Genomic DNA, 144179 nt, shown 5'->3' with positions numbered 1-144179 from the left:
TCAACCATTCCTCATCACCCTGACACCACCTTTCATTTTGAACATAAAAGTGTAACAAATAGGAAGCATTTGATTTAAAATTTAAACAAGAAAACAATAAATACTGAAAAAATGCCTAAACATGAGTAACAGCACAGCACAGTGTGTGGGTATAGGTTTTATGCTACATCACAATTCAACCGCTAATCTATGACCCAAAACTATGTAGGCTACTCTTTTTATGAAGAAAAAGTACTGTTAAATGCATATAGCTGAAGATTGGTTTTGGGGCATACTACCACATCATAATTGCATCATAACTGGCCTGTCAATCATCTTTTCACAGTTAACATCCTTGTGTGTGTGTGTGTATATATATATATATATATAACTGTGAAAATTGAAATGTAGCAAAATTGAAATGTATTAAGCATGTACACTGTAAAATCTAATTAGTTGGGCTTACTTAAAAAAAGCATGCAAACCGATTGCCTAAAAAACTAAGTAAAGTGAAATAAGAATAGTATGTTGTAGTGACAAATGCTTAGTTAGTATAGTTTACTTACACGGGAGCTCTAGTAACTAAAAAAGAACTGTAGGGGGTACTTGATCATTTACTTTAGGCTTACACTTGACTTAGTATAGCTACTCACTGACTCCCAGAGTGCATTGCGGCATGAATAAATTATGCAATTGCTTTGTTTTACTGTTGTTGTTTTTATTTGCTAATTTTATTTACTGACTTGTGTCAGCAGTAACACAACAAAAAGAGAAAATAAAATAATATAATGGTTATTGTCACAATTAATAAAAATAAATAAAATTGAATTGTTACCATCGTTGTGATTCACGTGCTGAATGTTGAAGTTTGTGACTTGAGCACATTATCACAAATATTAAAGGACTGTTTCAACCCAATAAAGTTTCTCAAGGTGTTTATGAAGAACAATAAAATTGTAAAAGATCATTAATAAATATAAAAAATACATTAGCTAAAGAATTAGAAAGATTTAGCTAATTGAAATAACAGAACTTGAAGGTTACCTTCTAAAATCAAAAATTATGACTTCATGTTGCATTGCTGAATCAATAGGAAGAAAATTATAACAGGAAAAGCAAAGTTCCAAGTGCCCAACCAAACAGAACATTAATCACTATAATGGTAAGTAAAAAAAAAATAAAATAAATAATAATAATAATAATAAAAAATAAATAAAATAAGACACACCAACAACATTTTACGAAAATCAACATCAATTTATGAAGTCAGTTTATGTGATGTTCTCTCAAATATATAGTTGTACTGAAACAACATTCAAGATGACTTTGGGAAATGAGTGAATGTAACTAGTGAAAAATAACTGCAGATTAACAATTGCCACCTCAAAAAAAAATTGCTTTTCTTCTTCTTCTGTTGTTATTTTGCAAATTAGCAACATATTAGTGCACTGCTGCCTCTCACTGGTTTATTAATGTCATTGGTTTCTTTGTGGCTACTTGAATATTTTAAGTAAGCGTCACTCAAAGTAGTAAGTAAACTGTTTTACTCGCTTGAAAGTAGCTGTAACTTAATAAAACCTAGTAAGTATAGCAACTAAGTAAAGATAACTAATTATATCTAAGTAAGGTAAACTATTGGATTTTACAGTGTACGTAATAAAAACAACAAAATATGTGCCAATATTTTCTGTAAAATAAGTAAATTAGCTTTGGCATTTCTTGGCACTGAGTGTACAAGTTCATGACAAATTTACACATCTGTCCTGTTTAACTCCTGGAGGACGACCTCCTTAAATGCCTTGGTCTTTAATGGGGAGTTTTGCTCAGCTTATCTCCACACAGAATCCCCCACAGCTGCTCAAGAGCATTAAGATTGAGTGAAATACATGTCCACTGAAAGATTTGCACCTTGAGAGAATGAATATCTTCATTGTTATGCTGAAAAAATGTCCAATAATGCAGGGAATGAAAAGAGGTTAGCATCTTCTGTTTCAACTTTTTGTATAACATCACACAGTGGTGAATTCATGACAGCACTGATAAAGCACAACTCCCTCACACCTTCAGCACACATACATCCCAATATAAGAACTTCGCTACCACTGAACATCACTGGGAACCAGACACTTCTCACTGTACTCCTCTTCTAGCAACACCAGAACATTTTGGATGCTTTTGGATTCAAAATGATTGGTTTGGTCTCTTGAGACCAGAGTATGGATTCCCAGAAGCCTATACTTTGTAAATATGGGCCTTGGAAGAGGTTAAATGAGTTTATTGTGCTTTGGCTACAGTAGGTAATTCTAGTAGAGGCCGACCGATGTATCGGTTTTGCCGATTAACTGGCACCGATAGTTGATTGGCGGAGCTATCGGTTATTGGCATAAATCCATGCTTAGGGATGCACCGATACCGATACTGGTATCACTATCAGGCCCGATACTGAGCTCCTGTACTCGTACTCGTTAAAATGCCCTGATACCAAATGCCGATACCACACAGCATGTGACAAGTGCGTATTCAGGCAAAGAAACACCGACAACAGAACAACAGACAGCAGAATGGAGTCATTAGAGATTAAGGATGTCTACGAAGTATATGTATGCAAGTAATGTAATGTTAAACATTCAGTATCAACGCTTGTATAGCGGGTGCACGCGAGCTGATAGGCAAAGCACGCAGAGTGGATTGAGTGCGCAGCGTTTGTAGTTCGGTTGGATATGTCAAAAACAAGTAAGTAAATCAATGCACAAGTTATTTAACGGTAGAGAGAGAGAGAGAGAGAGAGAGCGCACACTTTTGTTGCGTGATCTTTATTGATGATCGCTCACTTAGCACATGCATCATTTGGATTAAAACAAATTCGTAAATATGAAACAATGGGCATAATTAAGTGTAAAAATAAAAATAACTAAGGGGTATATAGTCAAACCAAAAATTATTCAGACACCAGATATACACCACCTAATTTTTGATATATATATTTTTTTGCTAGTGGGTGCAGGACACAATTTATGATAATGTGAAAAATGTCTGATAATGTGAGAAAAGGTATCTGAATAAATTTTGGTTTGACTGTATCTATTTGATAAATGAAGTTAACACCAACACCATTATACATATTCTTGCAACATTAATGGTCATTTAACAATATAGTGTGTTGATTTGTTTAATAGCAGAATAGTGCCACATAGTTTAAGTGAAAGTTTGTGTACTTAAAAGCAGGAGGCTGTTTTGAGGCTTTGTTTAACTGAATGCTAATGAGTAATAGTTCTGCTTCCTTTTTGTTAAGTTGGGTGTGTTAACTATGCAGCACTTTTCATTTCCTTTATCTGGTTATCTTTACATTTTGTCTAAAGTGTTGACATTGCCTTTTTTGTTAAAACCAAAAAGATGTGTATATTTTTGGCTTGGAACAGCCTTCTGTTAAATATTTTTGTATTCATCCTTACTTTAGGCAAAAAATAAAACCTCCCTCCAAATTAACTGCACTTTCATTGAAACCAAATCTAAGTATCAGGTATCGGTATCGTACTCGGTATCGGCAAGTACACAAATGAAAATACTCGTAATCGTATCGGTTTGTAAAAAAGTGGTATCGTTTCATCCCTAATTAATACTAATATTTTTATTCATTTGCAAAGTATGGTTCAGTAGGCTACTTTTTTTATTTTTTAATAGTAAAGCACTATTTATTTTCCGTTCAGTATCCATTTTAAAAACTATCGGTCGATTAATCGGTATCAGCCAGTGTGGTCCAACCTAGTTAGCGGTATTGGTAAAATCCAATATCGGTCGACCTCTAAATTCTAGTGGTTACAACAACCATGCATGTCACTTATGCAGACTGCGTCGGACTCTGTGAGCATAGACCAAAGCATAGCTTTTGTCGGCTCTGAGACACTTGCATGGTATTTCTTCTCTTTTTCTAGCAAAAATTCAGTCATTACTAAATGAAAACTTAAAGTGAAGACCTGATTATTTCAGGAGCCTTGTCACAAGTCCATTGTTTTTGAATATCAGTTTTACTTCTGCTAATTTTGACACAATCATTTAAAACAACTTAAAACAATAATTTGGTATTACTCCTGTGCCATTGTCCTTTTTTAAATAAGTCACCTGGCAGTTTTCTCCCGTTGCCAGCATTAAATCAGAGTATGATTCAGTAGGCTATATAACTTTTAATTGTCAGGAAATTACTTGTCTTTAAACATTTTGGTTCAATTTACTTACCTGTTGATCAAAAATAGCCTTAAACCTAAACTTTTTTTTTTTTTAACTTTCAGAAGGGAGCACTGATTTTTGCAACACCACATTTTATCACTTTGATAAGGAAATCTTATTTTTGCTGAATAATGACATTGTTCCTTGGTAATTGATCAAGCAGGCTTGTTGGAACATTATCTCCAAAGATCCCTAAAATGTCAACTAAGTAAAGAGTAATTGCTGAATTTGTTATATTTTAGAGGGGGTCGTCATTTATGCTGTGCACTGTGTGTATACACGCACATATATATACACACACACACACCACATTTCAGTTCAGTTTAATTTACATTCAGTCTTTCATGTGTAGAACTCTCCTCATTTTTATAATGATGCATTTAAAAAGGTCTTTATACATATTCATAACAATAAATCTAAAAGTTGACAATTGTTGCAGATTGTTATTTATTTATTCATTTATTTATTTATTTTTTAGCGTTTCAGACATTATCTCTCAAACCCCTTTATCTAAGCCTGTCTACTCAACTTCCGGTCTCCCACATCTGCCATGTTTGTTGGGCCATTATTTAGGGGTCTCGATGGTCAAGAGAGTCCCATTTAAATAAATAATATGCAAAATATTAAAAGCTATTAGCAAACTAGGACTGGTAACTTAGGGCTTGACTTGAACACTGTGAACATGCTGGAGTAACATCATTTAACATCAAGTGGCTTAACAATGTGCTGTTGTCCACTGAAGCAAAAGATTAGGGGATTCTGGCTATTAGTGAGATGATCTCAGCTGATCAACCACGTGTCTGCCCTGTTCATAACCTTTTTGAAAAAATAGAGGCAAGTGCCGTGTGACTTCCGCTGGAAGCTCTTGCACAAAATAACCCAAAAAAATTATGTTTAAATGTAGTTTTATGTCTTCTTCTTTTCACAGGCAGAACTAAGTGAGCGGATGGGACTGTTGGACTACATGAAAGTCATGATGTTCATCACCATTGCAGAGCGAGTAGTACCTGTGTCAGATGAGAGGGTCCAAGTGTCAGATGAGAATTTTGATGGGGTAGAGGTGATTGTGTATCAGCCAACCCAGCAAGAAGAATCAGGAGAGCTAAGAAGAGCCATCATTTACCTGCATGGAGGAGGATGGTGTCTCGGCAGCTCTCGTGAGTACATTTAATCACACACCTTCGTATGATGGAGTGTCCCCACATTCAAAGTGATAAAGTAAATGTATGTGGAATGTGATTGAGGTACTCTGGGATTTTAGTTCTCCATGACTACATCAGATTTCCATCCAAATAAGATAATGGAGAAGCCATGCATGAGGTCAGTGCTTTTGGAAAATAACAAGGGATTGAGGCAAAAAGGCCACTAAAATGAACAAAAATGCACCCCAAATTCAAGACATAAACAACATGTTTATCCTTTCATCCCAAACAACAAAGTGCAGAAATTATGTAAGTGATGCATACTGCATTATAGTCCGCTTTAGTGATTATAGTGGGAGTTTCTGCAGGAGTGCAGAACAAAAGATGGACTGAAATCACTGACTGCATTCTCTGTTCGCTTTCTATATGCAATGTATGCCCAGTATGAAAAAATGTATTCAAATGTGAAGTCATGACTTTGTAACACAAACAAAATGTATAAATTTGTATGATAAAAAAAAAGAAAGTCAAGTATTGCAAAAAAATAACAGTTTTATACAATTAAATTATACATTTAAGTAATAAGTAATAATAATAAACAACTTAATGTACTTACTGTAGGGTTATGATTTGGGGGGTTGATTTAGGGTTAGTTGCATGTAATTATGTTTAATTTACTGTTAACACTAAAGCAAGATGTACTTGTAACATATTTTGCTTTAATCCTCGAGGTCTGTTTTCATCAATAGAGGCTTAATCAAATGAAAGTATATTTGAAAAGTATTTATCTTTTCTTCTTACCAGGTATGGGCCCATATGATCTGCTAGCCAGGCACATGGTTACAGAGCTCAACGCAGTTATCGTGTCTGTAGAGTAAGTATCAAATGTTGTTCATTCAATAAAAATGCTTGCTTGCTTCAACAAGGTCACACAGGATCTGGCAATTGATTGATTGATTGATGTGATTTTAGTTAATTGTGCTTTTAATTTCTGTTACAACCATTAAATTAATTATCAGATCATTAATATGTATCATATGCAATTTGTAATAAAATAGTTTTGAATTCCCTTAGTTCAGTTGAAATCAGTTGGAACTCAAAGCTGCGTCATTATGTTGACACTATGGCAAAACTACTCACAAGCATATTTGCTAAATGCTCATCTTGATTGGCTACTACAGTCAGGTGACATCACAGGTGTCCTGACTGGCTGTATAAGGGGGGCCTAGTGAATACATAATCAACTTAAATGTCTTCAGGAAGCCGTTTGTCTGTGTGTGCTATAGTGTGTCTGAGATAGCTCAAAACAGACAGTTAAAGAAACTGATTTATTGAAGGATGTTGACTGACAACCTGTCAGCTTAAGCCGAAGATGTCACTTCATAGCAACCATGGCAGCCAGAGAGCAGCTGGTTTAACCTGTCTGAGCTGGAAGAAAAGGAAAAATCTTTTCTCCTAGACTCCAAGATTTCGTCTTCCGGACTTTTTGGCATTGCTGTTGAGACAGTGGTTTGGAAGTTTAGCGAGGTATAGATTAAGTCAGAGGTGCTTGAGCGCTACATTCCTTGCCACGGAGAGAATCCTTCACCCCACCTTCTGTTCCTGTAGCTGGGCCCAGTTGGCGGCAGCAGCAGAAGGCGAGTGTTGCCGCTCTCTTGAAGCCGAAAAGGGATCTCAGATGTCATTGTGACTAAATGTGCTATGAACGTGCAGTAATGTATTATGACCAGGCTGTGCGCGTCACCTTCACTTACACTTTTCTGAAACGCCTCCATAATCTTAGGACCGACTAGTGTAGGTGTTTGGTTTTAGGGGTGCTTTTTTCTCCTGCAATTCTTTTTGTCCCATTACCAAAGAACAGGTGATTAAAATCGCTTTGATTAATTCAGCAGATACTTTCATCAAGGCCAGCAAATGTGTTCAGTGTTTCATCCTAAGAAGACAGCCCTAGGCCTGATCTTTGAAGTATGTGTCCTTTTAGTTGATAGTCTTTTTGAGATTTCTTCCAAATCCTCTGTATTTCCTGTTAAATTATAACTTCTTCACAAGACCACACCATATATAGAAAGATACCAGTGGAGTGTTGAGAACAAAGCTGACAGATTGGCGAAGGAATCTGTTTCATGTGAAACAGCCAATACGGTTCCCAGTGGTACTCAATGAGCTTTTAAAATATTATGCAGTTGCAGACAGGAAAAGAGGAAGACTCAAAAGATCCAATTAAATTTTTCTTTCAAAGCCTAAAATGAATAATAATAACTCCCCTTCACAGACATCCAAGATGATCTGGATACCCCTTTTTTACACCAGTCTGACAAATAAATGGCGCAACAACATCAATAGCTTTTGCAGTTTTGCATTATGGAGAAGAGCAAGATTAGAATGAAATGTAGGATCAAACTTTCTTACCCTTCTTATGCATTCCAAACTTATTAAAATCAGATATAATGGGAGCAAATTTAGCTCTTTAGTTTTTGTCAGAAATACTGGAGTAAATAAGATCCTGCAGCCTATTGGCTTTAACTCTTTAACTGTGTCTCCCAATTTTTGAACGCAGACATAAAAATGCACTATCCAGAATACATTTTTTATAATTCATGAATGAAAACATTTTGTGATATGATTTTGTACGTTTTCCTAGTAATGCAATGTCTGATTTTTTGCCTTTCAAAGGATGAATTTTGAGACAGGGAAAAAAGCAACAAAGTTGCACTCTTGACATATATTAATCTATTACTTTTCCTACATAATTTCTAACATAGAAATATGGTAAAATATCTATTTAGGAGTCTTAGACCTTTCCAACGATGTATAGTTTGTCTTGATTAGATTTATTTGTAATATGGTGAAGTAAACGTATGCGCCCCACAGAGGAGACGGTGACAGTTAAAGGGTTAACTAAAATCTCTTCGTAGTACTTCAAAGCAGAGGTTGATGGTTCAACCACAAAATAAAAGGTCTTAAAGGGGTCATCAGATGCTAAGTTCACTTTTACATGTTGTTTGAACATTAATGTGTGTTGGCAGTGTATGTACAAATCTACCCTATAATGATAAAAATCCATGCAGTGGTTTTTAATTCATCTGTAAAAATAATATCCCCTTTTCAAATTGAGCCATTCTCAGATGCCTGTCGTTGTGGCGTCACACCCACAGAGGCCGCTCCCACAATAGTTGATTGACATGAGCGTCTTACGTCAGATCAGCTGTAACAGTCCGCCCTCTTTTGTTTTGATGCCGGAGCAGGGATGTAAGTTAGACAAGAATATCTCTGATTTTGCAGAGCTGATTTTGGCAAGGTAAAATAGGTGTTGTTTTATACAACCATTGAGATTTTTTAACCAAAGTATATTATAGACTTTTCATTAAGACTCTAAAGAATCATATCAACTTGTGGAAAATGGGCATCCGATGACCACTTTAACACAAAACCCGTTCACAGAATATTAGATTATTCTATTATCCTTTTTGATATTGATTTGCTTGAGACTTCATAATATTTTGATTTTACGAATTTTTTTGACTTACAAATTTTTTTTTCTTAAGAACTCTTCAGAAATGTCTCAAATAGAGGTCTTGTTTTTTGTGATTATTGTGGCATAATTTAATAACTCAGGTCAAGCAAGTTGTGACAAAAAGTATGAATAGTTATGATAATTACAGTAATATGCAGAAAGCACAATAGACATGCTTTCTGAGGTGTTTTTCAGCAAGACACACCCTTCAAGTATTAAACTATAAATCGATAGATAAAGTGAAACGTACACCCTGTCACCATATTTACTGATAGTGATAACTGGTGGCCTAGTGGTATGCTAATTGTTAGCTAAAATGCACTTTTGTTCCATATTGTACCATTAAAATCATCTAAAATCAATTCTAAACGTGAAAGCCAGGCAGAGATGAAAGTGATGTGATATGTAGCCAAGTATACTGACCCATACTCGGAATTTGTGCTCTGCATTTATCCCATCCATGTGCACACACAGACACACCATGAAAACACACCAGAGCAGTGGGCAGCTGTTTTCTGCGGGGTCTGTAGGGCAAATGGGGGTTCATTGTCTTGCTCAAGGGCACCTCAGTTGTGGACAATGAGGGTGAACCAGGAAGTTCTCCATACAGTTGTGAAAAATACTAAAAACATGACAGTGTTGTCAGAGCTGTTGCACATACTCAGGACATGTACGAGCTGTTTCCTCATAGGGACCCCAAAAGAAAACTTGCTGCAGAGGAGACTAACATATCAGATTCTTTCGTTATGCACTGGCTGATACACAAGATTGCAGAATACTAAATAATTAAAAACAGGTAGAGCATAAGACCAGTGTCAGTCCAGGACTCTCGCCAGAGCGGACAGGAATGAGCATGTTTTAAGTTTATGTTGACATATTTTGTCTACTGTATTTTTTCTTCAATGTTTGCGTCTCAAACAGCTCTAGTATATTGAAATACAACAGCAACAATGTGGTAGCTTGTACAGATAAGTAGAAGACAAAGATAAAGTAAAACTCAAATAAGAAAATAAACTGTCCTTTTTTTGCCCTGCTTAAGTGTTTTAAACTGATGTTTACCATTAGCTCAGAAGCTGCAGTGCTTATCAAAACTGTTTTTTCATGAAAGATTTTTAGTATTGTGTCCCTGGTTTGTTGTCACAGGGGAATATTTTTTAAAACAGTCAAGTGCTCCAATTTCTTTTGTCTTGATGTACACTACATTTCAGTATTATTTCCCACAACCACACCAACAGTACACATTCTGGTGCATTTCAGGTCTTGGAGTATACATAAAGTCTGCATCTGAAATCGCATACTTCCCGACTATGTAGTAGACAAAAAGTAGCCAGATGACCTACTTCTTCTGGCATGGTTCTGTAGTGTGCATATGATGAACACTTTACTATCCCATGAGTCCACGGGAGAGGATTTATGAATGGCATGACGTGACACGACTGATGCTTGTAGGTCACGTAACTGTGACAACAGAGTGAATGTAGTATGTCCAGATTACATTCATACTGCACACATTCATACCATATAGAACATATTTTTTTGCGGTCGTGAACTAATTACTTACTCAAAAAAATACCTATTCAAGAGAGTATGCGATTTCGAACGCAGCTCAGGTCTGCTACCAAGCTGATGAGTTGAATCAGGTGTGTTTGATTGGGATCAGTATGTGTACTGTGGGTGTGTCTCCAGATACACTGCTGTCGTGAGTGTTTTGTAAGTCAGCGTTTTATTGGTTGTTATGTTTGACAGCTTTCCTTCACCTATGATTTCCCCTCCATATTTCCAAGACTCAGTCAACATTTCCACAGCTCTACACACTCATTTATTAAGTATACTTAAGTAAAGTTCAAGTATTTAAGTATACTTTATGTAGAAAGTATACAAATATTAGTATACTAGAAGTATACTCCTAAGTGTACTATTTCAGTACTCCTTGGGACTAAATTGGCCCACTTTCTAGTATATAAAAGTATACTTTTAAGTATAGTTTAAGTATGACAGTAGTACATTTTGAGTACACAACAAGTTTACATCAAAGTTTTTAGCTTGTACTGCACTAAAAGTGAACTTATAGGTATACTGATAGTGTACTAATTAAATACGTGTAGTAGCATTTTTAGTACACTTTGAAGTATAGTCTCAGTAAACTACTAGTTTAGTAGTTTTATACTGCAAGTATACTTGTAAGTTTTCTTTAAGTGAACTTTACATCATACTTCAAGTATACTACTATGTCCCTGGTATTAATTTGTATATATTTTGAAATATGAATATCTGAACATACAAAACTTCAAAAGAAAGAACAAGGTATCTACTTGTAAACAAAAACATTTTATTCTAGCTCCGTGCATTGTTTTTTAAACACTTGAATGTGGAAGATGAAAATGAAGTTTCATCAATAAAAAACAAAGAAATAAACATTTTGAACAAAAAGCTGAAATTGAAATTACAATCATTATTACCTCTTCATTGGTCGACATTTTATTCCATAATGTTACAGTTTGATGCTGTTTTATCTCTGATGATCGTGTCAGATTACATGTTGAAGCATGATGTTTAGGTTTCTTCTTCACTTGTGTGTTTTGGAAATTCTGTACAGAAGATCTGTAATAGCGCCCCCTACTGTATAACAATGAAAACACATATTCTAGGAGCACAAGTATTCAATTCAGTTAAATTCAAATTTATTTGTATAGCGCTTTTTACGATACATATCGTTGCAAAGCAACTTTACTCCAAATTAAGTTTTTACAATATATTTAATAGTAGTTTACTAGTTGTGACTATGTCAAGTTGATGTACATATGGCAGAGATGTATGGTAAAGATCAATTAATGACGTAATCAGACAGACAAAAAAACACTATAAATTAGTAGCAGAATTCGGTAGTGCTGTATGTTGTTTCAGGGTTGGTATCATCTGAAGTCCTCTGAGGGGTTGGCATCATCTCTTCTTAAGTGTTCTGGATCCAGACTGGAGCTTGTGAATTCCTAGTTACCACGGGATGTCAATCCCATGGCAGAAACGGAGAACAAATAGGAACATAATTAGCGTAGCTGCTGTTCAAAGCAAGCAAAGAAAGATTTGTTCAACCAGAGCTAAAAGATTAATAATGAGCATTTGATCAGATATAACTGCAGGAAAAGTTTATAAGATGCATTATTTGAATGCTTGGCTAAAAAGATGTGTCTTTAATCTAGATTTAAACAGAGAGAGTGTGTCTGAACCCCGAACGTTATCAGGAAGGCTGTTCCAGAGTTTGGGAGCCAAATGTGAAAAAGCTCTACCTCCTTTAGTGGACTTTGCTATCCTAGGTACTACCAACATACCAGAGTTTTGCGACCTTAGGGAGCGTGATGGATTGTAGGGTGGTGGAAGACTAGTTAGGTACGCAGGAGCTAAACCGTTAAGTGCCTTATAGGTAAGAAGTAATATTTTGTAGCTGATGCGGAACATAATAGGTAGCCACTGTAAAATTGGGGTAATATGATCATATTTTCTTGACCTGGTAAGGACTCTAACAGCTGCATTTTGGACTATCTGTAGCTTGTTTATTGAAGATGCAGGACAAACACCTAGTAGTGCATTACAATAGTCCAGTCTAGAGGTCATGAATGTGTGAATTAGCTTTTCTGCGTCAGAAACAGGTCACATGTTTCATAGCTTGGCAATGTTTCTAAGATGGAAGAATGCTGTTTTTGTAACATGGGAAATATGATTTTCAAAAGACAAGTTGCTGTCTAATATAACACCCAGGCTTTTGACTGTTGTGGAAGTAACAGTACATCTGTCTAGTTGTAGATTGTAAGCCAAGAGATTGTGTATTGTTTTTGGTCCAATAAGTAATATCTCTGTCTTATCTGAATTTAATAGGAGAAAATTATAGGTCATCCAATCTTTTATATTTTTAACACACTCTGTTAACTTCGATAATTTAGAAGTTTCATCTGGTCTTGTTGAGATATATAGTTGAGTATCATCAGCATAACAACGGAAACTAATCCCGTGTTTTCTAATAATATTGCCAAGGGGCAGCATGTGTATTGAAAATAGTAGAGGACCTAAGAGAGATCCTTGTGGCACTCAAGTATATCTCAGATATATTTAGACTTTTTCTAAGTATCTGTCAAGTATACTTAAATGTCATTTTAAGTATATTTCTGACAAGTACATAAAGCCCATTTCTGAGAAGTATATAGAAAGTAAACTAAAAGTATATTTTCCTATTTTTAGCTTAAAAGAAGTATGCTAATAGCACACTTGAATAAAGTTCTTTTTCGTAAGGGGTACCTGCCATAGTTCACTTGAATAGCTGAATAATGCACTTGGCCCAAACTCTGTTTAAGTGTGTAACATTTTCATGTGGATGCTCTGTTCTTACCAAACAGGGGCTCCATGCTGTTCTCGCTGTTCTCACGTATTTGCTGTTATACAAACACAGCAGGAATAGGATAAATAAATGTGCTGATGACACCACTGTGATCTGATAACCATCAACAATGAACTGCAGTGAGGCTAAGCCCTCTCTGCATCTGCCAGCAGTCCAGCATTCCAAAGCAGAATCCCATAATATCATGGATAACAGTACAAACGAGAACACACAGTGTGTCGACTGAGCATGAAAATGAGATAAAATTGAAAGAAAAAGCCAAAAGAAACATTCTGAACCAATAATAAAAAGTCAAAAGAAATGATGTCTGGTGAGTAACATTCAGACCCAAAGTCTGATGCGCCCCTACTTATCTGCTTTACAGATCGTGAGTAGACTTGGCTGTCTGGCTTTCTGCTGCCAGACTGCCCGCTGCTGTGAAACTACAAACACTTTCACAGCCTGCCAGGTGTCCAAATGTCAGAAACATTAAAGAGATTATAGTGAACTACAGGACACACAAAACACTTGTTCATCAACATTACTTGGCCAGTTAATGTTGGAAGAAATATTGAATACAAATTAAATACAAACAAATTTCTAGGGATGCAGAAAATCAATTAACTTGGACCCAAATCAACTTCAACTCCATTTGTTGCCAACGAACACTGTGAGACTTGACTAGTGAGTTGAGCATGGTAAATGTGTCTATTAGTCCTTGCTAAAGTGTTCAATTAGGGATGGACAAAGCAGTGAAAATGTATGAATAGTCTCAATACAGGGTCTGTATAAATCTAAATCAGTCATCAAGAATCCAAAAATGTGAAACTCTAAAGCCACTTTCCAGAGAAAAAAAAATGGTGATGGCTATACAGTTTGACAATTAGAGCATTGTCACTTAATATCAGTTAAAATGTCCTTAGTTTTAGAAACATTCAGATCTAAATGTCTTGTATGCATTAAATGATGGGAAATAGGTAAACATTGATGGTGGGGTATCCATTTTTGGCAACAGAAAGAACAACTACCAAGCTGATGTCTTAAAGGACAATGACGGGGGCGCTGGTTTGACCACAGTGGTGGTCAAAGAGCTCTGTTGAGTGATGGACCTGGCATTTCAGGTCCCTAAGAACATGGTATATACCAGGGGTGTCAAACTCAGTTCCTGGAGGGCCGCAGCCCTGCACAGTTTAGGTTCAACCCTAATTAAACACACCTGATCCAGCTAATCAAGTCATTCAGACTTGTTTGACAACTGCATGGTTTGTGTGTTAGAGCAGGGTTGGAACTAAACTCTGCAGGGCTGCAGGCCTTCAGGAACGGAGTTTGACACCCCTGGTATATACTATTGGTAGCTCCATGACAAGTATGGTTGGGATGGACAGACATTTGTGGCCAAACCTTACAGAAAACAAGAAAAAGAAGGTGGCTTTTCTGCTGGAAGAACCCATTTCTCAGTCTGGGATTTTAGATGACATGCTCAATGCTGTCATTGAGAAGTTCTGAGCAGCAAAACAGCAGTCAGCAGCCACCTTATTAGCCACTGCGCTTGACGACTTGCGGTTTCTTCAAGCTGTTCTCACTCCAACTCTTTCCAGCACTCTCAAAGGTACCATGGCAGTGATGATGTGGTTCTTTCACCACAGCACAGATTCTATCAGTCTTAGCAGGGGTATGAGAAGATGGAATTCATCTTCCGTTATTTGCAACATTCAGGTTTGGTTCTTAAATCTGGTATCTCTCCTGGAGGAGCCTCTTTTGGAATTCCAATCAGAGCTAATCTATTATCTCAGGTGTAGGGCACAATGTGACATCCTTGACCAAGCATCTGGAAACTCTGGGCATGGCCAGTGAACATGGCTCTTTAGTTTTTTATCTGTGGTTGAAGAGACCATTTTAAATTTGATGGATAACTCTACTAGGAGGTTATATGTTCTATATACAGTGGGTACAGAAAGTATTCAGACCCCCTTAAATTTTTCACTCTTTGTTACATTGCAACCATTTGCTAAAATCATTTAAGTTCTTTTTTTTTCCTGATTAATGTACATACGGCACCCTATATTGACAGAAAAACACAGAATTGTTGACATTTTTGCAGATTTATTAAAAAAGAAAAACTGAAATATCACATGGTCCTAAGTATTCACACCCTTTGCTCAGTATTTAGTAGAAGCACCCTTTTGATCTAATACAGCCATGGGTCTTTTTGGGAAAGATGCAACAAGTTTTTCACACCTGGATTTGGGGATCCTCTGCCATTCCTCCTTGCAGATCCTCTCCAGTTCTGTCAGGTTGGATGGTAAACGTTGGTGGACAGCCATTTTTAGGTCTCTCCAGAGATGCTCAATTGGGTTTAAGTCAGGGCTCTGGCTGGGCCATTCAAGAACAGTCACAGAGTTGTTGTGAAGCCACTCCTTCGTTATTTTAGCTGTGTGCTTAGGTTCATTGTCTTGTTGGAAGGTAAACCTTCGGCCCAGTCTGAGGTCCTGAGCACTCTGGAGAAGGTTTTCATCCAGGATATCCCTGTACTTGGCCGCATTCATCTTTCCCTCGATTGCAACCAGTCGTCCTGTCCCTGCAGCTGAAAAACACCCCCACAGCATGATGCTGCCACCACCATGCTTCACTGTTGGGACTGTATTGGACAGGTGATGAGCAGTGCCTGGTTTTCTCCACACATACCGCTTAAAATTAAGGCCAAAAAGTTCTATCTTGGTCTCATCAGACCAGAGAATCTTATTTCTCACCATCTTGGAGTCCTTCAGGTGTTTTTTAGCAAACTCCATGCGGGCTTTCATGTGTCTTGCACTGAGGAGAGGCTTCCGTCGGGCCACTCTGCCATAAAGCCCCGACTGGTGGAGGGCTGCAGTGATGGTTGACTTTCTACAACTTTCTCCCATCTCCCGACTGCATCTCTGGAGCTCAGCCACAGTGATCTTTGGGTTCTTCTTTACCTCTCTCACCAAGGCTCTTCTCCCCCGATAGCTCAGTTTGGCTGGACGGCCAGCTCTAGGAAGGGTTCTGGTCGTCCCAAACATCTTCCATTTAAGGATTTTGGAGGCCACTGTGCTCTTAGGAACCTTAAGTGCAGCAGAAATTTTTTTGTAACTTTGGCCAGATCTGTGCCTTGCCACAATTCTGTCTCTGAGCTCTTCAGGCAGTTCCTTTGACCTCATGATTCTCATTTGCTCTGACATGCACTGTAAGGTCTTATATAGACAGGTGTGTGGCTTTCCTAATCAAGTCCAGTCAGTATAATCAAACACAGTTGGACTCAAATGAAGGTGTAGAACCATCTCAAGGATGATCAGAAGAAATGGACAGTACCTGAGTTAAATATATGAGTGTCGCAGCAAAGGGTCTGAATACTTAGGACCATGTGATATTTCAGTTTTTCTTTTTTAATAAATCTGCAAAAATGTCAACAATTCTGTGTTTTTCTGTCAATATGGGGTGCTGTGTGTACATTCATGAGGAAAAAAAATGAACTTAAATGATTTTAGCAAATTGCTGCAATATAACAAAGAGTGAAAAATTTAAGGGGGTCTGAATACTTTACGTACCCACTGTATGTGACCCTGGACCACAAAACCAGTCTTAAGTCGCTGGGGTTTATTTGTAGCAATAGCCAAAAATACATTGTATGGGTCAAAATGATTGATTTTTCTTTTATGGCAAAAATCATTAGGAAATTAAGTAAAGATCATGTTCCATTAATATATTTTGTAAAATTCCTACTGTAAATGTATGAAAACTTAATTTTTGATTAGTAATATACATTGTAAAGAACATTATTTGAAGAACTTTAAAGGTGATTTTCTCAATATTTAGATTTTTTTGCACCCTCAGATTCCTTATATTTAAATAGTTGTATCTCGGCCAAATATTGTCCTATCCTAACAAACTATACATCAATGAAAAGTTTATTTATTCAGCATCCATATGATGTATAAATCTCAATTTTGAAAAATGACCCTTGATCCAGGGTCATCCAGGGTCACATATGTGGTAACCACACAAGAGCATTTTTCCTTAGTAATAGCCCCGTCCACAATTCAGGCGTATGTGGCCTTAACATCTCTCAGCACCTCCTGTATGGGTTTTGCTTTCCAGTTGGTAAAGGTCTTCTTGCTTCCTCTATTCCACTATTTTCCTCTCTCAAGTAGTGATATTATAGCCTTTTCCGCCCTTTGGGACATTGAAGAAATAGCACAGGATTTGTCCTGTGAGAGCGTTGACGATTTGCATTGACCACTCAAGAAGGTGGTATAAATCAGATTAGTTTCTTTGCTGTAGTGGTTGCTGTAAAGGGCTTGCGGTTATGAAATAAAGGCAACCAAGGTTACACACGTAACCAAGAGGATGCAAGAGGCAAGAATTCCACACGATCAACAACCAAACTAACAACAACCACAGACAAGTTCAGACTATTTCAGACATGATGCTGTTTTTTGTCCTTTCTATTAATTAAATAATACGTTAATGCAACAACACTTGCAGTCACGCTGTTTGTCGTGACTACCTGTAGACAACAATGCTGTTCACAACAATAGATTTTATTCAGACAAAATTGAAGACTTAAGAGGAATAATACCAACACGATTTGCTTTGTGCAGGTATCGTCTTGCCCCAGCTTATCATTTTCCTGCCCAATTTGAGGATGTGTACCATGTGGTGAAGTACTTCCTTCATGTTGATGTTCTGAAGAGCTACCATATCAATCCAGAACGAATTGCTGTGTCTGGAGACAGTGCAGGAGGCAACCTTGCAGCTGCAGTGGCTCAGCAGGTAAGATGTGGAAAATTATGCATGAATGACTGCAGTAGGACTTACAACTTTTACAACAGGACTCTAAAATAATTAATGCATTTTAACAACTATAAGTGTTAGGCTTTGGACTTTTGGTTACCTACTGTAAACTATATGTTTTCATCATTATGTTTTTGTCATTATGTGCACACCTAATCATCACAGTATAACACCAATTCATTTAAACTTCAGGGATATCAGTAGCCGGTATCAATAGCTGGTTTCCATCCAAAGCTGTGAATTTAACTTATGCGCAAAAAATCACATAAAAATGTGTGCATAAGCACTGTTTCCATCCAACAAGCCAAAGAGAACAAAAATGACACTTCCTGATAAACCGGCACTAAATATCACTAAGAAAAGTGGGAGAAGCCACTGAATATAATAATTTTCATATATAATAAATTACTTGTGCCTCTGAGCATGCAGACGAAACAGAATAAATGCAGTCACTTCTTTTGGAGGTGGATGCTGCTGTTTGGGAATGCAGTCATGTAAGTCAGTTCTAGGAGGCAATTATACAGAAATACTTTGACAGCAGACTTCCCCTGGGCATTTAAGAATGACTATAACAACATTTTAGATGCTGTGCAACAAGATCGGTCCACCGGTTAGTCACATTATGCCATCCCATCATTTTTTTGATGAGCATAGAGGAATTAATTCAGCAGATGCATTTCCATCTCCCATTATTCAAATGATCACTTTTTTTGCACAAGTCAAAAACCACCTCAAGTGAACGAAAAAACGTTCTACTTTTCTGATATTTCGGTGTTTCCATCAGTCATTTCTGATGCTAGTCTGTCCAGTTAGGAAGCATAAGTGATTGTGAATCAGTTGCTCCTGCTTTGGTGTAAATGAAAGGGACAACAGCTCAAATGGCATCTGCCAGAAAATACCAGAATTGGCAGGTCTGCCAATGACACCCCATGTGAATGTTTTTTGAGAAGTGTATTTAACTTTTTACATTAATTACTGTTAGGTTTCACATTTTAAACTTTCTTCAGCAGTGTTTAAATTCAAAGTGGTCAAAAATGGCAACAATGAAACTGAAGTTGCTATATTTTAGTGAGTTTGTTTATTAATAGATAATCTTCATATGTTTAATTGATTTTCATGTATACTCAGTTGCAGAAGGACCCAAAACAGCCCATCCAGCTAAAGGCCCAAGCTCTAATCTACCCTGTCCTGCAAGCCTTGGATCTGAACACTCCCTCCTACCAGCAGAACCAGCACATGCCTATACTGCCCCGCACACTGATGGTGAGGTTTTGGAGCGAGTACTTCACCAGCGACAAGTCATTTTTGAGAGCCATGATGGCGAACAGACACAATAACCATGAATCAGCTGCTTTGCTTAAGTTTGTCAACTGGAGTTCATACTTACCTGATTCGTATCGCCAGACATACAATTACAGTGCCCCACCTGTGGTCACCGGAAAAAGTTCGGTGCACCCTGTTGGTCCTCATCACTTGCTTGCAGACCCACGAGCCTCGCCATTGCTGGTGCCTGACACGACCTTGCGTTTACTGCCTAAGGCCTACGTGTTGACCTGCGAGTATGATGTACTGCGGGATGACGGCTTGATGTATGTCACACGTTTGCGTAACGCTGGAGTTGATGTCACACATGAACATTACCCCGGTGGATTTCATGGTGCACTAATGTTTATTACGTGGCCCACAGACTTTGATATTGGACACAGGATGGTGGACAACTTTGTATCATGGCTTAAGCAAAATCTATAAGATTAATGTAGAATGCAGCAATGCTTTATACATCGGTTTTAGTTGACTGGTTCATATTTCTTATTTATTTCATTTGTTTTTTTTTTCTGTTGTTTACAGTGCACCACTTTTTATCTTAAAAAGGGCACACTTTTGATTGTATTAATCCATTATGGTACAAACATTCCTATTATGACCAAATCTGGTCTTAAGAAACACTGGTCTGTATTATGTCCAATCTGTTAACTATGTATATGTTACTAATGAAGGTGTTAACATGACATTAATAGTGTTTTATTTTTATTTTATGATTATTATTATTTCTGTCTATTGCAATTGTCACTGACTGCTTGACTTTTTGAAAGGTTTGGTTTGATATGCAGTAAACTGTCTGATGAAGTTCCTGGTTCACTGAATTCTTATCTTAAATGGTGAGAAGATATGACTGAAGTAAGATCAAGTCTTCAGTAGGTACTATAAGTAATTTGCTTTTGAGAACTGAAAAATTTGATGACATCATGGCTTGAAGCAGCAGTTCTTTTTGCTCTTCCTATACAAATTAAAGTGCCTCACTGAAAGATGTAAAAATGGTATGGAGCAATCATTTTCCAGAACCATGGTGGCAAACACACAATATCCCTGAATCAACTGCTTTTTTATACAATATGTTTATAAACAAGAAGTTAAAACTTAGTTATGTTTCAGGAGAAACAATAGACATTTAGTTTCATACATTCTTCTCGGCCAATTAAAATAATTCCAAAAGAAACCAAAACATCAAGTGTATGTCACAGAGTGACTCACAGTCTGAAAGCCAGCTAAATATAACAAGCCATAGATGTGCAGCCAAAAGCAAAAATGACAGATTTAAAATTGTTTAGGCAAAGGCAATAATGCATTTTTAATTTCTTTATTATTGTTTTATATTTCAAAACATCCTTTTATTGCCTTATATTTATGTAAACTAAGTGTGCAAAAAACAATACTCTTACTCTAACTTTACAGTAACACATTCACTTAATTGATGAGTTTATACTTTGACTGTATAGCCAGAGGAGAACTGCACTCCCAGAGTTTTTTGGTGTTGTTGTTGTTGTTCCTTTCCAGTTCCTTTTGGTTTGCACAATAGAGGACTAAAGATTTTTTTTGTATTATGTATTATGTCTTTTGTTGTATTAGGTATTATGGAATAACTTTAACTTTACATTTTTTAGTTAACCTGCTTAAGAGTATTTGATATAACCCTGTCAATTAAATGTACCAATAAACCATTGCCAATTACTAAAAATAGTTTTGTCACTACACAAAATTATTACAATTTAAAACCTTATAGATTTAATATCCAAACATATCCAAATTTCTTTTGCTTTGAAAATGTGTATTGTGAAAAGTGCTAGAAAAACAATGAAATAAACAGAAAGAAAACAAAACACAGTTCTCTCTGTTTGTGGCAGAAAACACACAATTTACTGTAAGTGTTTTAAAATCAAATGTAGAATTAAGTAACAACTTAAAAGCAATAGACAAATTACATTTTACCATGGCACACTCAAAACAACAACACACTATCTATGCATGGACTTAATTCAGTTGTGGCCAGAGGTAGATATTGAAAGTCTGTAAACTGATGTGAGGCACTTGTCATGCTATGGACTATTCTGTGTGTTTTGTTTAGTTCCCTTTCGAGGAACTCGAACTGCGTCCTCTAGGGGTCGCTATCGGGAACGCCATCTCCGTGACCCATGTCTGAAGCCTATATACAAAAATGACAATAGTATTGGCCGGTGACAGCCTATGACATTACTCCCAGCGCGACTCGTCGCTGCTGGTGCGTCACTACCGGTGCGACCACAGTACAAAAGGACACCGGTAGAACACAACATTCTCTTCTTCATCTTCACTGACCTTTTGTCTGTAACCAAGTTTGAATTGAGTGCATGTTTCCTCACCAGAGGTTTTAAGGACGGCTCGCGTGTGACGATGCATAGTAAAGAGCAAGCGCTTTCTGCTCCCGAGGGAGTTTATTGCGCTCATTTTATTCTTTGCTTGTCTGTTGCGAGAGGCAAGCATGCTTTGATACCCGCACCTTTCATACGGCTCTTGGGCTGTGCATGTATGGTGAGGAGTAAGTGAAAATCAGCTGAATGAGATTGTTGCATTCATTGCTTTTTGCGAGAGACAGGCATGCTCTCATACCCGCTTTCACAGGGCTCGCGGGCTGTGTGTGTGTGTGTGGTGAAGAGCTGCGCGTCCAGCTCTGGAGGGAGCTGAATGCGATTGTCGCATTCAGTGCTTGTTTCTTGCGAGAGACTGGCGCGCTCTCATACCCGCTTTACAGGCTTGCGGGCTCTGTGTGTGTGTGGTAAAGAGCTGCGCGTCCAGCTCTCGAGGGAACTGGATGTGCTCATCGCGATGCATTCGCAAAGACAGGAGGTGAGTCTTCGCTGTATACCCGGATTTGCATGAATGTGTTTGCCTCTCGTGGCATTAACAACGCATTCGCGGCGGCTCTGTTCCGCCTGATTCCCGGGGGAGCTGAACATATGCTGCGCGTTGCGGTTGTGGTGTTAATTTTCTGCCAGTACTCGGGTTTATGGACAGAAAATAAACACAGTGTAAAATAAAAATAAACACTGTCTGGAGCCTGCCGAGATGGTGCTGTCTTCCCTTATTGGGTTTATAGTTTGACAGCCCACTGCTGGTGGATTTGGCAGTTGCATGGTCCCCTTTCCGACAGCCAGCTATCTGAGGATAGCCAGGTGCTAGCTCGGTGATCGCTCCCCTTTCTAGGGTTTCTAAGTAGCGGTCTCTTTGAGCTCTTACCCACAGTGCTGTCTCCCCTGCTAGGGTTGTAAGTAGACAGTCCACTCTTTGTGGTCAGGTTAATCTAAGCTGGTTCCGTTCTGGTAGCCTTCCTAGGCACATTGACTAAGTACCCTTTTGTTAACTCTGTGATTGCTCCCCTTTCTAGGGTTTTTAAGCAGCGGTCTCCTTGTGCCCCTGCCTAGATGGTGCTATCTCCCATGTTAGGGTTGTAAGTAGATGGCCGACGATCATGGCCACTCTTGGCATTCAGGTCCCCACTACAGCACTACATCTAGGGCTTCGGTCCTCCTACCAGGTAAGCTCTTTGGAAATTATTTTTCGCTGGATGCTCCTGGACACCCCTGGTTGGACACGCATGCCTTAGAGGCCACCTGACTGAGACACTCCGTCAGCGTCCTGCCCTGAGGGGCTTCCTGTTTCAGGGTATCCACCCAATCATCATACAGACCTATCCTCATACCATCTTGGTGATTTAGTGAGTTGCCCCTCTGAGGAGTGGGCTTGACCACGGTAATTTTCACCATCATATGAGTGGAAAGTGTTTCTGCGGGGACCCTTCTGAGTGCTCTGAGGAGCACTGGCTACGGTCTAGGCCCTTGTTCTTGAGGTTCTGCGGGCCTTGCTAGAACGGGGTCTGCGCTTTCTATCGAGATAGTAAGCACAGGTCTGCTTGGTTTGGTAGTGGCTCTTGTCCCCTCAAGAGAATACCCACAACACAGCCCGAGGGCTGGGGACACTGCTGCTCTCTATGCAGCCATACAGTGTTGATGGATTCGTCTCTGCTGTGATATCTGATATCCTGTGATCAGATCACATCTAAGGCCTCTTTGACAGGGCATGACGATGCTCCCCTCACTGCGGGAGGGTTTTCTTAGAGCTTGTTACCCCTGGGCAGATCAGGTCTTCCTCCTGTCTCTCGGAGTTAGAAGCCTGTCCTAACGCACTAACCTCTCACGCTGGTTAAGTGTATCGGCTCCATGGCAGTATTATCAGACAGCTAGCTGCGGCTAACTGTCTGTTTGGTGTAGCGATGCTCCCCTCACTTTGAGGGTCTGCTCTGAGCATTGCCCCAACTGGGCAACTGAGGTTCACCCTTACTGCCTTCCCCTTGGAGCCTTGTTTGGAATGCCTGCAGTGCTCCCCTCATTCTGAGGGTCATCTACTAGCACACCGTTTCCAAGCGGTATTTCTAAAATCCATTTTTATGGTAAGGCCTACACAAACCCTTGGGCGCTTTCTCAATTCCATGTATATGGTAAGTGCACACGTGAACCCTGGGGCACTTTTCTAAAATCCACATTGTGGTATGGAATGTCCATTCTAAAATCCTTTACGGTAAGGATTCACACACTTATGGCCCGTACCCTTTCTTGAGTTGGTTAAAACCCTGGGTCCCACTCCTTGTGTGGGGGTCAAGGCCAAGGCCACGGAGGCTGTTTTGCCATGGCTCCCTGTGCTCCCTGCTCAGCCATGGCTCCCCGAGTTGCCTGCTCCACCATGGTACCTGAATCCAACAAAAAAATCTCACCCCTCCACCCCTAAATGTTATATGGCATGAGGACACGCCTCTGCCACACGCTTCCGGAGGGGGGCGTTATGTCACGCCATGGACTATTCGTTAACACTTTAGAATAGGGAACACTTATTCATTTTTCCCTCAATAAATTACTAATTTGCTGCTTATTAATAGTTAGTAAAGTAGTTGTTAAGTTTAGGTATTGGGTAGGATTAGGGATGCAGAACAAGGTCATGTAGAATAAGGCATTAATATGTGTTTAATTAATACTAATAAATGGCTAATATTCTAGTAATATGCATGTTAATAAGCAACTAGCTAAGAAACCGTAAAATAAAGTGTTACCGACTATTCTGTATGTTTTGTTTAGTTTCCTACATGTCCCAAGTGCCGTTTGATCCAGTTTTTTCCATGCCCACATTTGGTCTTCCTCTTCCTGTTCCCTGATTGTTTCCAATTTGCTTACAGGTGTGTCTCGTCTTATCCAGATTACGTTGTGTACTGTGGTGGGAGGAGCAAACGACAGACTCAGTGGGTGTGGCGTCAGGCCTCGGAGAGGCTTTTTAGTAACCATAAAATAAACATAAAAGTGTCCAAAGGGGGAAATAAGTGTCCAAAATAAACAGGGAATCTGGTGTCCTCGTCACGCTGGGAGTTCCGTGAAGGAGGGGGCAGTATTCGAAAAGTGAAGGGTCCAGGTAAGGGGCGGAGTCCAACGGCCGCACACGCTCCCCTCTCAGGTCCACGGCACTAGGGGCGGCAGCTTCATCCTCCTTGGCTCACAGCACTTCCAGGGGATTCAATGGCCCAGCATCCATTTCACGGGTGTGGTACTCATCCGAACCACGGGTCCAGCAGAGAGGCGCTTGGCATTTCAATTGCGACGGTGATGAGGCTTCATTCACGTCAGGCGTGTCTCATCACACACCGCCAGACCTGGCTGTTTCAGCGCCCCTCCTCTCTCACACGCCCACTCCCGTCAGGAGCCTGGTGAAGGGCAGCGATTAACTATAAAATAAACATAAAAGTGTCCAAAATAAACAAGGGATCTGGTGTCCTTTTCGTGCTGGGAGTTCCGTGAAGGAAGGATCCAGGCAAGGGGCGGAGTCCCTCTCAGGTCTGTGGCACTAGGGGCGGCAGCAGCGTCCAGCGGCTTAATCCTCCTTGGCCCACTGCACTTCCGGGGGATTCAACGGCCTGGCACCCTGGCCCGTCAGCCATCTCACAGATCCGGCAGCTTGTCACTTCGGCGACACTCGTTCTGCGCTTAGCATTTCAACAGTGGCGGTGATGAGGCTTCATTCACGTCAGGTGTGCCTCATCACATGCCGCCAGACCTGACTGTTTTGGCGCCCCTCCTCTCCCACACGCCCACTCCCGTTGGGAGCCTGGTGAAGGGACAGGGAGATGCTGATAATTAGGGGGAGAGGTAGCCGACTCATCACAGTACTTAAGAATTTTTTTGTTCAGAGTTTCCTTGTCTGCTATCTAATGTCATTCTGCATAAAGTCTATTTTGTTTATGTTGATTCCACGCCTCCTCGTTCCCTCCTACACATTGTGATAGCACTAATGTATGTACAGTAATTACAGGTTGTGTTATTGTAATATTGTAAGCACTGTGACAGTGATTTGACCAACATTTGTGACCTGCAAAGAATGCAAAGATAAGTCCCATAAGACAATGAGACATTCCAAATTCCTCTGATTCCTTTCTGGATAATGAGTACGGTGTGACTGAGATTAAAATATTTCACTCAAGTGTGTCTGTCTCGTATGTGTTATCTCATGAGCAAATCAGACAATAATGATTATAATGGCATCCTGTGCATGATAATACTTTATACATCTGTGACATTAAAGCGTTGGAGGTTAAAGAAACACTCATGAAAAAATGTTTTTAAATATATCAGTGAGTGAGATGGTCCATAACTCCTGCCACAGAGGAATAAATAACTAACACATCAATCCCATGGGGGAAAAAAAATATATTGATGTAGATATTTGAGAGAGATACATGTCTGGGATAAAAAGTCTGTCGACACTGAAAGCTGGAATGAGAGTGAACACAAAAGCAGCAGGTGGTTTTTATTATTGGAGATTTTCTGATATGAAAGAAAGTCCACAGGCATCTTCCTCAGTGGACCGACATCCTCTACAATGAGTCTGAAAATCAAAAGGTTGGACCGGCATTCATCAAAAATAAATATTTATAATTTTCAGATGAAATCTTATACCCCAGCACCCCTACATCATCTTGGGGTTGTAGCAACTAATTATTAACTACACAGATTTGCCTGTACGCTTACTGATTTCAGTCAAAATTCAAATGATCAGACGCAAATGAAATCAATAAAATGAATGACCAAGATGTTCATAGTGCTTTACAATATTTAATAAATGATATTAATGATTAATTGATTAATGATCAGATTAATGATATTAATAAATGAGGAATACATAATGAATGTATAAAAATGAACAGTTAAACAGATGTGTTTTAGTCTGGCTTTGTGATTACTGTTGGATTACATCTATTCTTTTCTAGAAAGTGATGGTGACATAATAGCCAAAGACACAATCATCTTGCTTTTTATTTTAAAATCAAATACATTTCGCAAATACATTTCTCAGCACAAATATTGTCTTTGTTAAAGCTGCATTTTTCAGAGAATTAATGTTAGACCAAGCACTTATATCCACCAAAAACATATGCTGATGATCCTCTACAATATCTAGGCAAAGTTTCTCCCAAGGACACAATGACACACATTTCCAGGTATGTACAGGGACAGGACATGATGCACTGCTGAGGTACATTGTTCATATATAGCTCCTAACAGTTTGTACCATTCTCTGATTCAGTGAACCTTTGTCCTGCACTGAAAAAAATGATTCTGACCCCTTGTAAATGTTACATGTTTTTATCTGGTTAATTTCACCGATTTTAATGTGTTATTTAATCCTACTTATTTTTTATTATTAATTTTCAAATTCACTGCCCTTGTTTAAAACAAGTTAATTTCATTCAATTAAAAGTAATTAGAAAAAAATAAGTTTCATTTAATTTCCATATACACTCAAAAAAATATTTCAGCCCTAAACTTAATTCAATTACATACATCAGTTCCATGCATTTAGATTACATAGTTTTAATTTAAACAAATCAATTAAACTTAATGTAATTCAAATACATCAGTGTTACGTAAATGAAACAGGTAAAGTTTATGTAACATTTCCCAGTGTTAAACAAACCCTGCTCAGTGTTCATGTGTTTCCACACTACAGAGTGTTCAAGTAGCATTGACACAGTGTTGGAGTTAAGGAGATCATTATGTCATGATTGACCAATAATGATGAACACCTGCTGTTTACAAGCAGAATCACAGAAGGAAAGAGAAACACAAGAATCAGACACAGCCAAAGATAAAATGAACTTTAATATAATAAATTTAATATACATTAAATCTCTGATTAAACAACTCCACAAACATTACAGTTTAGCTTGATTTCTGTCATATATCTACAAATATTATTTCAGAACATCTAAACAGAGGTTTAGATGTTTTATATATATATATATATATATATATTTATGTTTCAATTGACCTCACCATCATGGCGATCAGGGTTTACTTTAGTTGGACTCTTGACTTTTGATTTTTTATTTTTTTTGGCTGCTATAATTATGTGTATGAAGCACATCTATTACAGCAAAATAACAAAGCCAAAAAGAAGTCTGATTAGGTGTTTTTGGTTAATTTTGGCCTGATGCACTGATCTCATGCAGTGGTTAGTCTATTATTTTCATAATGTTTACAACAAGTGTATGAACTATTATGGATGTTTATCTTATACACTAAACCTTGAAATCTACGGTGTCTCTTTGACACACACAGACATCAAGAATCAGCATTTGAATCTCAACAATGGTGACATTCAACAGCTGCATGCTGGGTAACAGCAGATTATAAAACTCACCCATGACTCCCAGCATGCAGCTGTTGAATATCACCATTGTTGAGATTCATATGCTGATTCTTGATGTCTGTGTGTGTCTAAGTAATGCTGGAGATCTTAAAGTAGTAATAGTAAGAGTTCATACAACTATTGTAAATATCATGAAACTAAGAGGTAAACCATAGAACGATATCAGCAAATCAGACCACTGGATGATGATTACACCATCAATAATAATTAACCAAGAACATTTAATAAGGCCCTCCCCTTGTTTTTTTTTGGCGCTATAACAAATGTGCTCTGTAAACACAATTACAGCAACCAAAGAACAAAAAAATTATATTAAGAAAGTGAAGGCTCAAGAGCCCAACTAAAGTAAACCCTGTTCGCCATGATGGTGAGGTCAAATGAAACTTTTTTTTTTTTAATAAAACATCTAAACCTCTGTTTAGATGTTCTCAAATAATATTTGTGGATATATGACAGAAATCAAGTCAAACTGTAATGTTGTTTGTGGAAAAGAGATTAATAAACTCAATGTATAAAATATAAGTACAACCAATTTATAAAATATAAGTAAACAACTTATAAAATATAAATTCTCTCAACTTAAAAAAATATATCTGGATTTAGATAAATTTATTTCGTGCAACCCCTTGACGTAATAAAATTAAGTAAATTCAACATAACATTTTTTTCAGTGCAGGTGCTCCTGTCTACTTCACTGTCTTGGCATCACTTCTTTCACTTCTGGCGTGTCCCCCTGTCCCTTTCCATTACATCTCTAGCTTAGTTTTGTGTTTGCATCCTTTGACTTTGTGGAAGTCTTTGTGTGCTTTAAATTTCTTTTGAAAGAACTGTTGTATTACAAATTTATAAAAGGAATTGTTGTATTACAAATTTATAAAAGGTTAAACATAGGTTCCAATATAACAGCATGAACTGAAAACGTTATGTATACTGTGACATTCTAAGAGCAGGCAGCCCAGGTCCTGAGACAGTAACCTTTTGTCTTTATGCAGTTCCTGAACATCTGGCAGGTTTTCCCAAGTTCAGTGTGAATTCTAAGCTCAAGGTACAACTGTGCCTTTTGTTTAAGCACCTATGCATTTGAATGACACTCGTATGCTAAATAGATCAAGGCTGGGAAAAATCTTTTACTAAGCTGTTTTCCTGTACCACATTTGCATGCTTTGCTTAGATTGATTCCACCTCTATGTACTCCTGCTTCAAGATATCCGAAACGTCTCCTGGTCTCTAAGAAAAAGTTTACAACATGTTTTACTCCACACAGGAATCTATCGCATAAGAACATTTTACTCCACACAGGAATCTATCGCATAAGACTTCATCTAAAAATGTCCAAACTTCCAAATGTCTAGCAATTTTCTCAAATTGGCAGTATCTTCATTCATCAATTGACCATCATATTAATTCCATGCATGGAGCTTGCATCACTCCACAATGAAATTCATCCAGGGCATAATTTTTTTAACAGCTTTTTTGGTAAGTCCTCTGCTATAGGTTTTCAGGTGTGCATAAATCTGTTAGTAAGCTATGAGTCTTTTTTCCAACAATTGTAAGAAATGCTGCTTTTGTTTTCTCGTCTACGTCCCTGTCAAGCCGCTCCAAACAACTGTTCAAGCTTTTACAAAGAGACATCAAAATTGGAAATCCCCTGTCTTTTCAATATCTATTTTAACCAGCTCTTTTTATTGTTACTCTCATCAACACACTCTCTGATTGCAAGCAGACAAGCAGACTCAAAAGATGAGTGCCAAGTTTCTAACTAAAGTAAACACTATTCACCATAACAGCCTCAAATGAGAGCTAAACCTCTGTTCATTCTCAATAAGGACTTATTTGTGGTCATGACGTCATTGACTAAAATTATTATTATTATTATTATTTTCAAGGATTCACAGCAATCTCATGTTGATTTGTAACAGGCATCAGATTATATAGTCATCCTATTGCCTAATGGAGTAGATATAGAGAAGGCTGCAGGCACATTTTGTTCCCCATTGTAGTGTAAACATTTGTAAATGTTGATGCTATGGTTGTGGGGACTCTACACACATGGAAGCACATGAAACATGGTGCGGGTCCTGTGGCTACGGCCAGAGAGCTCTTGCATGTAGAACAGATGTATGGAACAAAAGACCTGCTGCCGCCACCTAATGGTTAATATGAGAATATCTCTCTCTTTTCAGGATTTTCAACAAAATAAGAGAGGTATTTGACCCAACAAACCAAACAAGTCACAAATAACAAAATAACAAAACAAAACTAGACTTAATACACCGGAGAAACTGAGGAGAACTGAATAGATTCAGATGAACTTTCCAACGAAGACAACAGACAAGTATTTAAGACACACAGTGGGCCCACTTGCACAAGACAGGAAAACAATCCATTAATATTTTACACCAAACAAAAATAACAAAGCCAACCATTTAACAATCAAAACACAGAAACAACAACATTTACACTATGCTAATAAGTATCTGAATGAATGCATAATGAAAAGTGTGCTTTATAAATGAACATGTGCAAAGTTACCATAAGTGTGTGGCCACAGGTTTGGCCATCATAATAGAAACCAATTTTCACCCAAACTGAAAACTGACAGCTCTTGAACATCTATGCAACCCTCCAAGGATATTCCTTCCCAGACCGTCACTGCCAAAATGGCCATGTTGAATGATATTTCAGACATCATGACATTCCTCACGGCATCACCAGACTGGGTGCCAATGGTGGACCTGCCAGTTCTGTTGGCCAATCGAGCTGCGTGGAGCTGGACTGTGAGCACAGGTCCCACTAGAGGACATCAGGCCCTCATGCCAGTCTGTTTCTAACAGTTTGGTCAGAATCACCAGTAGCCTGCTGGAGGTCATTTTGTAGGGCTTTTGCAGTGCTCCTCCTTAAACAAAGAGTTTTACAGTCCCGTACGGCTCTTTCCATCTTCCAGGATCACCTGCTCTTGAAACTGCTGGGAAACCTCCTTGCAAAACCACAAATAGATGTGCCATCCTGGAGGAGCTGAACTACCTGTGCAACCTTTTTGGGTTGAAGATACTGCCTACAAGTACTGAAAAGTACCTGAACAAAACACAAAACTAGAGACAAATCAATCAGGAAGGAGAAAGCAATTTTCTAAGGCCACCACCTGCAAAATCATTTCCTTTTTGTGCATTGCCTTGCTGTTTTCCCTCCTGTGCACCTGTTGTCACTTTCATTTGCACTAAAACAGAGTCAAAATCACTTAGGTCGCCTAACTGGACAAGATTAATATCCCTTATGTTTAATTAAGTTGGTGTCATAATGTGACGATTAAGTCTTCCCTTAGTTTTTTAAATTCTATTTTCTCTATAGATATATCTGTCTTGAATGAGCCTGTAAATAGAAATGCATAATGATATTGTTATTTTTGTTATACTGTGAGAAACAAAGATGTAATGCTGAACAGTGATTGAGGTGCCCTGTGATGGAAAGCGTGCAGAGTGTAGGAGTAGTGAGCATTTTTGAACCTTCTCGCATACTTGCCTTGGATTTACCATCACCATGAATCTGAGTGGTCTCCATCTTATAGTTGGGCTGCTTCTCCATGGCCTTCTTTCATACCTGATATGATGTAAAGTGATTTAAAACACAACTGATGGTAATCAACTTAGAAAGACAATAGCAGCTGTTCACAATTTGATCAAAGTGTGGCGTCTAACCTTTATCTGTGCAGATATAATAAACATCCTTCATTCCAAACATTCTCTGAACTGCTTGTCCTCTGTAGGGCAGTGGGAATGCTGGAGCCTATCCAAGCATCTCAGACCATAGGAGGATATAATGAAAATGATCAATTGAAAAACTAAAGGTCCAATCACATCAAGAACAATAACTATAACAAATGCAGCTGCAAACAGAATTTATCAGAGCCAAACCTGATTAAACCTGCATTGGAAAACAGGCATTATACGAGAGTTTGATTGTGTTAAACCTTATAAACCGCTGTCTAACAGGTGGAAACTGGTCCATGATCACCTGGGCCTGTATTCCCAGAACATTTTATCTTACCACTAAATAGCACAAAGTTTTTAGCTATGAGTTTTCTCTTAAAACATATTCACAAAGCTGCTGAGACAAACTTTTACTAAGGAATAGAAAGAAGTCTTAAGCTAAGAGTAAGGGCGGGGTTGACCTCGTTGCTATGGATGATGCCAACATGATTACTAACTACTGCACACTCTCTGTCAGAGATTTGTTCATAGGAAGATTGTTGAGTGTGTTATTATGTTGCCATTTTCAAATAAAGATTTAAAAATGAAAATGTTGCCATATTCAAAGATTTTAAAATACAGGCTAAGTGTCACTAATTAAACAAGTATATGTTCAGCTAATTGTCAGCCTCATGTGTGCTTTTCATAAACAATTAGTAAATATGCATATAAACAGCCTTTTAATGAACAGAGTTGAATAATTATGATAGATAGTAAGACATGCAAACATATAAAAGAAAACCAAACTGAATGCAAGAACACATGTTACTTCTTGCCCAACTGGTTAATGAAATCAAGGACTGGTTAATATATTCAAAGGAAAATCTGGAGTTGGGATATCCTCCAAAACCAAAGGCGATACCTTTTTAAAAGCTCATAATCATCAAATGTTTCTAAAACTTCTACGGTCCAAGGCAGACTGCTGCCAACAGCCATTTTAGGATAGATTGTGGCTTGGTCTTAGTGCCTTAGGAGTCCTCTACACTACTCCTAATGTTTCACAGATTTAGGAGCTACACTCAAAAAAAATGATTTTTCAGTTCTGTTCACTTTACCTAAACAATTCATGTTGAATTAATGCCATTGTGGCCATTTTTCATTTCAACATGATTGTGTCATGTTAACCTGACTTAAAACTGTCACACGTTGGTTTAACATAAAGTTTTCATTTTAAAAGTACATGTTTCAATCACTTAGCTCAGTCAAACTGTTATGACTGAATTAACAGAGTGTTCAAGTAGCATTGACACAGTGTTGGAGTTAAGGAGATCATTATGTCATGATTGACCAATAATGATGAACACCTGCTGTTTACAAGCAGAATCACAGAAGGAAAGAGAAACACAAGAATCAGCCAAAGATAAAATTAACTTAAATAAATGAAGACATTAAATTTGACTTGACGTTTGACTTGATTTCTGTCATATATCCACAAATATTATTTCAGAACATCTAAATAGAGGTTTAGATATTTTATTATTATTTTTTAAAGTTTCAATTAACCTCACCATCATGGCGATCAGGGTTTACTTTAGTTGGACTCTTGACTTTTGATTTTTTTTGTTATTCTAACTTTTTTGGCTGCTGTAATTATGTGTATGAAGCACATTTATTACAGCAAAGTAAAAAAGCCAAAAAGAAGTCTGATTAGGTGTTTTTGGTTAGTTTTTATTGTTTGTTAAATCATTATCATCCAGTGGCATGATACATTCAACAGCTGCATGCTGGGAGTCATGGGTGAGTTTTGTACTCTGCTGCTACCCAGCATGCAGCTGTTGAATGTCCCCATTGTTGAGATTCAAATGCTGATTCTTGATGTCTGTGTGTGTCAAACTGATGCTGTAGATTTCAAGGTTTAGCGTATAAGATAAACATCCATAATAGTTCATACACCTGTTGTAAACATTATGAAAACAATAGACTAACCACTGCATGAGATCAGTGCATCATGCCACTGGATGATAATGATTTAACAAACAATAAAAACAAACCAAAAACACCTAATCAGACTTCTTTTTGGCTTTTTTACTTTGCTGTAATAAATGTGCGTCATACACATAATTACAGCAGCCAAAAAAGTTAAAATAAAAAAATCAAAAGTCAAGAGTCCAACTAAAGTAAACCCTGATCGCCATGATGGTGAGGTCAATTGAAACTTAAAAAAAAAAAATAAATAAATAAAATATCTAAACCTCTATTTAGATGTTCTGAAATAATATTTGTGGATATATGACAGAAATCAAGTCAAACATCAAGTCAAATTTAATGTCTTCATTTATTTAAGTTAATTTTATCTTTGGCTGTGGCTGATTCTTGTGTTTCTCTTTCCTTCTGTGATTCTGCTTGTAAACAGCAGGTGTTCATCATTATTGGTCAATCATGACATAATGATCTCCTTAACTCCAACACTGTGTCAATGCTACTTGAACACTCTGTAGTGTGGAAACACATGAACACTGAGCAGGGTTTGTTTAACACTGGGAACTATTACATCAACTTTACCTGTTTCATTTACGTAAGACTGATGCATTTGAATCACATTAAGTTTAACTGATTTGTTTAAGTTAAAACTATGTAATCTAAATGCATGGAAATTTTGTACGTAATTGAATTAAGTTAAGGGCTGGAATATTTTTTTTGAGTAGTTTTAGTGCTAAAACACTTTTTGAAATTCTCTTAGAGCAAACATTTAGGAGTCCTTAGGATTGACACACCCATTATTTTTAAGCTTTTCTCCTAAAGTTAGAGTAAGAGTAAGAGTTATGAGTGATGGTCTTTGTTTGTTGTGTAGACTTCTACTATTTGCACATCTTAAGTAATTTATTAATTATTTGTTAATGTTTTTGCAGTACCCAATCTAAAGTGGAAACTATTCAACATTTATAAACATTTACAAATCATTAGTACCTTCATGAGCAGTCATTTAGATGACAAAAAGTGTCAAAAATGACCGGAACTTACCCTATATTCACATCTTTACAAATCATGTATTAATCATTTGTTCATGTTTTTGCAGTACCCAATCTAAACTGGAGACTATTCATCACTTTTAAATGTTTATAAACATTTAATATTTTTTTTGTGTATTTTTTTGGCACTGGACTTTAGGCTACTGTACCAATGTTTGTGTAAAGGGTGGTTAGTTAAGTTTAGCTAAATGTTTGGTAAGACATTTCACAGATTGTAATTTGGGTGCAAAACATGTTTTTATTGCCTCAACACTTATATCAGTACACTATTGTGAATCATTAGACTATTGATAAAAGAATATTCCTTGAATCATACATCAACAGGAGGGGGTGGGGGGGCAAATTTTCAAGAAAATACTTCATTTATCATTTATCAAAACAATGCAATATAAACAAACTGAATTGCTTTCCCTTATAGTAATCAAATTGACCCTTGTACACTGTTGAACGCTTACCCAACCCATACACCAAACCTGTCCCTAACCCTAACTGTATCACACCTTATCAGCAGCAAAAGTGCTGTGCATTAACACAAGCTTTTAATCATAACATCTGTTAAAATCATTTGTAGATTTTCAAGATGTGCACGATGACATGAATTAGAAGTTATTTGATATTTGTAAGTATTGTAATTTACATGAAATGTTAATTAAGTAATGTTTAATACATTAGTAAACATTAACAAGCACACTATTTCAAGTTTTTAGATATGTGAATATATATTAACTAATGATCCATTAAACATTACATAATGTTTGTTAATGATTTATTAATGAAAGTCATTATAAAGTGTTAACCAACCCTTGACTAGTTAGTGCTAATGTCCAGTGTACTGAAAAATCCAGCATTGCTGGTCACCAGCAAAATTATGTTTGGCATGCTGGAACCAGTTTTGGATGCTGGTGTGCTGCTGGACCAGCATTTGTTGTCTTTTAGGTGCTGGTACGATCCCAGCAAGACCAAACAAAACTTGTGTATGTGTTAAATATCACATTTGTTTTGAAATTGATTTGTATTTGTAGTCCAAGACAATTTTACTAATTAATTTTAATAAATTATTTAATAAAGAAAAACACATGTTCCTGGTTACATGTTAACACAGTAAAATCTCCAGTGTTACACATGGTCACATGGTCCTGATCTATAGAGATTAAAAGTAGCACTGAAGCAGTGTTGTAGTTATTGAAATAAAGTAGATTCACTCTACAAGTGATGACTGATCATTAGTGATGATAAACAAGCAGAATCACTGAGAATAAGAGGAACAGCAAGAACAGAAAAAAGTGAAGAGGTGACCAGAAACACATCAACTACTTACAGCAACACAGTCTTAAATTAAATCAGTCACCAAAGGATGATTAAACAACTGCAAAAACAGAATCACCATATTCACTTACTGCAAACCAGTTTGGCTTTATTGGTTAAATTAGGTCTATTTCAGCAGTTGCACATAGAAAGTCCATGCTATCACTAGTTTCAGTAATTTTTTTATGGTCCTCACTGAACTGACATACCTTTATGTTCTTTTTGATGTCAGTGACTGACAGCTGGATTTGGACATATGTGACTTCCCAGATAAGTATAAACGTCTTTAAAAACAACAACTTTCAGTTATGAACTTTCATTATAAGGTTATTAACTGTCCCACTGAAAGCTCTTATCATAACCCCTGTTATTAAACAAACCACTTATTATTAAGCTTCTATTACACTGAAAAAAGTAATTTGTTAAGTTTACTTAATTAAATTGTGCAAACTCGTTGCCTTAATTCAATTGAGTAATCTTTACTTAACTGTATTAAGTGTAATTTAAGTCTTATCTACTAATACATTAAAAGTATTCCTTACTTATTTTGAGTTCAATTTACTTAAGCCATTTAAGTTTTGTTAACTTAATTGAATCTGTGATCTGAGGAACATTGAGAGTAACTCAGAATCACTGATTCCCAGAATGCATTGGGGCATGAATAAATTATGCAATTACATTGTTTTACTGTTGTTTTTTTTATTTGCTGTTTAATGTCAGTAGTAGCACAACAAAAAGAGCAAAAAATGGTTATTGTTAAATAAATAAATTACTGAATTGTTACCATTGTAGTGGTTAGTGCGCTGAATGTTGAAATCTGTGTGTGACTGAAGTGTGGTTGATTTATTAAATGTTACAGGATTATATCAGTGCAATTAAAAGTTTCACAAAGTATTTATGAAAAGCAGTAAAATCATAAAAGATCTTTAGTCAACATGAAAAGTGCACTAGCTAACTATTTAATTAAAACTTAGATCACCTTTTTAAAGCAGTCTATTTACTATTTCTCTTTATTTGAAATCAAACAACTGTGATTTCATAATGCATTAATGCATTGATAGAAAAATAACTATAAACATTTTAATGAAGTTACAAGCGCATAACCAAAGGGATCACTAACCACTATAATGGTGAGATCAAACTAAAAATATTTTAGGAAAATTAACATCAATTTATAAAGTCAGCTTATGTGATGTTCTCACAAATTTTTCAGTTGTTTTGTCAATTTAACATTCAAGATGACTTTGGGAAATGACTGAATGCAACTAGAAAAAGATGACTTTCAAAGTGGAGGAAATGAGTAAAAAGTCTAAGGCTAAGAATTGCCCCACCTCAAAAACTCTTTTTTTTTCCTTTTTCTTTTGTTATGTTACACATCAGCAACATTTTAGTGCACCGCTGCCTCTCACTGGTGTATTAATGTTATTGGTTCCTTTGTGTTTACTTGAATATTTTAAGTAAGTGTCACTCAAAACAGCAAGTAAACCGTTTTATTTGCCTTGAAAGTATCTGTAACTTAATGAAACCTAGTAAGTATAACAACTAAGTAAAGATAACTAATTATATCTAATTAAGATAAACTGTTGGATTTTACAGTGTAGGCATTTTTTGGTTTTCATATATCTAAATTATGTTCATATATCTAAGTTCCCCTTCAGTCGTTTCACTACGACGTTACATATGGGAACTCGCTTAAGAGTCCAATCATCTCCAAGCCTTATTTAAAAGGCCAATGAACATTCATGAACATTGGCGAGTGGTATTTGCATGCCGAGCCACTCACCCGTATATACGGGTATATAAGGCAGCGGCGTGCAACCACTCATTCAGACTTTTGCTTTTGGAGCCTTGTCTTCTGAGCTATTTAAAAAAGAAAAGAAAAAGAGTTCCTGAGTTCACACTCTCTCTGCTGGCGTGCTGCCGAGCTACTAAAAGAGCTTCATCTAAAAGAGCGTTCGGCAGCCGCCAGCCTAATCCTGCGGGCTGCCGTTTTCACGGCATCAACGCCTCCCGCACTCCAGCGAGCGCCCCGTCTGAGTGCACGGTTGTGCCGCGGTTTCTCCCTGGGCGGACCGGGATTTCAAAAGAGTGAATTTCTCGCGACTGTCGAGGACATCTTCCCGGTATGTCTCTCCGGCCGTGCGCTTCCGGGTGCGGTAGTTTCCTCGCCTCTTTGGACGGACGTGATCGCTGTCTCACGTGCCTGGGCCGAGAGCACGCTGGGGCAGCGTTCACGGATGGTCCGTGCGTTCATTGCGAATGTATGTCCATGGCTGCGTTAAAGTCCCGCCGCTCATTCATGAGTAGGCACCCCTTGTTGTCTTCCCGCGGTAAATCGTTGAGCCGTCAAGGTTTTTCGGCTGCCGCGGCGAGGCACTTGGGGGACATTCAGGTGACTATGCAGAATGTTCCGTCGGCCCCCAAAGCCCCGCGGACTTCTGCATCACCGCGCAGTCCCGTTGAGCTGCCAAAGCAGTACACCTCCCCGTACAGCGGGCTGGGTATCTCCTTTTGCGCTCCCCAGGAGATCGAGATGTCTGCTGCAGCATCAGAGGGAGAGTCTGACGATGAGGCTGATGACTCGGCGGGTCGGTACCCCTCTGCGGTTGCCGCCCCGTCTGAGACAGATGCTGAACTGTCGGCTATGCTCCTCCGAGCCGCCAAGGAGATCGGTCTGGACGTGCCCAAAACAGCTCCGGCCGATCCCTCTAGGCTGGATGATTGGTTTCTGGGGAGGGCTCCCGCGGCACCGCCGCGCTCTGCCCCAGTGCCTTTCTTCCCGGAGGTGCATGAGGAGCTGGTGAGGACTTGGCGAGCCCCACACTCTTCTCGTCCACGTCCCAGCTCCTCTCCCCTCGCTTCTCTCGACGGCGGTGCAGCCCGGGGTTATGAGGCGGTCCCTCAGGTCGAGCGCGCTGTCGCGGTGCATCTATGCCCGCCCGGCGCTGCCACCTGGCGGGATCGCCCCATCTCCCCCCAGGGCGTGTGAGTTCTCGTCCGCGCCTCGCGGGCCGGACTTATCACGCCGCTGGACAGGCTGCCACCGCCTTGCACGCTATGGCCACCTTACAGGTGTACCAGGCCAAGGTGTTGAAACACCTGCACGAGAGGGGTTCTGACCAGGGTGCAATGGAGGAACTCCGCGCCGCCACCGACTTCGCCCTCCGGGCTACGAAGGTGACGGCGCGTTCCCTTGGTCAGGTGATGTCCACCATAGTGGTCCAGGAGCGACATCTATGGCTGACCCTGGCCCAGATGGCAGATGTCGACAAATCACGGTTTCTCGACGCTCCTATCTCCCAGGGCGGCCTATTCGGCGACACCGTCGAGGACTTCGCCCAGCAGTTCTCGGCGGTTCAAAAGCAGACGGAGACGATTAAACACATCCTGCCCCGCCGCGACATTCCAACCATGTCCGCAGGGCCCCAACCTCCGCCTGCTCGTCGCCGAGGGTGCCCCCCCGCGGCTTCCAAACAACCAGCTCCGTCCCCTGCTAAGGTACATGACACCAGATTGGCAGCCCGACGTCGAGCTGGCCGTGGGAGAGCGGCGCCGCCCGCGTCTCAGGGACCCGTCACCCGCAAAAAGATCTGCGAAGCGTCCCTGACGCGGGCAACCCGGAGGTGGAGAGAATCGCTCTTTGGGGGATGACAACATCAACGTCCCCACTCCCGGTGGAGGGCCGGGAGCTGTCACAGGAAGAGTCAATTCTCTCACCTCCGGGGTTCAGGCCCCGAGTTCCCTCTTTGAGCAGCGCCCCAGAAGTGTCTCCTCGGATTCGGACTCGGAGCCTGATGTCGCCAGCGCGGGAACCAGGGAAGAAGGTAAGCGCTGCCCAGTGCAGTCTGACTTTTCTCCAGGACGTTCTTCCTTCTGGGATCAGTCCCCTTCCCCTTCCCCCCAGGCTGCCCCACTGCGGTCACGTCGGTCAACGTCCCTTTGATACCCCTGGCGACCAGGCTGGGAGCCTGGCTTCAGCTTCCCAGCCCCTCACGGTGGTTGATTCGGACGGTACGTCTCGGCTATGCGATTCAGTTCGCCAGGCATCCGCCCAGGTACAGAGGCGTCCTTTCCACTTCTGTCCATTCGGACACACATGCCGCTGTGCTTCGTGCGGAGGTTGCAGTCCTACTGGCGAAGGACGCACCGAGCCTGTCCCTCCAGCCGAGATGAAGTCAGGGTTTTACAGTCCTTACTTCATCGTGCCCAAAAAGAGCGGTGGGTTAAGACCCATCCTGGATCTTCGAGCCCTGAATCGGTCCCTTCTCAGGCTGCCGTTCAAGATGCTCACGACGAAGCGCATGCTAACATGCATTCGTCCCCAGGATTGGTTCGCAGCCATCGACCTGAAGGACGCGTACTTTCACGTCTCGATCCTGCCTCGACACAGACCCTTCCTACGGTTTGCTTTCGAGGGTCGAGCGTATCAGTACAAAGTGCTTCCATTTGGCCTCTCCCTCTCTCCCCGCGTCTTTACAAAAGTCGCGGAGGCTGCCCTGTCCCCTCTTTGGCAGACAGGCATTCGCATCCTCAACTATCTCGACGACTGGCTTCTCATAGCTCACTCGCGAGATCTGTTGTGCGAACAGAGGGACTTGGTGCTCCGGCACCTCAGCCATCTGGGCCTTCAGGTCAACCGAGAGAAGAGCAAACTCTCCCCAGTGCAGAGGATCTCTTTTCTCGGTGTGGAGCTGGACTCGGTCAGTATGACAGCCCGCCTCACCAACGAGCGCGCGCAGTCAGTGCTGAAGTGTCTGGAGTCATTCAGACACAAAACAACAGTCCCTCTCAAAACATTTCAGAGGCTCCTGGGGCATATGGCAGCCGCAGCCGCAGTGACGCCGCTCGGCCTGCTTCATATGAGACCGCTTCAGCGCTGGTTACACGATCGAGTCCCGAGATGGGCATGGCACCGTGGCACACTCCGGATTGGCGTTTCCCCGCAGTGTCACCGCCTGTTCAGCCCGTGGTCAGACCCGGCCTTCCTTCAGGCCGGAGTCCCCCTGGGACAAGTCTCCAGGCATCTTGTGGTATACACGGATGCCTCTTCCACGGGTTGGGGTGCTGTATGCAACGGGCAAGCAGCATCGGGCTCCTGGACAGGACCTCGACTGCAATGGCATATCAATTGCCTGGAGTTGTTGGCTGTGCTTCTGGCCCTTCGTCGCTTCCGACCGACGTTGCGTCACAAGCACGTGCTTGTTCGTACCGACAGCACAGCGACTGTAGCCTACATCAACCGTCAGGGTGGTCTGCGCTCCCGTCGCATGTCACAACTCGCCCGCCATCTGCTCCTATGGAGTCAAACGTGGCTGAAATCGCTACGTGCCGTTCACATTCCAGGAGAACTCAACCGTGCAGCCGACCAGCTCTCACGGCAGTCCACCCATCCTGGAGAATGGCGACTCCACCCCGAGACAGTCCAGCTAATTTGGAGCCATTTCGGGGAGGCCCAGATAGATCTGTTTGCTTCCCCCGAATCCTCCCACTGCCAGCGGTTCTACTCCCTCAACGAGGCTCCCAACAGCCTCGGCAGGGACGCACTGGCACACAGCTGGCCTCCGGGGCCCAAGTACGCTTTTCCCCCAGTGAGCCTCCTTGCACAGACACTGTGCAAGATCAGGGAGGACGAGGAGCAGGTTCTGCTGGTTGCGCCATACTGGCCCACCCGGACCTGGTTTCCAGAACTCATTTCCCTCACGGCAGCCCCTCCCTGGAAAATCCCCTTGAGGAGAGACCTTCTTTCTCAGGGGATGGGCACAATTTGGCACCCGCGCCCGATCTGTGGAACCTGCACGTCTGGTTCCTGGACGGGACGCGCGTCAGACCTCTCCGGCCTTCCACAGGCCGTGATAGAAACTATCACTCAGTCCAGAGCCCCCTCTACAAGGCAGGCTTATGCGCTGAGATGGGGTCTGTTCGTCGACTGGTGTTCCTCTCGCGGGGAGGACCCACAGAGATGTATGATTGCAGTAGTGCTTTCCTGCAAGAAAAGTTGGAGCGCAGGCTGTCCCCTTCAACTCTCAAAGTGTACGTTGCTGCAATTGCAGCGTACCACGATGCAGTGGATGGAACATCCCTAGGTAAGCACCAACTCATCGTGAGGTTCCTGAGGGGTGCGAGAAGGGTTAATCCCCCCCAGGCCGCACCCCATACCCTCTTGGGACCTCTCCGTCGCCCTCCAGGGCCTGCGGGAGGCCCCATTTGAGCCACTTGTGTCAGTTGAGCTAAAATATCTGTCGCTTAAGACAGCGCTCCTGACCGCACTGGCCTCCATCAAGAGGGTAGGGGACCTACAAGCTTTCTCTGTCGACGAAGCATGCCTAGAATTTGGGCCCGGCGATTCTCATGTCATCCTGAGACCCCGGCCTGGTTATGTGCCCAAGGTTCCCACCACGCCTTTCCGCGATCAGGTGGTGAACCTGCAAGCTCTGCCCCTGGAGGAGGCAGACCCAGCCTCTGCGCTGCTGTGTCCAGTTCACGCTCTGCGTATATACGTGGACCGCACTCGGCACTTCAGACGCACCGAGCAGCTCTTCGTCTGCTTTGGAGGTCAGCAGAAAGGGAATGCTGTCTCCAAACAGAGGTTGGCCCATTGGGTGGTAGATGCCATCTCCCTGTCGTACCAAAACCAGGGAGAGCCATGCCCCTTAGGTGTTCGTGCCCACTCCACACGGAGTGTTGCCTCATCCTATGCGTTGGCTCATGGCGCCTCACTAGCAGATATCTGTAGAGCTGCGGGTTGGGCGACACCTAATACCTTCGCCAGGTTCTACAACCTTCGCGTAGAGGCCGTATCCTCCCGTGTCTTAACATAGACATCACAGGTGAGCGGGAGTCCGGCTGGTGTCGGCTTGCTGCGCCATTCCTAATGGATCCGTGCGCTATTTCCCTCAGTTGTTCCCTCCGGCGAACCTGGGTCCTCCATGCCCCGCAGTCAGGCCTAGTGCGGAGTAGTGCTTGTCTGTGCTCCGGTTGGGTCTCCTTCGCCCAGCAGGTTGTGGCAACATGTTTCAGTATTTTTCCACGGTCAGCCAGAAGGCCGATGTTTCCCTCATATATCCCTAAAATCTATGGATATATTGAATTTCTTGTGTTCCACATGTAGAGATTTCATGTGCTCCGCCCCCCCAACTCCTGCTTCAGTACAACTGGCATCCCTGTGGGGCCCCCTATTGGCCCCCAGGGCGTTGGGAAGGTTACGCTCATATCCGTCTGCTGACACGTCCGCCTGTCGGCACGCGGTGTGTTGCGTAACGCGACGTCTGGTTCGTGGCCTGTTCCATGGGTCTGTTCCCATATGTAACGTCGTAGTGAAACGACTGAAGGGGAACGTCTAGGTTACGTACGTAACCCTCGTTCCCTGAAGGAGGGAACGGAGACGTTACATCCCCTGCCACGACCTGACATCGCGCTGATGCCAGGCTGCAGCTCGGCTCCTCAGCAAAAGCCTGAATGAGTGGTTGCACGCCGCTGCCTTATATACCCGTATATACGGGGGAGTGGCTCGGCATGCAAATACCACTCGCCAATGTTCATGAATGTTCATAGGCCTTTTGAATAAGGCTTGGAGATGATTGGACTCTTAAGCGAGTTCCCATATGTAACGTCTCCGTTCCCTCCTTCAGGGAACGAGGGTTACGTACGTAACCTAGACGTTATGCAATGCTATTCAAGCTCCTTTTAGCTGATTTTAACATTTGTGTACAGATTATATTAAACAGGAGACAATTCCTTTGAAACGTTTTACCAGTTTACCAGTGACGTTAATGTAATCATAACTAAAGCAATTACAATTTTCAGTTCTACTTTTAGTGGAGGGAGCAAAAGAAAATACAAAGTTATCATATAATTCAAGAAATCATGTTTTAACATTATATTGTTCTTCTGTTCATTAATGCATCATTAATGTGTTAAATAGAGAAATATGCAAGCAAAAACCATGTTTGTCCCCATAACACTACTTGCATACAGACAGCTGGCCTACTGACACTCAACCCTGCAAGACCATGCTGGTGGACCAGCATCACCAGCTTCATTTTGTTTGAGAACAGCATGGATATGCTGGTCCACCCCAGCAATATATCAGCATAAACCAGCCTGGACCAGAACTATACCAGCCCTAACCAGCATAAACCAGCCTGGACCAGCACTAACCAGAATAAACCAGCACTATACCAGCACAAACCAGCACTATACCAGCATAAACCAACATAAAACAGCACTATACCAGCACTATCCAACATAAACCAGCACTAACTAGCATAAACCGGCACTATACCAGCATAAACCAGCCTGGATCAGCACTATACCAGCACACACCAGCATAAACCAGCATAAACCAGCACTAACCAGAATAAACCAGCACTATACTAGCATAAATGAGCCAGGACCAGCACTAACTAGCATAAACCAGCACTATACCAGCCTAACCAGCATAAATCAGCACTATACCAGCACAAACCAGCACTATACCAGCACTATCCAGCATAAACCAGCCTGGACCAGCACTAACCAGAATAAACCAGCACTATACTAGCATAAATGAGCCAGGACCAGCAATAACTAGCATAAACCAGCACTATACCAGCCTAACCAGCATAAATCAGCACTATACCAGCACAAACCAGCACTATACCAGCACTATCCAGCATAAACCAGCCTGGACCAGCACTAACCAGAATAAACCAGCACTATACCAGCATAAACAAGCCTGGACCAGCACTAACCAGCATAAACCAGCCTGGATCAGCACTAACCAGAATAAACCAGCACTATACCATCACAAACCAGCACTATACCAGCACTATCCAGCATAAACCAGCCTGGACCAACACTATACCACTAACTAGCATAAACCAGCACTATACCAGCATAAACCAGCCTGGACCAACACTATACCACTAACTAGCATAAACCAGCACTATACCAGCATAAACCAGTCTGGAACAGCACTATACCAGCAGTGTTCAGCCAGTGTTCTTTTTATTCTTTAATGTTAACTGAAGGCTAATCTGTATGACGCCAGCAGCCACTGAACATCAGAATTTAATTCTGATCCAGTGTCACAATTAAGTCCAGTGTTAGACAGATGTAGAATTTTGGTTGAAAATGAAAATCAGCTTGAGATAAAACCAAACATTGGCTTCACATCAACCACCAACACTGCACAGATGTGAATTTTTTTTGGTTGGAAATAGATATGCAAAAACACAACAGTAGCTGATAAATTCCAACTTACAAAAAATATTTGATTCGTATGTATTTTGTTGGCATGACATCAATCTTTTTTGTGGTAAAAGAGAACTCAATATACAAAGAAATTTGGATTATGCAATACCAAGGTTGGTCAAATTTCATGATTCATGTCAGACAGACCCAAAGTATTAATTTTAAGGCATGAACAAAGAAAATTTAACAAAGTAAATCTGGACTACACAAATGTTTGAACCCCAGTAGAACACTTTTTAGCCCCAGTAAAATATTACAAGTAAGCCCTAAAAAACCTAATAATCCTTCGCCAGGTTCTACAACCTTCGGGCGTAGAGGCCGTATCCTCCCGTGTCTTAACAAGAAAAACAGACATCACAGGTGAGCGGGAGTCCGGCTGGTGTCGGCTTGCTGCGCCATTCCTAATGGATCCGTGCGCTATTTCCCTCAGTTGTTCCCTCCGGCGAACCTGGGTCCTCCATGCCCCGCAGTCAGGCCTAGTGCGGAGTAGTGCTTGTCTGTGCTCCGGTTGGGTCTCCTTCGCCCAGCAGGTTGTGGCAACATGTTTCAGTATTTTTCCACGGTCAGCCAGAAGGCCGATGTTTCCCTCATATATCCCTAAAATCTATGGATATATTGAATTTCTTGTGTTCCACATGTAGAGATTTCATGTGCTCCGCCCCCCCAACTCCTGCTTCAGTACAACTGGCATCCCTGTGGGGCCCCCTATTGGCCCCCAGGGCGTTGGGAAGGTTACGCTCATATCCGTCTGCTGACACGTCCGCCTGTCGGCACGCGGTGTGTTGCGTAACGCGACGTCTGGTTCGTGGCCTGTTCCATGGGTCTGTTCCCATATGTAACGTCGTAGTGAAACGACTGAAGGGGAACGTCTAGGTTACGTACGTAACCCTCGTTCCCTGAAGGAGGGAACGGAGACGTTACATCCCCTGCCACGACCTGACATCGCGCTGATGCCAGGCTGCAGCTCGGCTCCTCAGCAAAAGCCTGAATGAGTGGTTGCACGCCGCTGCCTTATATACCCGTATATACGGGGGAGTGGCTCGGCATGCAAATACCACTCGCCAATGTTCATGAATGTTCATAGGCCTTTTGAATAAGGCTTGGAGATGATTGGACTCTTTGTTCCCATATGTAACGTCTCCGTTCCCTCCTTCAGGGAACGAGGGTTACGACGTAACCTAGACGTTATGCAATGCTATTCAAGCTCCTTTTAGCTGATTTTAACATTTGTGTACAGATTATATTAAACAGGAGACAATTCCTTTGAAACGTTTTACCAGTTTACCAGTGACGTTAATGTAATCATAACTAAAGCAATTACAATTTTCAGTTCTACTTTTAGTGGAGGGAGCAAAAGAAAATACAAAGTTATCATATAATTCAAGAAATCATGTTTTAACATTATATTGTTCTTCTGTTCATTAATGCATCATTAATGTGTTAAATAGAGAAATATGCAAGCAAAAACCATGTTTGTCCCCATAACACTACTTGCATACAGACAGCTGGCCTACTGACACTCAACCCTGCAAGACCATGCTGGTGGACCAGCATCACCAGCTTCATTTTGTTTGAGAACAGCATGGATATGCTGGTCCACCAGCTAGACCAGCAATATATCAGCATAAACCAGCCTGGACCAGAACTATACCAGCCCTAACCAGCATAAACCAGCCTGGACCAGCACTAACCAGAATAAACCAGCACTATACCAGCACAAACCAGCACTATACCAGCATAAACCAACATAAAACAGCACTATACCAGCACTATCCAACATAAACCAGCACTAACTAGCATAAACCGGCACTATACCAGCATAAACCAGCCTGGATCAGCACTATACCAGCACACACCAGCATAAACCAGCATAAACCAGCACTAACCAGAATAAACCAGCACTATACTAGCATAAATGAGCCAGGACCAGCACTAACTAGCATAAACCAGCACTATACCAGCCTAACCAGCATAAATCAGCACTATACCAGCACAAACCAGCACTATACCAGCACTATCCAGCATAAACCAGCCTGGACCAGCACTAACCAGAATAAACCAGCACTATACTAGCATAAATGAGCCAGGACCAGCAATAACTAGCATAAACCAGCACTATACCAGCCTAACCAGCATAAATCAGCACTATACCAGCACAAACCAGCACTATACCAGCACTATCCAGCATAAACCAGCCTGGACCAGCACTAACCAGAATAAACCAGCACTATACCAGCATAAACAAGCCTGGACCAGCACTAACCAGCATAAACCAGCCTGGATCAGCACTAACCAGAATAAACCAGCACTATACCATCACAAACCAGCACTATACCAGCACTATCCAGCATAAACCAGCCTGGACCAACACTATACCACTAACTAGCATAAACCAGCACTATACCAGCATAAACCAGCCTGGACCAACACTATACCACTAACTAGCATAAACCAGCACTATACCAGCATAAACCAGTCTGGAACAGCACTATACCAGCAGTGTTCAGCCAGTGTTCTTTTATTCTTTAATGTTAACTGAAGGCTAATCTGTATGACGCCAGCAGCCACTGAACATCAGAATTTAATTCTGATCCAGTGTCACAATTAAGTCCAGTGTTAGACAGATGTAGAATTTTGGTTGAAAATGAAAATCAGCTTGAGATAAAACCAAACATTGGCTTCACATCAACCACCAACACTGCACAGATGTGAATTTTTTTTGGTTGGAAATAGATATGCAAAAACACAACAGTAGCTGATAAATTCCAACTTACAAAAAATATTTGATTCGTATGTATTTTGTTGGCATGACATCAATCTTTTTTGTGGTAAAAGAGAACTCAATATACAAAGAAATTTGGATTATGCAATACCAAGGTTGGTCAAATTTCATGATTCATGTCAGACAGACCCAAAGTATTAATTTTAAGGCATGAACAAAGAAAATTTAACAAAGTAAATCTGGACTACACAAATGTTTGAACCCCAGTAGAACACTTTTTAGCCCCAGTAAAATATTACAAGTAAGCCCTAAAGGTAGAGATCACCATATTCAGACAGAATTATTTTCCTTGACAATATTTTAATTATCATGTAATGTATTGTGTATCATGTAATGTGGACATAATGAATATTTACCTACAATCCATTACAGGGAACAAAACCTACAAAGGTCTCCTGTCTTCAGTCAGTGATGAAACAGCCCTTTATTAAGCAGACCACCAACAACTTTCTTCTGGAAGCATTTCCCTGCAGTAGAGAATCGTTCACAGTCTGTCCATATAGCCATACTAGTATTAAAATATGGGGACATTTCTTAGATGGATGTGATTTTGATCTGATTCTTCTTTTCTTTTTTCTTTTTTTGTGAAAATCAGACCACTGGTTTAGGAGGAGTTTCTTTTTTTCAATACAATTCTACAGACTGCTATAGACTTCCATGGCAAAAGATGAAGAACACTAACAATTACAATTATGCTAATGCCATTATTGTTATAGTTACTGTTCTTGAACAGGCCTTAAAAATAAAACCTGGCAGAGCTCCAAACACCAAACTTAGAACCATGCAGCAACAAAAATATAATAATAATAATAATAATAATAATAATAAAAGTTAACCAAGCACAACAGTCGATGTTTATGTCTTAAATTAAGTGAAAAAAAAAAAGATCTATATGATATATTGCAGTTTTACTGAGAAAGTGTCAAACTTGAATTATCTGTCAGCTGCCTGTTACATCTGTCATATAGGTGTCTTGCCAAGTATTATTTATCATGTACCTAAGATGAGAAGTCGAAGTTCATTATTTCATACTCAAAGTGAACATTTTGCATTCTGTCCTTATTGTTATAGTTCAACACTCAGCTCAGATGAAGAATGATAAGTGTCACTCTAGAGAATACCACCATGGGAACAACATGATGTACTTTAGCTGAAAAATAATACCTGCCCTACATTCAGCACTGTATTGCCTGATAAAAACACACAAAAAAGGCCCTGCCCATACCAATTCTAGTGAAAGGCAAGAGGTGGGGTCTGTCTAGCTTTTATAGCCAGGATTACTCGAGCTGACGTTAACACGTCTTCCTTATACTACAGTCAAAAGACATCAGCAGAAATGAGGGGTAAGATGACTATAAATGTGTTTTAATTAAAAATTACATTAAATTATCATGTATATAAATGTGTTTTTATGTACAAGATTGCCTGAATGTACATGACTATCTTTTACATGTTTTAGCCCTTGTATTCATAAGCCTCTTGGGATGTGCACTTGGACAAGACAGGGTTTTTTCTTGGAGTGGTTCGGGAAACGACAGCCAGGTTGACCCCAATGAGAACGGTGACTTAAAATAATAATAATAATAAAAAGGTCATTAAACCCTTAAAATGTATATCAGGCATCAGGGTTGTAAGCAATTATGATGCTTGTTTTTTTGTTTTTGTTTTTGTTGTTGTTGTTTTTTGCCTCTGAAGCATGTCTGACTGATGTGGCGTCTTGTGGCTGCTGCCTGATGCAGAAGCAGATATGGAAGCTCGAGATGTTTTTCAACATGACATTAAATGAGCTACAGAGGAACCTGGAGAGAGCTCATTCGGTGTTAAACAATATTCGTGGTGAGACAGCCATTTGTAGAAATCTTGTTTCTTACACAATTTAAATCTCTGTATACCTTTTGACAAATTTAGGACACCTGTTAGCACTTGTTTTGCATTCATAATGTAATTAACAGAATCATAATTTAAATACTGAATGTCAGTTGGTGTTATTTGTTTCATCTACATTAATATTCTGTTATTATTCAGTCTTTTACTTATTTTATCTATTTAACAATCTATAACTATCATTTATAGAGCAAAGTTCTCACAGTCAACAGGACACATATTTATTGTCAAGACAATGAGAAAATGTCTGTAAATGTACAACAAAAGCCTAAAACCTAAAACTTTAACTTCGCTCTACTACTTTCTTTCTACTGTAATATTCTTCAGAAAGTGTAAATTAATTTATTTCTAATTTACCAAATCTGTTTCCCTTTTCTTATGTTTGCGCAGCAAGTCGCAGTGCCTTTTCTGTGGCTCTTACTGACACACGCCTCTGTGTCGGCCCAAATCGCGAAGACTCTGTGGTGAAGTATAGCAGCGTATTTGTTAACTTGGGAGACGGCTATAGCACTGACACTGGTGCTTTTGTAGCACCACGTTCTGGTGTCTACAGCTTGGCACTAACAGTTTATAGTGATGCTGGCACTCCTGGAGCCACTTTGGCTGCTTGTGCTCGACTCCGACTGAACGGACGCACTATTGCATCACCAAGTGAGAACAACCTTCAAGACCAGGAGGACAGCACTAGTGCTCTGCTGGTAGTGCAGCTGCATGCAGGGGACAGAGTGGATGTTGCTCTTCCAGCCGGCTGCTTTTTGTGTGACAATAACAACCACTACAATACTTTCACCGGGTTCCTACTCTATGCAACTGATTAATATAGTGAGAATACTGTTTGAAATGTCTTACTACACAATGTATACTGTATGTCACACAAAAAAAATAGTATAAAATACAGTACTAAGAATGCAACAGATATTTAAAGTTGATCTTGTTGTATGCTACTTTGTGATTTCAGTAGTGCAAGAATGGTATATTGTGATTTCAAACATGTTGTCTTTGCTCTCTCTGCCCGTAATATGTGTCTCTTTCCACAACACTGTGCATATTCACCCTGCATTTCAAGTTACACTAAGTGCTGAAATACAAAATATGAAGTCAGAGTAATAAATTAAAAATTGTTTTAATACAAAAACATACTCAAAAATACTGCTTTTGTTTTAAAATAAACACTGTGCTCTGTCACATTCACTTGACCTTCATATCTATATCAAATGCTCTTACCCCAAAAGCAGTCATTAATTCAGCTGACACTACAAACGGTTTATTTTGCATTGATCAGATCACATTGATTTAACGTTCTAAAAGTAAACCATGATGTTTTTTTGTTTTTCTTTCAGTTAGAATATATTCTAATTCTAATATATATATATCAGAATCAGAAACAGCTTTATTGCCAAGTATGCTTACGCATACAAGGACTTTGTAAATATAAATAGACAAAAATTGCAATATAAGATTTAAGAAAATAATTTTTATTATTATAATTTTTATAATACAGTTTTTTATTGCACAATGGAGGGTGGGTGGGGGGTCTGGAACATTTAACTCTATATGTATAGTATTTATGTACTCTATAGTACTATATATATAGTACTATATATCTCTATATAGTACTATATATATATATATATATATATATATATATATATATATATATATATGCTGTGCACTATATATATATATATATAAATATATATATAATGCACAGCATAAAAGAGTACACCCCCTCTGAGTTAATATAAAAGATGTATTTTGTTTATAATCCCTAATATAATTTGTGTACAGTTGCCAAAATTGAAAAGTATTAAACATATATTTATATATATATATATGCCAATATTTTCTGTAAAAAAAAGTAACTTAGCCAATTTTGTTTAAATGAACGGTTGCAGAAATGAGTACACCCTAGATTTAATTTAGCAAATTTATAATATTCTACTTAGTACAGGTGCATCTCAATAAATTAGAATGTCATTCAACATTCAACTCAAATTTTGAAACTCGTGTATTACATAAATTCAATGCACACAGACTGAAGTAGTTTGTCTTTGGTTCTTTAAATTGTGATGATTTTGGCTCACATTTAACAAAAACCCACCAATTCACTCAACAAATTAGAATACTTCATAAGACCAATTAAAAAAAAAAAAAAAAAAAAAAAAAAACATTTTTGGCAAATTGTTGGCCTTCTGGAAAGTATGTTCATTTACTGTATATGTACTCAGTACTTGGTAGGGGCTCCTTTTGCTTTAATTACTGCCTCAATTCGGCGTGGCATGGAGGTGATCAGTCTGTGGCACTGCTGAGGTGGTATGGAATCCCAGGTTTCTTTGACAGTGGCCTTCAGCTCATTTGCATTTTTTGGTCTCTTGTTTCTCATTTTCCTTTTGACAATACCATTCCAATACAATACCAGACAATACCAGATTCTCTATGGGGTTCAGGTCTGGTGAGTTTGCTGGCCAGTCAAGCACACCAACACCATGGTCATTTAACCAACTTTTGGTGCTTTTGGCAGTGTGGGCAGGTGCCAAATCCTGCTGGAAAATGAAATCAGCATCTTTAAAAAGCTGGTCAGCAGAAGCAAGCATGAAGTGCTCTAAAATTTCTTGGTAAACGGGTGCAGTGACTTTGTTTTTCAAAAAACACAGTGGACCAACACCAGCAGATGACATTGCACCCCAAATCATCACAGACTGTGGAAACTTAACACTGGACTTCAGTCAACTTGGGCTATGAGCTTCTCCACCCTTCCTCCAGGCTCTAGGACCTTGGTTTCCAAATGAAATACAAAACTTTTTCTCATCTGAAAAGAGGACTTTGGGCCACTGGGCAACAGTCCATTTCTTCTTCTCCTTAGCCCAGGTAAGACGCCTCTGTGGTTCAGGAGTGGCCTATCAAGAGGAATACGACAACTGTAGCCAAATCCCTGAAATGTCTGTGTGTGGTGGCTCTTGATGCCTTGACCCCAGCCTCAGTCCATTCCCTGTAAAGTTCACCCAAATTCTTGAATCAATTTTGCTTGACAAGCCTCTCAAGGCTGCGGTTCTCTCGGTTGGTTGTGCATCTTTTTCTTCCACACTTTTTCCTTGCACTCAACTTTCTGTTAACTTGCTTGGATACAGCACTCTGTGAACAGCCAGCTTCTTTGGCATTGAATGTTACCCTCCTTGTGAAGGGTGTCAATGATTGTCTTCTGGACAACTGTCAGACCATGATTCAGATCATGAGTCTTCCCTGTGATTATGTACCCTTATGAAAAAGAAGTTTATTCAAGTATGCTATTAGTATACTTCTTTTAAACTAAAAATAGGAAAGTATACTTTCAGTCTGTTTTTTATGTTCTTCTCAGAAATATACTTGATTTATACTTAGAAAATGTATTTGAGCTATACTTGTGTTCTGAGAATCTGTGTTTTCATTGTTATACATGAGAGATGCTATTACACATTCCAAAACACAAGTGAAGAAGAAATCAAAACAGGTGCTTCCACACTGTAAAAAATGCAAATGCATATTTTCCATTTTACGAAACATTTTGTCTCAAATACTAAAAAATGTTATTTTTTTAAACTAAAAGCCTTTGTCAGACCAACAAAATTACACAAATGTTGTCCCAACCAGTCAAACACGTGTCTGAGCAAAGAATTTCATATTGTTGAAATTTTAAGACTTTGTAAGTTCCCAGCATGCATTGCAGCATGAATAAATGATCCAGTTACTGTTATAGGATTATTGTTTTGCTGTTTGCTGACTTCATTTCAACTTTTTTTGTTGTTGTTTTGTTATTATTGTTAGTTATTTGTTGTACTGCGACGTAAAGATCTAATCTTTTTAATATTTGCTGATTGCCACCGCTCTTGAGGTTTGTGTATCTAGTTTTGAGGCCTAGATACCTTTAACTACATATATCCAGTCTCTGGATATCTTAATCTTGTAAAATGTTTTACAAACAAAGACAATGTTGTTTATATATTAGACTAAGCTGTTCATAATGTTTTGCATGTTCAGATATTCATATAGTAAAATATATTCAAATTAATATCTAAACAGGGACATAGTAATATACTTAAAGTATGATATAAAGTTAACTTAATGCTTATGAGCATACTTACAGTATAAAACTACTAATCTAGTATTTTACTGAGACTATACTTCAAGGTGTACTAAAAATGGATTAAAATGTATTTAATTAGTAAACTATCAGTATACCTATTGGTTCACTTTTAGTATACTTGCAGTACAAACTGAAAACATAGATGTAAACTAGTTGTGTACTCAAAGTTTACTACTGTTATACTTAAAGTATACTTAAAAGTATACTTTTTATATACTAGAAAGTGGGCCAATTTAGTCCCAAGGAGTATTAAAGTAGTACACTGAAAAGTATACTACTAGTATGCTGATATTTGTATACTTACTACATAAAGTATACTTAAAAATATACTTGAACTTTACTTAAGTATACTAAATAAAATAAACTTGAAGTATACTTCTTTTTGGTAAGGGTAGCCTAGTGAACCAAACTGAAAGACCATTCTGAAAGCTCAAGAAACCTTTGCAGGTGTTTTGAGTTGATTAGCTGATTGGCATGTCACCATATTCTAATTTGTTGAGATTATCATGTTGAAAAAATGCCCAATAATGCAGGGAATGTAAAGAGGTTAGCATCTTCTGTTTCAAGTTTTGGTATTACATCACACAGTTGTGAATTCATGACAGCATTAATAAAGCACAACTCCCTCACACCATCAGCACTCATACATCCCAATATAAGAGCTTTACTACTACTGAACATCACTGTGGGAACCAGGCACTACTTACTGTACTCCTCCTCTAGCAACACCAGAACATTCTGGATGCCTTTGGATCCTAAATGATTGACTTGGTCTCTTGATACCAGAGTATGGATTACCAGAAGTCTATATTTTGTAAATATGGACCTTGAAGGAGGTTAAATGAGTTTATTGTGCTTTGGCTACAGTAGCCAACCTAACCCTAACCCCCTTTTAAAAATATTACATTCCACATTAAGCACATAATGAGAACTGCAAATAAATGAACAAAAAAAATTGAGTATTTATGCCCAGAGAACTGAACTAGACACAGATGGGATAAAGAACTGAACTGAAAGGAAACACAGGAAGATGAATAAAAACATCATGAAACATTGCATAACCCTGCCAATAGTCCCCCACCCACAATGCATATCCTTGCACATCCTTGCACCATAACTGACATTTCAAAGGTGGAGGGAGAAGTGTTTGGAGGGGGACGGGGTACGAGTGGAACAGATGAAGGGTAGGGAATTACAGAAGCTTTCTGAAGGGAACACCATGGCGAAAATAAAGGAGGCAGAAGATAAGTTGGAACCCTGATGGACTTGGGTGGAGCCTTGAGGCTAACTGATCGTGGTGAAGCTGTTAACCTTGGAGACTCCTTGCATAATCGAAAAGCTGATAGTCCAGCGTGGCATCACAGGCCTATAAGTCCTAGGCAATGCCGGTGGCTTGAGTAGACAAGGCAAAGATGGAGGCCAGACAGAACAGGGTGAAGAAGGAGTCCAGTGGAGCCAAATGGGTGGAGGGCTAAGACCCAGATAGAGGCCCAGAAGTACTTGGTGAAACCAGGGAGACCACGACTGAGCTGAGAGAACGTAGATCCAACAGCCTGGATGCCCGAGATGAAACCAGGAGATCTGCGTCACAGCATCATGATGGTGGTGAGGGGGTCTGAAGCAGAATATCTTGCCTGGTCGGATTCAAAATCTGAGCACTTGTCAGTCCATTATGCACCTTAGTTGCAGTTAAAGAAACAGTGGAAGACTCAGACATGTTTGGTTGTAGATAGTCAACAAGGTCATTCACTAATTAACCCACACAAGGTAAACAGACTTGAATTAATATACCCGAATAGCTGAAGGGTGGTTCATAGCGGTTGCCAGAGACACATTACAGCATATTGGAATAAAGTTTTTCTAGCGAGGAAATGAACTGAGATTTCCCACAGTCTTAAATTTACATGTTTGAGGTCCGGTAAAGCTTGTTTTCGCAAAAGAAAGTGCCATCCCGACAATGGTTTGTGTGGCTTCTCTTAAACCATGAAATGGTTTTGTCATTGTAACTGCCCATAGGTAGCACAGCTGGTTTTTGGCTTCAACATCAGCTACAGTCTGTCTCCTGGATGGCTGCATTAGTTCCATCTTAATGAATCGGTAGAATCCTTACAAGTTTATAGATGTCATGACAACTCTCAGAGAGACTGACATGGTAATGTATATGGATATATAGTTGGTTTTAGTAGAACAGCGCTGCACAGCGCTGCTTTAAGTCGGACACACCTTTTATCTTCTGCACCTGTCGTCAATAATCTCATCATCACAAAAATAAAAGGCACATACCTTGGATACCCACTTTATCTGGTCTCTTGTGAGAAAGGACTCCTTATCTGTTCTCTTGTAACTCCTGTGTGTTTTCAGAGTATCCTCTGCGTCTTCAGTCTCTATCCCTTCATAAGTTCAAGCTATCTGCGACACAGCACCTTCAACACAGTAACGCACTGTCTTTTTCAACCTGCGTGTTCATATTCCAATGCTGCAATAACCATACTGTTTCTACTGTTCATCTGACTCCTACTCTGGTATTTCTCAACAGAAGACCAGTGGTTGCTCATAACTGTTTAAAGAACTGTATAAAGATCTTGTGGATGGTGTTTGGAATGTGCACATCACCACCATTTCCTTAATGCCTGTCAGCAATACTCCTTCACCAACAGTAGTCATCAGTCCCATGGCTAATCCAACACCCTACTCTGGCTCAGAGGCGATTGCAATGGATTCCTCTTGCAATGTTCTTTTGCCCTGGAGATGCAGCTGTTTTTCTATTGTTAGGAGATTTAAAGGGCCAGCAAACCTCCTCATACCATTGTTAGCCAGATTTTACCAGCCCTCCACAACCAGGTACTGAGCCCATGCAGCTGGACAGTACTAATCTGCCTTGAGCTGAGCGGCAGTGGAGGCCGTCTCAGGGTCATGTGCTCTCTGCATGTCTTGTCCATCTTCCACATTCCATGCTGAGTTTTGTTAATTCATCCACTGTCGATCTAAAACCACTCACCACAATAGTTACTCTTTCTGTCTGTAATGGCCCTTTCAGGGGTGTGTTTGGTACAAAGGAAGCTTCACAGTTGCCTCCACACGAGCCATGGTGTGACTCCTTGGTGTGACTGTGAGTCTCTCTTCAGGTTACAACCCTCAGTCAAATGGACAAACAGAGAGAAAGATCCAGATTGGGTGATTCCTGAAAACCTCCTGCCATAGCAACCAGAAACCTTGGAACAAATTCTTGAGCTACACCAAGTATGTGCAAAACTCCCTTTGCCACCATGCCACTAGACTCACTAGCCTCCCCTGTTCCCATGGGCAAAGGAGCGTTCGGACGTTCCAGTGATCGATCACCATCACCTGTACAGAGCAGTGCAGTGTCAGAAGGTACAGGACACAATACTCCAGTCTTTCAGCCCGGTCAAAAAGATTAGCTATCCACTTAAGACAACAAGTTAGGTCTGCCCTCCAGAAAATTGAGTCCCAAATCTATTGGCCCCTTTACCATCAATTATCAGATTTACACTTCTTTTCATGTGTTATTGCTTACACCATACCATTCGCCCATTTTTGTTTCTCCCACAAAGCCTGGCCCTATGGAGGAACCCCAGTTCCTTTAGTCCAGGAGGATGGTACCATCTATTCGGTCCTATAGATCTATAGATCTAGATCCTATAGATCTAGACCCAACTTTCATTCACCATTCTCATCCAGATCACCCTGCACCCCAAGGACTCCACCATGCAGCTGTGGTCCGCGGCCCTTAGCAGCAGGCCCAGGGGGAGTGGGATCACCAGAGTGTTGATCTTCACCTGTCATCAATAATCACCTCATTATCAAACTGATAAAAGGCACACACCTTGGATACCCACTTTGTCTGGACTTGCTTGAGAAAGGACTCCTTACCTGTTCTCTCGAAACTTCTGTTTATCTTCAGATTATCGTCTGCGTCTTTAGACAGTTCATCTGCCTCCTAGCCTGGTAACATGAGGAAGCTGTCATTATTTTTTATGACACTCCATATATTTTTTTTCACCATCTTGCACACTGGGACTACAAGACATTTGTGCAATTTTCTGTAAAGCTGCTCTGAAAAAGCTGGGATTATTAAAAGCACAATACAATACAATCTTACACAACACAGTTTACATAAATATGAACGGTAATTAAAAAGAAAATCTGCGTGGTTCTTGGTTTGATGGTAAATAGAAACAAACGTTTTAACCTACTTTTTAGGTTAAAGTAAGGGTTAAAGTTTTAAGTAAATGTCAAGGACTAAGAGAGTTTTTTGGGTAGAGACATTAAATGTTTTTGGAAAGTTGACATGTTTTGAAGTATGATATGCTAAAATTATCTTAAACTGCATTTCATATGTTAAAATAAGAGAATATTGGTCACTTAAAAAATTCTAATGAAAAAAAGGGCTTCTACAAGGATAGAATTTTTTCTTTGACAAAGGCTTACACAAAAACAAACATTCATAAAATGCCACAAAAATAATAATAATAATTATAATAATTTTACTAAGACACTAAGCAGTTGGGATAAACAGTTTCTTATACAAACTCTTTTTAACCAAGGGTGCCTCAAACCATTTCCCAGATGGGAGCTAAAAAAAAAAAAAATCATGGAAAGGATGTAATGGATCCATATCAGTGTGAAAATCTTTCCTTTCAACTTGCCTTGTATAGAGTTCTGAAAGATGAACATTGCCTTTTATCTTCTTTGCCTGGTTTACAGTCCTTGAAAGTTTGTTTTTACATTTAATAGAAACAGAGTTGAACCAGTATACAATATTAAATATGAGCATGATCAACCAGGCCATCCGTACATCACCTACTGTATATTTTTCCGCATACTGTTTACATTGCTTATCGTTGTAAATCAGTAATGTATGAAACTTAAGATATTTTTAATAGGTGTCAGTAAGTTGTTCAACATGTAGGATCATCAAAATGACATCCTAATGACAACATCATTTGTGCGTTTGTTAATTTATTTATTTTGAAATGGTGCACTGAAACAATCTGTCCTCCAGCCAGCCCTACTACTTCCTTTACTTTTTGTGTGACATTTTTTTTTCCCGAGTTGCTTTCTACATTTTTATCATTTTACATAATTTTGATAATTTCACACAAATAAAATGTTATGTTTCTGGTAAGAGTATTCCAGTGATTATTCATGATTTATTTTAAATGGAAATGTTGCGGTAAAAACCGAAAAGGCATGTGAAGTTCACTTTAAAGAATCCATTTTAACCTTTTATCTCTTGTGACAGATACACAGACATGAGTTTCATCTTACACAACTTCAGTGGCTCTCCCACTTCCTCTCTGTTACATTAAATAATAACACATATCGCTTCAATCTTACAGAACATTCACGGAAAAGCTGTTCTTTGGGAAAACATTAAAATACAATGATCACAGATTCACATCTTTCTCTAGTCGACACCCTTCTCTGTGAATCAGGAAACCAAATCCTGCTCCCACCTCTAGATTGAGACTTCAGATGTTGCCACATTCAGCAATAATACACAAGTGACTTGTGAACAATCTCACAGCAGCTCGAATGATATCATTATGTGCAGTCCATGAGGAGTTGAACATATCCTGGTCAGAAATATTATTGTGGGTATCAGTAACAAAGTAAACTTTTCATGCATTCATACAAGAGGGACAAATGAAAGGTATTGTGGTGTCTCATATTCTTTGGTCTTATCAGATGCTTTAGAGGCTGAGCCACTCGTGAGCAACTCCACCCACTGCATAAAGCTGCACAGAAAGCTCCACTTACAGCTGCAGTTTTACGTTAAACTGACTCAATTCTTCTGCAATTCATCTGTTATCTTCATCACAGTGAGTATTCAAATAAATTATTATTTAAAAAAATACAAAATATTAATTCATATCTACATTTTTTTACATACAGCTTTGCAGTATACTGCATAAATTGATCTGATTACATGTAAAATACTTTTTGATAGTCCACTGTAGACATTCTACTAATTATAAGTAACTTTGGAACTACATGTCAACTACACTGTAAAATCCAATAGTTTACCTTACTTAGATATAATTAGTTATCTTTACTTAGTTGCTATACTTACTAGGTTTTATTAAGTTACAGCTACTTTCAAGCGAGTAAAACAGTTTACTTACTACTTTGAGTGACGCTTACTTAAAATATTCAAGTAGCCACAAAGAAACCAATGACATTAATAAACCAGTGAGAGGCAGCAGTGCACTAATATATTGCTAATTTGCAAAATAACAACAGAAGAAGAAGAAAAGCAATTTTTTTTTTTTGAGGTGGCAATTGTTAATCTGCAGTTATTTTTCACTAGTTACATTCACTCATTTCCCAAAGTCATCTTGAATGTTGTTTCAGTACAACTATATATTTGAGAGAACATCACATAAACTGACTTCATAAATTGATGTAGATTTTCGTAAAATGTTGTTGGTGTGTCTTATTTTATTTATTTTTTTTATTATTATTATTTTTTTTTTTTTACTTACCATTATAGTGATTAATGTTCTGTTTGGTTGGGCACTTGGAACTTTGCTTTTCTTGTTATAATTTTCTTCCTATTGATGCAGCAATGCAACATGAAGTCATAATTTTTGATTTCAAGGGAAGAAAAGTAATAAGGAGGTTGCTTTTAGAAGGTAACCTTCAAGTTCTGTTATTTCAATTAGCTAAATCTTTCCAATTCTTTAGCTAATGTATTTTTTATATTTATTGATGATCTTTTACAATTTTATTGTTCTTCATAAACACCTTGAGAAACTTTATTGGGTTGAGACAGTACTTTAATATTTGTGATAATGTGCTCAAGTCAGAAACTTCAACATTCAGCATGTGAATCACAACGATGGTAACAATTCAATTTTATTTATTTTTATTAATTGTGACAATAACCATTATATTATTTTATTTTCTCTTTTTGTTGTGTTACTGCTGACACAAGTCAGTAAATAAAATTAGCAAATAAAAACAACAACAGTAAAACAAAGCAATTGCATAATTTATTCATGCCACAATGCACTCTGGGAGTCAGTGAGTAGCTATACTAAGTCAAGTGTAAGCCTAAAGTAAATGATCAAGTACCCCCTACAGTTCTTTTTTAGTTACTAGAGCTCCCGTGTAAGTAAACTATACTAACTAAGCATTTGTCACTACAACATACTATTCTTATTTCACTTTACTTAGTTTTTTTAAGGCAATCGGTTTGCATGCTTTTTTTAAGTAAGCCCAACTAATTAGATTTTACAGTGTAGCAGTCATTCTACATAAAAGTCACTTTTCAAGTACATGTGAAATCATTCGACTAACCCTAACCCTAACCTAACAGTCTACTAATACTCTAATGAGGGTTAGTTGACATGTAGAGGCAAAGTTACATATTGTTAGTAGAATGTCTAAAGTGAACTACTGAAATAAAATATGACCTAAAATCAACAAACAGAACATACATCAATTATTTAGTGTAAAACAAAATAAAAAAATGAGCACAGAAGCAGTTATAAATTCACTTGTTTCTAGTTAGATACATTAATAATTGTTTTATATTAGTAATTCACATAAATCTGGTTTATGTTTGGGTGTATTTAACCTGCGTTTGGTTGCATGATTATCCTTACCTGATGCTGTCATTTTTTATGGTGACGTATTTTAGATTCTGTGAATTTCTGTTATTGTTATGCTGTGAAATTAAATGGAATTTCATTGATTCTTCAAACTGAAAACACTTTCACAAAGACAATGCCTAAATCTGATTGGCTGACTTCTGCAGGTTTAAGGAAGTCTAGCGTTCAGCATTTTTTAACAGTCCACCAGGAACAAAAACTACTATTTCCCAGACCCTCTGGATTCTAGAGTAATTAGTTATGTGTCCTCTCACATACATAAAGTAAGATCAGATACTAGTAACTCACTGACAATCACGGGCAATTTAGTGACAGGTAGGAACAGTTTACGATTTATTTCTTTAGTATTCGCAAACACTGACTAACGGTCATCAAGACATACATGCTCCAAGAACTTTTCTGCTTCACTATCTGAAATGGGTCAGATAAAGAAGATGAAGAGTGTACTACTAGTGTGCCTCCAGAAACATGTCTGGGAACACTGTATTACAGACCTCGAGCAGAACATTACTTCATTTTTTCTTAAAGTTTATTTGTTTTATGTTCTAAACTGTAAACGTTTATTCATTCAAGGACTAAATAAGCTGTATTTTTAAGGGCCGCTGGATTCTGCACGCTGAGGATGAAGACGCTTACAGCAGCTGCTCTGTGTGTTTTGATGATTCTCAGTGTCTGCTCACGAGCGCAGGCTACCGCTGCCTTTGACCTCCTGCGTGCATCTGCTGGTGAATAATTTGATCATTTGTTCAGATAAATGCAGGTGTTGCAGCTCTTTGTTTTCTACTTTTTTCTGATATTGTTCAATGATTGTTCATCAGTGAGTTACGCGGGGTCCCTGCCCTGTGGCGATTGGGACTGTGAATGTGCATTCAAGAGGCAGCAGGGCTGCTGTTGTATTGAACAGCCACTGTTTGATCTGGAGGAGGCCACGTTCATACGCATGGTTGGCTTATGGGAAGGACTGTCTCATCTGAACACTCAAATAGAGGAGCTCACAGGTGTTCTTCACTATTGTCACTTCACATTTGCTTATTGTTTAGGGAAAAAACAGTATGAAATCTTTCCATGGACAGTTACATTACCCTTGCTTTCTGTTCCTTCCTCAAGCTGGATGCAAAATAGCTTTCACCGCTTCAATGCTTCCAATGAGTGGATGTCTTGGGCCGTTTACCAGCAACATGTCTATCTCGTACCAGTCTGTCTCACTCAATCAGGGCAATGGCTACAATCCTGCACTCGGTAAGCAGACCACAAAACACTGCGCCAGTACTGATTCGTATTTTAAGGCAGTGTCAAAAACCCAAAACCAAAAACATCAGGAAATGAGTGGAAAATAGGAGACATTAATGCTGCGGTCACACTATAGGCCTCAATCCTGAAACACAAGCAGAATGGGGCTTCATGTAAATTTTCATATTTATGAAAGAATTTGTATTTTCAAAAGTTTAGTTGGTACATAAAATATTTACACCTACTCCCAATTGTGTGTAAATTGTGCATTAAACATCCAAAAGTTTTGTTTTCCTTCAGTCAAACCACTGACACTATTTTCATAACACATAACACTTCACAAGTTTGTTTGCCAATATTGCGAGGTAATATTTAAGCGACTGGGGTAAAAAAAAATTATTTGTTTAAAATATGACAGCCATGAAAAACTTAGGCATTTAAAGTATGACAACTGTCCTATGAAAGCTGTGAAGTTTCTGATCTAAAACATTGAGTGCACTTATACAAAGCTTCATGTAGCTTCATTGTTGATTTGCTTTCCTGTGCCAGTTACACGGTATGTGAAATGTTGAATTATCATGGCATTCATATTTACCATAGCTGTATCAAAGGTCAATTAATTTCTAATAAATCTGGAATAATTTAACTTAATGCTTGGCATGTTTTAGTGTAGTTTTAAAGGAGAGATTACAATAAAACCCAGATACATAAACTCAGTCAGAATTTGTAGCTTTTGCCCAAATATCATAACATCTACCTCTGGAGCAATACATAACAGTTTTAAGGGGGAACAAACACATACCAACAGTTTTGTTTTGATTTAAGAGATGATTGATTCAGCCATTTTGATAATGTAATGCTGTGTTGATAATGTTTTGTTTACAAAGTGCCTTTCTCAAGTGTTCTCAGTGTAATTAGCTATGCAAATGACTAACACTACACCTCATTTAAATGATGTATAGGTCAAACTAATCTCCTGTTTAGATTTATGCAACACAATGCATCCTGTTCACTTCATCCTTGTGAAGCCAGCTTCTCATAGAACTGAATAGGCAGAGCAAACAGAGACATCAACCTGATCCTGATTCTTCACAGGCACATTCACGGCTCCTCATGCTGGTCTCTACTCGTTCTCCTTCACGGCTTATTCCAGCGTTGGCAGCGCAGGTCAGCGGCTCTACCAGAAGGTTCAGTTGATGAAGAACGGCCAGCTGATCGCCTCCTCCTGGGAAGATAACCGTGAGGATTCGGAGGACAGCAGCACTCAGACGGTTCTTCTCCAGCTCAGACGCGGCTGTCAGGTCTATGTTGAGCTGCTCTCAGGCAGACAGCTGTGTGGAGACACCAAGGGCCAAAACACATTCAGCGGATACCTGGTCTATCCGTTCTCTGATAAATGAGATTAAAAAACAAAACAAAACAAAAAAATACCTGTACATACATACACAATGATCTTCATCAGAGATTAAAACAATAAAAAAAAGATCATCATATAAAATGATCATAAAAATGACTAAATGAACATGTACCCTACCCTTGCAAGACAGTATATGGCTTTATGAATAAAGGTTACTTTAATAGTTTTCTGTGGCACTTATTCATTCTAGTTTGTTGACATTTTTTATATTCTAAAACTATCAGGAACCATTTAGTCTCCAGAAAAACCATTTCCACTCTGGAGTCTCCAGAAGTGTAATGTGTCAGGTTCTCAGAGACTTTGCTTGGGTAAAAATCCTAAAAAATGACCCTCACTTAAAAAGCTTAACATGCTGAAGCGTTGTGAAATTTGGTAGATTTTTTTTACCCAAGCATTGATTCTTAATTCTTTTGCAGTTAACATGTCTTTTCTTCTCCCCGTGTTTTTTTTTTTTTTTTTTTTTTTTCTGACAGTGCTGACACAATGAGCATTTTGCTGTCCAATAGTCATGCCTTAACTTTGCCATTTCTGTATTGCATAGTTTGGAATATTTCTCATGGGCATTTAATAATTCTTCAGTTAAATCTCTTTTTTGGCCCATTTTATCTGTAAGAGAAAACCTGCTTAAAAATTATGCACATCTGAATATAAGAAGTGTTTCACTTCCAGCCTTTATGGACAATTATATATCACTTATAAATGATTAAAAACAAAATTAATAGTAGTTATTATTAAGATTGATGTGGTTTGAAATTGGTAAAATGTGATTGGAAAAAAAAGATAAGAATATCAATTTGCCAAATAATTATGCACCCACTGCATTTATTTACTACATTTACTAAATTCTCTTTCTCTCTTTCTTGGAAAACTTTAATGCAAGTAATACTATCTATTTATAACTGTCAACAAGCATGACACTTGAACTGAATCCAGATTTGTCATTCACAAATCAACATATACCACAGAAGTGAAAAGAGCTTTAATTGCTATAATTAAAATAATTATTTTATATATATATATATATATATATATATATATATATATATATATATATGTAAATACTTTAAGTACATAGACATTTCGATTTTCACTTAAGGTGGGTTGTCATGTATGAAAAAAAAAATCAGTCATACCTACTAAAAAATACAGGCTTTGAAAAAATACAGAAAAAAAACTTAAAGAAATCGCTTTTATATAATTAAAAGAAAATGAGTCATGACTATTTCTTTTCAACAGAGAATTATTCATTTTATGTTGGATTTGTATATTGAATGGAAGTCTGGGTCTGGAACTAGGATAAAAACAAAAAAAAAAAAAACAATAATAGATCATTTGGAAAGTTTCCAAAGGAGTTTTATCCTGACCCTAATATAACATCATTAACCTGCTATGAAGGATTTTTTTTTTTTTTTTTTTTTTTTTTTTTTTTTTTTTTTAGTGCTTAGAAGCACACATTTTGTGGTAAATATAAGATATGACAAGATATAGTTTACATTAAAAGTAATGGTCGATGAAATGAATCCTTTGAAAGGTCAGTAAAAAATACAGGCCTAATTCTCAATACTATCTAGCACGCATATTACTAGCATATTAGCTGTTTATTAGTACTTATAAAGCACTTACTAATGCTTTACTCCTAACCATATATTAGATCGCTTAATCCTACCCCATTCCTAAACTAAATGTCGTAGTTAATATTGAGAATTGGGCCTTAAAATAATGTGTGACCAAAATCGAATATAGCATTGCATGCTTTCAACATTAGCTAATGTACTATTGAACACACACTAGGGAGTACTTTGTACATAGAAGGCCTTGTTAAGCGGTTGCTTCCAAAGTGTCAGTAAATCATTTTGCTTAAGCACTTCTCATCCCTCTCTAATTTCCCTACTGGCAGTGCTTCTGCATCCCGACATCCCAACACAATTACCTTATATACGGCACTGCTGACATACTTGATTTCCTCCGTGCTCTGCGTCTCTGTGTGTTCATCTAATCTATTCACTCCATCTGTCAAACTATTCCATTTATGTCCGTGTCTAAACTCAAAGGCCCCTGCTCCACCCCGTCCGTCCAGCAGGCGTTCACACAGCCTTCCTCTTTCTCCCTGCTGATGCAGTGATGTGGTATTTGGAGAATTTTGCTCCCTGACCAAACTACAGACTCTCTGTAGCTTGGCTCCTGTCCTCATCCAAGCCTCTTCCCAAATAAGGCTTTGCTTTAACAAAGGGCTGAACTAGAAATCTTAAGTGCAGAGTGGGGAGAAGGGAGGGCTTGAGAAAAAGACTGTGTCCTTTTAAGGCGTCAATTTCCTTTTCTCTGCCCACTCTCACCGAATGCCTCGTTTTTTATTTCTCTAATGGAAAAGACATCTACTCCTGAAACAGGAATAGGGGCGACTCTGCTGAACATAAAGCTCTGGGGTGACTGCTGGCTGCACGAACGACAAAGTCATCTTCATTTTCACTACAGTAAGTATGTTTTTGATATGCTTTCAACTACAAAGTCCTTTCAATCAGCTATTTTGCTGATTATTGTCTTTTCCAAGACATAAAGTAACTATCGATGCATGATCTACTATACATAATCTACATACTATCTTTAAAAAAAAGACCAGTCCTGATTAAAAAAAAAGTCAGTCAGCAGCTGAATTTTTGATTGCAAGTAGTTATCAAAGCTCATTTCAGCGTTCCTGTACTATTTGAACTTTGGCTATGTATTGTGACCTTCTTCTTTGTTGTGACCTCATACAGTTTAATAACAGTGTTTGTATCAAACACGAATCTTACTTCAGAAACATTTAATGCAGTCCTAGCCTATTCCAAATGCCCTATGATTACTTTGTCATTGATGCAGACCAAAACTAAGGCACTCAGATCAGAGTGAGAAAGGAATGTGGATAATATCCTAATAATATTCTTTACTAAATATAAACATTTTAGACAATTTTTAGTGTGATAGATAAAGTGGAGACAAAATGAACTAACCAATCAATCAGGATAAATGCCCATATTGGGTGTAGATTAGAAATACCTAATGGAAAAATCCAATGCAAAAGTATATGACACTTACAAATGTCTAAATGTCATAGCTTTGGAAAATTATAGAGCAAGCACTGCTAGAGTTTTCCCCAGGACTAACTTTACTTTTCTGACCCATTTTTAAATGAGCTGTTTTCTAGTGGTCCCTTTAATTATTGTCTGTAGTTGAATGTCATCTGGTTTGGTATTGTGTAATCTAATGCATAGTGTATAAACATATCAAACCAGAAGCCATTTACACTTGACAAATTTATACTGACAACCTGTTTATATTTTTCATTGTGGCTTTATTGTCCTTGTTTATTATTTTATTTCATTTAATGTAAAATTTCATTCAATTGATTCAACTGAATTTTATTTCATTTTTTGCCATTTGTCCCCACAATAATAATTAAACAATAAATTAACTCATTTTAAAAAAGGTGCACATGTTTGCTGTAATGCTCATAGGGTCAATGACTTTAAACTCATTCCTTAAGGTTGGGACTTCAGAGGAACTTCGTAAAGTACAGAATGGCAGCACAGGTGAAGCTGCTGCTCTCTTTGGGTGTGTGTGTGCGTGAGATTTTTGCTTTGCTTTGATGAAGTTACAAACTGCTGAAATGTGTGAATGTAACTGACTGTGTTTCTGGAGGAACATGTTCATCTGATCCTGGATCCCACAATCAGCTGTACATCTGATTTCCCCATCCACCTTCACTCAAGGACTATATGAACATGTGAATCTGTCAGCCTGCTTTCTGTGTAACAAATTAGCTCAAGTTATCCATTTGACACAACATATTTTTTTATAACTGAGCTGGACTGTTTGCTGTTGGAAATGTTTACACTGCACAACATTTATAAGCATGATTTGTACATTGATTTTATGGCTTTCTGGCTGCCTCCAACTGCATCATTGGCTTTTTTCCACTTTATTCTGATGGTGTTTAGCTTAATTTAAAATTGAAATGGATAAAAGTTTGTTTCAGGAGAAGAGGATTTCAGGAAAGGTAAAACAATAATAAACCTCCCCAACTTGTTTTCTTGCTTTATATCTTTATATGACAACAAACAAGGATTATTCATGTTGAAAATGTCCAATAACTTCTGACAGAGAAAATTTTCAGACAGACTACACTGGAACAAAAAAAAAACAATGCAAAATTATAATAAATCTCACACTGAATTGCACATATTTGGAAACTTAATATTACACTTCTCACAGTCTCCTCTCTTCTTCTCTACGCAGGGAGCAACCATGGCAAACAAGGGTCCATCTTATGGGATGAGCCGCCAGGTTCAGGATAAAATCGAGCAGAAGTACGACCCAGAGCTGGAGGTGCGTTTGGTGGAGTGGATCGTGGCTCAGTGTGGCTCTGGGGTTGGAAAGCCAGAGGCAGGAAAACTGGGTTTCCAGGCCTGGCTCAGAGACGGATGTGTAAGTCAAGTGTTCTCACAGCAATCATACCATATCATAGTTACCACAGGATGTCAAACCCATGGCAGAAACAGAGGAAAAAATGGAGACATAATTAGCATAGCTGCTGTTCAACAAAGCAAAAATTATTTATTTAACCCAAACTAAAGAATAGTAATGTGCATTTGATCAGATATAATATAAAAACATTTAAAAACTTGGCCTGGCCAAGACAAGTAGCACATGTAGTTTCACAAAAACAATACTTAAGAAAAGACATGCACATATACATATGCATATGCATATACAAATACACACATGACCACAGATGGGAGCACCTGGATGAAAATCTAGGTATTACCCTGGATAACATCTTGAAAGTACAAGCTGGGTATCAGGCATGCCTAGACATCTTTGAGGTGAAGGATGGAAAGAAGGTCAAACCTTATGATCAAGAAACCACTGAAGCATAAATGTTGAAGAAACAAACTTTTTTAAAAGAGTAAATACCCAGTTTAATATACATAAAAACGTTTAACAGACCAACAGATCATCTGACCCATATTTCATGAAGAACCAATGACAGCTGTTTGTTGAGGTGTTATAAATGAGTGAAAAGCTAGCTGCTAGCTGAACTGAGGCTATTCTGTTAAAAGAGAGAGAGAGAGAGAGAGAGAGAGAGAGAGAGCTATAATGAATAGTGATTGAAAATAATGACTCCAAATTTGGCACAAGAAATGCTGAGACCAAGTAAAATTTCATAATACTGATGTTTAGTGACGCACATACAACATTAAACCACACTAGTTATCAGGATGAGTATATTTGTCACTCAGTGTTATTATAATGTGATTCATAATGATGACGTTTCTGGAAGCACCCAAAGAATGTAATCTTGTTTTCTGTACCGTTCTCAGGTTTTGTGTGAGCTCATCAATAGTCTGTGTAAGGAGAAGCCTGTAAAGAAGATCCAGAGTTCCAGCATGGCTTTTAAACAGATGGAGCAGGTCTCACAGTTCCTCAACGCTGCAGAAAAATATGGCGTCATCAAAACCGACATGTTTCAGACAGTAGATCTGTGGGAGGGTGAGTATGCTAACATATCACAGAACTTCCTCTGTCAAAAGAAATATGTATATATTCATGATAGATAGTAAGACATGTCAAAAGTCACAATTCAGTGCATTTGTTTTTAATGATCATTGTTTACAGCGCTTTGTTACCTTATCATTTTTACAGTTAACTTTAGAGAGAACATTATCAGTTAACATATAATATATAACAAAAGAGATTGTAAAATAAATAAATAAATAATAAAATAATAATGTATGGAATGAGACAAAGGGCAAAACCGAAGCAACTGAAGCAATGAGTAACTGAAGCCATTTTAAGATGATTTTAGTGAAAATGGGTGAAAAATCATAAAAACAACCACTAGTGATAGGATTTAATGGGTTATCACTTTTGACCAATAGGTGGCGCTGTTATCAAATTGATGTGGTGTGTTCAGTGTGAGCTAACAATGACACACACAAAGTTTGGTGTCAATATGTCAAAGCTTTGCAGAGATAAAGCTTCAGAATCATTTTGGCATCGTGGTTCAATTTTTTTGTTGCTATACAAACCAGTTTCGTCTATTGACACAAAATTCGTAACTTTGTGTCAGCACTGTGTGAAGATGATCTGACTTGATTTTGGTGAAAACCGGCCGTTTGAAGTAGTAGGTTTTCAACATAAATCAAAATGGCGGACAGGATGTTCGGCCAGCTATGGCATAATTGGTATGCATATTGTTGGCATGACCTAAGGAATATTTGGTGACCATTAATTACAATAGGCTAATGCAATCAAAACTTATTAGCATGTTTGAAAAGTTCATAATTATTGGTTAATGAATGGTCTACCACTCTTGACCTGTAGGTGGTGCTGTTACCAAATGTATGTGGCGTGGTCAGTGTGAGGGGACAATAGCACCTACAAAATTTGGTGTCAATATGTCAAAGCTTTGCAGAGATAAGCCTCAGATGCACTTTGGCATCTTTCCAACAAATTCATTGATGCATTAAACGAAAACCATTTTGTGTATTGACATGAAATGCATAACTTTTTGCCAGCATGGTCTGAAGATGAAGTCAAATTTGGTGAAAATCAGACCAACGGTCTAGGAGGAGTTCGAAAAAGTAGGTTTTGAACATTAATCAAAATGGTGGTCAGGAAGTGTGGCCAATTTTGGTATAATTGGTATTGATGTTCTCAGCATTATCCAAGGAATATATCTAGACCAGTTTCATTACAATAGACTAATTTCATCAAAACTTATTAGCAGTTTTCAAAATTTCATTATAACTTTTTGCCGCCAGACTTTTTAAGTACTGTCAGGGCATGGTGCCAAAGATTCATAACGATAAGGCATATTATAGGCATGTAGCCTCAGGTCATGCTTGTTATATCACACTCCAAGTTTGGTCTCAATACACCAACCCATTGTGGAGAAATAGCCTCACTTCCATTTTTGTTTGCTTTTCGTAGAATTCGTTCATGCATTATTCAAGATCAGTTTGAGGAATCAGAGAGGAAAAAATTGCCTTCTACACCTTACGGTTTAAAAGTTATTAGCATAAAATGAGTGAAACTTGTGGTGGTGGTGGTGCTATAGAGTTTGAGTTAGAGACTTCAAACTTGCTATGGTTAATGATGAGACTGTCCTCTATCTGTGTGCCAAATTACACAACTTTCCTGCAAGCAGTTCTATGGGCTGCCATAGACTCAAGAGCAGAAGAAGAAACAATCAGCAATAGCTGATTGAAAAGAATAAGAATGCCAGTGGATACAATAGGTGCCTCTGCATCTTCAGTGTTTGGCCCCTAACTAGGTTATCATATATACAGTAATTATTTGTATCTGGTTAACAGGATACTAAACACAGTCATGTTAATTTGATAGATATAATTCTGTTTAGTGTGTTAATAACATTCATTTTTAAGAAAAGATTTTAATTGCAAATTGACATGCCCCTCATTCATCACCATTAAACCTCAGTGATTTGTATAGAATAAAGAAATTCATTCTAACAGACAACAGGTTACTGCTCATAACCCTGGTTCTCTGAAACATCGAGTGGAGAGATCCACCTATGGCAAGTTCGGTCGTTGAAAGATGCTGTCCTGCAGGGTTTAGTTCCAACTCTAATCAAACACACTACGTCTACGTCTATAAGCAAGTGAGTTTCTTTTCAGGGTTGGAGCTAATCTCTGCAGGACAGTGGCTTTCTAGGACCGAACTTGCCTACTCCTGACCTATGGGAAAGGCTTCTGTATGTGACCTCTGCAGAAGCATCCAGTTGTGCACATATTGAGCGTATTTGCTTCTTGTGCAGCAAGTGGGGCAAATTTAGTTGATCTCTCTACTCGATGTTTCAGAGAACCTGGGTTACAAACAGTAACTTATTGTTCTCTTTCATCATCTTGTGTTTGAGATCCACCTATGGGAGATATTGAAAGCTCCAATGGTGCCCAATACACTCACAGTGAAGCTGCAAAGAGACTCCTTTAAACAGAGCCCAAGAGGCAGCCATGCCTCTAGTAGAGTGTGCTCTAAAACCCCCTGAAAGGCACACACCACTGGATTTGTATGCCAAACAAATGGCTTCCACAAGCCAATGAAAGAGGCATTGGCAGGAAAGGAGCTGGTCACTCTTCCTGAAGGGCCTGATCCTATCTCAACCACCTCACAAGTGAATGCTGAGAAACATTTAGGCATAAAGGCTGGGTAAGGCCTGAGAAAAACCCTTATTTTTGCTGTGAGAGAATTTGGTGCACAAGGACTGAACTGAGAGTGCATGCAAATCACTGACCTGTTTGGTTGAAGCCAGGGCCAGGAGCAAGGCTATCTTGAAAGACAGAAGCTTGAGAGAAATATCTCTCAGGGGCTTTAAAAAAGCTGTTGAGATGACGCCTTCAGCACCATGGAGAGGTCTGATTCTGGAACTGTTCTTCTAGTGACTGGCAAGGAATGGCAGGTGCACTTAATAAATCTACGAATAAGGGGTTTTGTCCCACCGTAGTGCTGACGTGCAGTCATCACCACTAAGTTGACCTGAATAGTACAAAAGGATTTTCCACCATCAATAACGTCGAGCAAAAAACCCAAAATATCAGAGATTATTTACTAATATGAAATCAGACAGCGCCCCTCACACCTCTCTTCAAACACACACCACTTGCAATCATAGAGGAATGATGAAGAAGAGGCTCTAGCATTTTGAATGGTGGCAATAACACATGGGGGATAATTCAAGAAAATCAAAAGTAGTAGAGTGAAGATATGTGTCCATCTTCATAGTATGCTTGTGTAAATGAGCTGTGCGTTAAATTATGCTGCTGCTGTGACGTCAGGAAAGGACTTGGCCGCGGTGCAGAGGACACTCATGGCTCTGGGGAGCATTGCAGTTACAAGAGATGATGGCAACTTCCGTGGAGATCCCAACTGGTTCTTCAAGTGAGTACTGCTGATCACACAGACACTGCACTTTACACTTGACAATTTATTAATGTTGATGTTAAATATCTGCTCTCTTCTTGTCTGCAGGAAAGCTCAAGAGAACCGGAGAGATTTCTCTGATGATCAGCTGAAAGAAGGGAAGAATGTCATAGGTCTGCAGATGGGTTCCAATAAAGGAGCATCCCAGGCTGGAATGACAGGCTACGGTAGACCTCGACAGATCATGAACCCATGAGCCAATCACCGTGTCCTTCCCTCAGTTCCCTGAGCATCGCCGCATCCCAATCGCCGGACTCCAAACGTTCCTTTCAAAATATGACCAGACCGACAGTGTAATAAATATAAATAATAACACCACTTGGTACTAAAATAAGTTCCCATGTCCAGCATCAATCCCTACTTGTGAAATGTATTTGGTCAAATTAAAGTGTTCTTTGTTAAACATTTAGTTTGTAATATCTGCAAGTCAACATCACATTGAAAAATAACCCCATTTTCTATTGTAATACACATTCCTGGCCTTATTGTTGTGCATGTTAACCCAAAGGGAAAAAAAATGTCTTTCTTCAAAATGTAACAACTTTTTTTTACTTATGAAATTACTTTTCTTTTATGTCACCAATCTCTCTTATTTTTTACTACCTGTCATATAGAAAGATTTCTCACCAACCACTCCTCATTACAAAAAAAAAAAAAAAAAAAAAAAAAAAAAAAATCGTAGTTTGCAAACATTTTTTGTTGATTGAGTGCACGTCTGATATCATAAATGCATGCAAAGATAACAGAGACACTGAAACGGTTTCCCTTTTTGTTTTTATTCAAACCACATCTTGGTTCTTGTTCACAAGAATACCACACTTCAGTTTAAAAAAGAAAAGCCTAGAATCAGTAAAATGTCTGTCTTGACTTTAAACAATCTCTTTCTTGTGAAATTCGAGTGTTGGAGGTATTTATACTCGGAAAAGACCTAATAATGACACATTCAATGCATCACCATTAAGAAAAAAAAAGTCATTATATTAAACTAAAAATATCATTCACGCAGCAGCATTCAGCAAATCACATCATACAATCTTTCAGTCATCCAATCTTATATGTTTCAAATACTGCACTCCAAGTCAGGCACTCTTATAAGATAACATTGTCAGGAACACGTAAAAACAAATAAATCAAATAAAACAATAGAAGGCAACTCAAAATAGAGCATAACTCACAAGCTTAAACAAAAGTGAAGTGCAACCTGAAATTTCGAACAAAAGAAACTGAGACAAAGAGACAAAAGAGAGGAGAACAGAAGGTCCGGTTTTTCCCTGAGTGCTACGTGTTCTCATCAGCAGCAATGAGCGGGACTTTGGCCTCATTGTCCAACTCGGGCTGGATTTCCACCACCTGACTGTCCTCTAGGCCCATGGATGCAGCCTGAAAGCCTCTGTCCCGTCCCGTCCTGGTCATACTGCATCCACGCCAGTCCCAGTGAGTAAGGGTCACCTCGAGAGTGTAATAGAGCGACCAGAAGAGAGCGAAACAGCCCAGCAGCAGGAGAGACTGCAAACCACAAAACATGCTTATGATCATTTTCATGGTACTCACTACATATTCATTTAACAGTTTATACACGAGTGGAATTACATATGCATTGTGTTCCATTTAAGCCATACACATATGTGACCGCGTGCAATCATTCTCATGCTTTCAGGAAGACGTACCTTTAGGCTGCTCGAGGTGAACGGGCTCACAATTTCAGGAGGAACATCGATGCCAGGAGGGCAGGGAAGAGCAAAACTGCTGTTCAGATACTGTCCACCCATGGCATCTTCAACAACCCTGACAAGTGAAACAAACATACATATACATGTATTAAAACTAAACTGGTAAACTGTAAAATCCACTACTGAGGTTCAGTGGAAGGACTGAAGGACTAGACCGTTACAGTACAACAATCTGTTTAACAGACCAGAGTCGGAGCATTCATTTCTTCAGTATTTAAAATATCTTCAAGCAAATGCAAGTTAATGTTGAGTATCAGTTCTCAATAGCTCACCTCTGTCGTTCTTTCACCTGCTGGTGAGACAGAGATGAGCCGTACAGAGTGATTTTCCATTGCTTCAGGACGCCCGAGGACAGAGACGACTCTTCTGACAGACAGAAACACAAATGACAGGTTTTTATTATCGCTTGTTTTCAAAGGAATAAAATTGTTCATCCAAACTGTGACATTTAAACTAATGTTTAACTAACTTTACTGACTTAAAAAAAGAATCCATGTGTTCTTCTTACTACATATGTGACCTGATCATTTTGCTCCATTTTAATTCTGTTGTGCCCTGCTGCAAACAAAGTCATACAAAACATCTTGCTTGGAAGTTAAAGTGTTATTTAAGCTGACATGCTCAAAAAACCCGTAACAAACATTTGTAACCACAAGCTTTGTGCAGTGAAGTAATAACTGGTCATATGAAGGTTTTCTTTTGGCTCTGGTACTGATTTAGAATCGATGCTGTGGTACTACAGTAAAGCTTTAACAAAACATGAACTGTAGTCTTTCACGGGGAAACCATAGGTCTTGCTAAACATAGGGTGTTAATGTCACTTCACAATCTTTTAGGGATGGTCTCTAGTATCATTTGCAGAAAAGGAAAGCTGTTTTTTGTCACTGCAAGCTGATTTTGATTCAGTTCATAACTGCTAGCATTTCTGTGGACAGTGCTGCAGGTTTTGCTCATAAACACTTTGCAAAGACCAAAACGCTGCATTGCTAAAAGGTCAGGTTTAGCAGGTTAGCCTTTTCAGTTGGTAAATTCCATTATGCTGGCTATATTGTGTCTTTTTTGCAAGAATAGTCAAGTAACTGCTAGTAAATGACTTGGGATTAAGCACTTGGGATCAAGTGCTTTTCAAAATGAGTTGTGTAGTGATGTGTAGGCTGTGTTGTCTTACTGTGGTCGGTGATCCGTAGACTGTACTGTCCATCAGCTCTTTCTCCCCAGCAGCGCACAGTGGAAAAGGTCCAGTCCGTCAATCCAGACATATCTCTGCTCAAACAACAAGACTGGTCGGTTACACTTTATAGTAACTTTCATTACTAAATCATTAACAAACATTATATAATGCTTAAAGGAGAAGTCCACGTCCAGAACAACAATTTACAGATAATGTACTCACCCCCCTTGTCATCCAAGATGTTCATGTCTTTCTTTCTTCAGTCGTAAAGAAATATATGGTGCCCCGATTTTGAACTTCCAAAATGCAGTCTAAATGTGGTTTCAAACGATCCCAAATGCAGTCGTAAACAATCCCAGCTGAGGAAGAAGGGTCTTATCTAGCAAAACGATCAGTTATTTTAATAAAAATAATACAATTTATATACTTTTTAATGTCAAACGCTCGTCTTGTCTCACTCTGCCTGAACTCTGTTTTTGTTCCGGTTCATGACAGTTAGGATATAAACTCATGTTCTCCCTCAACTTCAAAATCGTCCTATATCACTGTTTTACCTTTTTTGTTAAGGGTGTTTGATCTTCTTTGCATGTTCACTTTGCAAAGACTGTGTCGGTACTTCTGCAGCGACGTAGGATGATTTTAAAATGATTTTTGAAGTTGAGGGAGAAAATATGATTGGAGTTTTTCAACATACCCTAACTGTCTTGAGACAGAATACACAGAGTTCAGGAAGAACAAGACAAGATTAAAGCACTTGAGATTAAAAAGTATTTAAATTTTATTATTTTTTTAATGAAAATAACCGATCGTTTTGCTAGATAAGACCCTTCTTCCTCAGCTGGGATCGTTTACAACCTCATTTGTGATCGTTTGAAGCTGCATTTAAACTGCATTTTGGAAGTTCAAAATCGGGGCACCATATCAGTCCATTATATGGAGAAAAATCCTGAAATGTTTTCCTCAAAAAACAATTTTTTACGACTGAAGAAAGAAAGACATGAACATCTTGGATGACAAGGGGTGAGTACATTATCTGTAAATTGTTGTTCTGGAAGTGGACATTAATTCATACATATTTACATAGCTAGACATATGAGGTAATGTGCTTTTTTTCCAGTGTTTACTAATAAACTTATTAAACATGACCTAATAATTAACAGCTCATTATTTATTGTAAATTTAAATGCTGGCAATTTAATAAATCAATAACAAACATTATATAATGCTTTATGGATCATTAGTTAATGGTTACAAATGTCATTAAACTTCAGTTCACATATTACCTAATGCTCTTTTTTATGTTTACAAATGTTGTGAAAAAAAAATGTGCTTAATGAGTCATTTTTAGGCACTTCACAAACTCTTTATGTTAACATATCATTCATATTATTCATTAACTAATTAATAATCACCGTCTGTAATGTTCACATATTCAGTCCTTGTTTGCTGTGTAGACTTCTACCATTTACACATTTTAATAAAAAAATCAAAAAAAATTTATTAATTATTTGTTCATGTTTTTGCAGTATCAAATCAAATTTGAGATGTTTCATCATTTGTAAATGTTTACTAATCATTTGTGCCTTTATGATCAGTCATCTCTGGCAAAAAGTGTCCTAAATGACCTGAATTTACCCTAATTACACATCTTTACAAATCATTTATTAATAATTTGTTAATGTTTGATTACACTTTATTTTGATAGTCCACTTTAGACATTCTACTAACTATAAGTAACTTTGCAACTACATGTCAACTAATTCTCATTCATTTACAACTACATGTCTACTAACTCAGAGCAGACTGTTAGTAGAACAAGTTGACGTACTTGCAAAGTTTAGAAGAGTGTTAGAAGATATTAAGCAGACAGTCTACTAATACTCTAATGACTAGTTGACATGCAGTTGCAAAGTTACTTACTGTTAGTAGAATGTCTAAAGTGGACTGTCAAAATAAAATGTTACCTAATGTTTTTGCAGTACCCAATCTGAAGTTGAAACTATTTATCATCTGTACATGTTTATAAACATTTACTAATCATTCAGTACATTTACAGGAACTGCTGTAACAACGTTTGTGTGAAGTGTGTTTAGTTAAATTTAACCAAATGCTTGCTAAAGACAGAACACATTGTCATTTAGGTGCAACACATGTTTTATTACCTCAACACGTTATTGCTACGTCAACAGGAGAAAACAAATCTATTCTTCAAGAAAATACTTAAAACAACATAAAGAGAATGCACCGTGTGCTATTATAGCAATCAAACTGACCCAGGTACACTACTGACCACTTAACCAATTCTTAAACCTACTCATAACACCAAACCTGACCCTAATCTTACACCTCAATAGCAGCAAAAATCTTGTGCACTAAAAAAGCTTTTAAAACCTGTATAACACCTGTTAAAATATTTGCAGATTTTCAAGTGCATGACCATATTAACTGATTTTCTTTTACATTACATAATTACTTTTTAATATTAGGTGTTTACTAATTTTATTACTAAGCATTAACAAGCATCTTATCTCATATTTCAAGCTATTTTAATATATATATTAACTAAGGATCTGTTAAGCATTCTATAATGTTTGTTAATGATGTATTTATGAAAGTTATTATAAAGTGTTAAACTGGCCTTAAGACCAATCTCACAGATTCAGAAGGCATGTGCGTGAAGTGAATCAGAAGTGTCGGGACACTCACACATCCAGCGGTCTCCTGGCTCCGATCAGCGAGCTCATTCCACTTGGACAGATGAGCCAGATCTCCACGTTCCCCGCGGCGCGGATGAACGATAGTCACAGTAACAGACACATGCTCCAGCGTCTGCATGCCCGACTGCCTCAGCTCAGACTGCGTGACTGTGGAACAAAGGTGTTCAAATGAGAAATGTTAATAATCCTTTAGCTTTAGATTGCATTAAACTAAACCAGTTGAAACATGCAAAATCAAAACCTGAACTGATTTTCATTTCATCATTGATATGAAGCAATTACAAAAAAAAAAAAAAAAAGCAGAAATAAATCTACGTATTAGGGAGTCGACCAACATGCAAACCGTTAAATAATCAGGTTTTAGTCAAACATGAAACCAGACAAATGTTAAACAGATGAGCAATTCCGTCCAATTATTTTGTGCAGCTTCATAAAAGAGACTACATTGCAAAAGGTCATGTTGATTTAATAGTTTAAGACAGAGTACATTTCCAAAACAGGCTCTGCACCAGTGTTTTCCTGTGCAAATGAGATTTTAATGATGATCAAGTTTGTAATAATTCCCAGTGCTTCCTGCTAACCATTTCATACTTTACAGCAGTTACTGAAAGTTTAGTAACTCAGAAATCACTTTTATTTCTATACAGAGCTACAGCAACAAAGCCAGTATGTGAGTTTGACATGTTCCTGCTGTCGCAGTTACGCTGCTGCTACGTTCACATCAATACTTAAAAATAACACCAAAAAAATAACTCCAGTAACAGCATGAATTAACGACTGCTGAAAGAGAAGAGTGCCATTTCCAAGCCCTTTCTGAATTCTACATTAGGCTACACTAACTCCATGGCATTTCCTCAGAGAGGTTCACTAAAACAAGCTCAGCACTCTCTGACCATATAGGGAAATGATCTTCTCTCAGAGTGAGAGAGAAAGAGAGAGAGAACGAGAGTAATCGGTTCATCATGGTAAACAACTGGAAAAAGGTATAAACAACAACAAAATGCAGAAGGTTCATTATGTGAGAGATACAAACACTGCACACAACCCCACCATGAAATCCAAACTGACAATAACATCTCTTCTCTGACGCAAAAGCAAACAGCAAATGACAATGATCCAACTGACAAACCAAACCCCATCCTACATTTTCCTCAAGTCACAAGAAGGAAAAAAAGACAGGCACAGTTTCTGTTTCATACTCAAATAAATGAAAGCATGTCACTGTGTATAAACCTACTTATGAATGAAATGAGCGAATACTTCCAGAACAGTTTATTTCTTTTAAAATGCTATTCTCCTCCAATATCCTCCATATAATGGACTGATATGGTGCCCCGATTTTGAACTTCCAAAATGCAGTTTAAATGCAGCTTTATCTAGCAAAACGATTGGTTATTTAAAAAAAAAAAAAAAAAAAATACAATTTAAATACTTTTTAAACTCAAAAACTCGTCTTGTCTGTCTCTCTCTGAACTCTGTGTATTCTGGTTCAAGACAGTTAGGGTATGTCGAAAAACTCCAATCATATTTTCTCCCTCAACTTCAAAAATCATTTCAAAATCATTCTACATCACTGCAGAAGTACCAACACAGTCTTTGCAAAGTGAACATACAAAAAAGATCAAACACCCTTAACATAAAAGGTAAAACAGCGATATAGGACCATTTTGAAGTTGAGGGAGAACATGAGATGTTATTTTGACATACACTAACTGACATGAACCAGAACAAAAACAGAGTTCAGAGAGAGTAAGACAAGACGAGCATTTGACATTGAAAAGTATATAAAATTGTATTATTTTTTATGAAAATAACCGATGGTTTCGCTAGATAAGACTCTTCTTCCTCAGCTGGGATTGTTTACAACCACATTTGTGATCGTTTGAAGCCACATTTAAACAGTTTTTTGGAAGTCCAAAATCGGGGCACCATATCAGTCCATTATATGGAGAAAAATCCTGAAATGTTTTCCTCAAAAAACAATTTCTTTATGACTGAAGAAAGAAAGACATGAACATCTTGGATGACAAGGGGGTGAGTACATTATCTGTCAATTTTTGTTCTGGAAGTGGACTTCTCCTTTAAAGTCTGCTAAATTGGAACAACTTTTTTGTACTTAATGCACTTTAATTGTGCAGAAGTGGTGCTGAAGTCCAACTACAGATATAATTAAGTATATTTTGGAACTACTGCAAGTATACTTTATTTACAGTTTAAATATTTTGCATTTAAAGACCGATATTATTTAAAGATCATACAATGCGTCAACAGTGACATTAAAACTTATTTTAGGCATAGTATTAAGAAATGTGCATTGTGCATAAGTAGTACTACAAATAAAGTTTAATTACAATTTTTATATCAGTAAGTCTCGAGCTATATGTGACCCTGGACCACAAAACCAGTCTTTAGTCGCTGGGGTATGTTTGTAGCAATAGGCAAAAATACATTGTATGGGTCAAAATTTTTGCTTTTTCTTTTATGCCAAAAATCATTAGGATATTAAGTAAAGATCATGTTCCCTGAAGACATTTTGTAAAATTCCTACTGTAAATATTTCAAAACTTACTTTTTTGATTAGTAATATGCATTGCTAAGAACTTAATTTGGACAACTTTAAAGGTGATTTAAAGTTGAACCATACATTGATGGAAAGCTTACTTATTCAGCTTTCAGATGATTTATAAATCTCAATTTCAAAACATTGACCCTTATGACTGGTCACATATGTCAGTAAAAATGTTAACAGACTTGAACTATACTTAGTATAAAATAAATGCATTTTAACTCTATCATTTTTTACTAAGGACAGCACAATCCACAATGTACTCCAATCCCTCACAGCCTTGTTTTCATTCCTGTCAGAAATTAAATATGGCACTACCCTGACCCAGTGTTTCATTGCTGCCTTCTTACTTTCACTGGGTTTGTTTGTACATTTAAGGTAAATTTTAAGTTGTCAAATATAATAGCTTTTTTATTTAGATTTGTTGTAATTTGTCTATTTATTTTACAGTCTGAAAATGCAACAAACATTCCAAAAATATATATTTCTGAAAAAAAATTAAATGCATATTTTTTCCTGTTTGCACATTTAGACTGTGAGGATTTAGGATACATAATAACAAATATGTTTCTTTCTAAACACTAGAATTCTTGGACTCTAAATTCTAAATGTATTGCATAGTCAGTGGTGGACAAAGTACACAAATCAAGCACTTCAGTAAAAGTACAGATACGTGTAATAAAACATTACTCAAGTAAAAGTAAAAGTACTCCTTTTTTAGTTTTATGTACTAAATAAGTCCTGACAGACACATTTACTTTGCAGCTTTATTAGGCTACTTTAATTTTATACTAGCATATATATTTTTTTACAATTCTACTGCTCAAAATATTTTTCCCAAAATAATCAATATATGGAGTCAAGATATATTTTTGTTGTTGATATGGACTATGTTGACGAGAGTGTTGTAGTAATATTCACTGTGAAGCTTACACTGCCATGTACCTGAGAGAAAACAGATCTGACCATCCAATTTTCACCAGTAAGAAAATCAGACATAAGGTGGTTGAATAAAAATATTTGGACTTTATATCTAAAAAATTACGTCAACTTAGAACAAGCAAGCTTGTTGGCTAAACAGTTACCATCAGCTAACAATATTTACTTATTTTCAGTATGGTTATGAATAAACATTCATATCTGTCTACTCTGCTAGTTGATCCAAACAATATAAAAATGTATACTGTTGATAAACAATACAAATACAGACGTCATATGCGTAGCATTTTAATAAAACCACTAACGTTACAGCAGTAGGGAATATGAACGTGCATGAGTTATTTTATTTAATCTGTGTTATTTGAATGTTTCGTTTTTTGACTTAAAACATAGAGACACTGATGTTGATGTGTCTGAATTCAAGCATTTCAGTGGGTTTCACCCTTTACAGCAGATTTTATTCACAAACAATGGACAGTTTTGACCTAAATATGATTTTCAGTTACAATAATTAATCCTAAAATTCGACATTAGTAACTTACTTTTCACAGCATTAATAACACGTGTGCATGTGTGCGAAGTAAAAGTAAAAGTCACTCAAAATAAAACTACTCTAGTAAAGTACAGATACGTGAAAAAAGTACTTAAGTACAGTTACGAAGAAAGACTACTTTGTTTCTGTACACCACTGCTAAATGCATTATGTAACATCATCTGTAATTTGATCCAACTTTGCCACATTACATAAAGAGTGCTGTTAAGTAATCTGTCATTTTAATAGTAACTATTAATAACTCGCACAAAAGCTTTAATTAAATGATTTAGTGCATAACTGAAAAGGATAAACAGAAAAAACAAACAAGGACTGAAATTGTGCTTCATCAGCGGTGTGCTCATGATGCTGCAGAAGTCCTGTCCATCTTATGATGCTCAGTTTCAAAAGTCGCATTTTAATGTGTTAGTGGACAAACATTTTCCATGACCAACTCTGTTAGAAGTTTTTTCTGAGACAGAGCAACTGTCAAAATATAAGAACTGCACCAATTCAACCAACTGACTGAAGACAGAAAGAGACAAAAGGAAAAGAGCACGAAAGATATGAGCGCAATTGAGAAGGGAAGCAACATTTCACTTCCACTGTATACTCGAACACATAAACGCCGACTAACATTTCCAAATAAGGGCAGACAAGTGCTGTCTGTGGCAAGGATCCATTAACAGAGCACACAGCGGTCATAATAGCCCTTTTTATGGTTTGTTTGGAATTACATATTAGATCAAAAAACAGTAAATAATTTGGTCTCGCTTCAGTTTGGCAACCAATTCTCACTATTAACTACAACTTTAGCCTCAGTAAATTCCTAATTTGCTGCTTATTAATTGGTTAGTAAGGTAGTTGTTAAATTTATGTATTAAGGGATCTAAAATATGACTATGCAGAATATGTACTTTACAAGTACTGATAAACAGCCAATATGCTAGTAATATGCATGCTAATAAACAACTAGTTAATAGTGAGAACTGCTCCCTAAACTAAGGTGATAGCAATAATTTAATTTCAGTAACCTACTCCACATAAATCTCTTACCATTCCAAGTGTGAGTGAGAGTTTTGGGATAGGCTGGGATGTCTTCATTGGCCTTTAAAACTGGGCTCTGGTAGGACACCAAAAACGGGACGGACTCCCAGACCTGTCAGACACACAGATACAAACTCTCAGCTGCTTCATAAAGCCTGTATTCCTCTGAAAGCAGCACTGCTATGATGGATCTACCTTGGCAGCATTAACCAGCCTCCAGGCGTTCAGCAATCCGAAGCCGTACTTGTGACTGTGATGGAAACCGGCTCCATTAATTCCCCAGTCAGCCTGAACGTCACCGTCATGCTAAAGATGTAAACACACCTCAGTATTAAAATAACATCATTATTAAAACCACTACAATTAACATTATTCGTGCAAATAACATTGGTCTTATTTTAGTACTGACATTAGTTAACTTCGTATTATTTTTCGCTGTGATATTATTATTGGTATGAAGAACTGTGAATTTTCAGTGGTCTCTGAAATTGTGATATAGATATTTTAGCTGGAAATAATGTTGTTGCAATATTATGATAGTACACAGTTTACAATGATTTAAAATGACTTAAACCATGATTCTGACCATATCATCACCCCTACATGACAATTTCAGACAAGCAGTTGTGCAATTACATATGTACTTTTGATTATTTAACTGAACAACACGCATGATGAATCCAGTAGAAAATAGGCTAAACATTATCAGTGCATTGGGGCCTTTCATGCTGTTTCTTGCAATCAGAATGGCACTAAAGGATGGAGGGGCAAGTAAAAAGTTATTATTCATTGAATAAATTACTGTTATCATTTTTTAGCATGTTAGTAAAATACAGTGTAAGGCAATTTTTTTTTTTTGGTTTAGCTCATCTGTAACTGACTGCAGAGATGTACAGGGGTTGGACAATGAAACTGAAACACTGGCCAATATAGTGTTGGAGGTTTCATGGCTATATTTATGCAGCCTGGTGGCCAGTCTTTACTGATCGCACATTCCACCAATAAGAGCAGAGTGTGAAGGTTGACTATGTGCACCCAATAGCTCAAACATTGTACCCTGAAGGTGGTGCCGTGTATTAGGATGATAATGCACCAATACACACAGCAAGACTGGTGACAAGAGTGATTTGATGAACATGAAAGTAAAGTTAAACATCTCCCACGGCCTGCACAGTCACCAGATCTGAATATTATTGAGCCACTTTGGGGTGTTTTGGAGGAGCGAGTCAGGAAATGTTTTCATACACCAACATCACATAGTGACCTGGCCACTGTTCTGCGAAAGGAATGGCTCAAAATCCTTCTGGCTACTGTGCAGGACTTGTATTTGTCATTCCCAAGATGAAATAATGCTGTATTGGCTGCAAAAGGAGGCCAAACGGCATACTAATTGTGGTCTAAACCCAGGTGTTTCAGTTTCACTGTCCAACCCCTGTAGGTTGTGGTCATTGGTCATGTGGTCAAGTCTCATTTGCCGACATAAGTCGGTATGTTAATTTATAGTCTTTTAAATCATTTACTGGTTTATAGAACTGAATGACAACACGGCTGTTACAGCTGATATTCAGAATAGCATCACTCCTGCTCATGTGATACTGCTTAAAAATGTATATGTTAATTACAGGTTTACATATGGACAGTTTTTTAAATAGTGTATTCTATCAGGGTTCCCACTCTTTTTCGGTGATCATTTTCCAGGACATTTCCAGGACATTTTTATTTTAATTATGGCAGGAATAAAAGATGAGGAGAATGCCCTAACGTAATATATTCTTCTCTTGAGAAGTCTTTAAAAAAAAAAAAAACATACAGTTTATGGCCATGACTTAACTATAAATTTTATTTACCTATTTGAAAATAAAAATAAATTAAATCAGTTCATTATTTATGCTAACAATAATATTAAAGAAAATATTTAAAAGTATTGGCATGTGTCCCTTAAATATTTTTAATTAAGCGTTGCTTTAAAAGGATCAAGTAAAAACTCTCCCTCTTGCTCACTCTTTTTTTTTCTGTTTTCGGCAGAACTTTTCATACTCTTTATCCCGGCTGAAGCACTTTTGTTTCAATCTATAAGAATAATCAGCCTATGTTATACTGTAGTTTAGTTTAATATATCAATATTAATAAGGTGAGTCTGAAAGTCTATTTGATGGTGATTTCTCATTTCTTGTTTGTATGAAGGCTAAATACAAATAAAAAGTGAGCATTAATTTATTTGTACCACTTTCTCTAAAATATTTTATAGTTTTATAGAAGGAGGTTTCATGGACTTGGCAAATTCATTTTTCAGAAGTTTGTATAGACATCTGTTGTGGGCGTTCTAGGCAGTGATTCTAAGGCTTTTTTAAACACTGTTCTTATCGATATCTGAATTACATCATATCGACCAAAATTAAGAAATATATTCTGATATGAAAAGAAAGAAAGATTCTACATACATGAGCAGTTTTTGATCTAATTTCAAAATCTGAAGTAAAAACAGAGTGGTCTAACTTAATACAAAAAAATATCTGCAGGAAACAAAAACAGCACAACAGCTTATGGAACAGCAGCGATACAGCATTTCCCATGAAAAGAAAATACCATCTAAGCTTTTCTGAGTTCACCTCAGAGATACATTCATATAAATGTATACACCCCCCTCCACTCCACTTCCAATATTTTGCGCATCGTGAACAGTGAGCTTGCTCTGCCAGGATTTTCTCGTCTTTGCGTTCATCTTCAGCATCTCTGGCCTTTGTTAATGTCCTATCCACAGACTCTGTAATATTTCTACACAAATGACATTTTGAAAAATGCTTGCAATACAGTTTGATGTAAGTCCGGAACAGAGATCAGCTGAAATAAAACAAAAGAGCTGACTGCTAATTGCGCGTTTGGAGCAGAAACTGGCCAGTTACAATTTATGGCAGTTCAAACATTTTCTACTACTAGCTGTTATTTGTTTCGGGCTTGGCTAAAGGAGAACACAATTCCTTTTTTAATAATAATTTTCCAGGACAACTAAAGATTTTCCAGGACATTTTCCATTTTCTCTCATTTTCCATGTGTTTACCAGGACTGGAAAATTAGTCATAAATTTTCCAGGTTTTCCAGGATGTGTGGGAACCCTGTCTACACATTAAATAAAGAGTGATGTGATACCTGTGTCGCTGTGTAGGCTATGAGGTGCTGGACGTCCCGCCAGCTGAGACACGGCCGCACCTGCAGCATGAGCGCCACCATTCCTGCTGCCAGAGGAGCAGCTGCGGAAGTGCCTGTGTGGCCGTCCGTACAGCCTGTGCCGCTCTGCAGCGACCAGTCAGAAGTCACCTGAAAGAGATGTATCAGAAAACTAAATCTAAAATCTCATAACTGGATCCTCTGGTGAAATCATCTGTGGTGACATATGCAGGACTTCTCCAATCATTTGAGCATCCAGTCGTCCAGAACTACCAGAGACCCTAATAGATGCTGCAGTGATGCAATGACCTTACCAGTAGCTGACTAGATCTTTTATTTAGAAGGTGGGACTTATTCTGACATATTGCAACTTAAATTAACAATCAAATCATCTCACCAAAGTGATGGGAGCAAAAAGGGCTTGTTCGACCAGACATTTTCTTTCACACAATACATATGCTCTATTTATAATGCTATAATACAGCATATTTTAACAGGCTATGCTGATACTCACTATACTGCGCAGCTGTCTGCTCCCACTGCTGAATGTGACGGCCAGCATAGACGCACACTCTTCTGCATAAAACGGCTTTCTGCCATTCTCATCAACCGCTCCTGCAATTACACACCATCATTTACTATTTAAAAAAGAGCTTTCATTTTCTTAAAGGAACAGTTCACCCAAAAATGTAAATTTGCTGTTAGTTTACTGACACTCAGGCCATCTAAGATGTAGATGACTTTGTTTCTTCAGTAGAACATCAGTTTAAAAAAAAGGCAAATCACTGAACACAAAATTAATACTAATGGCTCCTGATAATATATTGTGGTCTTATGAACCGGAAAGATCAGTCTGTGATCAGATCAATCTCACAAGTGCCTGGTAAGATTTGGTGAACTGCTTCATCTATTTCATTAAAAAAAAGAACCGGTTCAAAAGAACGATTTGCTTGTGAACCGAACTGTTTGCTTGAGACTCTGGATTACAGATAATAATGTTGTAAATAATGTTCGGTTTCTTGCACTTGCAATATTTCTTCAGGAGCCGCAGGTTTTCATTTCTTCTTGCCTGTATATGTTTTTTTGAATCTCAGAGTGACGGCAGCCATTGACATGCACTTTATGAATCACTGTAACCACGGTTTCAAAAATCTTCTCTTCTGTTCTACTGAAGAAACTCACCTCTTTGATGACCTGGGGATTTTCATTTCTGGGTAAACTATCCCTTTAATGCTATATAACAAATATAGAAATCCAAAAGTTGAAAAAAATATGAAATTAAGAAATATTTTCTTTTGTTTTTAATTTTGGGCTGAAATCTCAATCAGAAATGCTCCTGACAGCTTTGATCAACAAGGTTTAGACATTCGTAACTGATATGAGAGAGCAGTTCATTACCAATGGTGACGGTGTAGATGGAGTTAGCGTAGCCATCGTAGTTGCAGTTGTCTTCATACTGTCCTCCATTACCACTGGCGACAACAAATATGCTACCGAAGCCTCTCCTGCCTGCAATAACTCCATGCTGCAGCGCCGCCTGTGGAAAAACGAAGAAATCGGACTAAAGTTTGAATTAAGTACTCAAAACCACTCCCAGCTGAACCCTGGGGTTGCAAAATAAAAAAAAAAATATTTGTAATGGCAAAAATGCATCTTATTTTAAAAGAACCTCTTTGAAGCCATTTAATGTCACATGTGTAAAGGCTGAAGCACCAGCATTTTGTCTTGGCAAAAGTACAGAGAACCAAATGGTGAATGACGTACGTGTTCTGAATTCCATAATTAAATGCATTACTTTGATGAAATGCAAATGAAAAGATTCAGACAGACTAACCTTGCCTAAAGGATGCGGTCCATCAACTGTACGGCCATCGTCATCTGGACCCCAACTACAGGACAAAAGAATACATTCTAAAATTAAAACTCACATAAGTTAACATTAGTTAATGTATTATGAACTAGTAGTTCACGCATTATCTAGCATGAACTAACAATGAGCAATATAAAGACTTCAGCAATAACTAATGTTAGTAAAAGTACAGATGTTCTCTGTTCATTCATGTTAACAGATACAGCTTTTGATTTTACAATGTTGAATTTCAAACAAATGCTGAAAGTAATATAAAAATGCATAAATCCTGCAGAAACATTATTATTGTTAGCATTTACTGATGTTAACAAACGGAACCTACCACCACTATTTGTTTTAATCGGCCTACTAAAATTGCAATCAGTTGAAAATAAATATTACAAATGCCACAGTAGGAATGACAGTACTGCACATCAAGTCCTAACAACAAAAGCAAATACATTAAATTAATTGCGTGATAAACTGTGTTAAAATATCTATCACAGTACAAATTCTTCAGACCTGCAGCTGTAGACGTCATTAACTTGGTAATGCTTGTTAAAAGCAACAGCCTCCATGCTGTCTGTGAGGGGCCCGTCCAAAACTCTGATGCCTACAAGGACACGCACACACGTGCAGTTAATAGACAATGTAGACAACATTACAAATGATGTAAAAGTAATATTAAAATGAACCAACATTGTGAATGTTGCAATGATTCTAATCTGGCCAGTTTTTGTCTTTATCAGACTTTTACCCAAATGAAGAATACAAGAAGTCATTCAACTTAAAGCAATTAATCTCCAAGATGATTCATTTAGAATGTGTTTAATTAGGGATGCATGATAAATCATATTCCAAATCACGATTTAGGTTTCTCTCAAGTAAGTCCACATAACCTGTTGGATATTTATCCTGAAAACATTAGCTTCCGCTTTTGAGAGAAGCTGTTTGTTGCACTAGTTTTCAGAATGTATTGTGTTTATTTATATGAGAACAATAACACATCAGGAAAACAGATGATGTAAAATTAACCATGTGAGTTGGCGTTCTCTTGATTTGTGCTTATGTGAAAGGGTAATAATTCTGACTAAAGATAAAAAGAATTTTCCCGAATTAGTCCTAGGTTTGATTTTTATCGTAACACATACAGAAAACACCAACCTGCCACTTTTGATCCGTATGCGACTCCTACAGCGCAGAAGCTGTTGTTTGAGACGGCGGCGATCTCCCCAGCGCAGCGTGTGCCGTGATGGTTGTCGCTGTGGCTGTCAGGATGAGGCATGGGGTCAGGGTCGTTCGAGTTTAGATCATAACTACCCTCAGGACTCTAGAAAAACACCAATCACACAATAAACCTCCACCTGGTCAATACATCATACACTCTATTGACAAGATTTGTGGCACTTGGCCACATAAAACCCTTAGAGATGATTTAAAGTGTGACTTTTTGTCAAACGTTAAACATTTGTTAACCCAGTACTGTGGTGACAGATTCTGATTTAAACAATGAATATATTATTGTTTACTGCTACTCTGAATCTGCATTCTACGCATCTTAATGAACTCATTTTCAAACAAAATTTTCTCTAGTAATTGCCACTGATGCTGCATACAGAGTGTAGCGCATATTGAACCCGTGCGACTGCTGTGTCATATGGTGTTTGACTCACATAGTTGGGCTGAATATCTGCCAGTGTGTGCTGAACACCGTCATCCACCACAACCACTGTGATCCCGACGCCAGTGATGTTTCGCTCCCAAACACCAGTCACATTGATGTCCATTCCATGTTTCACATCGTTGTGCTGTAAACACAAATGTGGAGAGGTGAGATGGCTAAAATCTGACAGCTTTGAGCCAAACGTGATGCATTTTTACTTACTGCACTATGAAATTGTTATTTTCCCCCAAATTTAATGTTATTCATTCATTTTTTTTATTTTTCTGGATTCCATTTTAATTGTTAAATGAAATTAATCATCAAAAAGCATGTCTAATTAATTGAAATTGTACAGAACTGAACAACAATTAATTAAAAGTTAAAACAAAAAAACATAACATAGGGCCCTATGAAATATATTTTATTTACTTACGGATTTTTGGTATTTTATTTATTTATTTATTTATTTATTTATTTATTATTATTATTATTATTATTATCATTATTTATTTTTTTTTTAACCAAATATCATGTTTTCTGTTTTCATTTTTCAGTTAATTCCATTTTAAAGCTTTATTGTATTATAATAATTAAAAAGTATGTCTAATCAACTGAATTCATAAAACTAAAACAAGTTAAAAGTAAGAAGGCCCTATGAAATATTTTGTTGTATTTTTTAAAAGAAATTCTGTGGGTTATTTAATTAATTTTCTTTTAATTATTTTTTTTAATTAATTAATTTTTTTATGATTCAATACAAATTTATCATCAAACAGTGTATTATCTAACAGTGTTAGGAATTCAAATGAAGGCATAAAACATTAACCTTTTTGCTTTTTACTTCTAAATCTTTTAAAAATGCAAATCAAACAAATCTAATTAAAATGTGAATGTGATTTAAAACATCTATTTATCTATTTATTTATTTGTTTGTTTGTTCTTTTGTTTTGCAACAAAGTCCACAATGTAAGTTTACGTTTAAAATTAAGCCATGGAGAAAATTGTGATTATTCTTTAAATAAAGTTTAAAAGTAGATGTTTTTAGTAGTATTTCTTTGAATAGCACTTTCTACTGTTCCATAGCAATATGTTCATGTTCCTTCAAATTAAACCCAACTTTTATTCAGACAGGTTGTTGTGAAGGCCATCAGGTTTCTGTGAATATCGAAGGAAAGATTTCCCAAATGAAATGTGGTGTGCTGATGTTTCATTACGAGTAGTAGAGCAAACTTGGACAATACAACCCGCAGACTTCACATCTAAATAGTCTTTTTGTGCTTCATCAAAGACCCTAGTCCAGATCATGATATGAGTGAGTGCACAGACCTACTTGTGATTTATTCATCCAAACGTCCAACTTTTTATTGCAGTCTGCGATTCTGTCCACATTTTCCACATTGTGGAAATCACTGGGCCCCATTTACTGGCTTACGCGACACAATACTCACCAAGTGCCACTGGCTGGGATATTTCGGGTCATTGAAGCTCACGCTCCTCTTGGACCGTCTGAGGATGTGTTCCTGTGAGTGCCAGAGCACATGAGGGTTCTGATCCAGAGCGGACATCGTCGAGTGCGAGTCAGCATCTGCGGAGTTTTCCAGTCCTTGGCAGAGCAGGTAGTGTCCCTCCAGCTGCCCGATCTGCCCGTGATTCTCCAGGCCCACCTCCTCCGCCACACTCTGGGCCAGCCTGTCCAGCGAATGCCCCGCTTTCACAGAGCCCGCGTCGAGCCGCACCGCCCAGGACCGGCCCGGACCGCAGGAAGAGGACGTTTGAGAGGGAAAGAAGAAGGAATGGCTGTGCAGTGGTGAAATGGTGAGGAGCAGCAGATGATAGAGGCTGAGACACATCTGGGGGGAGGATGCCATGTCAGCCCGGAGAAATCAGCAAAACACACTCTCCACATCAGATCAGCTGCACGGGAAAAAAACACAACACAAACACATCGCTGATATTAAATAAATCATTAAATATTTACATATCTTCGTATGTGTTCAGCATAAAAAAGAAACGGGTTTGGAACAACGTGATGCTAGATTGTCAAAATTTTGTTTATGTAACAGCAAAAGTAAAATGTGAGCAAAATGTAATTGTTGTTACACTGAATAATATTTTAGTATAACTGTATAAGCGAAGAAAAATATCAAAATGGACATCCCAATCAGTATCTGGATGAAGATATTTCATAATAAACTGGTTACAGAACTCATTCGGCTCTACGGTGCACGTGTCAAGCTCCACTCCTAAACAAAGTGCAGCTCCAAAACACCTGCATGGAGGAAAAATTCTAGACATCCTTCAAGTGAGTCCTTCATTAGTCGCTTCTGGTGTGTTTAATTACAGCTGGAGCTGAACTTCAGTTCAAACCAGTTCAACATATGAGACACCAAAAACACCACGTGACTAAACAAGTTTGTTCAGTCCTGCCCAGACTTCAGGATATGCAAGGATATGTCATCAAAATCACAAGCTGCTCTATTTCTTCCTTCACAGCACTTTCTCGTGTGTTCGTGTGTAAAGGTGTATATAAGCATGTTTTTGGAGTGTTACAATGCTTTGCAATTTGTAATCTACTTGTCGGGTACATGTTTTTAGCTGTATGCAGTGTAAAGTCTTTGGCAGTACGACTGAATGAATATGTAATTCTGTCATGCTGACAAAATGTCTTGAAACAGAGAGAGAGAAACCGGAAGACGTCGAAACACGCGGCTCTGTTTATGAAAATAGCGTTACATTAAAATACATTAGTTGTCTAACCCACGTGTTATGTAATTAATTAACTAAACACACAATAAGGAAACATAATTAAGTATTAGATAAAACTGGGCTCAGCACTAAGGAAAGTGAAACCTCAAACTGGCAGGTCAGGAATAAATAACAAACCGTTGAGACGCTCGTCTTACCTTTTGGTAACGATAATGTATTTCGCTATCGTTTGTCTGTTTTATTTCGGAGCTGTTTACAGTCATTATTCGCCATCGACTCGATCAGCGACATTACTCAATCGGGGAATTCGATCTGCTACGCTAAACATCCGCAATCGTCATCTGCTTCGTCACATCCGGTGTGTGGTATTTGCATCTTTTCTCTTAACAATTTTTCAACCTGTTGGATGATCGAGTCGTTTAATCTCAGTCGTATCTGGAATTTAAATAGAAATCTGCCCGATAAATCTCTATTAAATTATTAAGCACAAGTATTGTCCAGTCCACTGTGATTGGGCCGTAACTAGAGAACGCTGAGAAAACTAACATATATCACGTGACCCGTGACCGCAGCGTGTACGCGCAAACAAGCCACACGAGGCGGACATGAGCTGAGCTGACACAGTACATTCATTTAGTTGTTTATTTAGTTGTAATACCTGAAAAGTGTTATTCATTTAGTTGGTTAGTTGTGGGGTAGACCTGCTACTGGGTTAAAAGGGTCTTGAAATTGCCATTTAAATAACAAAAATATGCATCTTTCTTCTTCTTTTTACACGATCCAGTGCTCAAAGTTTAGTGAAGGTCAGCTTGTTTGAGAAATTAAAACACAAGTTCCTGAATGTGTTGTCACAAAGCACTTCAGCTCCTACAGGCTCAAAAACCAGAGCGCAGAGAAAAAATAAACACACATTATTAGGGTAGGACTGTGTCATTTTTTTTTTTCTGTGAAACAAAAGTTCATGTGTTCAGAAAAGTTATCGTAGTTTTAGTAACAGTGACATAAATTATAAACAAAGTATGAAAAAACACCCGCATGGGTGGGGTAAAATGCTTCTGCATCACTCAACCTAGTCCATAGTTACAATAAAAAAAATGTATCTTGATTTCATCTTGTGGTTATTTTGGGAAAAACAGTAGGGTTGGGCCTTTCCCACCACTCTACCCTATAAAGAATCAGGAGGTACACAGAGCTACACAGATCTCATCTGGTTTCCCTCTGTCCACTAGATAGCATTAGAACTCCATCTGTGGAATTGGTTCAGCAGAACATCCTTGCTCTTCATCAGGAGGCTTGGGTTCTCATGACTATAACCTAGGGTCACATGTTTTAGGTTTGCAGTGAAAGCCTGTCTTTTCAACAGCATCTGTAGAGGAAAATAGAGGATCAACTCAAGTGCTAGGGCAGAAATGTCCTCTCTTTTACAAAATGATCACTGTAGGAGCAGTTCCAGTGAGGACAAACTCAGAGAGGTTTTTACTTTCATTATTTTATAATTCCAAAGTAAGATAGGGGTTTGTGCTCAGTAATGGATCGACTTGCTCTTAAGCTCATACAAGTACAAATTCAAAACACTCATGCATAAGCAGACATACAGTATGAACAGACATATGACATATTAACAGAAGGGAAGTGCTGCTTCATCGGTGTCTGTCTCGGTTCGCTCAGTTGGCGCATTAAGCTTTATTTATTTTCTCATTTCTGATGCCTTTTCAAGGACTGGAAAACATTTTAAAATTCCAGGTTTTCTGGGACACTTGGGAACTCTGGCAACTTGCTGACAGAGAGCTTTCTCCAAGTATTTATAGACCTCATTGCTCTTGCTGCCAGGACAAACTTTACAGATAGCTGTACACTTAAGATAACTGGGCTTAATCAGATAACTGTGCATATCACAGACACACTTACGATGCATTAGTATTCATTTATTTTCATTTGAAAGTTGTAAACATATTAATTGCTAAACAGGCATATATTTAACAGCTGACATTCTTAATCTTTTGTGGTCATTTCCTGCAGTCTCTAGACATGCATTTCTCACAGTCATTCTTTGTTCTTTAGCTGAGCTCACAGATAGTGATGGAGGATCCGACTCCCGTCCAGAAGCGGAAACTGGGAAAGAGAGGTCTGTCGAAATGCGTGTGAACGCAGCATATTTCATGAGCCTGATTATGTGAGACTCTGTAAAATGCCAGCACACCAGTTTGCTGGTCCAGATAAACCCCGACGCGTTTGGCTTTGGGACCGACCAGTGTGGTTTCCTTCCCATCATGCCACATGGAGAAGGCCTTGCCCGACCAGTAGAGACTCCAGGACTGCGTGTTGTGACCCAATCTGGCGCTGTCGTCAGACGCAGAGCGCTTCATGTCCTTATATGCCACGCCAATCGTCATCTGAAAATAGCAAATGAACGTCATGAAACCAAAGGAATAAATACAGTAGCTATAAATGAAATATCATGAGTTTGGATAAATCCTCTGCTAAAAAAATTCATTTTTTACTAAATGACTTTTTCATTTTTTACTAAAACTACCGCCAGCTGATGCAAGAGAGGCCTCTACATCCTTATGTTTTTTCAGTAAGACAGCACTTCTTGAACTATTTTACCAGACTTCAATGATGTTTAAAACTTTCTCCATTAATTATTTTTGTCAATAACACAGATTTGTGTATTATCTGTGCATAATTATTAGGCCAGTCAATTTTACCATATCCAGACCACATACATTTTAAGAACTGCTGTTAATTTTGTATAGAATTATTTACAAGTGATATATAATTTAATACTAGAGCTACAAGTGAAAAATGCCTTATATGTGACCCTGGATCACAAAACCAGATGTAAGGGTCATTTTTTCAAAATTTAGATTTATACATCAATAAATGCTGAATAAATAAGCTTTTCACTGATGTATAGTTTGTTAGGATAGAACAATATTTGGCCGAGATACAAATATTTAAAAATCAGGAATCTGAGGGTGCAAAAAAAAAATCAAAATATTGAGAAAATCACCTTTAAAGTTCCTCAAATATGTTCTTAAAGGGGTCATCGGATGCCCATTTTCCACAAGTTGATATGATTCTTTAGGGTCTTAATGAAAAGTCTCTAATACACTTTGATTAAAAATTCTCAATGGTTTTGTAAAACAACACCCTGTTTACCTTGTCAAAATCAGCTCTGCAAAAATCATCTCATTCTGAGGGGTTGTTCCTTTAAATGCAAATGAGCTCTGCTCACCCCGCCCCTCTCTTCTCTCTGTGGAGTGACGAGCCTGTTTACTTTAGCCGCATTTAGCCGCTGAACTTCCTAACTACCACGTTATAAGGAAAGGCGATCGCAAAGATTCATAAAAAACGCTTATACTCACTTCTGCTGTAAGTGCAGCTGGATCACGAATGATTTGCGTGAACATAGACGGATATATGTAGATCGGGAGGTGCATTCCCTTCACATACAAACTTAATCCACTGCATCTTCAGCGGCTCAGATGTCGGGAGTAAATGACGACCACTATGTTCATTATTACATCCAGCAACACAACACCTCAATCGCTCAATCGGAGATATTCTTGTCTAACTTACATCCCTGCTCCAGCATCAAAACATGGAAAGTTACTGGACTGTGACAGCTGGTCTGAGGTAAGACACTCATGTCAATCAACTATCATGGGAGCGGCCTCTGTCAGTGTTCAAACAACATGTAAAAGTGAACTTAGCATCCGATGACCCCTTTAACAATGCATATTACTAATCTAAAATTAGGTTTTCATACATTTACAGTAGGAATTTTACAAAATATCTTAATGGAACATGATCTTTACTTAATTTTCTAATGATTTTTGCCATAAAAGAAAAATCAATAATGTTGACCCATACAATGTATTTTTGGCTATTGCTACAAATAAACCCCAGCGACTTAAGACTGGTTTTGTGGTCCAGGGTCACATATACACAATTGAGCATAATTAATGAGCAGATTTTCTTTTACATGCAAAATAGGCCAAAAAAGAGATTTAACATACTGAAAAGGCAAAACTTATTGTATTTAAAGTTACAAACTGTCCAATATATTTGAGTAGTTTGTTAATACAGTTCGTACCCTCTGTCCCGTCCACTCGACCTCCCAGTAGTACGGGCTCCCAGCCAGCGGCTCCACACACATCACCTGCCGCCAGTACTCAAAACGGTCGGGATGATCCGGATAATTCAGTTTTTCTGTGCAGAGAGTCGCCTTGCGATATCCATCAGACAGACGAATGTGACGGAAAGCACTATTGTGATCCAGTGTGGGCTCGATGCGGACTGAAAGGAAATACACACCATTAAATATAAACAAAAACAACAAAAATTCCCCAATACTATTAATGAAGTAGAAAATCATACAATCTCACATTTTAGCATTTCCTCTCTGGTTTTAGGAGCTGGATTTGCCACACGACAGGATGCTGATGCCTCCACTGCAGAGACACAATAAACAGGTTTAAACTGTATTTAATATAACGGGGTGATACAGGCGTATTTTAGGACCATTCAGTTTTTTGTTTTTATTTATTTTTTTCATTTATGAATGGAATAAAAACAAATTTACCTGGATTGGCAGAGGGACTAGCTTGTTTCCTGTGATGTTCTTGTGTTGCAGTAGAAGCAGCTTGGACTTTAGGTTTAACGTCCGGTTTTGTAGAAGTATTTTGTTGTGGAGTCGTAGAGTCCGACTTTACTTCTGTACATTAGAAGAAAACAGATTACAGTATAGCAAGATGAATTCCTTGTGAATTAACAATACTGTAAAGACAAAACTCTGTGCTTACCTGTGATTTGTGATGGCGGCTGTGGATTGCTGGAGATGAGACCTCCATCACACGACTGACCGGATGAATGTGCCTGTGCAGCCGCATCATTGACTGCAGGATGACATGAGACTGTCAAATCACATCCTTACTGATCTTTACAGCACTAAACCATGGTTTATTACTTGTAAAAGTCAAATTCACAACCACATTTGTCAACCTGGATCACAAAACATGATGGTATTTTTTTTTTTTTTAAATTGAGATATAAGCTCTATTGATGTATGGTTTGTTAGGATAGGACAAGATTTGGCTGAGATACAACTATTTGAAAATCTGGAATCTGAGGATGGAAAAAAATTAAAATATTGAGAAAATCACCTTCAAAGTTGTCCAAACGGAGTTCTTAGCAATGTATATTACTAACCAAAAATTAAGTTTTGATATATTTATCGTAAAATATTGTACAAAATATCTTAATGGAACTTGATCTTTACTTAATATCCTAATGATTTTTGGCATAAAAGAAAAATCAATAATTCAATATATTGTTGGCTATTGCTACAAATATACCTGTGATACTGATTTTGTTGCCCAGGGTCACATTTATCTGAAACCTGAATAACTATTACAATTATTTATGAGATCATACAGTGATTTACAAGCAATAATTATAGCATTAAATCTACTTTTATCATGCATTATATATATACAGGCTTTAAAGGAGAAGTCCACTTCCAAAACAAAGATTCACATATAATGTACTCACCCCTCTGTCATCCAAGATGTTCATGTCTTTCTTTCTTCAGTCGTAAAGAAATGTTTTTGTTTTTTTTTGAGGAAAACATCATCATGAGCCGCAACAAAAACAGTCCAGGCAGAGTAAGACAAGACGAGCGTTTGACATTAAAAAAGTATATAAATTGTATTATTTTTATGAAATTAACCGATCGTTTGGCTAGATAAGACCCTTCTTCCTCGGCTGGGATTGTTTACAACCGCATTTGTGATCATTTGAAACTGCTTTTAAACTACATTTTGGAAGTTCAAACTCGGGGCACCATATCAGTCCATTATATGGAGAAAAATCCTGAAATGTTTTCCTCAAAAAACATAATTTCTTTACGACTGAGGAAAGAAAGACATGAACATCTTGGATCACAAGGGGGTGAGTACATTATTTGTAAATTGTTGTTCTGGAAGTGGACTTCTCCTTTAAGTAAATTGTTACCCAACTGATAATTTTGATAAAAATCAATAAGTCTTTAAAGGCCATGCATTATAGCGATTTTACCACAGTTATGTGAATGCGGAAAGTTTGTTGTTTAATGATTAATGTCAAAACATTCCAAAAAAACTAAATTTGTGTAATGGTGCAGGCTTGGCATGAAGACATGGATGATTCTGCTAGAAAATATCATAGCCCAGTTGAAATACGCTGTTCCACAACTCACCCACTCTAAAAATGCTGGCCAGGTTGGTTTTAATAAGATTTTGCGCGGCCTCTCTGTAAGCGTCCAGACACAATCTGACCCCTGATATCACTGACTCTGGACTCCAGATCCCCATCACTGCATTTTCAGTCTGATCCTTAGAATCCACAGCCATGAATGTCTGCAGAAGATACGAGTGAGAATCAGTACCATAATACTGTCAATCTTATAACCTTTCTCCATTGTTTGTATCTGCTTTTATGTAAATGTTTGTTTAAACAAATGCACATACCCAAGGTGACATCAACCAAATACAATCTCTATTTAAATGTATATAAATAATCTTCTGAAAGGATGTTACACATGTAACAGTGTTAATGAAGACAGGATTTGGAGTTACTCCAGATATAACATACAGTACCATAACATGAAAAGACCTGGTAACAGTTTCATACACCCACTTTATTATTGTCTGCCATTATTAAAGCTGAATGAATGCACTTACATTCAGAAATGTAATGGGATCCTGAATGCTGTCCAGTCTCTTCAGCTCCTCTTGTTTCTTGTGTAGGTTGATGATCTCCTGCTGGAGTCTGTAGGTTTGGGTCTCGATGCGGCCGCTGGCTGATTTCTCTTGTGTCTGAAGAAGCTCGAGCACCTGAGAGTGACTGAGCTCAACGCTCCTCAACACATCCGCACACACCGCCTGACTGTCCACCAGCAGCTGCTGCAGTGAACTCTGTGAGCGACAAACCCCAGTCTTAACAGCCCACTCCATTACTGAGACACAAAGGCGAAATATTTCTTATGTGATTATTACCTTGTTCGCTTGAGAAACCTGAGGAAGGCTCTGAAGAAGCTTTTCTCTCTCTGCAATGATCCCCTGTATCCGAGCACTCATATTTATCAGCTCTTGCTGTATAAGGACATACAATGTCAGTGTACAAAAGTCCAAGACACACAAACAGCAAAAACACAAAACAGCCATTGGAAAATCTTATTTGAAGAGGCAATCAGCAGTAAATTGTTTAGTAAATTGTTTGTACTTTCATTCCCATAAAATAATGCGAGCAATCCAACTTTTAATAAACTTTGCAAAATTGCTGTTGCACATCAGTACATCAGAAAGAAGGCGAAGTGTGGTGTAGATTCCACTAATTATACAGGTCTACAGTTTTGTAACACACATTTAGTGTAGACAGACAAAACTACTCAAAGGAGTTATAGCCACTAGCAAAAGTTGTTTAAAATTAAAGTGTTTGTGCTGCCTTAAAATGTTAAGTTTACTCAACTCAAATATCCATGTTTTTCTATAGCACATTTAATGTTGACTAAACTCTAAAATTTGAAGGCAGCATGAACACTTACATTTTTAAGTTGAAACCATTTTTTAACAGTGTACTCACACTCACTACTCATTATTTTTAACTGAATTTTGATTCTAATAACAGGTTAAGCAAGCTCACTGATGTGATCACTGATCTCTATTCATAAGTGAATTGCTTATGTAATGGTAAACAAGCAGCAGGAGGTGCATCACTGAAGTACTCAAGCAGAAACACTTGTGCATCTAGTATATCCACCAAGACCTACTGTTTATCAGTTGGACAGAACTGGTTTTCAATACATAGGTGTTTTTATCACCAATTCGCCTAGAATATGCATTACAGAAATTGCCAAAGATGGGCGTGCCTAGATTTGTGTTAGGTAATGTGTTTGTGTACGCATGCAGGAAATATTACACGAGCACATGCCTTGGATTAGTATTAGAAGCTGATTCAAACCCAAAATACTGTACTATGAATCTGTGAAACTATATGGCACTATGAATTGAAATTCAAGGTCATATATGCATCATTGCTCAATGCAACGGAGTAATTGCTTGAAAAAGCATGTTTAAAGTCAATATGCAACAGTCAGAATTATTTCTTGGAATAATCTGTAAAGCATGCATTTCTTTTTTCTATATTTTCTTTTCTCTTTTTTATCTTTTAACTGACCAATGTACACTTGAGAGTCTTGCAAAATGTGAAGCCAAAGGGCTTCATTTTAACAGCATGACAATTTTTTAATAAGCAGGAAACATTCCAAACTCTCCATTAATAACCAATTACAAGTGTAGGAAGTTTGGCCTGCAAAGACACACTCTGAACACAAAAATTATGATTAGATGGGTAATGTTTAATCACTGAAATCAGATGATGCCCTGTTAAAACTGTAGTATGTAGACATACAAATGACAGTGTAGATTTCAATAACTACAAACACATTTTGATAGAAATATTTATTTTGGAGCACACATTTTTGTTTTACTTTGTGATATTTTTGAAGATTTAAATTAAATTAAACTGATGCTCCTGACATCCTGGAGTAATCAAAACGTAACTGGGAAAGCTAAGAGATCTTCCACTCAGTAGATCATTGATTGGATCATTTCTATTAGACAGATGAGTTGTTGGTACACCACCACTGCAACACTAAACATACTACTTGATCATTTGATCATTTTCATTAATGATGACCACTTGATCATCATTCATGTTAACAATAAGTTACTTAATACTTTTACTTAAGTATTCTGATTTACTGAAGTGAAATGGTTGAGTGCTTTTTACAACACTGACAAACACATAAATTCAAAATATTAATACAATGACCTAAAGTATCAATACAATATTGTGAGGAAAAACAAAATCACAATATATGATTGTTTAGGCACAGCTCTATGCTGACAGAGTTGGGTGCAAGTTGTTATATTCATAGCATATGGTCTTTAGAGTAATTTATGCTGTTTATTATAAAATAATATTAAAATGGACACATGCAGGTCTCACCTTGGCCTTGTTTTCATTATAATGAGGCATATAATACAGGACTAAACTGTATATTTGAACTCTGTGCCTGTTTTTATCATATATGTATCTCATGAATCCTTGCTCTCATTTTTTCCTCATATAATACAACCATTTCAATTCAGATCTATATTTATTGCCCATATATTTATTTACTGGTTATGTAGCCATGTAATAAGTATAAGATACAGTTTTCAAGCAAATTGAAAACCTTAAAGGCAAGTCATGTGGCTGGTTGCATAAACTGCTTAGACTAGTCTTACAAGTTACTCTTTTGATTTTTTTTTTTTTTTCAACTGGTCATAACTGTAAGTCAGTAAAAAAAAAAAAAAAAAAAAAAAAAAAAAAAAAACTTGTCTAAGTTGAATTGGAAAAGAAAGACAAGATTACCCCATAACTAACTGCTAGTTAGTCAAAATCTTAACATGGTGAACATGTTCATGGCCCCTAGTCACCCTGTCTGGGATTATTTTTAATAACTTTATGGTAACACTTTAGTATAGGGACCAATTCTTACTATTAACTAATTACTTATTAGCATGCCTATTATTAACATATTGGCTGTTTTATTAATACTTATAAAACAACTATTCTGCATGACCGTATTCTACATCCATAATCCTACACAATACCTCAACTCAACAACAACCTTACGCACTACTAATAAGCAGCAAATTAGGAGTTTATTGAGGCAAAAGCCATAGCTAATGGTTTGTTAATAGTGATAATTGGACCTTTATGTATTTATGTGTTTGTTCATTCATTCATTCATTCATTCATTTAGGGGTGAAATATGTTGTTCTTAATATGTTTTGTAAGATTCACCCAGATGTAATAAATTGTGATTTAAATGCAGTCACATCACATACCTGAATCTTTTGTTGTTCCTCATCTGGACGGACCACCTGATGGCCTTTGTGTCCTGTAAAGCTACACTCGTCACATATGCATTGTTTGTCATCACAGCAGTACAGTTCCAGCACCTGCTGATGGAGCGGGCAGAGCTGCGGGGAGCTGGAGGGCAGAGTGGGATACAGTCCGGTCTGAGACGCAGGAGCTACTGAAGATCCCGCTTGATCGGAAGAGGATGGCGCTTCTGGATGCACAGAGACTGACGAGTCTGGGCCGTCCTGCCTACTTAGTCTCAGCTTCTCCAGAGCTTCCATAAGCACATTGCTTCTGGCCAGGACGGGTCTTGGGTTGAATTGCTGTCTGCATTGAGGACATTCATAAGAGCTCTTAGTCGCTGTCCGATCCCAGTGCTTCTGGATACAGAGCAGGCAGTAACTGTGCCCACAAGGAAGAGTAGCAGGGTCCTTCAGGATGTCCAAGCATATGGGGCAAGCAAACGCCTCTGGAGCCCAGGCAGTCGTAGACATGATGTAGAAGAGAGGTAGATGAGCAATCCAGGGTGTCTGCAAAAATACAGATGACGGCTTTTCACATTTCCTTTTAAACAGAACGGGTGTGGTTAAAACGAGTAGTACAAGTTCTCTGGATGGTTCTACCTAAGCGCTACACACATTTTCCACGACCAAAATGACACAGCTAGAATAAAATGCAAGGAAGGCTGACAAACCTGTGTATCCGGTCAAGGATCGGGGGATTTCGTCTTACTAGTTAGGAAAACAATGTCGGCTTGATGCGCTAAGTCATGAAAAGGTTCTGAAAATGTTGTATAAACGTTGCTATTATGTTGTAAGCATTCCCCTTGTGACGTTTGTAAGTTTCTGATGCCTGTAAGTATTGATGACGTTAGTACATCACCTTGTAATGTTTTAGGAACCTCCTTTCCACGTCCAACTGGAAACTACATATGTAATCAATATGTAATATGTAATGTTCTGTCACATACCGTGTGTGTATATAATTAACATAAAACATTATTAGCATTCTAACATCTAACGGTTTAGTAGCTTATTAAAAGTGATAATATCTGTATATTATGACATAGTTTTGAGTTGTAGGACTTTTTATTTATTGATTGAATGTAATACAGCTGTGTCATAATTATTCAACCCCTATTTAACATAGCTGTTTTTAAGGTTACAAAATTGTGTTAAAACACAATTAAGCCTTTATTAAAAAAAAAAAAAAACTGAATAAGCTGTTACACACACATACATTTAGCCCATGAAAATGGTGAAGTTAAGTAGAAAATGTGGCCAAGACACCAAAGCTCTCACTAAAGCTATAGAGAATAAACTGTTATTAAATTAGAGAGTCTGTGGCTTCAAGAAGACACTAAATGGTCCTAGAGACACAGCTGACAGCCTTATTCAGAAAACTTTTGAGGGCATTCAGGGTTGGCAGGTTTTCACAACAAAACAGGCCCAATTGCTGCTCAAACTACTACTAGCCCAAAACTAGCCCAATCGCGTTTGAGGGGTCCCCCATTAAAAATCATGTTCTGGGGGATAAAATATTTTTTGTCAGTGTTCCCCTGGTCAATTCGTATTTCAGGGGACAAGTATGATGTTATTGGGGTCGTTTCAACCCGGTCGTCTCATCAAGAAGAACCCACGGCAACAGTGTTAAAGTAGCCCAATTCCACTGGAAAACCACAGACTTGGCAACACTGAGGGCATTGGAAAAGAAGAGGGGGAACAAAATGTTTAATCAGAGCAGCCAAAAAAGACTTGCAAAATGACCTATGAAAGAAGAAAAATATTCGGCAAAGGCCACTCTTGACCAAGAAGAAGAAGAAAGGCCAACCTGAATATGCTAAAATCAATTTCACAGACCTGTGGAGTTCTGGAAGAGCGTTTATTGGAGTAATGAGACCAAATTGTATCAAACTTGACCCATGGATCAGCAGTATGTCTAGTGCAAAAAAGGCAAGGCTTATATGCATGTAATGCATTTAAATATCAGGCCATTTGGCGAAGACTGTGATGCCTTTGTTGCAAAGACTGAAGCTGATGATCACTGCCGGGTTATCATTCCAAATATACCAAAGCCTGGTGCAGATTGTGTTTGTGAACTAGGCACAGTGTAATGGAGAGTTTGCAAAGAAACTTGAGTTGAAAGATGAAGCACAAACAGTGAGCATTTACTTAAAGCCTTACTGTATAGAACAACATGTAATTGTCACATTTTATGTCATTTGTAATAGTAAAATATTGACAGCATGCTGTTATACTATCAGAATTAACAGGACACAACCTGGCGGTGGTCTCCCATTTGTTTTCACTGCCCAGCATGAGTTGGCTGTGGTGGAAATGTTCAGGGCGAAGAATGAGCTATTAAGGAGAGCAATGACACCTTTGCCAATGTGCCGTCAATTAGCCTTTTGCCCGCCTTTTGACAAAGCACCAGGTTTCTATGAAACAAATTTACTTGGTGCCTTTTGAGAAAAACAATGGCCAGATGAAACAGCTGAGTTCAGAACATGGTCAGAACAACACTAAATTGGTGTACTGTATGACACGCAATTCAAAGTACTGACTAACAATGTCAACTATTATTTGTAAAAGAGCTAACAAATTATTATTTTAGAGGGTGATGGAGCTGGATGCTGCTGTGAATCATCACAAGTATATTTTAGTTGATGAGGCCGGTTTCAATCTGGCAAAAACCAGACGCCATGGATGCAGCATTATTGGTCAAAGGGCAACCATCCAAGTGCCTGGACAATGTGGAGGAAACATCTCGATGTGTGCAGCTACAGTATATCTGAAGATGGTGTGATGGGCTGTAGACCAGTTCTAGGATCATGCAGCACTCAACACCTGATAGCTTTTCTAAATGAGCTTCAGCAGGCCTGCCATCGTGTGGGACAATGTCAGTTTCCACCATGCAGAGCTGTTTCGGGAATGGTTTCAGGCACATCCTCAGTTCATGCATGACCCTTTACCGACCCTCATACTCTACTTTCCTCAACCCAATTGAGGAATTCTTCTCTACATGGAGGTGGAAGGTGTACAGTGGTCAACATCTGAAGTGGATCAAAGCCATTCTTCAAAGTTGTCCTAAAACCAAAACAACACCCGTTCTCGTCTTAGGACAACTTTGATTAAGTTTTTTTGATCCACTTCAAATGTTGACCACTGTATGATCGCCATACCCATGACCAATGTCAAGCCTGGATTCGTCATGTCAGAAGGATTTTTCCTGCGGTGCCTGAACAATGAAGACATTCACTGTGATGCTGATAAAAATGTATGGCCAAATGTTAAAAACCAGCATGATACTTGATGTGTATTTCAGGTGTACATTTACATGCACCAAATTGTTGTGGAAACTAAATTTCCATTTGCATATGTAAATGACTATTGACTTGTTCTTTGATCATATTTTTATGCTGTATAAACTTTTTTTTCCCCCTTTTTTAATGTAGCTTTTGTCTGAATGTAAGTGCAACATTCACTGTGATGGCTGTGAACACAGTTTTACAGTACAGTAACATTCATTCAGCACCAAGGTTGATTAGAAACCTGTACCGTTTGTGCCCATTGTTTGCTACTGAATGAACTGATTTTTAAAAGTACTAAGATGACAGAAGATCTTACTCTTGTGGTTTGGTGATTAAACCAAATGTTCTCAATACACATTACAATGATCTTTTGTTCTGAAACAACGATTATGTGGATCAGGTTTTGAAAGAACAACTAGTGATGTTACAAGTGTTACAGTTTAAAGTTTTGTACTAAGAGTTTAAAAAAATGCACACCTTACTTATGAAAATAGTACCAAACCAATTTAAACAAGTATGGAGGTTATTATGTACGTATATATATTTCTCAATCACATTGTTGATGGTCTACTCTAAGCAAATGAGATTAAAACCTAACAGCTGTATTTGTGATTACAGGAGCATGCTCATAAAGGTTTTCAAGATATGTGCATGTTGCACATGATGGAAGACAATGATATCATGCAATGTTATGTTTTTTAAAAGACTATTTCCTGCTTCCTGTTTGAAAACATTATCATGTAAAGGTCATGTGGATGTGATGTGGATGTTTTAGATTTGCACTAGATTACCTGTTGATACTGTACATGAGGCCTGGCAATTATGACAGTCACATGTAATGTAAGGTGACACTGAAGACTGGAGTAATGATGCTGAAAATTTCGCTTTGATCACAGCAATCAATTACATTTTAACATAGATTCACATAGAGAACACTTATTTTGAATTATCACTATATTTTACAATATTAATGCTGAATTGAACTAATAAATGCAGCCCTGGTGACCATACCCACTGAGCAAACGACGTCCAAACGACATCATTTCAACGTCTTTGTTGGAATATAGACATGATCTGCACGTCGGGTGGACGTCTCATGTTTGTTGGGTACCTTTCAAAAACATCTTCCTGATCCCAAATTTCCAAGACCAATGATAATGTCATCTTAATGCATTCAGACAGAAGCAGATGTTTAAAATGAGACATGATTTCTTTTTTTTCTCTCTCTCTCTGCTTATGATCTGATCAAGGGCTACAGTGAATGGACTAGCAGATTGCAAAGGTGTGAATGCATCAATGAAGGACGTTTTTAGACAGATGAACATTTGACACACCCTAACTTCTTTACTCAAAGTGTAATACTATTTTCTAAAAGTCATGGCACTTGTACAGTGAAAGATTTTTTTTTTAAAATCTTTAAAAAAAATGAATGGCTGCAAAATCAATACCCCTTCTCTTGATAATAACATGATTAGGGACAAGTTAACTTTCTATAAAGCAATAACAATGTCTTTAGCCTTCTACATAAATGAATTAAATATTGGTTATAATATTGAATTGATGCTTCAAATGATTTAATAAAATATGTTTTTGTCCTAAAACATCTCATATTTAGGCCTACATATTTACATTTCATTAGAACACTATACAAACAGGCAAAGTTAAACCCGACAACATCCCTGAAGTCATAATATCAGTTTGACCATGTGATGACAAAAACGATTTTGAAAACACAAATCTGTTTGCAAGTGTAGCCTAACTATTACAAGATCAACAGATACTGTTTATCACTCATCTGCAACCCTTTAATGTATTTACTTACACGTCGTAAGGCAGAATTCAGCTGTCTGCTGTAAATTCAGGATAACAGTGATCAAACAAACGCATTTCTGAAGCACTGAGACATCTGATTGATGAATCGTTCTCTGATCCGGTTCCTTTTGATGAGTCGTTTGAATCGAACGAAGATTCGAAATTCACATTAAAAAAAAAAATTATTAATAATAATAATAATAATAATAATAATAATAAATAAATAAATAAATAAATAATAAAAAAAAAAAGATTCGAAATTCACAGTGAGTCTTGAAATGAAGAATAAACGTGTGAACAAGACGGTTTTATAAAAGAACAAGAGTAAAAAGTTACAAATAAAACATGATATGTGTATGAATTGTTTTATTGTGAATAAATGAGTTGTGTTGAAACTAAATCAATTTTAATTACATATAGTTATGTGACTAATAAATTCAAACATTCAAGTGCGTTGTAATAAAAATGAGCTTTATACATGTTTTAAAAGGAATAACTTTATGATAAATCAATGTTACACATGTTCCACGGTATCCGATCTTGCTTTTTGAGCAACATTTAAACGTTTGTTGTGAGTTGGGAATACCTATGATCACAGACATGCTCTTTTTAGTCAATTTACCGTGAAATGGTAATATAATTGATTTGTTCATTTATCCGCAGTTGTGTGCAGTGCAGTGGTGTGGTGCGTGTGTCCAGTAGGCGGCGAAATGCGACGGTTGAACATTGTAACACACAGTGAAGAAGAAGCTGCTTCTGTCACAACATCCGTCAAGCGTCATCGTGCTGAGTTTGTCATTTTAAGGTGAGTAACAAACTGCCTCCTTTTCTAAATATTTTATTGTGACTTATTCAACTTAAAGTCAACATTTTCTCACATCGCCGTGGATTATATTTATGCCGTGGAAGTGTTATGTTTCCACGTGTATTTAAAAGAATAAGTGGAGTTATGAGTGGTGATTAATTTTTTGTTTAACATTTTATGTTGATATGTGATAACGAGTAGTTAATGTCCTAGATGTTGTTTTGCCCCACTTTATGTTTTTCTCATGTTCGTTATGCACTGAACTAATTCATTATTATAAAGTTCAATGTTGTTGTAACGACACCAATGTCACTTGTGTCAATATATGGTTTTTAATATTTGGATCTCATATGCCACAAGGCTTGTGTCTTAGTTCATGTTAGACTTTGGTTCGACTGAGTGTTTATAGGAATTCATTTTAAGTTATTAATAACTTTTGAACACAATAAGGCACTGACTTTCACTTCACCTGTTTTTCCCCTCATATCTTGAGCAGAAGTGGTAGTGTTTTTAAGTGTATTGCATTTATGTTTGACAGTTGCTTTGCTTCTTATCCAAGTGGGCTTACCAACCTCTCAACCGCTTGATCAAGGTCATTTGTAACCACACCAGCTGGTAGTCCAGCTCATGTAACATTTTGATCAATTCAGACCAAATAAAGACCATAAATGACTAGCACGATCCAGCTAGAAACCACTGAAAGTAGCTACTATTAAACCTCACTCCTGTGATTTAGCCTCACTGCAGCATGTGAGAGAATGTCAGTGTTTCACTGCTGTATGACATGACTTTTGTCAGCTCATTCAGTTTTCAAACTGACAAAGTTAATGACTTTATGTTTAATTTGTTTGTCTACAGATACTTAAAAAGAAAGCAATTAAACATGAAATTTAACAGTTGAGGTTAAAAGTTGCAAAATGTTAATTATTTTAACAAAATAAGAAACATCATACAACATGCATGGTTCTTTTTTTTTTTTTTTTTTTTTTTTTTTTGTGCTGACCTGAATAAGATATTTCACAGAAATTTACATATAGTCCACAAGAGAAAATAGTTAATAAAAATGATCCTGTTCAAGAGTTTACATACACTTCATTCTTAGTACTCTGTTGCTTCCTGAATGATCCACAGCTGTGTTTTTTGTTTTTTTGTTTGTTTTTTCCCACAAATTTGGTTTTTCAGCATTTCTGTGTAGTTGAACCCTTTCCAACAATGACTGTATAATTTTGAGATCCATTTTTTCACACTGGGGACAACTGAGGGACTCATACGCAACTACTACAGAAGGTTCAAGCGCTCAGTGATGCTCCAGAAGGAAACAAAATGCATTGAGAGCCAGGGGTGAAAACGTTTTGAATTTGAAGGTCAGGGTCTTCTGGGAAACATGTAAGTATCTTCTCTAGCTTCTGAAGCACAGTACTAAATGAAACAATATGATTTAGGAAAAATAAGAAAAATGTACACATCTCCATTCTGTTCAAAAATTTACACTCCACACTCTTAATGCATGTTTTTTCCTTCTGTAGCATCAGTGAGTGTTTGAACCTTCTGTAATAGTTGCGTATGAGTCCCTCAGTTGTCCTCAGTGTGAAAATACAGATCTCAAAATCATACAGTCATTGTTGGAAAGGGTTCAAACACACAAAAGTGCTGGAAAACCAAAATATTTGTGGGACCCAAAGGAATTTTCTGAAGAACAGTGGGCAGTTTAACTGTTCAGGACAAACAAGGGACTCATGAACAACTGTCACTAAACAAAAACACAGCTGTGGATCATTCAGGAACAACACAGTATTAAGAATCAAGCGTATGTAAACAGGGACGTTTTCATAAATTCAACTATTATTTTGTCTTGTAGACTACATGTAAATGTCTTTTATGTAAAATATCGTATTGAGGTCAGTATTTAAAAAAAATAGCATGCATTTTGTATGATCCCTCTTATTTTATGAAAATAATAACATTTTGCAGATTCTGCAAGGTGTATGTAAACTTTTGACCTTAAATGTATTTGTCCCATTTTCTAATTTTGTTTAACTCAGACTATATTTTCCAGAAAATATGAAGTAGAGCACAACTGTTTTTAACATTGCTAATAATCAGAAATGTTTCTTGAGAAGCAAATCAGCATATTAGATTGATTTCTGAAGGATGAAGTGACACTGAAGACTGGAGTAATGATGCTGAAAATTCAACTTTGATCACAGCAATTATATTTTACCAGGTATTTGCATAGAAAACAGTTGTTTCATTTGCAATTATATTTCACAATAGTACCATTTTTAATGTATTTTTAATCAGATAAATGCACCCTTGTTGAGCAAAAGAGACCTTGTCCCCTTTTGTTCACAAATTGTGTTTACATTCTAAAGATTTTTCATTAAAAAAAAAAATCATGTGCATGTACTCAATCAGGAGCTTGGGTTCAATGCCTAAGATAACAGAGAAAGTTGATGTTCAGTATTATGGTGCCAGCAAAGCCTGATTGGATTGTTTTGTTTTTGTCAGCTTGAATCCTGTAACCCAGAGTTTGTTCAGCCAGCATCTTGGCACATGCCTCCGGTCTTCACCTTTTAGGCTTCAGACAGATAAAACCAGGATAATCAGCTTTGTTGTTAATGTTGAAATGTGTTTTCACAGGATGTTTAGGACTCCTCACGTTAAGACTTGCTTAAATCAGCTCAGACTGGTGCTGATGCTCAGAGACACTCATATCCAGCATGAACGGACAATCTGCAGCCGCTCTGCATTGAGACGAGACGACGTTCAGTGGTGGGAACAACACAAGTACTTCTGCTCCAGTACTGCTTTAACACCTCACACCCGCTGCCCTGTTTCTAGAGGATTCTCTCTTATTTTGGACTCTTCCAATCATTTATGTCCACAGGCCACGATACGGTTATGCACTCATTTTCTGTTAACACACATGAATTATGGCTGTATGAGCTGGCTACACATACCGAATACTTTCTTGCGGTTTTTACACATCTCTCCCACTAATCAAAGCAAAGTGAAGAAATACCAGAATTCTCCTGAAAGCAGTATTAAAAGACAAACATGCTACCGTGTATTAAAACACAGCACAAATAGCACAAGCAGCTTCCGCTGGTTGTCTAACATCGGCCCAGGCCTGTGGACTAGGCATTTTAGAGCTGTTGCCCAAACTCGTGGGCTGCACAGAAATGCACATCAGCGGACTGTGATGGACGAGTGTTTGTCTGCAGGAAACGAGGTTCGCTGCAAACGCTCGCTGCAAGCCAACTCTGCTCTGTACAAGCGAGAAGGGAAGAGCTGGGCGGCGGTACTGGTGTGTCTGTGTGCCGTGAGCGGGGATCCCGCGCTCCTCTTCACCCTCAGATCCGCCAAGCTGAAGGGTAGACACAAAGGAGATGTCAGGTAGGCCCCCATGTCCAGCTCTAAAGCATGGTAAAAGCTCCTCTGAACTTTAATAATGTTTCATTGAAATGCTTTTCTCATCCCTGTTGTGTTAGTTTTGCAGGGGGAAAGAAAGACCCTTCTGACAGAACCGTTGTAGATACGGCTCTCAGAGAAGCGCGTGAGGAGCTGGGAATCCACATCACAGAAGATAAAGTGTGGGGTGTGCTGAAACCGCTGCATGATATGGTGAGTGTGCACTTTCTGCTTGTTAGCACAGCTGATTTGTTCACATCTGTGTAGCTGCACATACCAATGGCGCTCCAACCCACCCAGAGCGCTTGTGAGGGCTCCTATTAGCGTGAGCTCATAATGATACCCCAGCTGTTTAGGCAGAGACTGCATAGCATAACCCTTTTCACTTATAAAAGGGGAATTAGGTAAAGTTAAGCAGACAAGATGCATGCCTGCAGGGCAGGGACGTCCAAGTTATAGAACCTGATGACCTGCCAGCAGCTGCACAAATCTCACTAATAGAAATCCCACTGGACCACACCCAGGAGGAGGCCAAAAATGCTGAAATGTTTTCCTCAAAAGCATACTGAAGAAAGAAAGACATGAACATCTTGGATGACAAGGGGGTGAGTAAATTATTTGTAAATTGTTGTTTTGGAAGTGGACTTCTCCTTTAACATATGCTCTGAGGGCACTAACTGGGCAATCTGGGACGCTGCTCACCACCTGAAGTGGAGAGCACTTTTGGCATGTAGCCGTGTCTTGGTTTGAGGACGACTTTACAGTTGTTAGGCCCAAACTCAAGACCGGAAGTACGAACATGAAGGCTCCACAGCTCTGGCCGGGGATGTCTGTTTGTGATAATGACAGCTGTTTGCGTAGCTTCTCAGTGAACTACGGCTCTTTGTAGTACATCTGAAGCATGTGAAAATACCACATTTAATAACGTTTTTACTTCAAACTCACTTCATAATGTCAGTCGAGTGTTTGAAATAAATCCTTCTGTGAGATGATGTGGCTTCTTACACAGAATAAGGCACAACATATTTTATAGTATTCTAAGCAATGATAAAGGCATTGCATTATAAATATACGTTGTTATAATGAAAATAAGAACTCAGATAAACCATATATTGTCGTAGTCATGTGTTTATTAGTCACATTGAATCAGTGAAAGCAATTAAATCTTCTGTTTATTCAACTGCAGTGATTTCCGGCATTTCCTGGGTTTCTTATCCGAGCATATTTGAAGTTTCCGCGCAAGAACACCCTCTGGCCTTCGGATGAAGATTTACTGCTGATCACAGAACCATGCTTCACTGAAAGATATGCATGACAATCGCAGCTTCTGCCTAATAGTAACTGCGATTTTCATTTTTATTTATCGTGCAGCTCTACTGTGAAGGGAGCGTGACCTGAGACTGCCTTGGTGACTGATGTAGGCTACCACCGTTTTTTTCTGAATGGACCAGGATGTGTTGCCCCTTTAAGGCTGGCAGGGAAGGTTTTTAGGGCCAGAAAAACTGCCATCATTTCAAGGTAGTTGATGTGTAGCCGTTGCTCCAGGCTTGACCAGGAGCTAAACGCCAGTCCGCCCTCGTACAGAGCTCCCCAACCCAAGTTGGAGGCATCTGTCGTAACTACCTTCCTTCTGGAGGTCAGTCCAACTCAACACCCAATTGAAACAGTCAAGCTGTCCAAGGAGCCACAGCTTTTATGCAGCAGTGGATTACCCTGACGTAAAACCGGCCAAGGTGCCAGGCTTGGGACAGAACACAGGCTTTGAGCCAATACTGGAGGGGCGGCATATTGAACAGGCCCAGAGAAATCACAGAGGAGGAGGCCGGGATGAGGCTGAGCATCCTCTGAAAAGCTATGAGGGGACACGAAGTCCCTAATTTGAATGGCGCCACTGGCAGGACTGTGTATAGATAGGCCACTCCCTCAGATACGAATCTCAAGAATGGTCTGTGATGGGGGGGCTATTTGGATGTAAAAGTAAGCATCTTTCAGATCCACTGACAGAAACTAGTCTTGGGGACATATTTATGTAAGGATCTGCTTCAGAGTTAACATAAGTAAGCAATTCAGATGTTTGAGATCGAGAGTGGGTCTGAGCCTGCCATCATTTTTGGGAATGAGGAAGTAGCGGCTGAAGAAGCCTTACTTGCTGTTTGCTGGAGGAACTCTTTCCACAGCTCCTTTTGCAAGCAGTGTTTGTACCTTGGACCGGGGAACGTGAGCTTCGCTGTCCTGTACTGAAGTCTGAATAATACCTCTGAAACAAGGTGGCCTGTGAGTGAACTGAAGCAAGTATCCTTGTTCTATGATATTTAGAATCTAGCATGGCACATCCGGGCTAGCTTTCCAAGCCAAACAGTCTTTTAAATGAGACTGGCGAGTCGAGGAAGGCGACCTTTTTTTATTGTCCCTGATCTTGGTTAAGTTCAGTCAAAGGTGGCACTCCAGCTCCACCAGATTGGCCATGGGCTTGCCAGTTGCCTGGGCCATTGCCTTGGTAACACGCAGAGCTCCTTAAAGGCATTAGTATCCTAGCCAGACTCGTCCATAGTTCGGAGAAGCTTGGCCTGGAACACCTGGAGTACTGTTATTGTATGCAGCACTGAGCCTGTTGGCCAAGGCCAGTGTCGTCCACCAGGGTTTAGGTAATTGTGCTGCATGAGCTTTTAATCCAAGGGTCGATGGTGGACACAGGTGGGCAGCAACCGCCTCTTTCAGAGGGAAAGCTTACTGTAACCTCTAGCTTCTTCCTTCCTGATAGCAGAGTCAGCGAAGAGATGATCTTGTCGCTGAAGGTTTCTAATGAAACAGCACTTTGAGTTGACTTGTATAGCGATTGACGCCCCTCCTTTCGGCAGGTTTGAGTGCCATTGGTTTGTGCAGCTACACAAACGTGAACAAATCAGGCTTTAGTAACAAGGTAAACAGGAGTTTCCCTATAACATCAAAGCTGACGCAATAGGACAGACCATTCAATAGGGAACATACTTTTCTCAAGTATGTGAATGCAGACATAAGTGCTTGGCCAGTGTGCAGCAAACTTACATTCTGATTGAACATCATTCATGTGCACTCTTGCATTGGTCTGGCAGTAAAAAAAACTGTAGTTAAAACTTGGTACGGTTGCGTTACATCCAGATGTTTCTGATATTACTAAATATGTTATTATTCAGGTGAACTAAAATTAAATATGTTATTATTGAGGTGACTTATTATACTCTATAAAGGATGTGGATTGCAGAGGCTGCAATGGTTGAACTGAGCATTGTTAAATGGGACAATCCAGCCTATACTCCTGTAGAGCATGTTTCAACAAAACAATGAAAATGAACAGAGCTTTTTCTCAAAACTAGCATTTGTAAATTGTCAGTGATCAGAAAATGATAGTCATCTCTCTGGTGATGTATGCAGGATTTCTCCAGTGATTTTTGTCTGCTCAAACTTTCACCCCTGCAAGCTCACACTAATCTGCATACACTTTTTAGTGTTGCACCCAAATCTCAACATCCAATCAGCAACAGCATAGAACCAAGTCCTGCTCTAGTTTTTTTTTTCTTTTCAATAATCCGATGCCTTGTAATCCACTACATTGCAACTTTAAAGCTTGTACTGATTTGACAAGATGGAAATGGACAGATGCTATGGTTTTCAATCCATACAGTGTGTTTAAGGGTATGAATGCTCATTGAACTCTTTTCAGTGTACTTGAATGTATTTCTAAAGTGAAAATCTCCAGTTGAATGCATGTTTTTTTTTCCTAATTTGCAGTCTGGAATGATGATTGCACCTGTAATAGCCAATCTTGGACCATTGGAGGAGCTCTCTTTTCAGCCTAATCCAAGTGAGGTAGAGTGCAGTTTACATCCCATTCCCATCACAATCTGTTCAGTTCTTTAAAATCAAACAAGTCTGTTTGTCCTCAGATAAGGTTGGAGTAACACTGCATCTCTACATTTGACAGGTGGAAGAGATTTTTACAGTGACATTTGAGCATTTATGTCAACCTCAAAACAGAGGCTACACACACTTCCGCACCGGAGATCGTTACGGGTACACACTCCCAGTGTTTCACAGCCCTAAGCATCGCGTCTGGGGTCTTACGGCAGTGGCTTTGGATCACGCGCTCAAAATAATTGTGCCACCAGAGCAGCTGTTGGACCGCAGCGTGATTCAGTAGCACCTCCAGCAGACAGACCGCTTTCTAAACATATTACAGATTTAGTTTTAGGAAGAATCTCATGGAAACTGTCAAGAAAGGTCTGGATCATATTACATCTCCCCCTTAAAAAAGGGAAATTAAAACCAATACATTATATTTAAATAATGAAACTTATTGTCAGGTCGTATATAATGTGCTAAATTTAATTTATGCATATTTTTGCTTAAGCTAGATCACGGATACTGTAACAGAATCATAATGGTCCATAAAAGTGATGCAATATGACACTGATCCATATCTGTGAGATTCACCCATTGGTATGTTTCGGCTTTAGAGTTAATGAAGAGTTAGCTGGTCTGCTGTTGTGAAGAGCCTCCACTGAAATCAGAGTGTTTTTTTAACAAAGCACATACGTTTGAATGTATTTTTGGGATTAAAAAATTATGTTTTTCTGCATCATCTTAACCCAGATGATTGTTTTAAATGTGAGTCTAATATAAATGTCATTTTATTTAGCATCAGTGCTTATAATAAAAGTGTTCAAATGCTTTAAAGTTTGATGGTAAATGTGTTGAAAGTTTATTTTTTATAGCTTAGATCTGACCAATCCTGCATATGGAGCTCTACCTTCCTGCAGTTTAGTTCAAGCTATAGTCAAATTTACCAGCAGTTTCCACAGAAAATAATTTACTGATTTGTCAATAAGATACTACGTTTGATATAGCTATATAAAAAATAAATGAAAATGTATGAGCCAAATTAAGACCACTGCATTGTGGGCCATAAATTTGTCATCCAAGTGTTCTATACATACAGAAAACATGTATACTTGAGCACAGAATGCATACTATACATTAAAAAAAATGCTGTAAGCAGTATGGTTAGAAGAGCTGTAAGAACCCCATGGAAAGAATGAGACATGCATTGTAGTATGCTTCACATCTCTTACTTCTTCCAAGTTTATTGGTGATATATGCATTTCATAGACTCTTCTTGTTATGCATATTCATTCATCATAGAACAAAGACTTTCAAAAGTGAATGGATAAACAAATCAAATTAAATTTCAGCTTACCATATACGTAAATGTTTTTACCTCTACATTATATATGTGGTACCTATTTTTAAGACTAGATGTGTCAACTACATAAAAGGCAAGCGAAAACCCAGAAAAAAAAATATAGTGACTTTAAACGGCAAGGCAAATATGCTCTTGTGCAAAGAGAAGGGAACTTGTCTCCAGTTATCTAAGGCCCTTAATATCATTACAATAATCATTTTAATAACATTAAATTTGTAGTGTCTCCTTGAAGCCAGTTGCCTGAAGTATTGAATCTTTTCAGTAGGATCATGAAAAAAATGTGTCGTCATAATCTGTTTTAGTCACATTATTATTTATTCTCTTGCACTGCTGCATACAATTTTGAAGACAGAAGTCTGTTGAATTTGTATAGTTTTTATGCGTTTCAAAGCTCTGTTATTTTCTATTGTTCTGCTAAGGAAGAAATACTAGCTCCTTGTCAAGGTACTGCTTGAGCCAGGGCATCAGAGGGAACACACTGATGTGGAAATCTCGTGCGTCGGGAGTCTGTTTCTTGACAGCTGTTTGTAAGCCGCAGATCTGCTCAGTGCCCCAGCTCACCACTGCCACCTGTGGGACAGAAACGGAAATCAAATGACTCCAGAAGCTTATTAGGCTGCTTAGATTTAATGTAGCACTTTACAACACTTCATTGTACATCGCGTGTTTTTCAAGTCAATGAGAAACTGAAGGCGATAGAGCTTTGGCCCTACAATGGATAGGCCTACTAGTGTGGTTTTGGCTTCCCTTCACTTGGTTTTTGGCCTCACTGGTCTTACAGTAAATTCAGGAGGTTGAAAGTGATGCTGCCTGCTGTGATGCACAGTCATAATAAGATATCTTCCAGTTGAGTTCACACATGTACATTAACCAGTCAACTCTTTTCTGCTCCCTACTGCCACTTTCCTTCCTGCGTTTGTTAAGATATGCTGGTAATCATTAGAGTCAGCATGAAATGAAGTTCCAAACGTAGGTTCGGGAGGAGCCTAATCATTCAGTCCTGTCAATCATCATTACAAGCCTATATAAGCAGCTCTCATTGCACCGTCCCAGCCTCCGTTCTTCCGGCATCCCTCCACCTCCCCTTCTCCTCCTCTGCTTCTGTTATTCTCCCTCTAGATAATATCGCAGTGGGGGGGTCGAACTCTGCGCTCAAGGTGAGCCTCGGGTTCGAGCCTCCATTAAGGACAGCAAGCCAAGTTTGTTTACCATTGCCCATCAGGACTGGATGGGCAGGCGAACTCGTAAAAAATGGAAATTCCCTAGAAATGTCATACTTGCTTTCTTTGAAGAATGTGTAATATTATTTTCCAGAATTTTACCTCTATAGTAAGTGAAGCTTATTTTAAAGATTGTGTGTGTCTTTATTAAGGCAAAATCAATTTGAAAACAAACTCCAAAGCACTCACTTGGAAATATCTCATCCTCTTACGTAGAAAGAGAGACCCTCCAGAATCCCCTGCAAAGAATTACACTCTTTATATGCAGCCTTTAAAGTGTGTGGATATAAATATATCTTTCCAAGTATATATACCTTTACAAGTCATTTCAACTCTGTTTTTCTCTGATCCTCCAGTGCACAGGAACCTGTCTGTGACCACTTCTGACACAGATGCGGTGCTGTGCTCAGGAATGGTGGATCTTGCCTTGTCTATGCATGCAGCTCTCTGTGGATGAAAGAATTACACTGTTAGAAATCAAACAATTACATCATGCACTTGAATAATTCATCACAAATCATCACATAACATTTGCTGACAACATCTCCCACATGAAGATCATTTTGTTAACGTAGACACTGAGGTGAGCTGCTAGTGTACACCAATACTCCCGCTCCTAGACCTGACGGTGCATCATTTCCTTAACAACGACTTCAGTACTTTAGTGTTTGCTTGACTTTCTGTAGCGCAGCTGCTGCGTCAAAACAATAGCAAGCATTTATACACGATAAAGCAAGAGATGTTTTTTCTTGTTTAGAAAAATTAATATTAATACTTTTTGTTTGCTGATTGGCTGCGGTTGGTTTGAACACCAAATTTCTAAAGAGTTTATTCAAAGCTCACAATTATAGCCTAATTTATATCCACGTGGCTTTTTTGCTCCTTTTTTGCTTCTAATGATAATGATACTTCAAATGATAAATCAAAAATATGATGAATGTCATGTGCTATTCAATGACATTAAAAAATAAATAAAATTATGTATTCTTCTCATGCTAAGCTACAGTATATTACTACAGCTTTCAGTGTCACATGACCTTTCAGAAATTATGCTGATTGTTGCTTAAGAAACATTTCTTATTATAGCTGGCACAACACACTGACAAAAAAACAAAAAACAAAACAAGATTTGAAATTGAATTGACTATAACAAATATATAAATCAGGACAGCACTAAAATAGTAACTATTTTGGAAATGAGGAGCATATGTTTCCCATCTTTCTACAACCCCAATTAAAAGTTGGGGAATTTTGTGAAATGCCATAAAAATAAGAATATGTCATTTGTTCTCTTTAGCCTTTATTTAATTGGCTTAAGTACAAAGAAAAAATCCAGTGTTTTCACTGGCCAACTTAGCTTTATTTTGTTAATAAAAACAAATTTTGAGCCATGATCCAGCTTTGCTTGTGAAGACTGAGAAGCTCCATTTATAGCCAAACATGATTCCCTCACCTGTTACCAATTCACCTGCTTGCTGTGTTTCAAAGCAGTTTATTTGGTTATTCTATAACCTTTTCACTTTTATTTTGCCTCTGTCCCAACTTTTTTTGGAGTGGGATGCATACTTCAAATCAATCAATCAATAAATATTTTATGAATAAATGTTTATATTTACAAAATACATTTAAGTTGGTCAGTGAAAACTCTGGAAATCTTTTCTTTGTATTTTTGTCAATTAAATAAACATAAAATAGAATGAACAAATCACAGATTTTATAATTTTACAAAATGTCCCAACTTTTCTAGAATTAGGGTTGTACTTAGTTTTTCCTAAGTAAACTTTGAAATATTCTCACCAAATCTATGAAATATAGTAAAGTAGGGTTTATGTGTAAATGTGGTATTTACTCACCAAAATAACAATGTCCACTATGTCATTTTTATTTAGTCTTTTTAAATTTGGGGCAACAAGATATATCCGCATCTCAACAACACTGAAGATATAGCAATGAAAACCACCAACATGGTCAAAAACTCTGTAAATTAATGTTATTACACTTATTTTAAAAGAATTTACTGTAAAAAAGTACTTCACTGTCTTTTTTGATCAATTCAATGCATCCTTGAAATAAAGTAATTTCCTAAAAATCATAATGACTCCATACATTTGAATTACTGTAAATACAATATCAGTCCTCATTATAAACACAAAATAATAATAATCAACTTTAATATTCAGTGAGAACAATTAGACTACGATTTATTTGATTGGGGACGGTGAGGGGCCTGGATAATGGGTAGGGGGGGCGCTGGCCCGAAAAAAGGTTGAGAACCACTGATTTAATTTAAAAAATTGTTTTAGCAAGTAATTAATTTCTATATATTTACATGTATTTATTTACAATTTCTAGTTTGTTTCTCCATATTTATTCTAGGTTCATTAAATGGGCAAATTAAAATTTCCATGATAATTTCCATAATTTGACACTGCACTCACTCACTCCCCCAGTCAATAAAAATAAGAAGTTTTTGAACTCAAAACTACCTGGCTAGTTAAAAAGCAGTATTTCTTTATAAAAGTCTCCAAAAACTTAATTTTCAAATCAGAGTTAGAAACCAAAAATGTTGTTACAACATAGACCTTCACTAGCATTATCAGTGTCTCAAGGCAAATAACAATAATATATATATAGAGAGAGAGAGAAACAGAAACAGTGTTATGTGGTTTTGTAAGGACTCACTTTTGCACCAGTATGTATGCGGGTGTCTGATCGATGAGTTCCCTGACTGATAAACTGAGCTGGGATTTCATCCAGATGGAGCAGCAGTTTCTCTGAACACAACATTAATTTTATTATGAAATTATTTTTAGCCACAGATTATGAGTATTACAAAGTATGAGTATTCTTTAAATGTTTATGTTCTTTTCCAGAATGTCTTGATTACAATATATTCATTCATACATTTTATGATTACTTACTGTGCTGGTCACATGTAGAGTCTGGAGCCAGTCTGAGAGCCCGGTTTGATGAACCGGTACAAGGCAAACAAATGGGCCTATGTGCAAAGTTATAGATGTAATGCATTCATTGGCAAAACAGAACTAGACATCAATAAACCCGAAAGCAGTCCACTTGTTGTGACATATTGTTAACCTCTGAATACTCAGGTTGTACTCTAAAGTCTTTGGGATCACACATCCTTGATGCCAAGATTTTAACGGTTTAGAAAAGAGGAATCACTGTCTGGCCAAAAGAGATTTATTTATTTTTTGCTAGTACTAATGCACACCATGAATGTATATTATGTTGTTTGCTTGCTTTTAGGCTCTTATTAGAGCCGTTGGACCTGGAAATGGTGATGTCAGACTTAACTAGAGGGTTGGTGAAATTTTACTGCAGTAGACTGAAGGAACATAGCAGCCAAATCTTACCTTGCATTCACAGATATTTTAATAGCACTCATCCTAATCAGAGCAACGTCGTAATCATAAAACTCTTTTATATTCTTGTCCTTAAGGCCTTTCAGATTAAACTGTGGATGAAGAATCAGCTCCAAGGCTTTAACTTGGCCATTGCCTTTGTAAGAGAATTGAAGAATTGTAAATATTCATATTGTAGTTTCGCTCTTTGTTTGACAACATAAAGAGAAATCACAGCTGACCCAATTTACTGCTCATGGTCTCATTGTTAATGATTCATCTTTGCATGTTATTCTAAAGGACAAAATGCTGGTTTACTCTTTTATTAAATTGGCTTTCTTCTTCAGCCAGCTTTATAATTGATTATCTTCGTGTGGAAAATAGCATTAGTCACCTTGAATTATTCCATACAGTTGCTGAAAAAAAAACAGCTCTTACCATATTCAATGGTTACATCTGCAGCATTGGCTTTTTGATACAGATTCATCGGATTCTACTTTTATTAAGCAGTGTGCAGCTGTCAGAACCATGCTCTTCGTCAGTATAGACCCTCTGCATTTTCGAGGTCGCTGGCCAGATATCATCTGAAACGCAGGAAGGCAAAATATCTAAATGCAACAGTTTTTATAAACAAAACAGAGAGAATGCGTAAGAGAAACATGCAACAGCATAAGCAACACAAGACAAAGAAGTAAAACTGAGAGCAAGATATACACAGAATAATGAGAACTAAACTAGAAACAGGTGAGCGAAGTCATCAAACCAAAGCAACAAATGAGAAGCGGGAACAGCAGGATCAAAGGAAACAGTAACAAAACACAGGAAAACAAGGCAGAACGAACCAAAAGTCCATGAAATGGAACATAACGGTGGCAAAAATCTTTATCACAAGTTTCATCAAAACTCTTGATGTGAATTTACCAACCCAGGAAATATCGACGTGCCAAGGTCTGGCGGTGTAAGTTTTTTCAGATTTGTCCAGCTCCTCTTGTGCCACTCCACACTTCGTCACAGCAGAATCACCTGGACAAGATGGAGGATATTTACATTGTGGAATTCCAACACTAAAGGGACTGTATTTTGGTAAAGGGACATTTTTAAGAACAACAAAAACCATCGTAAATCATTATAGTTGTAATAACATTAATTTGGCTTTCTTTACAACTGTTTTATTGGAGTGGCTGTGATTCTACTGTGCAGCTGACCTGTACAGACAAACTACCAAGACACTGTGGAGTATGACTGGTGAGAAAAGTTTCATACAATTCCTGCAACGTGTAGTGTTATTGATGCTGTATTTACCCGTCTGGCATTGTTCGGTCATTTTAGACCAGAAAAAAAATGTTTTGAATTGTTTAAAATCACTGCTTCATCGGAATGGTATGAAACTTATGGCAACCGCTATGTGTACCCTTTCTGCTTACCTGACCATTGGAACGGTTTTAAGGCTTACCACTCAATTTCATCACGCATGCCCATTCCAATCTTAAAATCCGAGCCTCCACTATTCAGACTTACTAATCTGGAATCAAGTTAATTCTCAAACTAGCAACTGGCGAGCAATGCCACTCAATTTCCCATACTCATGTTACTATGCTTGTTAAAGGTCTAAGGAAACAAGAACCAGCTTCCACAGCTAGACGCTTGCCATTAACTTCTGATCTTCTGAACCAATGTATCCGCACGTTACGCTCAGTCTACGTATATGAGCGCTTTGAGAGACCGAACATTAGAATGCATGTTTCTTCTCGCATTCTTCGGCTTCTTGAGGTGCTCAGAACTCCCCTTTGAATTCTGCCTTCAATCCAGTCATCCATCCCAGCCTCTCTGACATCTCTCCTCATACCCCAGATTCTCTCATGTACACTCTGAAGAAAAGCAAAACTGATCAGTTTGGAGAGTCGTGTCCCATTTACATATTTGCCTCAATTCCTTCATCAGCCCTTACGAGCCGGTTTCGGAGTATGTTCTTTCCAGATATGCCAGTAATTCTTCTCCTCAAGAACCTCTCTTTCTCACAGAAAATGGAAGGATTGCCATCAGATTCTGGTTTAACAAGCACTTTCAAAAGGTTCTCAGCGCCTCTGGCATATCTCCCAAGCACTACTCCGTACATGCCTTCCGGATTGGAGCGGCCACCACAGTCGCCAGCGCAGGCATCTCGGACAAAACCATAAGAGTTATGGGTGGCTGGTCGTCCGAAGCATACCGTCTCTATATTCGTAATAATCTTAACAATCTCCTACAAGCTCAGGCACACATCAGCTCATTCAGACCTTTGGGGGTCTTCTAATAATCTACAAATTACCTACAGAGACGAAGCCCCCATTCTGAGTCTCCCTGGTAAAGACTCCCTGATCAGCCAGTCCAGAGAACACCCTTTCTCTTCCTATTTTCTTTCATCTTGTCTTTATCTCAATAAAGTATTATCTGCATGGTTGTGGCGTAGTCCCTGTTAGTGAAACTGAGTTAATTAGTTAACTAAAGTTCAGTAACACGGCCACGCCTCAACCAATCAGCTCATTCCCCGTCAACTATTTATGCAAGACCGACTTTCTCTGAACTGTTTGTCTCAGTTACTCGTTCCAACTCACCCCTCCCCCTCTATCTTATCCATTCATCCCACTTCCTCCCTTCCCTCACACCTCCCCCCTCCTCTCCTTATTTCTCTATCATCCCTCACCTCTTTCCACAGGCTGCATCCAGGGGGGTCTTCTAATAATCTACAAATTACTTACAGAGACGAAGCCCCCATTCTGAGTCTCCCAGGTCAGCCATTCCAGAGAACACCCTTTCTCTTCCTATTTTCTTTCATCTTGTCTTTATCTCAGTTAAGTATTATCTGCATGGTTGTTGCGTGGTCCTTGTTAGTGAAATGATGTTTGTTTTCAGCCGCCACATTTATCAACGTATGATCATTCGTTCAACGGGATTGGCGGCATATGAATGTTTCATGAATCACTTGTGAACTCTGTCATAAGTTGATTTGTGCGCACTGATCTGCGCTTGTTTCTAGTTAGATTGATAAATGAAACCCAGTGTCTCAATTTTAACATGAAATACTGCCATAATTGAACAGCAATATAAAAATCTTAGAAAAATCATGAAATCATTATGCATCAAGAAAATATTATGCATCAAAATATTTCATTGATTTTACTGAAAAAAAAAGTTACATTTCAGGTGTCCGGTCACTTTTGACCGCCAACAAAACAAGTGTGACTCCCAAATGAACAATACCAGAGGGTTAAAACTGAATCTCTTACATTGCCTACAGCTTATCCTTATTCTACTAATGCTGACAATGCACAATACTTCTATGAAGCTCATATGATATTACTGAAAGAACAGTGAGAGAATAGATAAAAAGAAGCAATATTCATATAAAATGAAGCTGAAAACAATCATGTTCATTTTTCCGGGGACCCCAGAGGTTCTCTGATATGTGATTACTTACTGATCATTTGATTGAACACAAGTCCGAGCTCTCTATAGTCCTTCAGAACAAAAACATGGTGCTCATCTCTCTTGGAAGATGCAATACTTATGAGTTCTTTCTTGTTAACTTGTGCTCCAACAGCAAACACATACACATCTGTGAAACATACAAATGTACACAACTGGTAACATTAAGAGAAAAAAAACATTGTCTAGAAACAATCACAAAATTGATGCTTTCACAACCACACAGCTACACAAAAACACCCACAATAAAATACTGGTTGGTAAACTGGCTCGTTTACACTAGCTACATTTACATGAGCCCTAATAATTTACCAGCAATCGGATTAATAGCTCAACTGAACTGAAAGCCATATTCTCAATCAGATCCAGAAATATCTTGCAACCATGACAGTGCCTAAGTTTACAAACTGGCCAGTGTATAAGATGGAATATTTACTAAAAATGTCCAAAAAAAAAAAAAAAAAAAAAGCTCTTCTGACATATTCTTTTTACATAATAGCTTTCCATATAGGTATGTCATTAAGATAACTAAACTATATGCATTGTAAAGTTCTATACATTGGTTAAACCTTTATGAGACTAACCCAGGCGCTCCTCTTGTGTGTGGTCTATATTGCCAGGTTTGTAGCCGAGTAAGTGCCGGATCTTAGGTAAAACCGTTTGTGGGCTGGGTCCCATATTGGAGTGTCCTGGAAATACACAAAAGCAAAATAAGTACATGACTAAATGACCTTTAAAATAAGTCAGGCTTTTTGAGGTTTTAACATATAACATTTTATAAGATGTAGATTACTATGTAGTATTAGATAGTTCACTCAAAAATGAAAATTCTGTCACCATTTACTCACAACACCAAGGATTTTTTGTACATCATTTGTGGAACACAAAAGATATTTTCATACATATATTCATACATTCAATCATTCATACATACTGTCATGAATCCTGTCCGGTCTGCCAGCCACCAGAGGTCACTGTACATTTCACGAACAGTTCACATCACACAGACTGTTGCAATACTCACCGAGTATTGTTGTGTTTTCTATGGTTGTTTCATGTATCTTCTGAGTTCCCTAGTTCCCTAGTTCCCAGTGTTTAGCTTTCTCGTCTGGTCATCTTGTTTCGTCTGTCTCCCGCCTGCCTTTTGGACTACTTGCTCGGATTATCCCTTTCCCATGCCCCCTTCGGATCACATTCGCGGCTGATCAACGCTCGCCTGCTTTTTGGACTATTCTTGTGTCTCGCCACAACATACCTGTTTGCTATTGTCTACCCTGTCTGTTCGACCATGTCTTTGTCTCGCCCTTCAAATAAAGCTTTGCAAATGGATCCGCTCGTCTCCCTCCCCATGTTACACATACAATGAAAGTCAATGGAGACCAGTGATGCTTGGACACTACAGTTCTCATTTTCTTTCATGTCGCCACAGGACATAAGAATTGGTAAACGATAGATTATATTGTTCATTTTTGGTCAACTCCCCCTTTAAGGCAGATTTACACTTCTGTGTCAGACCTACAGTGCATCTGGAAAAAAAGTATTAATTTTGTTGTTCCAAAATGTATTAAATGTCCTGTCTCTGAGGTTTACAGACAATTCCTTGGACTTCATGGCTTGGTTTGTGCACTGACGTGCACTGTTAGCTGTGGGACCTTATATAGACAGGTGTGTGCTTTTTCAAATCATGTCCAATCAACTGAATTTACCACAGGTGGACTTAAGTTGTAGATTAAGATTAAGTTGTAGAAACATCTTAAAGATGATCAGTGGAAACAGGATGCATCTTCATTCTGAGTGACATGGCAAAGGCTGTGAATGCTTGAGTACATGTGAATTTGCAAAGATTTCAAACAAACTTTTTTCACAGTGTCATTATGGAGTATTGTTTGTAGAATTTGTAGGAAAAGAATGAATTTAATCCATTTACTTGCCGTCCATTTAATCCATACTTTCCAGATGCACTGTACACCATAGGCTCTGTACGTCTACGTCGACCAGTGTTTCTGTGTTCATGATTGTGAAACACTGTTGTATACTGATGTTCAATTCTACAGAAGAGTAACTGCGCATTGCATCTACACTGACCACAACAACACACACATTTACTGGTGAGGGTCCGACACAGAAGTAAAACTGACCCTTCATCCTTACCCGTCTCATACTAGTCAGTCTTACCATCAGTTGCAATGATTATGACGTTCTGAGTCTCATTGAAGTGACTTCGTTTGTTCTCCCTGAGCAAAGCGAGCTGATTGTACACCCTGTCTAGGGCATCGTGCAGATTGGTGCCTCTCTCATTCCCATGGCCTAAAATGAAACATATCATTTCATACAACTAGAAACCGGAGTAAGAACACTACAATAAAATAGTAGTAAATTAACATACTTTCACCACTAAACTCCTTTAATTTCCTCAAGACATAATCTACGTCGTCACTCGGGTCGTTTGTAATGGACACGATTTCTCTGGGCTTACTGGCATATGAGACGATGTCAAACTTCATGTTGACTTCATAGCTATCCAGCTGGAAGATGAACATAATGTTATTATTGTACAAGACTTTATTTTGATTCAAACACATGATGGCTGTTTTATGCTGTAGAGGATGGAAATAGAAGTCTTATGTACGCATGTACTGTAGTATATGAGGAGCAGTGATGCAGAGAAGGCCTATTTGGGCTAGTCTGAAATGTTTGTGGCTCATATGAAATCATTAGTTATTTCTCCTAGACTGCTTTCTTTACATTAAAAAAGTGAAATCCACACAGAGAAACTCCTTCAGTGGCTGTGGTGTCATGACAAGCGTCGGCATGTTTACATCCTGCCAGGATGGCATCTAGCGTTTCTTATCTCTGCAGTTTGTAAGCTCTTTCAGTAGCTGTGGTCTACAAAAAGCCTCAAAGGCATCGGGGCTTAAGTGGAGAGAACAAAGACGCAGGTCTTAAGGAAGTTTTATTCGTCCACAGGCATCTTCCCATTATTTTCTCCTCTTCTTATCACTAGGAAAAGACTGAAAATTACAACCAAAAGCCACACAATGTAGCATTGTATCAGTATTTTATTTCTGAGAGGTGTGTTGGTAAAAATAGCAACAGGTAGCGCCAGTAGCTCAATGAGTGCAACCATTTCATGTCATTGAAATAATCTCCCATAGTCCAAAATATGTATAAAATGATGTGGATTTTTTAAAAATCATAAATCTTTCTTTGGTTTTCTACTACATATGTCAGTAAGAGACATCATTTATGTTACACTAAGTTATACAGTCTGCAAGTATAAAAGATTTCAAGTTATAAAAATACAGACCTTCTGGACAAGTTGAACAGTGGCATTTTTTGCCAAGAGAAAACTCTCCGGTGTAATGCTGGCTGATGTGTCCAAAAGGATGAAGACGTTCAGACGACCTTCTGCAACCTTGATAGTCCTTCCCAAACCTTGCTCTAGTGATTGTGCAATAAACACAACCAAAGTAAACAACTAAAATAATGGAGCAGTAATGGTAAATGCACAAGAAAATGATGTTCTTTTCACCTTGCTTTTTGAAGTCGGGGAGTGACACGTCCATGACTGCGGTCAGAGATCCTCCTAAGGCCTGAGCTACAGCAGCTGGTTGATCATATGAGTACTGGGCTAAAAAACAAATTCAACATGTTTACATTGTCTCAGTTCAGCTAGTTTATGTAAATAAACCTCTGTTTCTGTGACTGACCGTAGCAGCGCGGTTCTGTCCCGCTCCATTCCCTTGAATCCAAACACTGTCTCTCAGAGGGGCCAAGCATATCCAGACCTGACTGACATTGATAGCGCACTCTGTCTCTGATTCGGAAACGTTGCCCAGAACGTAAGGCCCCTGGAGGTGTGCCTGGGTTTTTACAGTCCTCAGCTGCAACAAGGAACATAGAGAATTACAGAACATTCAGAATTACAACCTGTTTAATGATAATATTTAATATTTAATTGGACTACTTTCACGAATACTTCCATGTTCTGATTTAAACATTTAATCCAAAAAATAAGGTTTGTTCTGATATTATTCATCAGAATATCTCTTTACTCCTCCCTGAAAATGTCAAGATTTTTAAATATTCTTGCAGACAGTTATTTTGAGTGTCATTCAGTTAACTGGATATCTACAGCACATTGAAAATATACACAACCATAAACTGCAGAGATGTACTATTCGAAACCAGAAGTGTGTCACTGAGAATATAATGAAATTGCAGACAGGAGAAACTCTGAAACAATAAGGGAATGAACATCAGCATATTATAAAAGACCATAACAGGAAACCAAATCACAAATCTAATTGCAGGTTAAATATAAATGCTTACACTGGTCATCACACACAGGTGTAGAACCGGTCCATCCACCCCACAGAGTGCAGTTCCGCTCAGCGGATCCTGTCAAAACAAATCCTTCATGACAGGAAAATGTCTGCTTTTCTCCAATCTTGAACCACTGTCTCCTGGGCCAGAGCTGCCCGTTGTCAAGCTGAAGTTGAGCAGGGCAAAGGATCTCTAAAAGTAAAATAGAGACATGGGTGCTTTAAAGAGGTCATCGGATGCTAAGTTCACTTTTTCATGTTGTTTGAACATTAATGTGTGTTGTCAGTGTATGTACAAATCTACCCTATAATGATAAAAATCCATGCAGTGGTTTTTAATTAATCTGTAAAAATAATATCCCCTTTTCAAATCGAGCCGTTCTCAGATGCCTGTCGTTGTGGCGTCACACGAACAGAGGACACTCCCACGATAGTTGATTGACACAAGCTCTTACCTCAGACCAGCTGTCACAGTCCAGTGACAGGGATGTAAGTTAGACAAGAATATCTCTGATTGAGTGATTGAGGTGTTGTGTTGCTGGATGTAATAATGAACATAGTGGTCGTCATTTACTCCCAACATCTGAGCCGCTGAAGATGCAGTGATAGTCCAGTTTGTTTGTGAAGGGAATGCGCCTCCCGATCTACATATATCCGTCTATGTTCGCATAAATCATTCATGATCCATCTTCGCAGAAGTGTGTATAAGCGTTTTTTATGAATCTTTGCAATCGCCTTTCCTTATAACGTGGTAGTTAGGAAGTTTAGCGGCTAAATGCGGCCAAAGTAAACAAGATCATCATTCCACAGAGAGAAGAGAGGGGCGGGGTTAGCAGAGCTCATTTGCATTTAAAGGAACAACCCCTTAGAATGAGATGATTTTTGCAGAGCTGATTTTGACAAGGTAAAAAGGGTGTTGTTTTACACAACCATTGAGAATTTTTAATCAAAGTATATTAGAGACTTTTCATTAAGACCCTAAAGAATCACATCAACTTGTGGAAAATGGGCATCTGATGACCCCTTTAAGTGGAAGCCAAAGTAGTCGTCTGTAGGGCTTTTTGCATTTAAAACTGTTAAAACTAGGCTTAATAATCCTCGTTCAGTCCATGTTCAATCTTTACCCTGGATAATTAATTAAATTCCATCTTAACATTCGTATTTGCAAATTAGCGGTGTCAGTATTATTAATTGGATAAATCAAGCCTATTTAAAAGAGTTAGATATTTATGAGAATATACCCTTGCACACAGCATTTAGTGTTCTCTTTCCATTTGGGAGACTCATGGTTGACCATTCCCCATCTCTGTCACAGACTCTTTGTGCCGCTGGAAAAGGGTAGTATCGTTCCGTGCAGTGATAAGTCAGCACACTTCCCTCCAATCCCCCATTGGAGTAGGACACGCTACCCCCCGTTATAGACACTTTCAAGGAGCAGTTCTTCTGTGGTTCCTCATAATCTCCATAATCGCTGGTTTCTGAAATACACAGATGTGATTCATGGTAATCTTGGTATTACATAGCAGTGGAAAACCAATATTGGCAACACTTTATTTTGATAGTCCACTTTAGACATTCTACTAACAGTAAGTAACTTTGCAACTGCATGTCAACTAGTCATTAGAGTATTAGTAGACCGTCTGCTTAATATCTTCTAACACTCTTCTAAACTTTGCAAGTACATGACAACTTATTCTACTAACCCTAAACCTAACCTAACAGTCTGCTCTGAGAGTTAGTAGACATGTAGTTGCAAATTAATGAGAATTAGTTTACATGTAGCTGAAAAGTTACCTATAGTTAGTAGAATGTCTAAAGTGGACTATCAAAATAGTGTAACCCCAATTTTTAGTTTTGCGATAACATTCCAGAAACAAGCGATATTTCTGTCTACACAACGAAACAAAATTAAATATCACAAATAATCAGAAAAGCATCTGAGTGTCTTTCTCTACACTTGCAACAAAATGGATAAGTGCATAATCTAAATCACAAATATTACCCCATTTTAACATGATTAAATTTACATATTGAGTGACTGATACAATCTATACGACTATATTGGTTGAGTTATTTCAGAGAGGATGAGGTGTACAGATAAAATTGCTGGTATTAGATCTTCAAAGTTTTATCCTGGCATGGTTTTAAAAGTGCATCCAGTATTATGGCTTGTTTCCACCGAGCGGTACAGGTCAATACAGTACAGTACGGTACGATTCGGGACTGAACCCCCGGATCCACTTTGCGTTTCCACCGCCAACATACCCTTGCGTGATAGGCGTGGTGTATGCAGCTATCAAAGATAAAGTGCAACATTAAGCACAACTTTTGTTAAATGTCAGTATTAATGAACAATAATAGCCATTACAAAAGTATAAGCACAAAGTAGAAGAGGCTTCTATAAGAGAAAATAAAGACAAAAACAAACAGTTCAGCCAAACGTATGCTACAAAGTCAGCGCTGTACTACTGTAAAGTTGTGCTCAGCCAAAACGATATGACCAGGAACAAATAATAGATTCATGAGACCAACAATTACCCAAGATTTACCCAAAACAAACTGTATCTCATGTTTAATCACTACAAAGACATCAGAGCCAGCGGCAAATGTCAGACGGACTAGCCGGGCTAAGGCTGCTCTAGGAAGATACCCCCCCAGCGGAAAAGTACCAAAAAAGTGGTACGGTATGGTTCGCTATTTTGGTATCATTCACAACTTCTGACAATGGAAACAGTCATAATTGCGTACTGTACTGTACTGAACCGTACGAAACGAGCCATTAAAGAGATCAAGTTTGGACCCCACTGATTTATCTAATTTTAGACCAATCTCAAAATTGCCTTTTCTCTCTACAGTTTTGGAGAGGGCCGTTTTTATTCAACTGCAATCATTTTGGGAGAAAAAAAATATCAATTTATGAAGTTTTTCAGTCTTGTTTTAGGGCTAAACATGGACTGGGTGGAGACTCCAAGGGTCTATTCTCACCCCCCCTGTTGTTTTCACTGTATTTACCCCCTTTAAGAACTATATTTAGGAAACATAATGTTCCATTTATTATGTCGACGATACACAGATTTATCTGCCACTTCAAAAAGACAATGGGTCTGCTATGTGCTCACTTTTGACTTGCTTAACTGGCATCAAGGACTGAATGGTATTAAACTTTTTGAAATTCAATGAAAATAAAACTGAATTTATTGTCCAGGTGGAAATCAAACCACTATAAATTCTATCCATGGCTCCTTGGCTGAGCATAATAAAGCGATGGTAAAAATTCTAGGTTTGCTATTTGACTCAAATTCAAATTTGACAAGCAAATAAGTTCTGTGGTCACATCTTGCTTTTTTTAATTTGAGACTTTCAGCAAAGATAAAGCCCTTTTTTCTTTTAGAGGTTTAGAAACAGTTATTCACACTTTTAAAATGCAGCTGCAGGACTGCTGAGCAGCTATAACTAAAATCATTCCTGGTCCCTGCGGTGTGAACATGCCAAAAAGTGGGCACTTACGCTAATAGTTATAGGAATTATGAAAGCATTTCTTGGGTGCAAAAGCCCCTTAATATGCACCATTTAGGAGTGGATAAGATACAACTTTGAGGACACTGCCTCATTAATAAGCTGCTGTACCTCTAAAGATAAGTGTTTATATATATATATATATATATATATATATACATACATATATTAGAGATGATAAAAATGGCTTTATGGGATATAGTAAATAAATACATGAACTCTTTAAATAGTACCTTCACATTTGACCCTGGATACCTTAGGCTGCCATTCTCCATTAGAGTTGCAAACCTTTCGGCTGACTGGATAAGGTTCGAATCCCTCGCTGCAGTGATAAATTAGCAGACTACCTGCAGCACCGCCATTGGAATACTCCACTGTTCCTCCAGTGATGGACTCAGATGTGGTGCAGTTTTTGGCTATATTCTCTTCATAATAATCATAGTCAAATTGTGATTGCACTGAAACAGAGGAATATTCAATATCATTAGCCTTTACGTTTGATTATTTAAAATCTGAAACATAAGCCATTGCTTGTATGAAAAACTGGTCCTTGTGTCTCAAAGCTGCCGGTACCACCTTTAGTCTCATACAGTGTAGGAGTCACTGAACAAGGAATCAAACATTTAAAGTAACCAAGCATGTCATTTTTTAAGAAGGAAGTTGTTGAAGTGGATCTTGCCATGCTGCTGCTTGCATTTTCCAACATTCGTTTGAGAAGGACAAGTAAAATGAAAAAAAAAAAAGAATTGTTGGAAGTGCAATATGCTTGCTAATGTGCTACAGCTCTGCTGATCAGTTTTAACACATAAGGCTTATGCAGGTGCAATACTTCATACTGACAGCTAGTGGTTAAGATCAAAACATTGGAGAGTGTTGTTTCTCCTACAATCTCCTCCTCAGACTTGATGCTTGTGTGGGCAGTATTGGGGGTAACGCATTACAAGTAATGCGAGTTACGTAATAATATTACTTTTAGCTAGTAAAGTAACGCATTCCTTTTGAATTTCTAAGAAAATATCTGAGTTACTTTTTCGAATAAGTAACACCAGTTACTTTTTTCCCCATTTATTGATTGACAGGTCTCCTGTGGGGAAACTGTGAGTAAACATGATGTTACTGTATTCTAGAATAAATGTGAACATGCATTAATTCATCTCACTCAAAAAACAGATTCAGTATTCCTCAAAATGAATGAAAACAGTGAAATGCAAACTCAGAATATGACACAACCCTGCAATAATTAAATATGTTAAATAAAACAAATAAACGTTCGATTCAATTCAACCATACTAAGCAAAAATTACTTTAGATAAAGTAACATTTGTGCTTCATTTTTTTTTTAATATACCTGAAGAGTGACCTCTTGCATAAATGTACTTTTCTTTCAGCCTGAGGTGAATTCATTTCACTTTTGGTGTAAAAGGGCATTTACATTAGAATTGTTTTATGTTAAAAACAAAGAAGCAAGCCCTGCCCAGATTTAAAAAGTAACGCAAAAAATAATGTAACGCATTACTTTCCATAAAAAGTAACGCAATTAGTTACTTTTTCATGGAGTAACGCAAAATTGTAACACATTACTTTTAAAAGTAACTTTCCCCAGATTGAGGACAGGCAACAGGAATGAGCAGAACTGACAATGGAGTTTTTTTTTTTGGTTGTATATTAATGGTAATGGTTTATATTATTGGTTAAATTGGCAGTGGGTGGAATCATAAAGACCAAAACAAAAACAGACATTCTGACATGGAACACACATTTCTAAGCAGAAAAACTGGCTGTATAATGTTTTTTTCAGAGAAACAAGTATGTGTTGTTTTTTGTTTGTTTTGTTTTGTGGCACAACAAGTCAGGGCAGCACAAAAGCTATTTTGAATTTAACACGGACTATGTTAAGATGCACTTCAGAAAATGGCTTACTCCAGGGTTCTTACAATTATTCTTACAGGTTTCATATATCATATTCATTGATTTTCATATTTCCTAATCCAAAACACAGTAATCGCAGTGCTCGTCCAGCAAGTCCATATAAAATATATCTACACTCTGAAAATGTCTTACAAAAATAATTATTAATATAATAACAGCCACAAAGCATTAAAAGCTGATGTTTCTGGCCACAGACCTTCTCCTAACATGGATGAACACATCATAATGCTTAAATTTTGCATTCTCACCTTGTGATCCACTCTTCGAAAAATGTTGTTACCTTAAATGCACTTACCTTCACATACAGAGATATACAAGAAAAAAGAAATGAAACATGCAGTTGCGTAGTGCATAGCTGACACGATGAAGAGCGCTGGTTTCACTCTCTGATTTGAGTGAAATACCAATATGAACCTTTGTAACGTGTATTTGAGGAGTGATTAAACATTAACATTTTTAATGAAATTCTGGGAAATTACTATACACTAATCAATTTCTGTTAATCTTAAAGGTTAAGAGTCTAATTTCTGTCCCACTGGATAGAAACATGTTTTGAATAAATCGCTGTTTTGGAAAACAAGGAAAGGTAATGAAACACAATTTGCAAACAAAATAATTCATTTTGAGCAGAGGAGGAAGACTTTTTAAGTAAGTGGTGGATGAGAAAGACGGGAAGAGGAAGAACAAGACCAAGAACAGTGGTAGTAGTAGTATACTTTATTGTCCCTGAAAGGAAATTTGTTGTGGACTATTTGTCCACAAATATTAATATAATAAATACAATGATAAAAACAAGATAAACTCAAAATAAGATTTTCAGATTTTAGATGAAATGCAACTGTGATAGATCATGTACTTGTTAATGAAATGACAATGAGGGAAGTAGAACAAGTACTACAACCCAGTTTGAGCAGATTCTCCTATATCCACCAGCACACTGAGAGAAGAGAACAGACAGTTGTTTCATTTTACTAAGTTTCAGTCAATGTACTGTGTACATTTGATTCTGTTCAAAAAGACAAAATACAGTTTTGGGGGTTTTTTTGTTTGTTTGTTTTTTTCCACAAAAGTTTGCTGAACAGTTGGTACCTTATTATATGAAAAAATAGTATCTTATTATACGAATAATCACGTCAAACATATTCCAAGGTTGTCCAGTTGCCAGATCTAGTATGAAATGCATCCTTTTAACACAATCTACAAAATACAAATTTCAACCTATTTGTCCCCTTAACTTGGCAACCTACAACCCAGTGACGCTGTTGATATCTGTGCAGGTACCGCGGGAAGAATCACTGGTGGAGATGGGAGGAGAAGACTCAGGTGGTACTCACTGGTGAAAAAAAAACAAACAAAAAAACAAAATATAGGCCTATGTAATATATGTAATATATAAGTTATATCTTAATGTAAATTAAGATATAACTTCCACTTCAAAAGGCTATGGTTTAATTGATTAAATATGAGCGATGCAAGTTTCAAGGTCAGGTGCTGTGCTGCTTTGTTGTAAACGGAGCGAGGGAGACGTGAAGCGAGCGGATCCATATGCAAGCTTTTATTAAATAACAACGGGCAAAGACATGGTCACAAACAGGCAGGGTCGGACAATAGCAAACAGGTACAGTGTAAGCAAGACGTAACAGAAGCAAGACAGACAAAATGAGATGACCAGGCGAGAATGCCAGTCAGCCCAATGAATGATGGGGAATGTAGTTCGCAAAAAAACACACAGTAGTAAATGCAAACCAGTGGATCAACAAGAAGATAATGAATTATAAAACTCTAAAGATATAACCTAGTATATATATATATATATGTATATTTCTTTTCAGATAATGATAGTGGTAAATGCTGTTACATATTGTTTTAGCCTATGAACATTGAAACATTGGATAACACTGAAGCATGCATTTACATTGGGCTAAAGAGGAAAAACAGGCGACTTTATTTGAGAAGACCACCCCACACCACTGTTTCTTTATTGATCCTGTTTATTTTTGTCCTGAACTGTATAAATCAAGAGTACGTCATTGTTTTCTGCAGGTTGTGTGACTGTGGTGTCACAGAAAAAGGTTGTGCTGCTCTGGCTTCAGCTCTGAGATCAAACCCCTCATACCTGAGAGAACTAATTATGTCTGGGAATAAACGACAGCATCCAGGAGTTAAGCTGCTTTATGAACTAAAGAATGATCCACATTGTAAACTGGAGAGCCTAGGCACATATTGTGAGTATATTTTGATTTAAATATATTAATATCTGTTTTGGGATGTACACAAGCCCATATATTTGCATTAAGCAATATGTCGGTTTTGTTTTCTGTTTCCATTTGGTCAACTGATTTTTCATGATTTTCACAATAGTGTTGTGAAAAAGCATGGGTCTTTTTATGCTTTTGAAATTGGTTAACTCAAGTGGTTGATTGACAGATTACAGATTACTGGTAAAACAATGCTATGGGATGGCAAAACCCATCTAACCAGTAGACTGATCTCTTTTCATAGCATCTGTTGTTATGGTCATTCTGATATGCCTGAGCAAAGTCTGTTGTCAAATTATTTCTGTATAATTGCCTCCCAGAATTGTCTTGCACGACTGCGTTCCCAAACATCAGGCATCCATCTTCGAAAACAATGACTTTGCTTTTGTCTGCTTTTGTCCCTGAGGCACAAGTAATTTTTTATATATGAAAATGACTATATTCAGTGCCTTCTCCTGCTTTTCTTAGTAATATATAGTGTCAGTTTATCAGAAAGTGACTATTTTGTTCTCTTTGACTTGTTGGATGATTTATGTAATATTCCAAAATTTTCGCATAAGTTAAATTCACAACTTTGGATGGAAATCCAACTATAGATGTCAAGTGAATTAAATCGAAGAAAAGCAAGTTGAAGTTTTGATCAAATAAATTACTAAAACAATAAATATATGTATTGTGCACATTAAGACCAATAATTACATTAAGAAAAAAATAGAGTCAGTGCTGATTTTAATATTATACTTTGGTTTTAATTTTGTTTTAATTAGTAATTAAAATAATATTAGTGCATAAACATTAAAGCCATGGCCTATTTTTCAGCTCTTACAGTTTCTCTTTGTAAGTGATAAAGAGGGGGCTGTTAATCATTTACTTTTATTGATATTTTTGAAATTGAAGAGCATGAATCAGTTATTATTATTATTTTTGGCTGTAAAAATAATAATGATATACTAATATTTCTGCCTTTTTCTCTTATTTTTGGTAGGACTTCCAGTATTCAGATGTCAGTCCAGTTTTCTCAGAATTACTCAAGGATTAATGAGGAGCCACTAAAGTGACGTCACATCCACACAATCAGTAGAGACGGTCATGCTTCCGTGTGACTTTACATCATTTTCTTGTTTTTATCTTTTTGTGGGTCTGTTGTTTCGAATTGAAGATAACTTCAGGCTTCCACAATGATCTGTTGCTCTGCACATTTTGTATGTTTCTGAATCTGACACACTCAGTTCAGTTTATGAATCTTTCTCCTAACAAGCTGATGATCTTGCTGATGATCAAGCTGATGAAGAAAGAAAGACATGAACATCTTCGATGACAAGGGGGTGAGTAAATTATCTGTAAATTTTTGTTCTGGAAGTGGACTTCTCCTTTGAACTACTAATCTACTAAACTAAACTAATCTACAAGAACTAGAGTCTCAGTTCAGCTCAAGTGCTCAAAATAGGCATAAGTACACCAATATCCTTCAAGGTCTTCAGCATAATGGATACTTGTCCATTATGCTAAGATCTATTGGAGCAGAGGTGGCGAATGTCGGTCCTGGAGAGCTGCAGCACTGCAGAATTTTGCTTCAACCCTAATCAAACACACCTGAACAGGCTAATCAAGGTCTAAAGGGTTAATAGAAAGCTACAGGCAGGTGAGTTTTAATTAGAGTTGGAGCTGAACTCAGCAGGGCTGTGGCTCTCCGGGACCGGAGTTCACCACCCCTGTATTAGAGGGTGAAGTTACTCTATCAGCTAGAGGCAGTTTTACAGTAGGCAGCAATGCTGTTATTCAGCTCGAGTCAGTTTAATGTTGATTCGAATCATTTCAGCACCAGTGCCAAAGTTGGATGTTAATTTAGCTTAATTCAAATCAAAATCCTCATTTCATCCAATATGGGTGTGTAAGGGCAAAATGGACAAGATCTGGAACATTCAATATCGTGTAGATGGCGATATCATTTCTTTTGTAGTAGAAATAAACTGCTACGAAAGTTGATAACTGTTTCACCCTTTTGGTTTGTCATACCTTTGTTTCTGCTGTATTGTTATTGTGTTTTTTTCCATAACGTGTTGATGGTACACAAGATTATTGTAGTTATTTGAATTGTTTTAGCCAACTAAACATCCTATGATTTTAATCGATTATACCATGTTGTAATGTATTAGTTAAGGTTTGTGCAATACATGTTTTAACTGTTGTGACAACACATCTTTATTCATCTTAAAATTAAATACAAAACCACAAGAAACAAGAACAAGTAATGCAGCACAAGTGGAAAAGATTTGGGTTTCTTTCCTACATTAAACAAACACTGAATCATTTTTACTACTTCTCTGATGGTTGTAATGAAAAACTAAACTGTAAAGAGAGAAAATACATTGTCTACATATACTGAAAACATGTCTCAAAGGCTGTCAGGAGCATGACACGCAACCACTCTTATTCAACATTCTATCAGTGCATGGGAAACACAGACCAGTAGCTTGCCATGAGATATCCATACTGTTGTTATATCAAGAACAGTTCTAGTTGAATTTAGTCATTTTAAGGAAAGCACTTTGTGCCGATTTGACCCCAGCTCTACTGCACCAACCGATTTAAGATTACTTGGGGTCTCGTTGACTGGCGATGCATACTAATTTAAACTCTAGCACAGGGGTGCCCAAACTCTGTCCTGTTTAAAAGGCGAAAAATGTTGCCCAACTCAGCAAAAATCACCAGAAGATGTGCTAGAGCAGGGGTGCTCAAACTCTGTCTTAGAGGGTCGGTGTCCTGCAGAGCTTAGCTTCAACTTGCCTCAACACACCTGCCAGGAAATTTCTAGCATGTCTAGTAAGAGCTTGATTAGCTGGTTCAGGTGTGTCTAATTGGGGTTGGGCAACATTTCGCCCCTTTTGAACACTAAGATCTAAGATCTTTAGTGTTCTACTACACCTGCTGTGCAGTAGTAACCAGACAGACTCCAGAAAATGTCTTAGAATATGCTTTAATCACAGCCAAAGGATCTCAACTACAGAGAATCCCACCCGCAAAAAGTATACAACAGTTGATATAGGACAAGTAAATAGCAAAGATAACCATGTCACATTAAATCAGGGGTCAACAGACTTGATCCTTAGAGTTTTAGCGCCAACCCAAATTAAACAGACCTGAACCAGTGAATCAAGGTTTTACCAGGTATACTTGAAACCTCCAGGCAACTGGAGCCCTCCAGGACCAAGATTGGAGACCCCTGCATTAAATCATTCCCCTCTAATATGATCGGTCCCTTTATATGTCAAATCAGCAATCCCCATCTATTACTGATTACTTCGGCTTGTTCCCCACATCACAAGGGTTATGGTTATTAATATTTTCAGATAGACCAAAGGTTACAACATTTTTGTTCTCTAAAATGTACTTGAAAGTTAGGCCTGCAGAGAAGGGAGACGTTAGTCATCATTTATGATCAACTGATTTTATGATTAATTTGAAAATGATTAAAAATGAAAAATTTCCTTTACGCCAGCCAAAAATATGTTGCTGTGTCATCAGTGATGGGTTGCTGTAAAACCTCTTCCTTATACTTTCTGATCTGCTTGTTAGATACAATCAGGGACATGTGAATAATAAGAAAAAGCTATTTGTATCAAAGGAATTAATTGGGAAACCATTCTAACATATACAAATTTGTCTATGACAGGGTCTGACATTTTAGGGGTGAAATGCATGTAAAAATGTCTTTTATTCAATCATAATAACATGCCAAGATGGCATGATATGTGTTTCTCATAGTTTAACATGTCCTCGATATGACTCAACATTCAGATTTAAGAATAAAATCATTTTTCCCCCAAGATTTTTTAAGTGGAAATGTACGTTTCTGGTAGAATATCCCTAGTATGTTCTGCAAAAGGCAGCTATACTTCATGCAATGACACAGGTTTTGCCATTCACTAGGGAGTGAGCTGTTCCATCCCAGATGGATTATTTCACTTTGAGTCTTGCGAACATGTTGAATGTGCTCGACCAGTTGTGGGGTAGCTATTTACAAGAATAAAACCATGCCGATCCAATATCCTTTGCATTGCAACAGAGGACTTGAGAAAGATCTTCGTCACTGACCTCTAAATGCGGGCCACAAATTGTAAAGTTTGCACCACATATGGCGTCCAATTAATGTCAACATGATGGTACCTAACAACACAGCCAGATGAGTGTAAACTATAGAAAGATTTTATTTTTTGGCTTTGGTACGTTCCACTATTGCATACATTTGTCCACACATGCCTTGATTGACTGCACACTGTATGGGTGGGCTAATTGTTGAAGGGCTAACTATTTGTGTTTGAGTTTATTTTGCTCAACACAAAAGTAGCATGGACTTGTATCAAGGAATGAAGTTATCATTTCTCAATGGCATAGATTTTCCAGGCAAGAGCCAGTGCCATTTTAAATTATTCTATTTCATCTTCACAATGTTTGTAAGATTGCTCCTTTTATTTTTCTTTGCAACAGCAGCCGCCTTCTACTGTCTCCATCATTAAAACAAAGTCATCATCATCATTAATATGGGGAATCCTGTGTGCCCGATTCTTTTTGCTATGGCCTCAAATGTGAAATGCATTCATTATACTGTATCTGCTCTTCTTTTTATCCCTGACGTTGACGTTGAATGTTTTGTGCAACATGCATCAAGTTTACTCTGACTTGTGTGCCTCCAGGTAGATCAGTATGTTAAAGTCCAAATGTGTGCATCTAACCTCACTTTCACACAAGAGGTTAGTTATGATCGGTTCTCTTTATTATTCATCTCCCCCTAACATTTTTGTCTTGTTTTTATTCGTTGATGAAAATGTCAAGAGATTTTTGTCATAGTTTTCAACATTAAAAACTGTTTATTTAGTCATCGTCTTAAGTTTGTCAACAACACTTTTTACAGACAAAAACATGACAAAATGTATTTGTCAATGAAATTAACACTGGTTGGAATCAAAGTAGGTAGGTACCGGTTGTATTGTCAAAGTTGACTTGATAAGTTTCTATTCTTGCTCATGTTTACATGTCCATTTGAACTCAGTTTTGAGATTCAACAGTTCTCTGAGGCTTGCTGTCTTTGCAGGAAGGAATTAATTTACCAATGAAACTTACCATTCCCATGACCTTCAGCACACATCTTTTCCCAACACTGTCATGAACATAAAAACAAACTCCAGTCAGTCCTTCTGAGATATACTCCCTGGCATCAAGAATAATTTTGGAAGCTGAAATTATGCCAAACGGGAGCCACAGGAATGAATATCACCCTATTTGGCAAAGTTTTCATGAGGTTTCAAACGCCAGCACCCCTGAGAAGTGTTAAGTTTGCTGAAATACTCCACACCCAGCCATTTCACTTGTGATCTCTTAGTGCTTTGGACTCTGGTAGTGTTCTCTTTTTACATTTTCATTCACATTTTGGAATCCCTGCATACTCTCAGATCATTATTTATTTATTTTTTTTCAGAAATACAATTGGATTTACACAGTCTGGGGCACGGATAAGCAAGGTTGGTCCTAGGAAGCCACTGTCCAGCAGAGTTTAGTTCCAACCTTAAAAGAGAAAACAAACAACAACAAAAACTCACCTCCATATCCATCTTTTTCTTCGTGTAAGTTTGTTAGTTTTATGGGTCTGGCTTCCATTCTCATCCATTTCTAGCTTTTTTTTTTTTTTTTTTAGCTGTTAAAAAAAAAGCTAATTTTGTTGCTTGATATTGCAAATTGGCGTGCCTTACCATATTGTTTTAATGTATTATCTCAATGAAAAGCTAACTGGTTTGTAATGCAAACATTTCGATTGTTTACTGCATGTTATTCTTCTTGTTATTGCCCTATAGCAGCTAATGAACCACAAGTCTCACCCATAGGCTTATTTCCGCATTGAGGAAAAAGGTGGATAGCCTTAGTATTCCTGAAGACATTAGGTGTGTTCGACTTAACGCAGCTCGATCAAATTCTGACTTGAAGCAGTGCATGCCGGTTAGAAATTTTTGTCCGACTTGAGGCGGCGCCAACGCTGTCACGTGTGGCATCAAAGTACCGCGACAGCAATTCGAGAGCAGCCGACTGACTCAGCC

The 144179-nt window shown here is 38.1% G+C and overlaps 8 protein-coding genes across 11 annotated transcripts in view; 5 read left to right on the top strand and 3 right to left on the bottom strand.

The window, feature by feature from the left end:
* The window catches only part of aadac (arylacetamide deacetylase), a 22109-nt gene extending 998 nt beyond the window's left edge, over positions 1-21111 (top strand). The window contains exons 2-5 of the mRNA XM_051128479.1: positions 5132-5360; positions 6150-6219; positions 17845-18016; positions 19166-21111. Coding sequence (XP_050984436.1) covers positions 5132-5360; positions 6150-6219; positions 17845-18016; positions 19166-19786 — 1092 coding nt within the window. The 3' untranslated portion in view covers positions 19787-21111. The remainder of the gene's footprint in view (positions 1-5131; positions 5361-6149; positions 6220-17844; positions 18017-19165) is intronic.
* A 28286-nt stretch (positions 21112-49397) lies between these two features.
* On the top strand, positions 49398-51020 carry cbln20 (cerebellin 20). Its single transcript, XM_051129957.1, has 4 exons — positions 49398-49472; positions 49589-49690; positions 49825-49965; positions 50404-51020. The coding sequence occupies exons 1-4, from the start codon at positions 49466-49468 to the stop codon at positions 50829-50831; spliced, it is 678 nt and encodes a 225-aa protein (XP_050985914.1). The 5' UTR covers positions 49398-49465; the 3' UTR covers positions 50832-51020.
* Positions 51021-59897: 8877 nt separating this feature from the next.
* On the top strand, positions 59898-64562 carry cbln18 (cerebellin 18). The gene is made up of 5 exons (XM_051129170.1): positions 59898-59976; positions 62368-62495; positions 62589-62768; positions 62878-63009; positions 64096-64562. Exons 2-5 carry the CDS (start codon positions 62393-62395, stop codon positions 64398-64400), a joined length of 720 nt encoding a protein of 239 aa, XP_050985127.1. The 5' UTR covers positions 59898-59976; positions 62368-62392; the 3' UTR covers positions 64401-64562.
* Positions 64563-66727: 2165 nt separating this feature from the next.
* On the top strand, positions 66728-73799 carry tagln (transgelin). Of its 2 annotated transcripts, XM_051129172.1 has the most exons (6): positions 66744-66888; positions 67938-67983; positions 68690-68878; positions 69775-69943; positions 73252-73354; positions 73445-73799. In XM_051129172.1, exons 2-6 carry the CDS (start codon positions 67972-67974, stop codon positions 73590-73592), a joined length of 621 nt encoding a protein of 206 aa, XP_050985129.1. In that variant the 5' UTR covers positions 66744-66888; positions 67938-67971; the 3' UTR covers positions 73593-73799. The 2 variants fall into 2 exon arrangements, with proteins under 2 accessions (XP_050985130.1, XP_050985129.1); XM_051129173.1 differs by lacking the exon at positions 67938-67983 and having other exon boundaries at positions 66728-66888.
* Positions 73800-74052: 253 nt separating this feature from the next.
* Positions 74053-93815, bottom strand: pcsk7 (proprotein convertase subtilisin/kexin type 7). Its single transcript, XM_051129169.1, is given in 17 exon segments — positions 74053-74902; positions 75064-75181; positions 75399-75492; positions 76295-76389; positions 79004-79077; positions 79079-79161; positions 84108-84210; positions 84294-84404; positions 87246-87413; positions 87778-87878; positions 88662-88800; positions 89098-89152; positions 89635-89725; positions 90277-90442; positions 90786-90920; positions 92224-92689; positions 93679-93815. Coding segments are annotated over 16 exon segments (2181 nt in total). The 5' UTR covers positions 92644-92689; positions 93679-93815; the 3' UTR covers positions 74053-74674.
* Positions 93816-94149: 334 nt separating this feature from the next.
* On the bottom strand, positions 94150-108676 carry ftr86 (finTRIM family, member 86). Its single transcript, XM_051128571.1, has 10 exons — positions 108571-108676; positions 103423-103968; positions 100522-100617; positions 100207-100440; positions 99723-99882; positions 98290-98382; positions 98070-98201; positions 97873-97938; positions 97581-97783; positions 94150-95874 (listed from the first exon to the last, which is right to left on the bottom strand). The coding sequence occupies exons 2-10, from the start codon at positions 103930-103932 to the stop codon at positions 95539-95541; spliced, it is 1830 nt and encodes a 609-aa protein (XP_050984528.1). The 5' UTR covers positions 103933-103968; positions 108571-108676; the 3' UTR covers positions 94150-95538.
* A 593-nt stretch (positions 108677-109269) lies between these two features.
* nudt8 (nudix (nucleoside diphosphate linked moiety X)-type motif 8) lies at positions 109270-117488 on the top strand. 3 transcript variants are annotated; one of them, XM_051129045.1, is made up of 6 exons: positions 110548-111172; positions 111516-111589; positions 112006-112761; positions 112857-112989; positions 116545-116622; positions 116738-117488. In XM_051129045.1, the coding sequence occupies exons 3-6, from the start codon at positions 112007-112009 to the stop codon at positions 116951-116953; spliced, it is 1182 nt and encodes a 393-aa protein (XP_050985002.1). In that variant the 5' UTR covers positions 110548-111172; positions 111516-111589; position 112006; the 3' UTR covers positions 116954-117488. The 3 variants fall into 3 exon arrangements, with proteins under 3 accessions (XP_050985000.1, XP_050985002.1, XP_050985001.1); XM_051129043.1 differs by lacking the exons at positions 110548-111172; positions 111516-111589 and adding an exon at positions 109270-109365; XM_051129044.1 differs by having other exon boundaries at positions 110548-111589.
* Positions 117489-117865: 377 nt separating this feature from the next.
* si:ch1073-280e3.1 (complement C2) lies at positions 117866-136233 on the bottom strand. The gene is given in 20 exon segments (XM_051129042.1): positions 117866-118585; positions 119425-119474; positions 119550-119682; positions 121918-122009; positions 122157-122233; positions 122610-122754; positions 123036-123069; positions 123071-123181; positions 123523-123620; positions 126055-126192; positions 126647-126751; positions 128238-128369; positions 128449-128587; positions 129370-129503; positions 129595-129693; positions 129773-129946; positions 130395-130580; positions 131629-131865; positions 134137-134361; positions 136128-136233. Coding segments are annotated over 20 exon segments (2523 nt in total). The 5' UTR covers positions 136186-136233; the 3' UTR covers positions 117866-118429.
* Positions 136234-144179: the final 7946 nt, after the last annotated feature.

Source organism: Labeo rohita, chromosome 15, assembly GCF_022985175.1.
Source record: "Labeo rohita strain BAU-BD-2019 chromosome 15, IGBB_LRoh.1.0, whole genome shotgun sequence".
In the NCBI taxonomy this organism is placed as follows: Eukaryota; Metazoa; Chordata; class Actinopteri; order Cypriniformes; family Cyprinidae; genus Labeo; species Labeo rohita.
Note: the sequence above shows the minus strand (reverse complement) of the source record. Positions and strands in the feature narration are given on the sequence as shown.

What these genes read in the sequence shown, in the direction of transcription:
- ftr86 (XM_051128571.1), bottom strand. Translation starts at nt 103,932, where the DNA reads ATGTCTACGACTGCCTGGGCTCCAGAGGCGTTTGCTTGCCCCATATGC. An exon ending in AGGTTTCTCAAGCGAACAAG is followed by an intron (nt 100,441 to 100,521) that starts GTAATAATCACA and finishes TGTCGCTCACAG; the next exon opens with AGTTCACTGCAGCAGCTGCT. An exon ending in ATCCCATTACATTTCTGAAT is followed by an intron (nt 99,883 to 100,206) that starts GTAAGTGCATTC and finishes TATCTTCTGCAG; the next exon opens with ACATTCATGGCTGTGGATTC.
- cbln18 (XM_051129170.1), top strand. Translation starts at nt 62,393, where the DNA reads ATGAAGACGCTTACAGCAGCTGCTCTGTGTGTTTTGATGATTCTCAGT. An exon ending in CCTCCTGCGTGCATCTGCTG is followed by an intron (nt 62,496 to 62,588) that starts GTGAATAATTTG and finishes ATTGTTCATCAG; the next exon opens with TGAGTTACGCGGGGTCCCTG. An exon ending in TCAAATAGAGGAGCTCACAG is followed by an intron (nt 62,769 to 62,877) that starts GTGTTCTTCACT and finishes TCCTTCCTCAAG; the next exon opens with CTGGATGCAAAATAGCTTTC.
- tagln (XM_051129172.1), top strand. An exon ending in CCTGGCTCAGAGACGGATGT is followed by an intron (nt 68,879 to 69,774) that starts GTAAGTCAAGTG and finishes TACCGTTCTCAG; the next exon opens with GTTTTGTGTGAGCTCATCAA. An exon ending in GATCCCAACTGGTTCTTCAA is followed by an intron (nt 73,355 to 73,444) that starts GTGAGTACTGCT and finishes TCTTGTCTGCAG; the next exon opens with GAAAGCTCAAGAGAACCGGA.
- nudt8 (XM_051129043.1), top strand. Translation starts at nt 109,271, where the DNA reads ATGCGACGGTTGAACATTGTAACACACAGTGAAGAAGAAGCTGCTTCT. An exon ending in GCTGAGTTTGTCATTTTAAG is followed by an intron (nt 109,366 to 112,005) that starts GTGAGTAACAAA and finishes GTGTTTTCACAG; the next exon opens with GATGTTTAGGACTCCTCACG. An exon ending in TGAAACCGCTGCATGATATG is followed by an intron (nt 112,990 to 116,544) that starts GTGAGTGTGCAC and finishes CCTAATTTGCAG; the next exon opens with TCTGGAATGATGATTGCACC.
- cbln20 (XM_051129957.1), top strand. An exon ending in GGTTGACCCCAATGAGAACG is followed by an intron (nt 49,691 to 49,824) that starts GTGACTTAAAAT and finishes TTGCCTCTGAAG; the next exon opens with CATGTCTGACTGATGTGGCG. An exon ending in GGTGTTAAACAATATTCGTG is followed by an intron (nt 49,966 to 50,403) that starts GTGAGACAGCCA and finishes ATGTTTGCGCAG; the next exon opens with CAAGTCGCAGTGCCTTTTCT.